At 46.7% G+C, this 109,377-nt stretch overlaps 2 protein-coding genes and 1 long non-coding RNA gene across 16 annotated transcripts; 2 read left to right on the plus strand and 1 right to left on the minus strand.

Moving 5' to 3' along the window:
* Positions 1-23,029: 23,029 nt before the first annotated feature.
* LOC118236555 (polypeptide N-acetylgalactosaminyltransferase 10-like) lies at positions 23,030-77,743 on the plus strand. Its single transcript, XM_035435036.1, has 12 exons — positions 23,030-23,188; positions 41,825-41,915; positions 42,479-42,617; positions 45,616-45,782; positions 59,247-59,432; positions 61,238-61,421; positions 64,735-64,852; positions 71,463-71,570; positions 73,652-73,873; positions 75,768-75,884; positions 76,809-76,958; positions 77,518-77,743. The coding sequence occupies exons 1-12, from the start codon at positions 23,030-23,032 to the stop codon at positions 77,680-77,682; spliced, it is 1,806 nt and encodes a 601-aa protein (XP_035290927.1). The 3' UTR covers positions 77,683-77,743.
* Positions 77,744-80,639: 2,896 nt separating this feature from the next.
* LOC118234890 lies at positions 80,640-81,713 on the minus strand. 14 transcript variants are annotated; one of them, XR_004766743.1, is made up of 4 exons: positions 81,650-81,685; positions 81,330-81,392; positions 81,199-81,274; positions 80,640-80,878 (listed from the first exon to the last, which is right to left on the minus strand). It is a non-coding gene; the product is annotated as an uncharacterized LOC118234890 (long non-coding RNA). The 14 variants fall into 14 exon arrangements; XR_004766750.1 differs by lacking the exon at positions 81,650-81,685 and adding an exon at positions 81,608-81,636; XR_004766749.1 differs by lacking the exon at positions 81,650-81,685 and adding an exon at positions 81,482-81,563 and having other exon boundaries at positions 81,330-81,371.
* Positions 81,714-99,230: 17,517 nt separating this feature from the next.
* sap30l (sap30-like) lies at positions 99,231-108,115 on the plus strand. Its single transcript, XM_035434857.1, has 4 exons — positions 99,231-100,462; positions 102,330-102,452; positions 102,948-103,046; positions 105,748-108,115. Exons 1-4 carry the CDS (start codon positions 100,277-100,279, stop codon positions 105,874-105,876), a joined length of 537 nt encoding a protein of 178 aa, XP_035290748.1. The 5' UTR covers positions 99,231-100,276; the 3' UTR covers positions 105,877-108,115.
* The last annotated feature ends 1,262 nt before the right edge of the window (positions 108,116-109,377 follow it).

Raw genomic sequence — 109,377 nt, forward strand, 5'->3', positions numbered from 1 at the left:
GACAACTATGTGTTGGGATATTGAATTAGCTCTTGACGACTGAAACAGAAGGTAATTGCAGTTGCAGTTGCCAGGGTTACGAAAACATTGTTACAAACAGCAGATGATAACTCCAGTCCTGCTATCTGAAACAATGAGTAAACAGCTTTCAGGAAAATGTATTTGTGCGTGTGTGTGTGTGTATTTTGAATACATTTAAGCACTATAATGCATGCAGATTCTGTCAGAAATAAAACTTCCAGCTGTCGTACAGGTGAGAAACACGGAAGGACGGCAGATTGCGTCTGGTTGTATCCTTTAGTACTCTCAGGCGGGGCTGCTCAATTCAAGGTCCTGTGGGCCTCAATGTCAGCAGGTATTTCGTCCAACCTTGCACCCACACCACCTGATTTCACTAATTACTTTACCTTGGTTCAGGAAGAGAGCTTGTTGGTGAAATCTGGTGGTGTAGTATATGGTTGGAGCAAATACCCACAGACACTTTAGCCCACAGGCCCTGGGGTTGAGTAGTAACTATTAGAGTAGTCTAGTTGTGCTAAGGTTTCTATTAAGGACCCCTGAATTAGGCTTCCTACACCAAAAGCAGCTCTACTGTGTGTACTTTATTGTGAGTGGCATACGTAAAATGCATGTTCTGTTTAATTTTACATGAATGAAAGAGCTTGACTTCTTGTCATTTTCTTATAGACACTTCTTTTAGCATTGTTTTGTTTCCTTATGTGATATGCACCGTACTGCAGTGTATTCATAATGGTAGATGTGTCAGGCTTATAGTCCTTTCAGATCTACTACAAGAGTTAAAGGTATAGACAAAGTGGTTGAGAAACGATTACATTTTTATTCTGGGTGTCGTGAGCAAAGCAGACATCGAATCCCAGCTCTTAGCAACCAGGGATATGGAGATTGTTGGAGGTGGGCCTACCATGCCTGACTTTGATAAATAATAGATTGAAGCTTCAATTTAAAACACTTTCCAGTTGATTTGAAATATTTATATCCCCCCGCCCAAAAAGAAAAAATACAGACAGGTAGAAGAGCCAAGACTGGAAGGCGTGAAGAGATTTCTCTGGATCGTCTGCGTGCCAGGCGTGATTAAACGCCCACAGAGCCCTGTTTACAGAGGATCACAGACTTAACAGGCGGCTGAATCTCAGGTGGGAACCAGAACTTGGCCTCCGTACAACTTAACAATAAGTTTAAAATAGGAGGAAATATAAAACTCTTCACTCCAGGGATCAGTTAAACAAACAAATGACTAATTTTACATAGGAATTAAAATACATGTAGATGGAATAAAATCAATGCTCTGCAAAACAAAATGCATAATTTTTCATTTTTTTTATTTTTTATTGTAGAGCTCTTTAGTTAAGAGACAAGCTGGCACACTGCTCTAAGCCTACCTTCCATCACCTTTTGTTTTTTATGGTGAAAGTGGCTTTTGTTGTCAGTTACCAGGGAAAGCAGCCAGATACATTTAGTTATATATCTAGTTATAAAATGATGATCAACAAAGTGCTGGAGCTATGGTAAAATTTATTGATTGAAAGAACTCTAATATCCCCCCCCCCCCCCAAAAAAAAAAAAAAAGTATATGGAAGATGATTATCGGAGGGAAAAACTGGAAAACTAATCACCAACCTGCCCTGTGATCCACAATCAATCTCAATGGTCAAACATGCAGAGTCATTCAGACTTTTTCCTTTCTCAGATTTCTTTTGTATTCGATAAGACCCCCATTAACCATATAATACGAGTGCGTTTCACTCCCAAGCGCTGCTTGTGTCATTCCCAGTGTTAGATGTCTTTATTAAAGGTGAACGGAGAAAGGTCTCTGCGTTATAAAGCAATACAACTCAAAAAATGACACGGCGAGAAAAACAATAAAAAAGATAAGAAATGGTGGCAGAGAACAGGATATGAAATTTGCACAACTCTAAAAAAAATGTTGAATAATGTACCTTGAACTCCCAACTATTTTTGCTGAGGTTCAAACTGAGCACAGTTCCATAAACAAACTGCAGCAGGAGAACTTGGGTTTGGATCTGTTGGTGTTTATGTGTATGTGTGTGAGGACTGTGTGTGTGTGTGTGTGTGCATGCATGTATGTGTGTTTGCATGTGAGTATGTGTGTGTGTGTGTGCGTGTGAGCATGCATGTGTGTTTGTATGTGTACATGTGAGTGTCGTGTGTGTGTGTGAGAGTGTCCTGTGTGTGTGTGTGTGAGTGTCCTGTGTGTGTAAGTGTATGCGTGTGCATGTGTGTGTGTTTGTATGTGTACATGTGAGTGTCCTGTGTGTGTAAGTGTATGCGTGTGCATGTGCATGTGTGTGTGTTTGTATGTGTACATGTGAGTGTCCTGTGTGTGTAAGTGTATGCGTGTGCATGTGTGTGTGTTTGTATGTGTACATGTGAGTGTCCTGTGTGTGTAAGTGTATGCGTGTGCATGTGTGTGTGTATGTGTACATGTGAGTGTCCTGTGTGTGTGTGATTGTCCTGTGTGTGTAAGTGTATGCGTGTGCATGTGTGTGTGTGTGTGTGTGTATGTGTACATGTGAGTGTCCTGTGTGTGTGTGTGAGTGTCCTGTGTGTGTAAGTGTATGCGTGTGCATGTGCATGTGTGTGTGTGAGTGCCTGTGTGTGAGTGTGTGTGTGAGTGTGTGTGTGTGTGTGCATGTGTGTGCTGGAGTGCAGGGATCAGTCTGACAGGTAGGAGTGAAGTGCTGAACAAGAGGAGCTGAACTCTGACTCTGGCTGTGCATGCATCCCTCTCCTCTCTCCATCCCTCTCCACCCCTCTCCTCTCTCCATCCCTCACCTCCTCACTCCACCCCTCTCCTCTCTCCTGCCCTCTCCACCCCTCTCCTCTCTCCATCCCTCTCCACCCCTCCCCTCTCTCCATCTCTCTCCACCCCTCTCCTCTCTCCATCCCTCACCTCCTCACTCCACCCCTCTCCTTTCTCCATCCCTCACCTCCTCACTCCACCCCTCTCCTCTCTCCTGCCCTCTCCACCCCTCTCCTCTCTCCATCCCTCACCTCCTCACTCCACCCCTCTCCTTTCTCCTGCCCTCTCCACCCCTCTCCTCTCTCCATCTCTCTCCACCCCTCACCTCCTCTCTCCATCTCTGTCCACCCCTCTCCTGCCCTCTCCATCCCTCACCTCCTCTCTCCATCCCACTCCACCCCTCTCCTGCCCTTTCTATCTCTCTCCTCCTCTCTTCACCCCTCTTCATCCCTCTGTACCTCTCCCCATCTCCCTATCCTCTTTTCTTTATCCCTCTCCACCCCTCACCCCATACCTCCCCACCTCTCTCCCCCGTTCATCCCTCCCCACCTCCATCCTTCCCTCTCCACCCCTCTTCATCTCTCTCCACCCCTCTCCTCTCTCCATCCCTCTCCATCTTTCTCCTCATCTCTCCACGCCTCTTCATCCCTTTCTACCATCCTCCTCCTCTCTTTATTCCTCTAAACCCCACTTCATCCGTTTCTACCTCTCTCCACCCCTCTTCATCTCTCTCCATCTCTCTCTACCTCATCTGACCTCAACCTTGTCAAATCTGACTGTCATCTTACTGCCCTTATGCTGGCCTGTAAGAGGTCTGAAGATAATGGCCCCCCCCACACACACTCTCACGCAGTCATGCATAATAAAATGCTTATAATAGTGGCCCTCTGCAGAGCCAGCACATGCTGCATTCAGAAGCATATTTGTTTGCAGACTGATTTATGGAAATAGGCAGGAAGAGGAGGGATGCTAACAATGACTCACGCGTGTGGGGCAGGGTGGCTACGCTAACCGCACGGTCCTGGGTGCTCAGGAAGGGGAGGGGATGCTAATAATGACTCAAGCGTGCGGAGCAGGGTGGCTACGCTAACCGCATGGTCCTGGGTGCTCAGGAAGGGGAGGGGATGCTAATAATGACTCAAGCGTGCGGAGCAGGGTGGCTACGCTAACCGCACGGTCCTGGGTGCTGGATAATAGCTCTCTGTGGGGGCGTCGTTAGCTCAGTAAACGTTCTCACCCAGACGGTTGTTCCTACCTTGCTTGCATATTTCAGTCCCGACAGGTTCAGCTGAAGAACAGAGACTCAGATGCGCGGTGGTCTGCCAGGGAGGGAATGTGCTGTTAAACGGGGCCTAGGATCTGCCCTTCCAATGTTAGACACGTGATTGAGACGCTATCAGGTGAGGTAGTTTGGTCATAATGTACATGAGGTAGCGTTAGCATCTGCATTACGATAAATAAAGAGGAGGCTGGTACAGGTGTGTGGTAGCGTGTGTGTGTGTGCATGCAAGTGCGTGTGCGTGAATGTCTTAGCGCATGTGTGTGTGTGAGTATGCATGTGTGTAAGTGCACGCGTGCAGGCACGTGTGCATGTATGCACATGTGTGTGAGTGCATATGTGAGTGTGTGTGAGTGTGCACTGCTCTGCACATCTCCAGTGTTGATCTTACTCCCAACAACAGTTGAATGTTTAAAAGCGGCGTCCGGCCCTCCGTGGGATAGCTGGGTGCAGCCGGACGCGTGAAAGAGGCTTTGTTCTCCTCCGAACAGGCCATTCATTCTTCTGAAGGAGCCTTGATTTTAATCAGAGTGATTTTTTTAGGGGTAAAATAAGTCCTTGTTTTCTCCCGCTATTTCCAGCCATACATGCTGATGCCTTTTGTTGTTCTGGTTTTTTTTTCACTCCGGTAATTGACTGGCGTGGTGATTAATGCAGTTGTCATTTTCTTTTAGACTGCCAAAGAAAAGCTCCAGAATATCAGTTTAAAAAATAAAAAAAAACAGACTGCCCTCTCTTTTTCAGCATCGCTTAGTATTGCCAGCGAACAAGGGGTGGATTTGCTTTGAAACCACAAACTATTTTTAATTTCTGTGATATAGATCCTGCACCGATCTGGGGTAAGGGGGTGGGGGTGGGGTGGAGGGGGGTTACTTCTTCGGTTGTTTAATTCCAGGCCTTTATAAAGAGAAAATTCAAAAATATTTGCTGCTATAAAAACTCTGAAGTGTGACTACGGTTCTAACTGCACCATAGCGCTTTTATTTTTTCATCCAGATGCCTCCAGGAAGGAGACTCAAACAGTGTCTGTGAAATTAAAGTATTACTAGCTTTACTCCCTCTAAGCCTTTTAGCCTTTAGCTAGGACTCCCTTGAAAAATAGATTTAAAATCTGAGTGGGCCCTACTGCAAAAATAAGAATAAATAAAGAATAGATTTTTTTTTTTAAAACACTCTCTGGTTAACCTGACTGTTAGTGTTCCTCTCAGCTACCTTTAACCCTTTAAGGTGTGAGATTGCAGCTATGTGATTAGAATGTTCTTTACTGAACGTTCTAATGCTGATGTAACAATCACTGCTGGTAACTGAAAGCAGTGGAGTTCTAGAACACTGACTGAATTTTGAAAAGAAAAAAAAAACATTACAAAAAACCCACTCTTCAACAGGTGAAGTTTTCTGTGTATGTCAGGAGTCTCTCATCACTGTTGACAGGGTGTTGCTGGAAAACAGCAATGTAGGCTCAGTGAACCTACCCTGTATAAATAAAATTTAATAAACAATGGTGAGATATGTGATTAACTTGGAAAGAAACTTCCTCTTTATCTCACTTTTTAAAACAAAATTTTGAGGAGGAGATGATGTGTCAGGGATGCATGCAATCTTTCCTTATTAATTTGCACATAAAATGTAAGCGAAACTATAATTCTCAACCAAACAAGCTTCACTGCTATAGAAATCAGATGTGAAACCGGAAGAGGTGTTTTGCCGAATGAGAATGTCTTCTTGTTTCAAACACTAAATATTGATTACGCTTCTTAAATTATGTATGCCGATTCAGAATCCCCGAGGGAGAGCCTGTTATGAATCTTCCACTGTAAAAAATAAATGTCAGACTCAAACATCGCAGAGATGTTATTTAAACATTATCTTGCTTATTTGTTCATTTTGCTTCCCCAGTTTCCAATGCCAAGCAGCTAACAAAATGCTAACTGATGAAAATGACCTGTTGAAATGCGGCACAATGGTAACAATGCATAAACATGGTGATGCCAAGAGCAACTGTAATCCGTAGACTTCAGCTCCAGGGGAAATCATTCGCTATTGTTTGGGGAAGTAGTATTTTTAAGACTATCAGTCAAGGGGAAGATTAAAGCAATTAAAAGGCCGGAAATGAGAAGAGACAAGAGAAGGGTATCGGGAAGTGCAGGGCAGTGGACGCTACCACGGGATTTATTTATAAGAGACAGTCATTGCACTAATGAACACTTTGCTCCACGGTCTGTCGCTGGATAGGGAAGACAATGAAAAGAGTCGCGAATGACTGGAATTCATTATTAGCTGTATGTTACTACGCCACTGCCAGGCGTCATGCTCTGCGCACGGTTCTCGCTCAACATATTCAAAAGAAGAGTGAAAATACTTCAACTGGAATACTGTTGTCTGTGCTTTGCTTTGTAGGCTAAGGCATGTATGCTAGTAACAAATCAGATCAGAATATGTAATGCTCAGAGTTTATTGATTTATTTATGTTACTTTTTATGCATTTGATTTGGCAACAGCTGGATTGGAGATGCAAGCCTCGGTTCGAGTTTTTATTATTTTTATTTTTTTTTTACCATCGCATTTTTAATCTAGTTTCCGTGCGAATGACAGGCTATTATTGACTACCAATTATCTCCTTTTTCATGTTGCAGAAGTGTCTGAATGTGATATTTCCACCGCAGCGTTAGTGACACCCCGTTAAGTGGTGCAAAACTGAAGCCTCTCTCTCGAGGACCGGATCGGGGTCCGACACGCTCCCGTTTGTTTTCCGACCTCGGCGGCGCGATCCACGCGCCAGTGTTAAAAAGCTGAATTATCACCAGCCGCCGTTGAAAGGCGCGAATCGAACGTGTAATGGCACGCGGCACTCTTGAGAACCCTGGCGAATCCCGCGCCGAATCCGGCGACAAAATCCCTGCTCGTTTGCACATTATTTTCCAACGTGTTTGGAGAAGAAGGGGGAAAAAAGCTCCGTCTTTAATAAAGCAGCATAAATTTGTGAACGCAGTGGAGCGTTCATTCATTTATGCGCATTTATCAAAGTGACATCGAAGTAATTACGAGAGCGTGTTCACATTCAAGGGTTTTTGCTTTTAATTAGGTAGTGCGAAGGAAGTTTGCCAAACCTTGTTTTCTTCCTCTGTCCAATTAAGCGGCTGGCAAAACTTGTTAAATACAATGGAAAAGTAGAATTATGCACAATGGCACAGCGAAAATGGCCCGCCACTGCTGTGGGTTCCCACAATGCACCAACAGAAAGGAATTATTAACTTGAAATGTAATTATGCCATTCATTTTAATCACTCTGTAGGCTAACTGCCAGTGTGCTTTTTGATCATGTGTGATTGCTTTTATGCTTAAAAAATAAGATATTTTAAGCAATAGAGTAATCACACATAATTAAAAAAGGGGGGGTTGGGGGGGTAACCAGTAAAATGTCCAGTGTTAATTTTACTGTTAGTGTTGAATCAACACTGGACATTTTTACTGTGCTGTTATTAATAATATAATGTTGACAGCCAGGATTCACCATCTGCAGTGAAGAGTTACAGTGGGGGGAAAGGTCAAGAAGCTTCTCTAATCTCTGATTCTCTCTCTAAATGTGAATCATTGGTTCCTCTGGGACTTTATCAAGACACTCAGGCATGTTACCTGCCCCTCTTTAGAAAGAAAATGCATAAGTTATTAGGGGTTTTGGCCTGGGGAAATGGGGAGGGGGAGGGGGGGGGGGGTCCCATCAAATCAAATCCCTTCCATGATTGACAGAAAGGTAAGATGTGACAGCCGTTGATCAACATCAATCAATTGCTTTGATGACTTTCGGAACACACAAATGTGTCAGTCGTTGCTGCCTGAACTTCGTTCATTTTTAGCCAGTAAGACCCTGAGGCAATGTTGGCTGGCCAAGGTGTATATGACTGTACACCAGACACCAACACCTTAGAGGCAGGGGGTCTTTTTAAGGTTCATTCCTGGAAAAAAAGAGACAAAATAAAACTGCATGATGCACAAAACCCACCCAGAAAGACAAGGGGGGGGGGGGGGGGGATACGTTTGAGATTAAAAAATGATACTCTTTACATGACAAAAAAACAACAAAGAATGAAAGAGAAAATACATTTCCTCTAGAGGCATTGATAAATACGCTCCCTTCCCACACAAATATATTACTCCTATTACCGGTCAGAGCTTAATAACAAAACTGCGCTATAAAAGAAAGCTCAGGCAGGGCTATACATAATATATCAGCTTCACTGGGTTCACACCGCCATTTCATTAGAGTTGCTTGTTGATTATAACTTCACCTCAGCGCCCTGGGAAATGAATGCAGCGTCTGAGCCTTAAGCATCTATTTAAGACCTCGGCGCGCGCCGGCCATCAGGTTCCTAACAGGTAGCCAGAGGCCAGTGGGGAGTTTAGGGGTGGGGAAGGAAATAGATCAGAACACAACCTTTTGATTCTTGCCGATTAGCAACAGAAATTAGAAATTGCTGAAATAAAATAAAAACAGTAAACTGTGTGTCACGGAAATAGTAGAAAACGCCTGTGTTTTCTCCGGTGCGTTAAAAAGAGCATTTTTAGACAGCAAGACAGAGGGCTTTAGTTTAGAAGGCAGGCCTGTGGTTCATAACGTTATCTGCGGCAGACCGTGTCATTTCGGCAGCCCGAAGCCCGGAACCTTTCCGACTGCATTTTTTGGGCTGCGGTCGGTTTCTTGCGCTTCTCTCGGAATGATGTTTGCTCATCGTGTGTACTGTGGCCCGAGCCTCTCAGCCCACAAATCAACAAACTCATCCCTGCCTCTCCAAAAGTCTGCGACAGTGAAGAGCGTTCCCCACCGGGAGCTGGGAAGTGAATTGCTAGAATAAAATTCCGCGAGTGCAGCGAGTCTGCTATTTATTTATTTATTTATTTATTTTTATCGCTGGCCACCTGTCCTCTGTTCTTACGTGGCAACCGTCAGACATTCCGATGCCTATTCTACAGAACGGTATCATAAAATAACCTATGATTCCAATTGCATGCACGCTAAAAAAAAACAAAAAAAAAACAATACGATGTGTTGAATATCCAACGTGTTCCCACTTTTGCGTTACTTTCAACGAATTTTGCGTCAGTGCTACTACATTTGTGTTCCAGAAATCCAATTTATGTTATAACACAGACTGTGTTGAAAGTAACACAAAATGTGTCGCCCTTAACTAGACGTGGAGGAGTGTTTTAAAAATGACACGTTATGTGCTGTTTTTAACACAACTGTTTTGAGAATGTGCTTTCATCGTTTGGCTAGTTGGAAAATAGTATTTCAGGAAATTGTGCCTAGAAAAGTTTGAAATGCGTCGCTTCCAAAGGGAACATTCGCAGCTATGTTTTCTTTGTGTGTGTGTGTGTGTGTGTGTTATTAGAAATCTGAATGATCAAAGAGATGATTTTGAAATAGCATGTAGGCGGGCTGTTCTGAAAAGTAGCTGACAACGTGAAGCCACCTTGATATGCTGGATGAAAAGCACACCGAGCACTTGAAAATTACACCCGAATTTATCTGAAATGCAGTCTTTTGTGCAGAGGGAAAGAGGATAGCTTCACAATCATTTTTAAAAAGACATTTTCCAGAATGTTTTACAGGCTCATTATGTATTTCAAAAAAAGTTGGGTTTTTCTTTTTTCTTTTAGAAATACTACTGTATTGCGACTGCTTTTGCTATTAGGAATCCAGGATTCCACACAGAGTCCTTCAAATTAGCACACATCAGATCTGCTTTCATGGTTGGGAGTTGTTTCCACCCTGCTCAATGAGGCCCAGGTACCATCATTGCTCCACGTTCTCTCACCCAATGTGCAGCCAATCCCCTGACAGCCCACCGTCACTTCCTCTAGCCTACGTTCAACTCCTATGTCGCAGTACGGGTTGCGTATTGATCCGTGGAATGCTTGTACTCGTACGCGGGTCTCTTCGGTACAAATCCACGAATATCGCGTGATAAATCTGTACCCTCGTTTTTGCTTGAAGGAGTACACGTGCCTCATTATGAGAAATCACAACACCTGGAGCTCCCGCTGACCCATAAAATAAAAGATTGGATAATTGCGTCGTGACACTTTTACGCCTGTGAGTCACTGAGGACCCAAGTGAATGCCGGCCTGAGAAGCACCAATAAGCAGCCAGGAACTGCCTGGGAAGAGCGTCACGCAGCCTACAGCCTCTTAATTCTGTTTTATGTCTCCGGGTCAAGGAAATCTTGTCTGATTCCACCGCCTACCGTTGCCTTTCTGGTCCACCTGCGCAAAGTCTATGCATTAGCTCTGACATCTTAATATCCACCTATTTCTCTCTCGCATTGATTTCTTAAGGTTTGTCGCGACGTTAACCAGAACAAAATACGTACGACTGACTTTTATGATAGAACCTGTTCACAATCGATACTGAACTCCCTGGTTTGATTCGGTCAATTTCCCTTCGTCTGTTTTCATGTGAGTCTGCGGTTAGCTGAAGGATTCTGGGATGCTCTCCAGTCTGAGCATCAAATTATTACCTGAGTCACCGGGATACGCCTGTTGCCATAAACGCTAGTTTATGATCTTATTCTTAGTGTACTTTCCTAAAGTTTTTTCCCTGTTCAGGATTAATTAATTTATTTTATGCTGAACTATACTGTTGCTGTTTCATGTTACATCTACCTCCGTCCAGTACTTATATTGCCTCGTATCGTTACCTTGATGTTGTAGCTTGTCATGTCTCCTAGTTTGACGTAACATTACTCTCTGACCTAGCCTATGCATACTGTGAGAACTGGACTTAATGCGTTTGTGGCTATGAATAACTGTTGCATAATGAGTCTTGTACCTTATCGGACCTGCGTTTTGCAGTTGTTCCAATGACCTTCGGTATGCACTTATTGTAGGTAGCTTTGAATAAAAGTGTCTGACAAATAAATGTAATGTAACGTAATGTTTTGTTTCTGGGCAACAGGTTACGGTTGGCGTGGTAACCCAGTGACCCTGATCAGAGTCCCACTCTCATACCAGCATCTCAAGCCTGTACACAGACAGACAGGTAAAGAGAAGATTCTCACTCCTCCTGGAAGCCGAACGCATAGCCAGAAATGTTCATGCAGCTCGGCCTGCATGTAAGGTGGGCCTGCACTGTCCCAGAGGGCATTCACAATCGGGTCTGGTGGTTCAGCCGGGCTAGGGTACTGTTTCAGTGGCCACGGCCCATTTACAGTACATTACAGGCGTGTAGCCGACGCTCTTATCCAGAGTGACTTACACAACTTTTACACAGCATTTACATTGTATCCATTTATACAGGAGGATATGTACTGAAGCAATGCAGGTCAAGAACCTTGCTCAAGGGTACAACGCTCAGTGATCTATCGGGGAATTGAACCGGTGACCTTTAGGTTACAAGACCAGCTCCTTACCCATTATACTACACTGCTGCCATTTGTCCCTACACGATCACCATAAGGATTATATTCAGTAGTTATTGTGAGACGCAAAAGTGAAAATGTGACCCACGGTGATTTCCAATCCTTTATTTGGCATTGATTTTTAACCCCTGGCTTGAAGCTGATGGGTGGTCCAGGTAAAGACACTCTCCTCAGTATGAAAGGGGAACTTCATGCTTGCGTTCGGAGGTACTCACAGCCCTAACACAGTTACCAAAGAGTTTCGCCTTATTCCTGACACGACTGAGGTGTTTTTGCATCTTACAAAAACTTCTATTTCACCACCAATCATGAGCTACTCTTGTGAGCTATTCTGAAGGCAATTTTTACGTGCACTCAAAGCAATATCAAAGCATGAATCGGAGCCAATCAGTCACTGCGAAATAGACTTTCAGTGTTTCAATAAATATTGGATTGTGCTGTGATTTATTTCAAAAGAAATTCTGAATTTAGCAAAATGACAAGTATGAAATATTGCTCGGGTTACAGCAATTCGAGCTACTCTCTAAATTGGCTTGCCGGTTGCCATCGTTCCCTGACAGAGGTTGTGAGAATAATGGCATATTTGCATTTCAGGTTTTATATTCCAACAACAAACAAGAAAAGTGCTAATTAATCCAGTCTGAAACCCGCAGAGCCAAAAACACAGAAACCTATGCTCACACAGTTCTTTTTTCATCTTGTGTTTGATTTAGGTTGAGGCTGAAATACCACCCAGGAGAAGAAATTTTCTGGTATTTCTGTAAAAAGCAAAGTTACTCGGTACAGTTACACTTCTCCTGTCCAGGGAAATAAAATAAATAAACATGACGTACATACAGATTTTCAGTTTCAGTTTCAGTTTCTTCTTTCAGTTTCTTCCTGGAGAGAGTAGGTCAAGCATAGCACAGAATGGACTTATCATAATCTTGTGTTAACATCTTAAATGTTGTTTTCACTCAGTATTAATTTCAGTATCTGTGTTGGTGACATAACTACATGGATATTATAGAACAATGGTGTCAAACTCATGCCATGGAGGGCCGTGTGTATGCAGGTTTTCATTCCAGCCTCAGATCTTGATTATATAATTAGTTAAATTATTTGCTGAATTAGGGATGCAGGTTTGTGCACAATGGTGACCCGACGTCTATGGTGACCCGCATTGTCTAAATAAAAATTTTCTTATATTCTGTGCTTCAATGCAGTTAAACGCATATGGCTGAATGAGTAATTGGACTCAATTAAGGCAGCATTAATTGGTTGGAATGAAAACCTGCATACACACGGCCCTCCATGGCATGAGTTTGACACCACTGCTATAGAAGGTTCATTCCACAGTTATGACATCTGTCAAATATCTGTTTCAGTCCTTTAGACACCAGTACAGCTCCTGCAGATTTATAAATATGTGTATTGCCCTCCAATAGTTCAACAGAACAAAAATCTCTCATTTAATTCTCATTGTTACAAATATGAGCCAAGCATATTGTACGTACAGTACATACAGTCACATAACCACACATGAAACGAGTAATAATTGATGCGTTGCGAAATCTTGCAAGAATTGCATCGTTTGATTTATGCAGGTTTGCAGAGAAAAGTGTTCTAGAGGTCATATAGACACCACAGCCCCTCATTAGCCAAACAGAGGCCAGCGTATAGGTGATCATTAATTTAACACAACAACCAACACAAAGTAGCTAATGTGCCTTGCATATCCAGAGTGATTCCACAGGTGTGAACAGCAGTGGAAAATAGAAATTATGAATACCAAGTTATTTTTTTAATGTGTACCTTGTAGTGAATAACCCACCTCACTGTGTTGCTTCTGCTGGCCTGTTCAGCCTCAGTTTGGCTGACTCCGCCTCTTTCCCACCTGTCAATCAACAATGTGAGAGAGTTTAGGGGTCTTGTCTGATCAGCTGATGATGACTGACAGGCCAGCCGACCCCACCGATTGGTCGATTGGTTTATCCTGCCATTTCAGAAGGACAAGCTGAACAAACGGCAGAGCAAAATTATCCTGGAGATGTTGCATGGAGATGTTTGATAAATTATGGACGTTTTGATGTATAAAACCAAACAATCAAAAAAACATTGCAACCTGCCATGCTGCTAGATAGATCGTTTGGGTATGGCGCCCCCCGGGGTATGGGAGGGTTCAGTCAGTTAGGGATCCGCATTCATCGCTCTCTAGCGACCACCTGCTGGTCGATTGGGCGCCTGTGGACTACATGAAGGGTCTTACCCCAACTGCACACACACAGTAAAATGTGGTGTTTTTCATTCTTCATTTTCACAAAGCTCAGCATCAGCTGAACCAATAAACATAACTGATATCAAAATAACATTTCAACAGCATCAAGAATTTGCAAATGTTCATATTAGTAGAATTCTAAAGAACTGTACTGTTGATCAGTATAGTACAGTCAGAGTAATTTATTCCTTCTCAAAAACATTACTGTTACATTACAGTATATTTTAAAAAAACATACTCCGATTGCTTGTCATTTCATAATTTGTCATCAACCTGGCCTTCACAAGTGGAAGGAGAATGTTCCTTTGAGAAAGATTCTCACTAATTGCTGGCTTGTCCTTTTAAAGAACATCAAAGGCCTCCCTAAACCAGAGATCCAATAAAACGAACATTCATCCACACGGCACGTCTTCGTTTGGCACGATCCGACACTGGGTGGCCTTGTAATTATGAGGATATGGATACTGACTAATTAAATTATTTACAATACACTAATCTCTGCTCTGCCAGGACAGTAAAGCTTTGGAATTAATTTTACTGCCATTTTCTTTTTCTTAATGGCATTATGAGGGTTCATCTGTGAGTGCAGGTCATGAATTTGCACATGGTTACCAAGGATGATTTTTCACTGAATGTCCCTTGTAGTGTAGGTTTCAGCATAGCAGAACATATGATTCTTGATATTAAAGACCAGAAATATATGCAGTACATATATATATGTGCCTCTGGATCAGGGTTAAATTGAAGTTGTTCTCGCTAAAGAATGAAATTAAATACAGGCTTTGGAAATTGACATGAAAAATGAGGACGTGACCTTGGTGTCCTCAACGGTAGCTATGGCCCTGTGTAAGAAATATAAAGAGAGTTGTGCAAGTCATTCGGGATAACGATGTCTAAGACACGGCAGTAACGTCATGCCATGTAGCGCATCTGCAGCGGACAGAGAGTAAGGAGGGGAGGGATGCAGTCGTTGTGTAGGGAGGGGAGGGCTGCAGTCTGTGGGATCGTCCCCGCCTCGCGGCACGAGAGCGCCTCCTCTGTCAGATCGCTGACGTGCAGTCTGCTTCCGCTCGCTGCGCACGTGCAGCGCTCTGACACCGCGGCCGCCCACACAGCCGAGGGGCCGCGGCATTGGCGGACATGGCGGCTGCCGGTCCGCGGTCCGCGGGAGAGCGGTCGCTTATCTGAGCTCCCCGGGACTGATGGGAGACACTGCAGCGGCAGCAGAGGCTGTGGGGAACAATGAAAAAGCGCCTTGGTTTTAACCCCCTGAAGGCGTGAGATCACAGCTGTGTGATTAGAATGCTCTTAGCTGAACGTTCTGATGCTGATGTCACAATCACCGCCACTGGTGACTGAAAGCAACGGAGTTCTAGAACACTAACTTAGAATTTTTAAAAAACTTCAAAGGGTGGTTTAAAAATGTATGCTTCAATTATCTGTGAATAAATGTATGGTTGCTATTACTGTTTTAATTTTCCCAAAGTATGCATTGCGAATTCGCTGTAGGCAATGATATTCACTCTGAACCTTGGCAGGATGGTTACATAACACAGCTGGAAGAAATATGAACGAGACTATCAGTGCAGTTCATTATATCTGTCATTTCCTTTATTTTGTCAGGAAAAAGAGATTTCCACTTACGTAGGTCACTCCAGATAGATGCGTCTTCTAAATGTTTCAAATTGACACCAACGTGTGTGCGTGTGGGGTGTGTGTGCGTATGGTGTGTGAGCGTACGTGCATGTGTGTGTGTGCGTGTGTGTCGGTACTTGTCCTCAGAAAAACAAGCTGTTGCTTGTAGTTGTTTATCAGCCAGCAGGTGGCAGTCTCCTTTGACTCACCAGCATACATTTAAAACCCCAGAACAGCGATGGGAACACTGTGTTGTAGGAGACAGTATATTTCAGAATAGATGGCACAGGTCCTATCTCCTTGTGATCATTAAAGACTAAACGGCTCTCATTTTAAAAGCGAGTGGCTGTTCTTCTAGGTGTCCTGGCTAAATTCTGGCCATCTAATCATCTCCTCGCTTAATTGACTAAATAAATCCTCGCCTCCCTGCAGTGATGCGTGGGCGTTAGGGCTGAGGTGAGTTCGTACTCTCTCCCGCTCGTCTGCACTGTGAAATCCATCTCATTAGCGGGAGAACGCATGGATCATTGTCCTTGTTCAATTAAGAAACGCACTTGGAAACGAGGATTAGTATGCTAGTCCACGCCTTCTTATCTTTTGATTGCATAATGTTTGTATTTATTGAAAGAGTGTGGGGGGGAAACATTTAGAATTTACCTCATGGGTTACAATATCGGATGTGTTTATCCAAGACTGTTTCCAAGCCCGACTTTCAGCTCTCAAGGAAATGTAATAATAACTACGCATGTAGCCACTGTGCAAGATTAATTTCTTCCAAATCATGCCTTCTCATGCAAACAAATTGCATTTTCACACTGTTAAATTCTTAATAATGCAACAATGAAATCACTTGGTTTGGTAAAAGTTAGCTTGTTTTTTAGTTCCAGTTGAGCTCAGGAAGGAGAGATTCTTTGCCTTATATGGTGAGTTATTTGCATGAGAAAGATCTGGATGTTTTTCACATTCCGTTTATGGAAATGGTAAAATGTGTCTCATTTTAGTCAGGGAGGTGTGGGGCGGGACAGGGTAGGGTGGGGGGGGGTGTTTGTTTGGTTTGTGGGGGGTGTTTGTTTGTGTGGCTGTTGTGGGGGTGTGTGTTTGTAGGGCTTGTGGGGGTGTGTGTTTGATTAGCTTGTGGGTGTGTGTGTGTGTTTGGCCTGTGGGGGTGTGTGCGTGTTTGTATGGTTTGTGGGGGTTTGTGTTTGTTTGGCTGGTAGAGGTATGTGTTTGTATGGCTTTTGGGAGTGTGTGTGTTTGTATGGCTTGTGGGGGTGTGTGTGTTTGTATGGCTTGTGGGGGGTGTGTGTTTGTATGGCTTGTGGGGTGTGTGTGTTTGTATGGCTTGTGGGGGTGTGTGTGTTTGTATGGCTTTTGGGAGTGTGTGTGTTTGTATTGATTGTGGGGGTGTGCGTATTTGTTGGGCTTGTGGGGGTGTGTGTGTTTGTATGGCTTGTGGGGGGTGTGTGTTTGTATGGCTTGTGGGGTGTGTGTGTTTGTATGGCTTGTGGGGGTGTGTGTGTTTGTATGGCTTTTGGGAGTGTGTGTGTTTGTATTGATTGTGGGGGTGTGTGTATTTGTTGGGCTTGTGGGCGTGTTTGACTTGCGCATTACTACAGGAACACAGGGGTACATTGAGCCCCCATTCCTCGTGATGTCTGTGTTACTGCCGTCTCATCAGGGTAGCACAGCACCTCTGCCACCCAAATAAACATAATCACAAAGTCAACAGTAAGCAGAAGCAACGACTGGTTTTTAAGCACCGTTACCATGGGGACGAGTTTGGGCGAACGACAGCCCCCGGCTCCCGGCAGAAATAGCGGGACCCCGTGACGTCACCGTGATGTCACCTGTTCAGTTTCCCGCCAGACTGGCTTTCGCGGTTCAGGACCTCGCCTGGTTTCCGCGCGCCGCGCGTTTTGGTGCGAACGCCTGGCGACGCCAGATGTTCCTCCCTAATCAGGGTCTCCGGCGCCCCCCTCCCCTTGGCCCTCGCCCCTCTCCCTGGGATCAGTATCGGTCAGGCCGCGGGATTATCCGACAGATGCCCTCAGCACCGCCAACGGCGAGAGTTTAGCCGCCTCATCGCCTCGCGGCGTCGGGACGCTTTTGGGAAGCTTCCGGCGTTCCCTGCCCGGACTGCGGAGCTTTCCCCGGGACGGGGGTGCGGGAGGGCTTGCCTGCAAACTGCGTCAGAAACGACACGGCGACGAAAATGACCGGGGGAGTCTGGTGCATACACGGGACTACTCTGTCCGAACAGCACGTCCGCGTAGGTGCAGCATGTGGGCCGGGGTGGACTCATCCGATGAGCTAGCGCGTGTCGTGTAGTAATGTTGAGTGACGGCTGATGGGAGAGCTGATGCGTCGCGGCCACACGGTGGAAATTATAATACAGAATCAGCGGCGGACGGCGCGGTCGACGCTCGCTGTTGGGTAGAGCGAGTTCGCCTCCTGTTCCGTTCCACCGTTTTGCCGGTGTTCCTTCGGCTAATGAAGACTCAGCCAGGCGTATCCTTTCCCTCGTGCGCAGCGTTCACCTTTGACTGACAATCACGTCTCCCAGAAACACGGCTTAAGCGAGGATTTGGCATTTTGCTCAGTCAAATGGAGTCTAAACCAAGCACTGATTCATCCACCAACCGCCCCCCACCCATCCCCCACCCCCCAAGAGCTTTTTTTATTTTCTTTGGCTCTCTACATTCTGTTCACATCCAGGCACGCCAGTCCGCGCTGTAACAATTCTATCTGTGTAATTTCTCTTTTCATGAATTATGGATGCACTGAACCGGGCTACAAGGGGGTTTTGCAATGATACACAGTCTCTCATCCACACTCCATCATGGCTTCAGCTTCCAGAAAAAAAACGCTGGAGAATCAGGGTAATTTTCAGGAGAAAATTCCCCATCCACTGCCCCCCCCTCCCCCCCCCCCATTCCCCAACCTGTGGGCCATTTACATCTGACTGACCCTGTCCCGTTCCACACCATTACCTCCGGCAGTACCGTTTTGCTCAGACATGCGCCTCTCCTGTGTAAGAACCCAGCGACCTTGTGTCTTTCCTTCTCCACAAACTTGCCGACAGTCGTCAGGCAAAAGGGTCAGGCTAATAACCGCATGTTCCGCGCGTGGATTATGAAATATGAAATATGCGCACGATTCCCTCTCTCTTCACACCCCCGTTCCTCACGGTCCATTAAGTGAGGCGCTGAACATCCGCACACAAGTTTAAACGGTCTTGTGATGCCACGCACCGGCCCGAATGAGTCCGATTTACACGATCTAAACGAGGCTAATTTATACGCCGTAATCCACTGGATAAAGTTAACTAATTAATCGCTGAAGAGGGACGCTCAGCGTATGCGCTAATTGGTAAATGGCCCCATGTTACTTATGCACCACTCATCCGCACGATTATTTTTAATTCGCTGGATGAGCTTGTTTCGCTCCATATTGCCCCCCAATCCCCCCCCCCCCCCACCCCACAAAGCTTGCGGAGGAGCCGGCGCACTTGACTGTGGGACGCGCGAGTGTCACCACGGCATCACGAAGGGGCCCGTGTGTTTACCAGTCGCTACCCAGGTGGCACCGCTCGTCTGTCAGTGAAAGCCGTCTAATCTTCCTGCCGAGCCGGGCTGAGAGGACGAACAGCTATGATGAGAGATCATCAGGCCTTTAATCAATTCCTCTGTTTTTTAATATCAGAACACACCTTAACATGCGGAATCCCCTGGAGGAAGTACTGTATCCTTGATCTGGGACGGTAATGCATTAACTGAAAGGGAACTCTCATCTTCCACCTCCTCTTCTTTTTATGGGCGGGAACTCTCTCTTCCCCCCCCCCCCCCCAAAGTCACGATGACACTTAGTGACATAAATAAGTTCACAGGGTTATTTTTTTACTGAAAATTACACGCTGCTCAAATGCTTTAATCTGAAACATTTTATTTAATAACCTGTAGAAAGAGCACAGGTTTCTGACCGTGACCTCACAGCAGGCGACGTATTCACGAACGCCTACATTGTGCTTCATGAACTGACAGATTGTATATGTAAGTCCATGCATCACACAGTGCTAACCGCCTGTTATTTAGGCAGCAACCTGCAGTGGCTAGCCACGGGGAAAGTAGGAACAGCAGACCACAGAAGGGCTTGCGCTCGCATGACTGTGGCTGTTGGAGCTGCTAAATCATTTCAGGTCTTCTTGACACAGCCTCACACGCTGTTTCTCCCACGTCCTGGCCTTCAGCGGGGGGAAGGAAATCCGCAGCGAAAGACGTGCGATGCAGCAGATGTCTTTTTTACGTTCGCCTCGCTGAACCAGTCGACTCGCATGCCAATGGAGCCACTGCAGCTGGAAACTGGGCGTGTCGGACGTGACGGTTACGTGTTCTTATACAACGGCTTGGCTGAATACTCAATTCTGATTGGTCCAAGGGCAGGCATTAATTCTCAATAAAGGGACATCTCGACCTTTTAACAGTTATAAAATCAATGTGCAACATAATCCAGCATTCTAAAATTATACATTTTAATTTAAAAATGTTTTAATTCTTCATTCTCGGCTTCGCCTCGGCCGCATCACCACCCCCTGTCGTACATTACTTTACATTAACGGGACAGCACGTCGTGGTTTATTCCTTACATAAGGTCCACTGAGGATGCTCCTAACATGCAATCTGACAACAGAACTTCATGAAAGATAACAGCTATGAGGAAAGACTCAAGATGCTTAATCTCTACAAGCTTAGTAAGAGTGATTTAGACTCAGGGGTGATTTGATTGAGGCTTTTAAATTCACAAAGGGGCTCAACAAAGCGAACTCTACGAGAGATTCTTCGGGTTCAGTTCTGTCGGAACGAGGGGACATAAATGGAATTTAGCAAATGGTAAATTCCGTGCAGACGTTATGAAGAATTGTTTTCGTGCAGGGAGTAGTCAATGTGTGGAACAGCCTGCCGGGTCACATAGCAGAAGCTGGAACTCAACACTAGGCTTCATACGATGTTAGACACTATCTAGTCTGTAGGTAATCAGAGCACTAATTTAGTCAGCAAAACGGCAAGCGTTGTTGGACTGAATGGCCTGTTCTCATCCTTATGTTATGTTATGTCATTAGTTAGTGCTGTATGAAATTTGAATGCATTTTCATAAATAAACTGAACCGACATGCCATCTTTAACATTACTAATCCTCATTATTATTATTATTATCATAACTATTCAAACTTTTCTGTGTCTGGTTTCTCAATTTCTGTACGTTACCTAAATGCTCACTGAACATGGCCTCCTACTCCATTCCTGCTGGATGTAATGTGGCTGGCGAAGACGAATGTTTCCCATATATAATCTGTGGGTGAGGCGTTGAGCTTTCTTACTGGCGAAAAGCACAGGAGTAATATCTGAGACTCGACTGAAACGCACGCTGCATAATACTGTGACAGAGGACACGTGGGTTTGAAAGAGACCGTTCTGGGTGCAGCGGAAAAGCCTGATGCGTAGGAAACAAACAAAGCACGTAGTAATGAGCATAAAATCGCGGGGATTGTGTTCAATTCACCAACTTGGGAATTAATCAGGAAAACAGCTCGTATGAGCAAAGGAACGTGGGCATGATTCAAACTGTGAACGCATCGCTGCAAAGAGACAGCCGTCCCCCCCCCCCTTCCCCCCTTCTGAACGTTTAACTGTCGCTTCCTGCGGAGATGTTTTTGGAGACCGGGCCATTATCCGGGATTCGGTTCCACGGAAAGGAGAGCGAGCGCTCGCTCGTGCCACCGAGCAGATCGACTGCAGGAAGAGCGTCAGGACGCCCTGTCTGGGGTTCATCACGGGGCTTTTATGCAAAGTGCCCGTGACAGAAGTCATTCAGCGTCTCCGCAGAGACTCCCTGGAGAATTACAGCAGCGTGCGTCACCAGCTGAAACGCAGAGATTCATCGCCATCGTGCCACGGCCAAGCCTGGCAGCCAAAAAAGCTGATGCCATTAAGATGTGTCTTTTTTTTTTTTTTTAAAGGCATTTCTTAGAAATGTCTGGATATGCAATTATTCGGTCTGGCTGCAAAACCAGGGGCTTTAGACTGTAATTCTGGAAGCTGGCACTAAGCCTCTATCTTATAGTCTGTGATTGAATGTGGGGATTGGTTAAATATACAACATTCTCTCAAAAAAGGTACAAAAAAGTGCCTGGGAGGGTATAAACACTTGTCACTGGGGTGGTACCCTATAGGTACAGTGCCATGAAAAAGTATATACCCCCTTCCCGATTTCCTCTATTATTGTGTTTTTCTCACACTGAATGGTTTCAGATCTTTAGACAAAATGTCTGTTCCCTTTGTCTAACGTTAGATTTTGTCTAAATATCTGAAACCATTCAGTGTGAGAAAAACACAATAATAGAGGAAATCGGGAAGGGGGTATCTACTTTTTCACGGCACTGTACATAAAATTGTACCCCTAGCCAGCAATACATAATTCACCTGTTCCCTTTTTGCTTGTAAAAGGTACCTATTAGTACTCAAATAGAACATCACTGTACTTTACGGGTACATTTTAGGAAATTTGTTCCTGAAGAAACCGTAATGTAAACAATACTACTACAAATAGTAGGTTACTACTACTATTACTATTACTGCTACTATTGCTGCTGCTGCTACTACTACTACTACTACTAATAATAATAATAATAATAATAACAGGCTACATTTTAATAATCACTAAAGCCTACCTTTGATCAAATATGGGTCGCATAAAAATGTTTTATCATTGCACCTGTGGTTGACCCTTATGGTCATATGAACACTTGGCTTGATTTCAATAAATTTCGCACAGTTTAGTAAACATGGAACCTATCCCAATACGCAAGTGTCACAGCGACGTATAGGCTAACAGGGGGCAGGTTTACATGGGTACAGTGTAAATAACATTATTATATGAGTAAATGTAAGCTAATAAAAATATCAAAGCACCATATTGTCGTCTAACGAATGTAAATGTATACATATTTACCTTTCGTATTAGCCTATGTTTGGCTATAGAGTATGTCATGCTGATATGTCTTCATTAGCTAAATTTAGGCTATATTTAAAACTTTCCAGTGTAAACGAGATGACAGTAATCAAAGGTAGGCTACTAACATACTGGAGGTAGAATGATAGCCTAGCCTACTGAATTTCAAGTTGTTCTTCCGTTTTCCGTGCTTTCCAGTTTAGGCGCAACCTCAGACACGACAAATTACATATTTGTATTCCCCAATCTGACAGTTTGATAACCTGTTAAGCTTTACTGTAGAAACTTTACCAGTGATGAACAGTTCCATTTATGTCACATTCATAGGGGGCAGATCACGAAGTGTTATTTCGTCTATATCCGAGCGCCATCGATAGTTCAACACTGCAAAACGATGTGACGTTGTCACTTAATCGTTTGAAAAGCAAATCATTCCTTTTACAGCACGTCTTAAAGAAATATGTAAATTAAATTTTCAGCGCAGGGAATGCAATTATCCGTGTACTCCCCCAATCGGGACAGTGGTTCGCTCCCCCTAGCGGAAGTGCCCGCAGTTAGAGCAAACGCATTTCAGAGTGAAAGTTGTCTCCACCTGGAACGACCCGGAATACCGTTAGCGTTTTCCTCGCTTTTGACCATTTTGCTCTTTTAAAAAAATGAGACGTAAGGAAAAAAGACTGATGCAGTTCGCTGGCTTGCTCATAGCGGCTCTTCTTTTCCTACCAAACGTGGGTCTGTGGTCCTTGTACCGAGATCGGGTGTTTGAGAACTCGCCAGAGATAGTCGAAGGACCCGGTGGTATCCCCCAGATACAGGTAAGGACAGGCACGATTCGCCTTGCTGGCCAGCTGCCTGAATTCCACTATGCACGCATTTCTTCTGATACCTCCGAGAGTGCTCGTATGGTCATACAATCACCCACATGCACAGCGCCTAAGTTTAGCAGGGCAGATTTATGTTGACGAGTCATTTTGCAGTTTTTTTGCTTTCCTAAGGTGGTCTCTAGCTGTACTGCCACATAGATGGCTACAGTTTGCACTGCGCCCGAGACCGGTGTGCTGAGTTTATTTTCCCGCATGAGTGAATTGAATCTCTGGCCAACGTTAGCCAGCTAGCGCGTCGCGTTGAAGTCCTGTGTCGTAATGTTGCAGCCACTTCGCTACTTTCGTCAGTATTCCGGACAGCTACAACTAGAACTCGTAGTTGGAGTCGTAAAAATTCCCCGGGAGGTTAACGAACCATATCCTGATTGAGAAGGACAGGCCACGTAGCCAAATCTGGATCAACAGAGAAAGTGTATCCAGCTAGTGCTAGCTAAGTTTAAAGTACACCATGCAGGAAGTACTCACGAAAGAACCGGCGCTTTCCTGGTTAAACTGTTGCCTTCGGGGTTTGTATGTTGTTGAGAGACGTATTATGGCAAGGTATCATCACAGATAATGTTTCCTATCGAAAGCAAAGTGTGTGTATTACACTTGCAGTGCTTCTTGTGGGACCACATCTCACAGACACCCGTTAGATTGTCATATTTGGACGGAGTCGCTAATTTTATCACATGCTTGCCAAGGTATTTACCGCAGGCACGGGCGCTTTTCTTACACATAAAAACTGGCTACATTGACTGAGTTCAGCCACTGAACGTAACACGGCTAGCAGCCCAACACATGCATACATTGACATTAAACTCAGAGTAGTCCAGGTGGAAATAATCTTTCTTTCTTACTTAAACCGTTTGTTACGCACGCGTTTGACAAATTGACTCAATACGTGCATGGGATAATGGCATATCTGAAAAAATGGTTATCCCGTCCTCAGATAATTATAATGTTAGATAGGGTCTGCTCATTCAACCAGTATGCCTAACGTTGAATTGTGTGCAGCGGGCATGGTGTAGCTTTTGCTACCGTAATACAGGTTGTAATGAGGTGCAAAACGTTGAAGGGTTTTGTTGAATGACTATTAATTTCGCCTACTTGGAAATTTAATTTCGGTTGTGATCAGGCTATGCTTTACCATGGCGGAATGAAATGCAACTGATTGCATGCAGTTGATTTTTGCTAATGCAAACGTGGTCGCACAATAAGATTGATTGTTATTATACCCGTACATCTGTGGCGGGTAACTCAAGCCCATGTCCTGAAAGCCGGATTTTCTAAATGTAAATTAAAATTTTATTTATTTATTTATTTATTTTTGCAGTTAGAAGCCAATTTAGACCAAGTGGACACAAACTGTTTTAACTCTTTAGCCAGACAATGTCTTAATGACGCGTAGAAATGATGGAAAACAGCGGAAATTGCGACCGTCCAGGAATTAAGTTTGATGTCTGTATCCTTGCACTGCTCTTCTTAGTAAGATAGATATAATGCCAGGGAAATTCCGCTCAGATTTTAAGGTTTCCATTTTTATGTTCTTGGAGTGTATGTACAAATATGTGCACGGTATTTAATTAAGTAGCCTGGCATGATCTGTGCTGTTTATATTTGTTGACATGCGGAGAACTAAAATATAAATAAAAAACATTTCTGTTTAGGATTTAGCCTTAAAAAAATAACGTTAATGTGGAGCTCTGTGCTGTTTTATATTATGTACAAGTCTGTCTAGCTTGGTATGTGTTGGTTTGTCTTGCAGCACCTATTGAGGTTTCATGGTAAATGAAAGCAATCAGGCAAAAAATAAATAAATAAATAAATCTAAGCCAATCCCGGTGTGTTCTTCCTCAGTGGCCACGTTCACGTGCGCGTGTGACTTCGTTCCACGTTGTTTCACAACTAGGTAAAATGTCTCGCGTTTCTGTTGAATTTGACATGTTACCTGACTGTGGTCTTGGGTCCATTCCAGCAACGTCAGGTGTCAGGTGCTTCTACCTCTGCATGACTGCTCCTAACAATACAATACAGCGTGACTGAGGGTGTTCTGTAAAAAAAAAATAATAATAATAAAATAAAATAAAAAACACTTTAATGAATTCCTGCCTACACACGGGGTTCCCTTTGTTACCTGTTTTGAAGCTGAGATTGACGGTAGATTAGCTGTAGCAGGTTGGCTCAGTTTTTTTTTGTGCTCAGTTTTTCTCTTTTTAAGTTGTGGCAATCATAGCAGACTTCTGACTTATGATTCACTGGCACATTACCTTCTGTGGGCGCTAGTCAATCGCTGAAAATCGCTGATTTAAATGAAAAAGAACAGGAAGAACAAAATCAGCAAGTTGCATACTGCAGGGTAACAAACATTTTTTTTTTCCTTTTTTAGAGTAGCCCCCACAATTTACATTTTCCCCAGGTAGTTTGACACTAGGCATTATCAAGCAGGTCTCAGTTTGTTGCAACGGTTACAAGAGAATGAAGATTTAATTTTCAAGACCACCCTTTTAGTGCAGGGGACTGGCTAGCCAAAGTTACCTGAGCCATGACAGGATCTTACAAAAACCTTTGTCATAGCAGTGGACCAGTTTGACATTGCCAATGACAAAAACATTGTTGCATACTGTAAGCATACATGAATTATGTGCTGAATGTATGTGTCTTATGTCTACAAGCTAGTTCATTATGGATAAGTGTTTTGCTTGGCAGGTAGATTAGGGTTGAGCCAATATGTGGTAATAACATGTACTAGGCCTATTGTATGCAAAATGCCGACGGATATTTCACCACCCTCTGGTGGTTAGCACACCCATATTTAGAGTGCATGTATTAATTATTATTATTATTATTATTATTATTAATAATTACATTTATATAGCACTTTTCCAGATGCTCAAAGTGCTTTTCAGTGAAGGGGAACTCACCTCACCCACCACCAATGTGTAGCACCCACCTGGGTGATGCACGGCAGCCAGTTTGCGCCTGAACGCTCACCACACATTAGCGAAGGTGGAGAGGGAGAGAACATTTATTTAGCCAATTAAGTCTGGGGATGATTTTAGTGGCAAGTTTGCGAGAGCCAGATCTGGGATTTTGGCCAGGACACCGGGGAACCCCCTACTAATAACCGGTCCTTTAAACAGCACGCCTTTTTAAAGTACTGCCACTGTTTAGGAACATGACATAGTTATTAAATGTGTTAAACTTGATCATATTGGCTAGCGAATTAGACCGCAGTAAAGACACAATTTCGGGGTCTAGGACTCACTTGGTGTCCAGAGTGTGGCAGCTCCAGTGTGGTGGCCGGGCTTATCCGATATTATTTAGGGAAACCCAAAAATGGAAATGAGCTCATCAGCCAACTGTCATTATGGCGACGGAAGGCGACGTTCTGAATCCTGCACACTTCCTGCTCGGTCTGTGAGGCGTTACTGGCCGTTTTAAGTACTGTTTTTAAGTTGCGTGGGTTTTTTTTCCGTTGACACAATAGTGATCGGCATCCCGGCTTTTTTTGTCGGGTGACACTGTGATGCTATGACTGTCTGAAAGTCTGGATATCGGCCAACCCTACAGCATATCTGTTTACAGTAACACCACATGTTGCGTAGTGATATGGAAACACACGTGAAACGTACGCGCATTGAGAGCGTTATCTTTAGCTGGTATGTAGCAACCATTGTAACTAAGTAACAGGTGTGTCAGTTATTTGAATAAGCAGTTGGCATGTAGGCCCTCCCTGTTTCACTTGTTTTGCATTGTAGTGTTCTTCTCAACTTGTGTAAGCCAGAACAAAATTGGTTAAATTCCTGAAAATCTATTTCATAGCCTAATTAGATAAAGTACAGGCCGCTCTTGCGGTAAGTCCCTCTGTTAGCATGCTGTGCTCAAAGCCAGAAAATGTATCTAAGCACTTTATGAAGAAGGGAAAGCATTTTAACAGTTCATTAAAATACCTTGAATTCTTGGGCTACATTTATTGAATTACATTATAGGCATTTAACATTACAGACCTCCAGAGTGACTTGCACAACATTTTACATTGCATCCATTTATATAGCTGGATATATACTGAAGCAATGCAGGTTAAGTACCTTGCTCAATGGTGCAATGGCAGTGTACTGGGACTCGAAACTGTGACCTTTAGGTTACACAACCAGTTCCTTACTCGTTAAAAGACACTGTCACCCAGAAGTCTGTAAGTTTTGTCCAGAATATAGGAGAATAGTGTTATTACAGAATTTCGAATACTATTCCATTACTCAAGTTTACTTCAAATACATTATGACATTATACACATTCAGTACTCTTTCCTTGTTACACCAGTGTATTTGAGACTTTAATTTGTGGGAGGATGTATTTTAGCTCATTGAATTCCTCCAACTTGATAATTTCAAGTGGGATTGGCATCTTATTGTCTGCTGTGTGACAAAGGTTAAATAAAAGTAATGTCAGAGTTGACGTCAAACCATTAGGAATGTTGAATGTACCGCCAAACCTAAAATACTAGGGCCCTTATGTCATCTGGCATCCAGTACTGTCGTATTCTGCAATTTCGGGAATTTCCATTGTCAGGAGGTAACCGTGTGTCGGCACCGATCTTTCACCAACATTTCAGAGTGTACTTGCGTCCTGGGCGTACACACCTCCTGAAAACTGGCTTTTCTGAAACGTCTAGTTTCTCCTCGTCAGCGATGGGGGGACTGGTCATTATTCACAGGGAAGACCAGAACCAGATCAAGGTTCCTTTTCTTTTCCTTCAGGAAGTCTTTTTTTTTTTTTTTTTTTTGCTTTATATGCAGAGGATTCATTCATTATTTGAAAAAGGAATGATATTATAGGAATATAGTATATAGGAAAATTCATTATTTGAAAATGATTGATATATGAGCAGTAGTTATAATGGACCATAGGTAGCCTATTTATATATGTAAGAAAGATCTGAGTTATTAATATGTCGGCTACACACTATAGCAACACATGACAAGCCAAACTGGCTAATTGACTGTGTGATCACAATGCCTGAATATTATTATTATTATTTTGTATTAGAATTCTTTTTATTTATTTATTTATTTATTTATTTATTTTTTGCCCTGGAATAAAGGGAAATGAGGTGGCGGCTGAATTGCATCACATCCTTTCCGCGTCCTAACACGAGACATTGTTTTATGAGCGGCATGTTTTGTGTCGAGGAAAATATTTGTTTCTCAGCCTGTTTTAAAATGGCATAAATCATGCCCACGCTCCCGGGCTGGCGAGAAGCCCAAATAAAGGCCTTTGAAAAGCCGTTCCCAGCCGAATTACTGTGTCCTCACCTGGCACTGCCTTACAGGCTTGCTTTGTTTTGCTCTAAATTGTAGCTGTTTTGTAAAAAAAAAAAAAAAAAAAAATGTCCTTGCTGATGTTCTCCTCAATGGATGTCAGTAGTGCGGGGGGGGGGGGGGGGGGGGATAAATATTTGGTTTTTCGACTTTTAAGTGCTAGAGCGCTAACTCCATGTAGGAGCCATTCCTTTGACCTTGGCCTTTTTCTCAAGGTCACTGCAGAAACTGTTCAGCAGGACTAGTGTAAAATATGACTTTGCTAAAGTAACAGTGCCTTGTTTTAAAATGGTGCTGACTCAGCAGTCCAGTCATGCAAATGCACCGCATGATCAGTGAGGCAGAGCATGTGGATAAGGTAGGGAAGAATTGGTATAAATATTACAATTTTTGGATTTTGCTAATTTTTTCAGAAAGTATTTAGCCTAGCGCGAGCGTTCTCCACAGAAGCCGAGCGTTCTCCTCGCAAGCCGAGCGTTCTCCATTCTCTCTGACAATCGAGCTCCGCACAAGGCGAGAAGCGCCAGGCCAATCTGAGGTAGGTGCCGTGTGAACATGGCTTTAATATCTCACACACACCCCCCCCCACGCGCCCCCACCCATCCACTCCCCTCTCATTTCTGAGCACGTTTCTAATACGCCGCGGTGCACACGTGATGAATTCCGCACAGCCGTTTGTTTGCTTTTTAAATGCTGTTTCGCGTGGCGGTCTGTATGAATCAGGGCTTGTGGCAGCTCAGCAGCGGGGGAGACGCGGTGTCCCGTCTGTACGGTCTGCTCTGCTGCGTGTGTTTCAGTGTGTTTCAGTGTGTTTTTAACTCGTCCAGCTGTGTACAGTCAGACGCTCCAGAGTGTTTGGTGCGACAGCAAAGTATGGATACAATCCGCTACCCTCTGCTACTGAACGGGGAATAGAGGCTCAACTAGGGAAAGGGCAGCGTGTGTGTTTTTTATTGTACAAGGTTAACATTGATTTGTGTTCTCTGTGTCTAAGGAATTCATTTTTACTGTTACACACGGTGGTGCTCTCGAAGTAGGCATCTTCACCTCGAAGGAAATCACACTTTTCAGTGGGGCTGTTTGACACGGTTACACCAGCACTTTGTTTGAACCAGTTGAGATGCTTGTTGAATACATTAAGTAATCTGAGCATGCATGCATGCGTGTGCTTGTGCGTGCGTGCGTGTGCTTGTGTGCGTGCGTGCGTGTGCTTGTGTGTGTGTGTGTGCGCGTGCGTGCATGCACGCGGCGTGCTTGTGTGTGTGTGCGTGCGTGCGTGTGCTTGTGTGTGCGCGCGTGCGTGCGTGCGTGTGCTTGCTTGCGCATGTGCACGTGCGTGTATGCGTGCGTTCAGTAGTTTGCATGTTTGTACATCTTGTTTGTTGCTACAGGTTTGCTGTTGTTTATTAGCTCTGACTGTCTGTCTGTTCTGTAAGGCTTTCCTGTGTAAAGACCTTGCACACCTCTGACTGTCTGTTCTCTGAGTGCTGTCCATTCTGCTGAGCTCAGACCCGTGCGTAAAGTCTGTTCTCCGGACATTTACAGCCGGAAAAATGATGGTGCCGTTGGGTTTGGGGTACGGCCGGCGAGCCTTCCATCACGAGCCTGTCTGACAGCTCGGCGCTGCCGGGTCTTTTCCCCCCAAGGTCGTGCGCAAGGTCGTGCGTGCGCGGGTGGGAGCGCGGGTGGGAGTGCGTGGATCCTGAGCTCTGCCTGAACTTATTGCGTGTGATGCGTGTGACGGGGGCGGTCCAAGCTGCCCCGGTGCGAGCTGACCCGGTCTGAGCTGACCCGGTGCGAGCTGAGCCGGTGCGAGCTGACCCGGTGCGAGACGGGGGACTGGACGGGGCGGGGCGGGGCGGGACGGGCGGGGCGGGACGGGGTGGTGGACCAGAGAGCCAGTGCAGCTGCTTCCGTCTCCAGCAGCTCTGTGATTCTGACCTGCTGAGGGAACGGGAGGCTGCAGTGTGCCGTGAGCTCCACCGACCGGCCACGCTCTCTCTCTCTCTCTTTCTCTCTGTCTCTCACACGGTCTCTCTCTCTCTCTCTCTTTCTCTGTCTCTCACACGCTCTCTCTCTCTCCCTCTCTCTTTCTCTCTGTCTCTCACACGCTCTCTCTCTCTCTCTCTTTCTCTCTGTCTCTCACACGCTCTCTCTCTCTCATGCTCCCTCTCCCTTTCCCTCTGTCTCTCTCTCTCATGCTCCCTCTCCCTTTCCCTCTGTCTCTCTCTCTCCCCCACGCACAGGGTGGCTGATGCAGTGTAGTGTAAGAGAGCAGAGCTGAAGTGTAAAGAGGTGCAGAATCGCTCTGTTGGCTTATTGACAGGGCGAGGTTATGAGGCTGCTGATGGGTTTTACCCTGCCGTTCTCTGTCTGAGGTTATCCTATCAGGTCCTCCTAAGCCCCCTGATCCCCAGCCCCCCAGCCCCCATTACCCAGGGCTTCCCTGCTCCCGGGTGCACTGGTAACCACGGCGTTGGAATATTTAAACGGCGCCTCGCTACGGCAACCGAATCAGTTGGTAACAGGCCAAGGAACAGGCGGAACGAGGCCCAGTCGATATCCTTCTGATTTACCGCTCTGCTCCAACACCGAGCGCCCCGGCTTCTCGTATCGAAATCCAATCTTCTTCCTGACCTGCCCCCTGTGTGTTCAGAGTCTGGACCAGGTTTCCTAAAACGGGCGTCTCTTTCCCTGGGTCTGGCCTTGTCCTGCTGAGACGGGTCTCCTGAGCTTAAAATGGGCTTCCGGGCGACTCTGTTAGTCCAGGCTGGGCTGTGCGGTCACGGGTTCGAGCCTTAGCTCGGTCAGTAGCTGCCTGTAATGGGGAGTCCCCTGTGGTGGGACAGCGTGGGGTCCTGAACTGGTTAAGGTGGTTTGTAGGATAGTTGTGGAGTCCTGCTATGGGTCGGGTGGTCTGTGGGACAGGGTGGGAGTTTCCTGCTCTGGTTAGGGTGGATTGTGGGACAGGGTGGAGGTGTCCTGCTCTGGTTAGGGTGGATTGTGGGACAGGGTGGAGGTGTCCTGCTCTGGTTAGGGTGGATTGTGGGACAGGGTGGAGGTGTCCTGCTCTGGTTAGGGTGGATTGTGGGACAGGGTGGGGGTGTCCTGCTCTGGTTCGGGTGGATTGTGGGACAGGGTGGGGGTGTCCTGCTGTGGTTCGGGTGGATTGTGGGACAGGGTGGGGGTGTCCTGCTCTGGTTCGGGTGGATTGTGGGACAGGGTGGGGGTCTCCTGCTCTGGTTAGGGTGGATTGTGGGACAGGGTGGAGGTGTCCTGCTCTGGTTAGGGTGGATTGTGGGACAGGGTGGGGGTGTCCTGCTCTGGTTAGGGTGGATTGTGGGACAGGGTGGAGGTGTCCTGCTCTGTTTAGGGTGGATTGTGGGACAGGGTGGAGGTGTCCTGCTCTGGTTAGGGTGGATTGTGGGACAGGGTGGGGGTGTCCTGCTCTGGTTAGGGTGGATTGTGGGACAGGGTGGGGGTGTCCTGCTCTGGTTAGGGTGGGTTGTGGGACAGGGTGGAGGTGTCCTGCTCTGGTTAGGGTGGATTGTGGGACAGGGTGGAGGTGTCCTGCTCTGGTTAGGGTGGGTTGTGGGACAGGGTGGAGGTGTCCTGCTCTGGTTAGGGTGGATTGTGGGACAGGGTGGGGGCGTCCTGCTCTGGTTCGGGTGGATTGTGGGACAGGGTGGGGGTGTCCTGACAGAGCTCCACCTTGGTATGCCGGACAGTGGAGTGTCCAGTGGTGTGGCTGGGGTGGCACTGGCCACCTCTGAAATTTGATTGGCCACCCCAGGTACCATGCCTATTATTCTGCCTAAAATAGCGCATTATCATTGGCTCAAATAAAACTGTTGGTGGCAGTGTGAGCTTCCCCCAGCCACCCCAGGATGAAAAACCTGATAACTCCTCTGATGCTGGAGATGCTGACGCGCCCCCCCCCCCCCCACCCCCTGACTGGTGTTATTTTTCCCTGTCCTGACTCAGAAGATACAGGCTGTGTGCTGTGGCTGTGGGGGGGTTGCGAGGGGGGGGGGCAGGCGGATCTGTGCTGCTTTGGTCTCGGCAGCCCCCCAGGGAAGGTACGCTTGCCCCAAAACTTCAGAGCCGATACAAAGAGCGCAGTTCACTCCTCCCTCTGCACCTCTCTCTCCCTCCCTCCTCTCTACCTTTCCTTTATAAAATAAAAAAAAAACCTCTCCTTAGGAAATGAATCTCACCGCTGTGTGTGTGTGTGTGTGTGCGCATGCAGAGCCGCGTACAGAAAATCAAGGCTAACGAGACGAAAAATAAATAAACAAAGAATTATTTTCTTGCCAGTTTGAGATCAAACCCCCTCCGCCGACAGTCCCATGAAAGGCCTGGTCTGCCATTCCGCCTGAGAGGTGGCGGGATGGCGGTGGGGTGTTGGTGGGTGGCAGAGAGGTGTTGGCAGGTGGCAGAGGGGTGTTGGCTGGTTGGCAGTGGGGTGTTGGCGGGTGGCAGTGGGGTGTTGGCGGGGTGGTAGAGGGGTGTTGGAGGGTGGCAGAGGGGTGTTGGCTGGTTGGCAGTGGGGTGTTGGTGGGGTGGTAGAGGGGTGTTGGAGGGTGGCAGAGGGGTGTTGGCGGGGTGGTAGAGGGGTGTTGGAGGGTGGCAGAGGGGTGTTGGCGGGTGGCAGTGGGTTGTTGGAGGGTGGCAGAGGGGTGTTGGCGGGTTTTGGAATGCTGTTCCAAACGGGACATAAAGGGGAGGAAAGTGATTGACCCCCCCCCCCCCCCCTTTAGCTGAAGCAGAAACTCCTGGTCCGGGACTGTTTCCCATGGCCTGGAATCTCACCCAGCCCATTTCAGCGCCCACTGGTGGTTTGCGTAGTGAAAGAGTGGGTGGCTGAAAGTGTGTGTGTGTGTGTGTTTGAATGTTTAACTGCCTTTTCCTCGGTTGGTGGAGGATGCTGTAGCAATGGAAGTCACCTGAAGGTTAATTTGGGCTCTCCACGGGGAGACGAGGTGAACGCCGGGTATAAAAATTAGCCGAAGAAAAGATCAAACCGAACGTCCAATCTTCCATTTCCCAGAGCAGATTTCTCTAGTCCAAATAAAACACGTACGCCTGTTACTCCCACAGAGGTTTCTGCTGGAATGTGAGTGGTTGTCTACACGCCCGCCATGTCTTATCACATAAATTGGATAACTGGAGGATTGGGGCGATAGGCCCTTCTCTAATTTATTTTATAAAATGATCTGTTGAGCAGATAACCGCGTTAGAAATACACAAGCTACACGTGTTTCCATGGACAGAGGCTGAATGTGTGCTTTATACAGGAAGTGGAATGAGTGTGCACTTTATACTGGTCTCCAAGAGTTTCTGCTCAAGAGGACCTGGCATTCATTTTGTTGCAGGATTAGTTTTTTTTACTCATTTCACATTCAAAGGCTTTATGAGCTGTTTTACAGCTGAGCTGTCTGTGCGATTGTGGTGAAACACTAGCAAATGTCGATTGACCCCTTCTGAGCAGTTTTCTTGCATGCTTAACATTCTGTGTTTTAAGCTCTAGGGGACCAGAGCGCTTGACATAACTGCACCTGTAAATGTTTTTATGAAGTCAGCATACATAGTGTTCTCAGTAAGGAGGTGATCATTAGTTGTTGTGCTACACAGCTGTCCTACCTGAAAAATAGCTTTCTCACTAGCTGCCCTCCTCTTCCATGCTTGAACAGGTAGACGTTCTAGCAGATGATTATTACTGGAACATAAAGCCGCACGTCAGCAGCAAACATGTCCTGTGGGTCGTACATCTGAAAAGAAACTGATTTTCCAGAGTCTGTGCCAGCTCACGCAGAGCATTATCCAGACGCGACCTGACCAGATGCATTTTCGACTGAAATCCTCTGTCCTTTGTAGAAATTCAGTTTGGATCAAATGCTACAGGAATAAAAAGAAGAACAACTTCAGAAACTGCAAAGTTCAGACCTGTCCTTCACATCAAATAAATGTGAGCGTGGATGTGACCTTTCCGTGAATCTGCAGGAGATGCCAGAGTAGATTTCTCTGTTCGGCTCACCAAACTGTGAAGGCTTGTGGAGTGACCTGGCGGTAACCTGGAGATTTAGGGCAGAGCGGGAAGCGCTGTTCAGACGTTCTGCTGTTTCTGCATCTCCTGCGCTGGAGACAGACGGCTTTTCACCGGCGCAAAACGAGCTTCTCCTGCCTGCTGCCTCGCCTGAGTGATGCGTCGGATGATGGCAGAAATACTGATGGAATTCCTAAAGGGATCTGTGTCTGTGTGCAAAAAAAGAAAAAGAAGAAATACATAATGATATTATTATTATTAGTATTATTATTATTATCTGAACTGGAAGTGCAGCTCTTCAGAAGAGATAAGTGGTCTGACCGTTAGATTATTGGAGCAGTGCCCGGCTGTTCGGTCGGACAGCATAATGCCTGCTGCAGATATGTCATTGTGTAAAGAGTTGCCCACATTGAGCTCCGCTGATGGTGTGGCCTCCAGTAATGCCTCTGGAAAAAGAATAAGAATCCAGGCTGACATGGTGTGACATGGCTCTATTTTTTCATTACGTGTACACGAGCATAAATATTTAATTCCCTCCATCCTGCCTCCTCCTCCCGCTCTCCTGCCGTTCTTTCCCTCTCAAAGCTGTCCTCTCGGGCAGGAAGTCTGTGGCCTCACGTTCTCCTCCTTATTTCTGTGTTTTTACTCGTCTGCCAGGGAGAGGCAGACGACGCACTGCCGTAACGCTCTGCCGTCACGCGGCTGCAGAGGCCGTTTCTTCACCCTCATGAGGGAGTTTCCAGCCTGTGGTCTCGTCTCTCTCTGACGTGCGCGTTTTCCTGGCTTGCGGTTGTGTTTGTTCCCAGAGCCTGCGTTTAGAGCCGTCCCCTGCAGAGGACAGAGAGGCTTAGCCTCTCCTGCTTATCTCATGTGGAGGCGTGTCTCCATGGGAACATCTGGACACGCCTGTGTGACCCAGTAATGCAGCTTCACACCCCGCATGCACTCTGCATGTGACTGTGCATGGCCTGCATGCACTCTGCATGTGACTGTGCATGGCCTGCATGCACTCTGCATGTGACTGTGCATGGCCTGCATGCACTCTGCATGTGACTGTGCATGGCCTGCATGCACTCTGCATGTGACTGTGCATGGCCTGCATGCACTCTGCATGTGACTGTGCATGGCCTGCATGACCTGCATGTGACTGTGCATGGCCTGCATGCACTCTGCATGTGTATGTGTGTGATATCGCGGCACTTTGCTTCTTGGGCAAATGGGGCTGGAGCGATTCCTTTGCATCCTCCAAGCCCGGTTTAAAAAAAAATAATAATAACTTCCTAAATCCTTTCTTAATTCCTTGTGCAATCGGGTTTCTGTGAGATTAGGGACGGGCGCAAAAGGATCCAGCGAAACATCACGCAGGCCTAAATCCGTTCGGAAACCGCTTCCTGGTGTCGGACGCGGACATTTTGAAAAGCTGTCCCTCAGACGAGCTCAGCTGATTGGTCCGTTCCGCAGACGCAGTGCTCGTTTGGGCCGTCTCTGCTTTACGCCTTATGGAACACGACTGGCTCGTTAAGGACCACGGGCCGTTGCCGTGTCTGACAGGCTTTCCGCTGCAGACGGACCGCCACGCGCGCGCGCTCACGCGCGCTCACGCGCAGATTCGTTAGCGGCAGCCGCCGGATGAATAGGCTGCTGAGCGGCTGCATTAAAGTTAATTAAAAATCACTCAGCCAGGTAAAATAGGCCGTTTTTCCCCTCTCTCTCTCTCTGCTTTTAGCTCAGTTCAATCTCGAATGCTGATGCATTGTGGGCTTTCATTTCAGACCTGAGGATGCGGGGGGCCACCGGGACGAGAAGACCTCCTTTTGATTGGCCCTTTAGTGGCCTCGTTTGATTGGCCCTTTAGTGGCCTCGTTTGATTGGCCCTTTAGCATGTTTGCGTTTCGGCGCGTCTGAAAGGCCGCGTGCAAATCACTGCTCAATTATTTATGAATGACGGGCTGCCGTTGCAGACATATTTAATGTGCATCTTGCGTAATCTTGGGAATTGTCATACGTACAGGCTGTATAAACATGAGTGCACTATGCCGTGCTACAGAAAGTATTTTTTTAATCATAATTTGGCTTTGGCAGAGAACAAAAAAAGACAATTGTGTATTGTACAAATGAATGTTATGTATAGACATGCAACTCTGCGACCAATGTAGCATAGTGCTGATGTTTAACCTTCTTAAGATAAAGGTTTAAATGGCGGGCTGTGGGCTGTGGAATACTCTCTGATTTCTATACATTCTGGGCCTGTCTACTATCTCTGCTAGGCTAACATTTATGTTAAGTAAACATATTTAATCATGGAAACAAATTAATTTAGAAATTTTTGATATGTTTTTAAAAAATTGTTGTATTGACTGCATGCCTTCCAAAAACATGGAGTTTATAATGGACTGTGTTCCAAGTGGAACAGAATGAAACCTTAGGTTTTTGTGGTGTTGTGTTCCTGGTTGACCTGCATGGAACACAGGCAAATGTTGATTGTGTTCCAGATGGAACAGCATGGGAGACAGGCTAATGTAGGCTGTGGCTGGCCCCGATTCACCCTCTAAGCATCCTGCTAGGTACAATCATATCGAGCACAGCGTTAGCTCTGTGTAGGGGGAGCTCATATTGAGCACAGCGTTAGCTCTGTGTAGGGGGAGCTCATATCGAGCACAGCGTTAGCTCTGTGTAGGGGGAGCTCATATCAAGCACAGCGTTAGCTCTGTGTAGCGGGGAGCTCATATCGAGCACAGCGTTAGCTCTGTGTAGGGGGAGCTCATATCAAGCACAGCGTTAGCTCTGTGTAGGGGGAGCTCATATCAAGCACAGCGTTAGCTCTGTGTAGGGGGAGCTCATATTGAGCACAGCGTTAGCTCTGTGTAGGGGGAGCTCATATCGAGCACAGCGTTAGCTCTGTGTAGGGTGAGCTCATATTGAGCACAGCGTTAGCTCTGTGTAGGGGGAGCTCATATCGAGCACAGCATTAGCTCTGTGTAGGAGGAGCTCATATTGAGCACAGCGTTCCTGAACTCCGGTCTGATCCCCCCTGTACTTCACCCAGAGCAGGAAATGCAATAGGAAGAGCCTTCCGGAATAATTAGGTTAGCTGCCTGTCAGGCCGGCTCCCTCTCTCCCCGCCATGAATGAGAATGTGTTCAGCCTCCCTCCTGACGCTGTGGCTTCTCCGGCTGATTACCATGCTGGTTCAGAGAGAGCGGAGGCATCATTACCACCCAGAATAACCGCTTTGCCTTCCCTGTGTCTGTCTGCTCCCTCCACATCCACATGCGTATCTGCAGAAAGAACGCAGGTGTTTGGGACTTTGGTCGACTGATCTAAAAACGAAATAAAAAAATATTGATTCTGAAAATGATAGCAGCTCATTTGCTGGGATGTGTAAGAAGAGGCTTTGTGGGGACCTACCTGTGCAGGGTTTCTTTCTTCTTCTCCTTTCTTCTTTCTTCCTTCCTCTGGAGTTGCTGCTGCTCTGAAGTTGAAAACCCTGCAGTAGAGCCGCCAGGCACTGTGATAAAAACCTACTTCAGCTTCGTGAAGTTTGGGCTCGGGGAGCGTTCGGGTTTGGGCTTGGGGGGGGGTTCTGGTTTGGGCTCGGGGTGTCCACATCCAGGTGTTCTGACATCCACATCCAGGTGTTCCGACATCCACATCCAGGTGTTCTGACATCCACAGATGTTTCAGAAAGAGAGCTCTGGAAACGGGGGGTGGGAATTCTCTGCGTCATAGCTCGGATTATTTATTTATTTTTTTTCCTCCTGGATGCTCAAGTGTTTGTTGAACTCCAAACTCGGAATTCAGTGGATATTTTTAGGCCGTATGCTGTGGAGGACCAGCGCATGCATGAGCGTGACGTGTCTGGCTCTGCATGTGCCAGTTAATTTCCATTCAGTGCTCACTGGGAAACGCTGTAGGGAAGATGTTCCTATTATGAGCCTCGCTTACTTCACCTTAGATGTGCCTGATTCTCTGCCAGGCCTCTGCTTCTGTGTGCATGTATGTGTGAGGGCTTCCCCTACACTTTCTGGCACACGTCCTTAGGCAATCACTCTTCTCTTAAGTGTTTTATACTACAGTGCAGCGGAAAGAAGTGATGTTTTTCTGTGCTGACATGCGGGAATGATCTGATTGGCTGCCATTTCTCTGAATGAGACCACTTGTAGAAGAGTGTTATTGCACCTTGTCTGCCTGTTTACTGTAATTAAGAACCGCTATGAAAAATAAAAATGAAAATGGTGTCTATATTCACAGGTACATTGGGATTGATTACATTGTAGGCTAGCCCTAGGGCAGGGATCAGCAACTCACGGTCCCAGAGGGCCGAGACCTGCTGGTTTTCCACCCTCCCTTTGCCTGGGAGTCAGGTGTGAAGACAGTCTGGCCAATCAGTAGCACTAATTGCCCGGGAGAAAAGAAAACCAGGGCTGGATTTGATCCCTGCCCTAGGGTATACAGTATGTATGATTGGTAAATCCATAGGGCCTAGTTGTTAATGTCTTAGATCTCATTATCTATTTATTTATTTATTTATTGGTGCCCGACATGGGCCTGAGCAAGTCAAATTCTGGCTTAATTTGGAATGTCTAATTAGCCGTTATCAACCGCAGATGCATTTATGCATGATCCCCCGCCAATTCTGGCGAGTGTAAAATCTGTGGTTCTCTTCCAAAACACGTGCTGTCTCCAGCCCTGTTTCTGTTCACACCACAGCCCACAGCTGAGCTCACAGTGTGGGGTCAGAGGAGGACCAGTCATATGCAGCTTTGGCACACAGCCCAATCGACCACTAGGGGTCACTAGAGCGCAATGACACACAGACCCCTATCCAACTGAACCCTCCCGTACCCCGGGCAACGCATTTGTTGATTGTGCTTCACCCTATGGAGCTACCAGCTACAGTTGGCACTGGCTCATTCCGTACACACCCACACGTGCACTCACACACACACACACACACACACACACACACAGTTAGTCTGCCTCCTGTACCTTTTTATGTAATTGTACTCTGAACAGCTGAGCCCTCTGGTTGAGTTGCATGCTGGACCCCGGGCTGTGTAGCCCATCTCTGCACACACTGAGCCGTGTAATGAAACTGCAGTGCATTGTGCCTTCAGACCCTCCTGATCCGCTGGGACCGAAGAGCATGTCTAGACTGCTCTCATAAAGATGATGTCAGCCAATCGGGCGGGGGGGGGAGGGGGGCGGGGGCGCTCTCTGCCCCGCGAGATCGCTCGGCGGCGCGGAGTCTTCATTCTGACCAGGACGCCAAACGTGCCGCTCTCTCGCGGCGTTCCGTTCGGGCGCAGACCGCCGTTGGGGCGCGTGGAGACCCGCCGCCGCGGCTCTGGGCCTCAGAGGGAGGAGGCAGCGGAGAGCCCCCCCCACCCCCGCACCCCCCCACCCCCCCAAACGCTGTCTGCTTTTGAGTTTCTACAAAAATAAAGCCTCCCAGGCTGCTGCTATGATTTGACAAATGTGTGCAATAAGTGGCCCTTATTCTGCCGTGGCTCACACACACACACACACACACACACACACAGCCAGGGCTTACACACACACACACATATACACACACACACACACACAGCCATGGTTCACACGCACACACACACACACAGCCATGGTTCACACACACACACACACACGGCCATGGTTCACACACACACACACACACGGCCATGGTTCACACACACACACACACAGCCATGGTTCTCACACACACACACACACACACACACACACAGCCATGGTTCTCACACACACACACACACACACACACACGCAGCCATGGTTCTCACACACACACACACACACACACGCCCATGGTTCACACACACACACACACACACACACACACACACACACGCGGTCATGGTTCACACACACACACACACACACGGAGACAGCATGGCGGAGTGGCTCTGGTATGTCTGGGCTCTGAAGCACAGGCATACATGCGTGACCCCATTGGGGCCTGTTACCACTAAGCCTTGAACCGAGGGGCATTGCACCTGCTCCTCCCCTGAACCCCAAAATGTGCAGACTCCATGACCGTAAGAGCAACGCGGGCTGCTGTGTGTACTCAAATGAGTGATACGGAATGTAAACCCGAGAGCCAAAATGGCCTCCTAATCAGCATCCAGGCCGCCTGTTAATTTTGTTCCTCATGATGTCCCTTTAGTCTGAAATTTAGTAATGTAATCAATTTTCACTGTCAGTCTTTTCATGTGCTTTAACAAGGTTTACTAATTACATCCTGTCATTATGGAAATCGTTCCCCTTTGTGCCGTAATCAAAATCTTCATATTTGGCACTTAAAAGAGGGTCTTTACACAGTGAAATGATTGTTAGGTGTAATGAATGCATTAATTATCTGTAATAATGTGATGAAGTACATTATTATTTTTGTTGGTCATTTGGAGTCTACATATATCACTCTCGTTAGCGGGTCAAATAAAACGAGGGTGGCGAGTGAAAATAAGCAATTAAGGCGCGCGGGCATTTTAAATGTTAATTTGGTGCCGACTGGTGCTGGGGGGGCGACGCTGTGTTGATTAATTCTGACAAATGACCATGATTAAATTGCTTTAACCCTTTAAGGCGTCGTGTGGGATCACAGACGTGTGATCGGAATGTTCTTGACTGAACATTCTGATGCTGATGTCACAGTCACTGCCTGTGTCTGGAAGCGCAGAGTTCTAGAATTGTATGTGTTGTTTTGTCTGTGCCGTTTGAAGGTGCTGAGTCATGAAAGTATTGCTGACACGGCTGTTTTTTTGCTCTGATTCGGCATTTTGGTGGATTCTCAGTGAAAGCGCTCGTTTTCAGTTTTTTTCTTACTGAAATCCTGAGCTCTACCCCCTCCAGGGCCTAATAGAGGATTCTCAGTCCGCGTTTCAAAAAATACAAAAAAAGCTAGATAATTACGGAATAGAATATTGACTTAAAAAACAGCAGTAAAGGTATCGGTGGAAACTGAGGTGTAGGTTTGGGGCCGCGGCGTGGTATAATGCTTAGAACTGGGCTTCTAACGTAGAGGTTGCAGGTTTGATTCCCGGGTAAGACACTGCTGTTGTACCCTTGAGGAAGTGCTTCAGTAAAAATCCAGCTGTTTAAATGGGTACTGTGTGAACGGTTTTGCGGGTCACTCTTGATAAGAGGGTTGTGGGTAAATGTCTGTAATGTCATGTGATATAATGTCATGTGACGTGTTGACAGGGGCTGAACGTGAGGCCCAGAAAGGACGATGGCGTGAGGAAGAAAGACTGGCACGACTACGAAGCGATCAAACGAGATGCAGCCCGCTCAGGTGCGTCCTCCCCCCGGGCTGCCCCGCCCACACCCTGCCCCGCCCACACCCTGCCCCGCCCACACCATGCCCCGCCCATGGGCTGCCCCGCTCACCCCATGCCCCGCCCACGGGCTGCCCCGCCCACACCATGCCCCGCCCACACCATGCCCCACCCACGGGCTGCCCCGCCCACACCATGCCCTGCCCCCGGGCTGCCCCGCCCACACCATGCCCCACCCACCGTCTGCCCCGCCCACACCATGCCACGTCCACCGTCTGCCCCGCCCACACCATGCCACGTCCACCGTCTGCCCCGCCCACACCATGCCCCGCCCACGGGCTGCCCCGCCCTCACCATGCCCCGCCCACACCATGCCCCACCCACGGGCTGCCCTGCCCACACCATGCCCCGCCCTCACCATGCCCTGCCCACACCATGCCCCACCCACCGTCTGCCCCGCCCACACCATGCCCCGCCCACCGTCTGCCCCGCCCACACCATGCCCCGCCCACCGTGTGCATGCGCCAATCAGCACCCCGGAGTCCGCACGCTAACACCTGTGCCTCTCGCCCTCCGCCAGGCAACGGAGAGCAGGGGAAACCGTTCCCCCTGACCGACGCCGACCGCGTGGACCAGGCGTACCGGGAGAACGGCTTCAACATCTACGTGAGCGACCGCATCTCCCTCAACCGCTCGGTCGCCGACATCCGCCACCCGAAGTGAGCGCTTCCCCGTCCGACCCTTTCCCTCTCTCCCTCTCCCTCTCCCTCTCTCTCTCTCTCTCTCTCTCTCTCTCTCTCTCTCTCTGTCCCTCTCTCTCTCCCTCTCCCTGCTGCATTGTGGGTGACTGCCTCTCCCAACATCCCCTCCATCCATCCCACACCCCCCTGTGTTATTAACCCTTTTAATCATGTGATTTGGAACGTTCCTAACCTGAACGTTCTAACGCTGATGTCACAGTCCCTGCTGATAGGTGAAGGCAGTGGAGTTCCAGAGCACTGACTTGCAATTCTGAAGAAACCTTGTGTGAAGTGGGGAAGTGTCTCCTTGTGATTGAGCCCGTTCCTTACTATTGTCCTTTTGGGGGCTATAAAGCACTTTAGTTAACAACAGCACTGTGCCAGCGGATAATATCCCACATATAAAGCCTACTTTTCTTATGCAGGTAATAGTCCACTTAAAAAATTGAAAGGCTGCAGTTTTTTGACATTTAAAAAAGTTTTATTTATAAAGTTTGAACGACTGCCCCCCCCCCGTCTCTTTGTCCCAGATGAGTGGCTGGCACCGGGTACTGTCATATGTCATGCGTTGTGACCGAGCCTGTCGTTTCATGTGAAATGAAATGCTTCACGACGCCATTTTACACCTCCCCTCCCCTCCCCGAGTCGTCCTCGCCTGTCACAGACGTTCTGCTGGCTCCGCCCCCCTCCAGGCCCAGGCGTGTGATATCGATGTTTCATCTCTCGCCGTCCTGAATCCAATTCTGCTCCGCGTGTACATGGGGGCTGGATCCGGGTTGCCTTATAGAACAAATACCAATCTACCCCCCCCAAGCGCTTCTGTGTAATTTTGGTCTCAGCTTTGCCGGGTGCCGAAGACAGCTCTGTCAAACATGACCCAGCGTAACCTCGCCGAGAGATCAACTTAAAATCGCCCTCGATTGCCTTCGATCCGCCTCAGCCCCCCACTTCACTGCGAGCGGGGGGGCTGTCAGATCGAATCCCCCGCTGTTGAAGGGCCTGACAGGTGCTCAGCACAAATGGAGCTGCGGACGGGTAGTCTGTTAACTGCTTTTTTCCTCTTCTTTCTTGTGCCTGTCTCCGTGTCCTTGGAGGACGGCGGGCTGCAGCAGATCACATCGGAAAGGGTTTGACCTTGCTAGCATCATTAGCCCCATGTTCAGGGGATAACGGCTTTCTCCAGCCTCTGTAGATCTTATTTAAAATCCATTGAATTCTGTGATCCTCTTTAACCTTGACACTGCTTGGAAGTATTTTCATTTGATGTACAGAGGCTTCATTTATTATTATTCTTTGTCATTTCATCATTCAAACGACCAGTAGAACCAGCACAACGTACAGCATATGACCAAAAGTATCTGGACGCCCCTTGGTCTGGGGCTGTTTTTCATGGTTTGGACTAGGCCCCTTAGTTTCAGTGAAGGCAAATCTTAATGTATACAGCATACAATTACATTCTAGGCTATTCTGAGCTTCCCCAACAGGTTTGGGAAGGCCCTTTTCTTGTTTCAGCATGACAATGCCCTCAGGCACACAATGAGATCCATATAGAAATGGTTTGTTGAAAATGGTGTGGAAGAACTTGACTGGTCTGCGCAGAGCCCTGACGTCAACCCCACCCAACACCTTTGGGATCGAAAGCCAACTGCGAGCCAGGCCTTATCACCCAACATCAGTGCCCAACCTCACCTAACCCTAACCCTCGCTAATGCTCTTATGGCTGAATGGAACCAAATCTCTGCAGCAGTGCTCCTATTTCTAGTATAAAGCCTTCCCAGAAGAGTGGAGGTTGTTGTAGCAGCAAAGAGTGGGCCAACTCTCTCATTAATGCCCATAATTTTGGATGAGAGGTTGGATGTTAGGTGTCCACATGCCTTTGGCCATGTGGTGTACAGTGTGCTAGCTGTGCTAGCTGTGCTAGCTGTGTTAAGCTGTATTCATTGTGAATGTGGTATGAAGCTGTGCTGAGCTAAGCACAGAGCCCAGCAGGGACTCGTTCTCCCAGAGGTCTCCCGGGTACCCAGTGGTCCCCCAGGGCGCCTGTCGCCGTGGAGACGCTCGCTAACGTTCTGAGGTGTGAGGGAATCGCAGGTCAAACACCCCCCAGGGCCTCCTCTGATCGCCCCAGTTTGTGGTGTTTGTGTAAGAGCGTGTAATGGAGCCTAGCGTCTGCTCTGCCGTCACATTCTGCTTCCTGTTTCCTCTCGGGTCTCCAGGAAATCACCACATTTAATTTCCTCTATTCTGCAGCCAGTTAGTTCTCAATTGACCCTGTCGCTCACAAGCTCTGCTGCTGCTGCTGCTGCTGGTGCTGTTTTCTGATCTAATGAGTACCTGCTGACTCCTGGTTGTGGCTGGGCTCGGGGCTGGAGAGGGTCGCTTCCTCCACACGCTGGTCCCAGGCCTGTTGACTACGGATAGTCTGGCCAACAGTCCTACACAAAGCACGGGGATTGATGCAGATAGTCGGCAACCAGGGTCACAGTTATCCATCCTGTGCAGAGTCCTTATCACAATACCTCTGTCACGTCACGATACCTCTGCCATGTCATGATACCTCTGCCTCAGGAGCTTTTTTTCCCCCCACTCTGTCTGAGAATCTCGAATGCTTTTTGTTATACGTGAGGGAGGGGGCGGAGTGAGTCGGTGTCAATCAAAAGGCCCAGACTGATGGGGAGGAGAGGGGGAATCCACAGAGGCTGTGTCTGGGTAGTCAGATGGGCTGAGTCTCGTTCCGCTGTGGAAATGGAAGGAGAAATCCTGTAATTTCCCATGAGCACCCCATCAAAAAAAAAGAGAAAAAACGCATCTGCATGGAGAACGGTCGTTCTGCCTCTTGCCCTCTCCGGAAGTTCTTCTCTTGTGACTTTGCAAAAAAAAAAAAAAAAAAAAAAAAAAAAAAAATAGATAAAAATAAAACGGTATTAGTGTCTAATTCTGATTGCGTTGTTGTTGTTTTATTACGGTTTGATTGCAGCTGCAAGCAGAAGCTGTACTCGGAGAGGCTGCCCAACACCAGCATCATCATCCCCTTCCACAACGAGGGCTGGTCCTCGCTGCTCCGCACCGTGCACAGCGTGCTCAACCGCTCGCCGCCCGAGCTCATCGCCGAGATCATCCTGGTGGACGACTTCAGCGATAAGGGTAGGCCCCCCGCCCCCCGCCCCCCCGCCATTCACCCTCTACCCTCTGCCCCCCACCCCCAGCCCTCCATCCTTCGCCCTCCACCCCCTGCCCTCTGCTCCCCGCCCCCACCCTCCGCCCTCCATCACCCACCCCCTACCCTCTGCTCCCCGCCCTCCACCCTCCACCTTCGCGTTGGGGCCTACCTGTATGTGCCCTGCAGGGTACTGTTATTTTTGGGGCAGTAGATTGCCGATCTATGTGCTCTGTTTCTACAGTACGTTCTCCTGTGAAGTGATTATCTGCTAATGGCTTATTAGCACCTCCCGTGTGTACCCCTGTGACTTACAGGTAAAGGTGTGTTTATCTGTGCTTTTGTGACACTGGTGACACTCGCTTTTGGTGGTGCTGTTCGGGCTGCGATGGCGGTGGTGTTCAGGCAGCGGTGTTCAGGCCGCGATGGTGGTGGTGTTCAGGCCGCGATGGTGGTGGTGTTCAGGCCGCGATGGTGGTGGTGTTCAGGCCGCGATGGCGGTGGTGTTCAGGCCGCGATGGTGGTGGTGTTCAGGCCGCGATGGCGGTGGTGTTCAGGCCGCGATGGTGGTGGTGTTCAGGCCGCGATGGCGGTGGTGTTCAGGCCGCGATGGCGGTGGTGTTCAGGCCGTGATGGTGGCGATGTTCAGGCCGCGATGGCGGCGGTGTTCAGGCCGCTGGACGTTTCTCGGCCCCCTAATGGCGGCTTCATGAGCAAACGTTTTAATTAAACTTTAATTGGATTGGAACGACGTGCCTCGCGCTGACGGATGTGTTTACTTGCTTTATTATTAACGGACTGTAAAAGTATGGAGGGTAAATGATGGAGTCATTAAGCGTGCCGTGGTGTTGGTTTAAAGTGGAAAACTAATTCAGTTAGCTTCTCGGCCTTCTGTCCAGACACGTCTCCTCCTGCGTTTAATTCTATCGGTTTGAACTCCTGAGGAGGCCTTCCGTTTTCAGCCTTGATGCCCTTCATCTCGGGCTAACGTCCTTTTCTTTTAGTTTAGCGACAGAAAAGGGGGAAGAGGTATTTCCACTGGGCCAAGGTCTAAAGAATGATGCTCGATGCCCTGAAAAAGTTTTCTTTCTGAACTGTAAAAACAACAAAAAAAGAATGTTGTTAAAGCAGTTTTTTTAAATGAACACACAATTCCAGTCTGTTCTGGCTGTCTTGCATTTTTTAGGATGTTGTGACCGTGCAGGTTTCAGCTGATACTCAGCTCATCTCTTGTGGCTTTTTAATGTAATGGGCCGTAATTGAAGCAAACAACCAGCTCTGTTTTCAGTAATATGTTTACACTGACCGATTCAGATTCTCCATGAGCGTTCACTACACTGGATATCTTTCAGGACTTCCTTTGTAGCTCTTCTTTTTTTGGCCTGGATTCTTCAAAGGGTTTTTATTTTGTTGTTTGAATGATCTCAAGGAATGTAACAACAAATTTGCACATTTATTACAATATATATAACTATATTGCATTTATTTTTGCACAAATATTTGTACATATATATTTAGCAACCACCCAACCAACCAGAGAACACTCTTTCTGGAATAGATCAGGAGGCAGTATAGTATAATGGTTATAGAAACTGGCCTTGTAACGTGGAGGTTGCAGGTTTGATTCCCAGGTAGAACAATGCAGCTGCAGCCTTGAGCAAGTTACTTAAGCTGAAATTGCTGTAGTTTATATTTTTATCGTTCTATACGATACTGTGTAAAAATGCTAAAAGTTATGAAGTTGTGTTGAATTCACTCTGGATAAGGGCAGCTGCTGAATGCCTGTAATATTGTGTGATATTTCTGCTGAAACAGTCAGTGGTCCCTCCCACGTGCTCTGCCAGGTTTCCTAGGCCAAAGCTCACTGGTGAAATGCGTTTGCATGCGGATATCGTACTTCACTTTGGATTCCTGCTTTTGTAAATGTGAGGGGCTGTTTACAGAATCACTTTAAGAGGTTTGCACCCCATTGTGTCATGTGACACATTACAAATCTTGTATGAATGAATCGACTGGATCGGATTTAAGCCAAAGGCTTACGCTTCTAGAATGAAGTTGCCGTGTATCATATTTAATTGGCTGTCAAAATTAATATTCATAATCTTCTCATTCTGTTAAGCTCACTCCCTTGAGTCTCATTACGCCCCTGCAATGGGACCTTATTTATTTCCCTTAACTGTTTAAGGACTGAGCTCACAAATATGTAATTAGAGCGTTCGTAACTGAACATTCTAATGCTGATGTCACAATCACTACTGGTAACTGAAAGTGGTGGAGTTCTGGAAGACTGACTTAGAATTTTTGAAATATATATATATATATATATATATATATATATATCAACCAAAAAAGCAACTCTTCAAAGTGTTACATTTCACTGCAGAACAGATTTCTGTTTTCTATCAGTTTTTAACTAAACCAAAAAAACTTTTTTTTTAAACCAGCAAAAGACTTATGATTTTGAAGCGGGTGCTGCCCGTTGTTTAGATTGTGTGCAGATTTAGGTATAATGGCACTGAGTTCAGCTCTATGATTTGACCTTGGTGTGTCGATCGGGCTGACGGTTGAATGGACAAGCCCACACCATGTTTGAGTGCCCTTTACTGCCTGCCTTTCCTGTGACTTCATTATCTCCCATTATATCTCTTCATTAGCGCTCAGCCTACTCCAGGATCAAAGACTCTTGCTCCATTTGTAGCGGAGTCTGTCCGCCTTGTCACCTCTCTCCCTGTTACCCCTTCTACTTTTGATGTGCTTTTAACACTTAATGCAAGTGATTTTTTTTTTCTTCTTTTTTGAGCAGTGCTCGCTAGGTCAGTTTTCAGCGGTGGATTTGCTTGATAAGGGCGGAAGAGACGTTTTGTCCTGTGAAAGTGAGGACATGTCTTTTGAACAGACATTTTGATACTGTAGTGTGCGCGCTTATACTTAACTATAATCTCTGTCCTTGTACTTATCAATAATGTGTGTGCTTGTACTTAACAATAATGTGTGTGCTTGTACTTATCAATAATGTGTGTGCTTGTACTTAACAATAATGTGTGTGCTTGTACTTAACAATAATGTGTGTGCTTGTACTTAACAATAATGTGTGTGCTTGTACTTAACAATGAGAATAAAAACTTCGAGAGCAAGTAGTTGAATTTAAATAGGATTTATATAGTGCCTTTCACAAAGCACTTTGTAGCGGCAAGCTGGCTGCCGGCTGCCACTGGTGATAAATGGCGGCCATTTCGTTTCAGGACGCAGGTTTGTTTGAGCCGGAATGGATGCTGTTAATGTCACAGTTGCTTGTGATTATCTGTGTGGTGCCGCTCTGCAATGTTACTAGGAGAGTTTATATGATACAGCACTAGATATGGTGTGTGTGTGTCTGTGTGTCTGTGTGTCTGTGTGTCTGTGTCTGTGTGTGTCTGTGTGTGTCTGTCTGTGTGTGTGTGTGTGTGAGTTTCCTTCTGCAAGTACCAGTGACTGATGATCTCTTGCAGAGTGACTTCATCTTTAGCTGTAGCATCACCTGTGCCCACATAAAACTTAAGTGCCAGTACAACTGTGAAGTGGCCACACAGTCATTCCTCCTCCGTAGGTTTGTTGTAAAATGCTACACAACATAATTAAAATTTTTGTGCATTGCTCAATTTGTGGTGTTCGATGAAGGCTTTATATTGACAGAGGAGTACATGATGTGGAGGAAGAATTCTTTGTCCAATCACAGTGTGGCAAGTCATGTTCGTCCAATGAAAACATCCTCCATTCGAACACTATAATAAAGATGCGGTCCGAAACCACTAGTAAACTCATTTGAATGCGATTAATCTCAGTGTGTGGTGCAGTGTGGACAGTCTGCTCGGGCTCAGCTTCCCTGGAGGAGGTCCTGGGGTGGGCAGCCGTGGGCTAAACACACCCTTTAATACACAGAGTAACATTAGCGCACATTACAGCATACAAACCATTACATTACATTACATTACAGGCATTTGGCAGACGCTCTTATCCAGAGCGACGTACAACAAAGTGCATAACCATAACCAGGAACAAGTATGACGAAACCCCTAGAGAGAAGTACCGGTCCAAGTGCAGGGAACAACCGCATAGTTCCTTTCCAAACCAGTTCCTTTTATTTTTATTTTTATTTTTTCATTACCTGTGCTAAATGGTTCGACGTGCAGAAGCACCCTTGCTAATTCAGACCCGCCTCGGAAGCAGTGAAGTGTATCCGCAGCATTTCATGCTTTTCGTGTGAAGACGTACTTTCCCAGTTTTGCAGTTGACATAACGGCAGTGGGTGATCGCGTCTCATTTGTTTTCTGAGTGAGAACCATTGCTGCCTGCATGGGACAGTGTGATCTGCGCTGATGTTACACTCGGCATAGGAAGCGCTGGTGTGATGTGTGATGTAATACTGGTGATTACAGAGTGCAGTGATGTCAGGCTCTGGAAGGAGGCGCTGCTCTGCTGCAGTATTACAGAATAATGGTGGGCAGTGCAGGGTAATGCTTAGGGAGCCGGGCTTGTAATGCAGAGGTTGCGGGTTTGCTTCCCAGCTGGGGCACAGCCGTTGTACCCCTGAGCAAAGATGCTTAACCTGAACAGCCTCAGTGAAATACCCAGCTCTATAAATCGATTGTCTGTACACATGTAGTCCGTGCAAGGCACTCTGGGTAAGAGTGTCTGTTAAATGGCCAAACAGGAGGCAGTGTGGACTTCAGCAGCACACAGCCGCGGCGCTACAGTGTAGTTAGCATCGTTCTGGACACGTCAGACTCGTGTGGCGTTTACACACACACCCTCCTGTGTGCCGTTCACACACACACACACACACACACACACCCTCCTGCGTGTTGTCCACATGACCTCATTGCTGAGCTGAGGCTGGATGTGGGGAAGGGTGTGGTACAGTAATGCTATAGAGTCTGCAGTGCTACACTGTAGACCTGCTCCTGGAGTGGACAGTGTGCTGTGCTACGTGTGTCTGTTTCTCCCATGAGGTCAGTCTGTCCTGTTCACCCCCCCTTCCCTCCCCAGGCCTGACAGGAGTCGCCTGGGCCCACAGCTTTAATAGACTGGGACGCCCAGGCTTCAGGGTCTGCTGGTTTTCTTGTGTTTTGGTGCTTCTGCTGGTTTTCCTCCTTCGACCTAGCAGATTGCTCCCCTGTGCTTTTTCATGTTTTTCCTACTGTTATTTTTTCATTCTTTTCTACACACTCTCTCTCACACACAAACACACACTCTCTCACACACACACACACACACACACACACTCTCTCTCTCACACACACACACACACACACTTTCATTCACGCATTCATTCGTGCTGATGAATGCACATGTGATGCAGTCGCTGTTAATTGCTCCTGGTTTAACCGCATATCCCCCAGCCCACCCCTCCCCACCCCCCCTCCCTTTTACCCCCTTCATTACATCATAGCGCCTGTGTAAGGGTTAAACCACAGAAGCGCCTCCTCTGCTGTCTGTGGCTGTTGGTTTGACCCGCTCTTAAAAAGCTACGCAGTTGGACGAGCGTCGGGTTCGATCAGGAGCGTGGCGCTTCCTCTGAGCTACCGGAACGCGTTGTGCTGTCCACGTGCTCGATGTTGGTGGGCGGGAAGAAAAAAAAAAACATCTGCTAATTTCTTGTTCAGAAATTAATTCAGTTATTTATTAATTTATTTTTAACCGCTGTGTTGTTATTCTGACGGCGTGTGTGTGAAACGTGTCGCTCCTCTGGCTGGAGCTCCACGGGCTTGGCGTAGCACGCAGACCCGTCGGCTGCTCTGTGCTCGAAGGTCCCTCAGACTGCGGCGATCACCCGTTGGGGTGACGTGTCTGTGTCTGTGTCGGGTCGATGTGTCTGTGTCTGTGTCTGTGTCGGGTCGATGTGTCTGTGTCTGTGTCTGTGTCGGGTCGATGTGTCTGTGCTGTAAGTGGCCAGTGGTGACTGAAGACTACAGGCAGCAGATTGATCGTGCCAGCGTCCGCCGCAACGCGTCCGAAACGCTCTGCGCCTGTTTACCGGTGACAGGGTGCGGCTTAGCAGCTGATGTTTTTGGCTTTTTGCTTCCACTAATAGACTGGCATTGTAAACAGGAAAATCTTGATGCTCCAATGAGCTCTTATAAAAGGCCATCATTTGTTCAAGAAAAAGGCTATTTGGATATTTTGGTCCTTTGTTCGAATCCTGTAAGCTGGCCCGTTCGTTTAATGAGCTGGTATGGATCGGACCGAGCTCCACTGAGATTTCTCTCTCTGTCTAATTAAGTAGCACTTAATCACCTCCAAATAACCTGTCAGGTGTTTAAGTGAAGCAGGAGCTGGAGTTCCCGGCAAAACCAAGAATAAACATCAACATCAGCATGAAAACCACACCACCCAGCTCTGTTTTTCATTTTCACCCCCCCACCCCCGCCCCACTACATGGTGAACAGGGCACACATCTCTTGTTACACACACACACATTCACTCACTCACACACGCACACACACACATTCACACTCACGCGCACACACACACACACACACACACACGCAGACACTCACACGCACACACACACACACACACGCAGACAAAGGAGGTTTAAGGGTGTTTTTATGTAGCGTACAAAGATTTTTTTTTTCTCTTTTTTTTCTTTTTAATGTTCAGTTTTTTATGAACCCAGCTCTTCTGCTGGCTGATGGCTCGTTCCTCTCGCTGTGCTGTTCACTCCTCGTTAATAATAATCAGGAAGTGAATGACAGGCTCCACACAGGGCCAGTTCTGGATGTTTCGTACCGCAGCTCGAAACGGTGCCGGCGGTGGGCCCGTTGGACCCGACCCGCCCCCCCCCGAAAGTGTTGAGGAGAGAAGATGAGCTGAACGCCGTGGAGCTGATGGCGGGGGTATTTGCATATTCCTGACGAGCGGTAATCAGGCCGGGTCTGCATTAATCAGCCCGACCGCCGCCGTCCTTCGCTGAGGAAGAGGAGCAGCGCTGAAGATTGGCAGCGCTGGAGTTATTAAAGGCCCTGCCGCATGTCTGTGCCTGGCTAATTATTATTAATTATGCGGCTGAGCCGCACGCGGGCTGGGGGGGGGGGGCGGGGGAGGGGGGTCTCATTCTTCATTAGGCTGTAATTGAATTTCTGCACCTCACCCCCCCTCCCCGCCCCCCCCCCCCCCCCCCCCCTGCCCGCCAGCCCCCCCAAAAACTCTGCCTCCACACCACCTGTTGCCATCGGCCCGCGGCAGCACCGCATGCTTTTAAACAGCAGAGGCTCATGGGAAACTGGAGATTATGCGTGTGGTGCGTGTTTACCTGACGCCCGTCCCCCTGGGGGAGAGGGGGGGGGGGGCACGTTCTCGTCAGACAGGAGCCCCGGTGTGTTTCTGATCCCCTCTGAAATCCCGCTGACTTCCCCTTACCGCCGGGACACGCGCCAGCGCCATCCTGCGCTCGCCCGTACGCGCGGCGCTCAGAATTCGGGTTTCTTTTGAGAGCTCCCCCGTGCGGCTCGAGCTCGCTAGCGTCGGCGGCGGGTGAAATGGCGGTCGATGCGGTGGGTCGTTCTGATTGGCTCAGCGTTATCAAAATTCTTTCCCTGTTAATTGTTTTTGGATGGGAGGTACGCCGTGAGCCCAGCTGTCCCCAAAACCCGTGCAGCGCCGGCAGTTTGGCCTGAACTGCGTGGAAGATTCCAGACTGTAACTGACAGAGATACGGGCAACCAAGGGTCTGTTATGTACCGCTCCTGGCGTTCAGTGCTAGCCTTGTCGCGTCGTCTTTTGTCCGTTCGCTGATTGTTCGTTCGCCGTCGATCGCCGCGAACGAGACAAAAGCAGCTTTTCAGCAGCGGAGAAAAGGCGATGTGTGGCAGTCCTCCAAGGTAACAGGTGAGCTCGGAACCCTCGCGTCGAACCGTCCGAGGAATTCTAATGGAATCATTCGAACGCCGTGATTGCAGGGCGATGTTTCTGGTGGGAACCGCGGCTGGATCAGCAGGCCTGTGTGTGGTGGCAGTACTGGATCAGCAGGCCTTTGTGTGGTGGCAGTACTGGATCAGCAGGCCTGTGTGTGGTGGCAGTACTGGATCAGCAGGCCTGTGTGTGGTGGCAGTGCTGGATCAGCAGGCCTTTGTGTGGTGGCAGTACTGGATCAGCAGGCCTTTGTGTGGTGGCAGTACTGGATCAGCAGGCCTGTGTGTGGTGGCAGTACTGGATCAGCAGGCCTTTGTGTGGTGGCAGTACGAACGGAGCCATGGAGCTCAGAGGACTCCAGCGTTATTACTGCGGTGTATGTGAGAGGAGTTTAATTCAGCGATTACACAAAGGCCGTCCGATGAACTCTGAGAGAACCTTTGGTATTTTGGTACTGAGAGAATATTGGTAGCGTCTCCAGTACCAACTGTTGAATACGTTAAAAATGAGTTTCGGTTTTGATTGGCTATTGCTGTCGAACCCGTGTCACCGTTGGTTCTCTCGTTCTTTGATAAGTCTGTCTTTTATGACATTTCCAAAGCTCTGTTAATTTTGAAGTCTTGGTTTCCCTGTTTCTTGAATATCTTTCAGAGGATAAAATATTCCTCTGCACACGCTGGTCCTCTGCCAAGCGTCTGGAATGGACCCACTGTCTTTCCTCAGAACCTCCTTCGCCTTGCTACACACGCAGAAATAGGAGAATAATTGAATGAGAAAACTTTATTAAAATTCATGACCGTGAGCGTGCGCGTCGGAGAGCGCCCGAGTGCTCTTGAGTCACTTTCCCGCTCTCTTCAGGGCGGTGCGGCGTTCGGGACGCCTGACCCGGCGGGATTCCTGATTGTGACGGGATCCGTGGTTCGAGTGGCTTCATCTGATTACACACAGCCATCCGATTACACACAGCCGCATCCCGGGGTTCTTCAGCTTCGTCCGATTACACACAGCCGCATCCCGGGGTTCTTCAGCTTCATCCGATTACACACAGCCGCATCCCGGGGTTCTTCAGCTTCATCCGATTACACACAGCAGCACCCCGGGGTTCTTCAGCTTCGTCCGATTACACACAGCCGCATCCCGGGGTTCTTCAGCTTCATCCGATTACACACAGCCATCCGATTACACACAGCCGCGTCCCGGGGTTCTTCAGCTTCATCCGATTACACACAGCCGCACCCCACGGTTCTTCAGCTTCATCCGATTACACACAGCCATCCGATTACACACAGCCGCATCCCGGGGTTCTTCAGCTTCGTCCGATTACACACAGCCGCATCCCGGGGTTCTTCAGCTCAGTGGATCAAATTACACTTTAATGGAAATCTCCTTATAAATTGCCTAAATTATGCCTCTGTAATGGGGGGTGGGGGGGTGTGGGGGGGGGGGAGAAAAACAGGATTGCTCTGCGGTGGAAAATTTAATCAGCATCCTGGTTTAACTGCCTTCTGGAACCTTGTATTATCATAGTCGTAATGATTCCTTATTGGTGTTTTTAAATTTTTTATTTAATCAGCTCTTTGGGTGTCTGGGGCGAACGTGGCGTCTTGAAGCGGAGTGCGGGGCCTGTCGTGGCGCGTGGTTACAGTAACACGTTATCTTTACTGTAAATTGAGTCAGCAGTTGACACTGCTGCTGTGACCTGGGCTGCCCCACCCTTTAATAAAGACTAATGCGCACGCAACACCCCAGAGACGTCCGTTCGGATGAGTAATCACTGCTAGCTTCGGTTAGCTGGACCAGCAGCATAATTTATTCACCTGAAATTAAGACTTCTGATTTTCACATGCCAGCGTCTCCCTCTCCCCCTCTCTCTCTCTCTCTCCCTTTCTCTCTCTCTCTCTCCCTCTCTCTCTCTCTCCGTCAGTCACTTTCTCTGCAGTATACACATTTGCATACAGATTTGCATGATCGGGAGGGAACGGAGGAGGATATTAAATTGCTGTCATAGTTTTTCGCTGGGCCCTGTGAGGGTGATTTATGCTTCGTTTATGTTGTCAGGGTGTTTGTTCGTGGAGGGGAGGGGCGCTTCAGTACCCATAGAAACCGGGGCACAAAATGGCTGAGTTCGTACAGCTTAATTGATGCTGTCTGTGTAGACTGTAGCTGCCTATCCCATCCATGCTATTTACACAAGCAGTTATCTGCTGACGGCAGGGGACACATTTCTTCTTTAATCCTGTTAATTTACGTGTTCGCCGCTACAACCCGTGTCTTGGGATTTCCATGCAGTGGGCGGGGTCGCTGTGTGTGTGGGTGGAGTCGGTGCGGGAGTCAAATATTGACTGTAGGCTCAGTCTGCCGTGTGTGTGTGTGTGTGTGCGTCCCTGCACGTGTGTGTGCATTCCTGTACTAAGGCCTCCAGGTTGTGGCTGCTGCACCTGCTCGGCCTCGTGTGTCTGATGTGTTTCCAGCTGCAGTGAAAATGACGTGCTGGCATTTCCCAGCGTGGTCTCCCTAAATGAAACGTCATTAAGATCAGGAGCCACCTGGAAACCCATCACGCCTGATGAGGAAGACGACGAGGGGGAAGAGGCAGCGATGGATGTATTGATGTTTTTTGTTCTAGCTGCAGCCAGGTGTTTGCAACCTTTCTATGAACTTTTTTAATTCATTTTTGTCGTTTTTAAAATGGCTCCTTTCTGTGAGGTGTGTACGTGCACGCGGCTGTATTCTCTCACAGTCGTTAAATTTTTTATAACTAATTTAATGTGCCTCAGGGTTGAATGCTCTCTCAGATCAGGTCTGGCACAGCAGCCCCAGGAGCCGATTTTAATGTGATAAGGGGAGGCTTCTGAACTGCAGTGAGACCTTCCGGGCAGGATGTCTGTACTAGAGCACGCTCACACACACACACGCACACCCTGCCTCACACACACACACACACTCTTACACACACGCATACATACACACACGCACACACACACCCTGCCTCACACAGGGTCAGGGTTCTTCTGTCCATATCCATGCCCCATTTTTTTTTGGGGGGGGGGGAGCCCCATGTGTATAAATCTGGGGGGGGGGGGGGTCCCGTGTGTATAAATCTGGGGGGGGGGGGGGGGGGGGGGGCATGCGTGTGAAGCGCGCTCCCATTCTCTGTGGTCTGCGGTCCCCCTGCTGCAGATGGGATATTTTATTAATGCCGAGCCGTGGGGCGGGGCGGGGCGGGACGGTTCTGGACGAGCGGTTCCCTCGCTCCTCCGGGCCTGAATATCAGCTTGTTGTGTTTGCGCTTGTTCTTCATGTCGGAGGCGGCGTTTGAAACGCTTCCCCCGGCTCGGGCTGATCCTCCCGCTCGGGCTGATCCTCCCACTCGGGCTGATCCTCCCGCTCAGGCTGATCCTCCTGCTCGCGCGTTCATCACTGTGCTGTACTTCCTGGCTGACGTAAGGCTGCTGTCCCCTTCAGCTCAGCGCAGATAGTGTCTCTCCTTCCCTTTGATAAAGATGCTCAACACGACGCGTGACAAATGCGTCTGACTGACACCGCCAGCGTTTTAAGCGCACAGCCCCCCCCCCCCCCCCTCCGCACAGCCCCCCCCCCGCACAGGCCCCTTTAAGTTTAACCTGGAAGTTACTTGCTCTCTCACTCACTCTCTCTCTCTTTCTCGTTGTCTCTCTCTTGCTCTTTCTCTCACACTCATGCTCTCTGTGTTTGTCTCTCACACTCCCTCACTCTCTCTCGTTATCTCTCTCTCTTTCTATTTCTCTTTCTCACTCTCTTTCTCTCACTCTCATTCACTCTCTCACTCTCTCCTGCTTTCTCTCTCTCATTCACTTTTTCTCTCACTCTCACATTGTCTCTCACTCTCTCTCCCTCTCTCTCTCTCCCAGACTCTCACTCTCTCTCTCTCTTTCTCGTTCACTCTCTCACACTCTCACACAGTCTCTCACTCTCTCTCCCAGACTCTCACTCTCTCTCTCACACTCTCACACAGTCTCTCTCTCTCACACACACTCTCTCTCTCCCTACCTGCAGTGTGTGCTCAGTTTGCATGTGTCCGAGTCACGCTCTGTCTCAGCTGCTTCCTCAGACTGTTTTTTTGGGTCAGATTCAGGACGTCTTTAATGTGTTTGAGTGACAGTTGAGCTCAGAGCCTGTGTGTGGAGGCTGTTCTCTGTTGCTTCGTAAAGAGGAAATCAGATGATTGCATTAAAGGCTGTGGGATTATAATGAAGAGAGTGGATATCCGCTTCCCCCTGTGGGAATTTGATAAGGAGTCTTTGGTTAGTGGTTGTCATGGCAGCCACAAAATCCTAATTTTTTCATCCGTTTCGGTGCTGCAGTGAAACCCTTGGATATTTAATTGGCATTTGGCTACGATTTTGACCCCCCGTCCCTCCCCCCTTTGCAGCTACAGTGTTGTGATGTTGTCTAGCCCTGACGTCAAACCCAGCCTTACCTGCTAGTCATGTGATCAACGGGGAAAGAAAAAAACATTCCAGAAAAAATGGGAATTTCAAATAGAATTTGAAATAAAATAAGTCTGACCCATGGTGCCCCTCCCTCTCAGACACGCCAAATAAACTGATGACCCATCGAGACCCTGGAGGGGGGGTTCTTGGATAGAAAAAAAACTGCACAGCAGCCATGAATTCTGCTCTTTTTATGATGACAATTTGGAAGTGAAATGGGGAAGGTTCCATCCCTTGGAAAAAAAATATAGTTGATAACACGTTCCTTCAGAAGACTGGATGTTTGAGCTGGGCGAGGGAACTCTGGGAGAAAGGCGAACGTGTGGTGGGTCTGTTTCTGTATTACTGCCTGTCAGGAAAGGCTGGACTCTGGGCAAGAAGATTTAAAATCAGTTAAAGGTGAAATGATTTGTTTTTTACCGCAGCAGAGAGTTTGTGCATTTGGAGAGCGCTGAGATGTATTGATAAATCTGTGGTTTGGCACTTTCTAAATCTGTGAGTTTTACTTTCTTTATTTATTTATTTTATTTTATTTTTTTATGAAGCTGAAGCTTTTTGAACCTGGCCTGTCTGTATGTCTGTCTGTCTGTCTGCCAGATGTCCAGGCCTGTCTGTCTGTCTGTCTGTCTGCCAGATGTCCAGGCCTGTCTGTCTGTCTGTCTGTCTGCCAGATGTCCAGGCCTGTCTGTCTGTCTGTCTGTCTGCCAGATGTCCAGGCCTGTCTGTCTGTCTGTCTGTCTGCCAGATGTCCAGGCCAGTCTGTCTGTCTGTCTGCCAGATGTCCAGGCCTATCTGTCTGCCAGATGTCCAGGCCTGTCTGTCTGTCTGTCTGTCTGCCAGATGTCCAGGCCTGTCTGTCTGTCTGCCTGTCTGTCTGCCAGATGTCCAGGCCTGTCTGTCTGTCTGTCTGTCTGTCTGCCAGATGTCCAGGCCTGTCTGTCTGTCTGTCTGTCTGCCAGATGTCCAGGCCTGTCTGTCTGTCTGTCTGTCTGCCAGATGTCCAGGCCTGTCTGTCTGTATGTCTGCCAGATGTCGGTCTCTGCAGGGCTGGCCTCTGATTCGTTCCTCCCGTTTCCTCTCCTCCCCCAGAGCACCTGAAAGCCTCGCTGGAGGAGTACATGGTGCGCATGCCCAAGGTCCGGATCCTGCGCACCAAAAAGAGGGAGGGGCTTATCAGAACGAGGCTGCTGGGAGCCGCGGCCGCCACCGGCGAGGTCATCACCTTCCTGGACTCCCACTGCGAGGCCAACGTCAACTGGCTGCCACCGCTCTTGGGTACGTGCCTGCTGGCGCCGCGAGAATGTTCGCCGCTAGGTCGTTTCCATTCTGACTGGGTTAACATAGCATAAGGCATAGCATAACATAACATGAAGTAGCATAACATAGTATAACATAACATAAAGCATAGCATAGCCTGACATAGCATAACATAATGTAACGTAGCATAGCATAACATAACATAGCATAGCATAGCATAGCATAGCCTAGCCTGACATAGCATAACATAATGTAACGTAGCATAGCATAGCATAACATAACATAGCATAGCATAGCGTAGCCTGACATAGCATAACATAATATAACATAGCATAGCATAGCCTGACATAGCATAGCATAACATAACATAGCATAGCATAGCATAGCATGAACAGTCCATTCAGCCCAACAATGCTCACCATTTTCCTGACTGAATTGTACCCAGTGCTCTGACGTGTGGGCTAAAGTGCTCTCTTCTCAGATCTGAGTTTATTCACCTCCTTCGTTCCGGCTCCCTCTGTGCCTGTGTCCTGCTCTTTGTTTCTTCGTTGTTCTTTATTGGCCTTCTGCCCGCTGTTTGATTCAGGCCAGGCTCGCTAAACGGCGTCTGGCTGAGCTCCACGTGGCTCATCGCTGTTACACATCCCCTGTTCACACCGGCTTCACTGTACGCCAAATCCCATAATGCACTGGGGGCATGGCAGCGGACTGAAATAGAATGCAAAAGGCCAGACTGTGGGCATTCAGAATTAGCCGTGGGTAGCGAATGTCGTCAGATTGCTGTTCAGCTTGAGCTTAGTACATTATTATTTTTTTTTTTTACAATTATGTTGCAATTATAATTCAGCAGCAACAGTTGTTTGAAGAGAGGACCAGAAAGCTTCTTCATGTAAGGGTGTCTGTTTGCCGAAAATGCCCGTTATTGACCCAATCTCTTTCATGAAAATAGCAAAATGAATAGCGACCAATGACAATGTCACAAGCTGTAACCAGTAATAAAAGAGAAACAGCACCTGGGGGCTAACGCTAGTGCGTGGCGTCGTCCAGGCTGTGTGAAAATGCGTATTTGTTGCGGTTTATCAGAGAGAGAGATTGTTGAGAAAGTGTCAGTTGAAGCGCTTCCCGCCGTTGCTTGGCGGGTTGTGAGGAAGCGTGTCGCTGCACACGCGTGTCCCTGCGTTCGCAGCTTTCCGTGTCGGAGCACTTTCTCCCGCCTCATTGCCGAAAGAAACTTTTTCTGGAACCCGGCTTCGCCATCGTCGCCAGCAGTGTCTGGAGCTCTTCCACCGTTCTCCTGCCAGGGATCTTATTTGTTTATTTATTTATTTTTATTCATATCAGAAAGGTACAAAACTGTCTTGTGTCGCAGCCAAAGCTGAAGATGTTGCTGAGCGCACTTGAGATTTTCCGTTCACATCCCTCGCCAGAGCCAAATGACTCCCCCCCCCCCCCCCCCCCCCCCAACCACCCCTGCCCCCCCACAGCGCATGAACCCCCCCATCCCCCAACCCCCCCACAGCACAGCTCTGTTCAGCTGTGTTAGAGCCCCTAACTGCTACACACCACTTTACGCAGAAATGAAAGAGCAGGTTAGACAGCGTTGGGTGATTTCTGAAGTGCGATGTCCGTTTGAGTTTTGTTTTTTTTTAAATCTTTCTCTGCCTCTGGGCTGTACAGCAGACACATGAAGCCGAACGTGGAAGTTGAAGTTGAGACGGCTCAGATGGAGCTCATCTTGGCTTTTTAAAAGGAAATTTAAAAAACTGTGTTCCCTCGAACCCTGACTGAATGGTGCCTTGTCTCGATCTCTCCGATGCCCTCAGACCGGATCGCCCAGAACAGGAAGTCCATCGTGTGCCCGATGATCGACGTGATCGACCACGACAACTTCGGCTACGAGACGCAGGCGGGGGACGCCATGCGCGGCGCCTTCGACTGGGAGATGTACTACAAGCGCATCCCCATCCCCCCCGAGCTGCAGAAGGAGGACCCCAGCGAGCCCTTCGAGTGAGTATCACACCCCCCCCCCTCCTCCTGGAGACAAACTCTCATTTGTTGTCTGGGTTGGTAACAAACTCTGGTTTGTTGCCTGGGTTGGTAACAAACTCTCATTTGTTGCCTGGTTTGGCAACAAACTCTCATTTGTTGCCTGGTTTGGTAACAAACTCTCATTTGTTGCCTGGTTTGGCAACTTTCCAGGATAGGCAACAACAGTAATTTTTTTTACGCCCATGCCCTCCTGTCCGGCTGGAACGCTCCCGAACAATTTAGGAAGTGATGCGGTCCAACTTTAGAGTGGTGAGTAAGCACGCTTTCCTTTTGGGGGGGGGTGTATGGGGGGGGAGGCTCAGGGGATCTCCAGCTACTCGTGTTGACAGAAGGGACCGTGTCTATCTCAGACTCGGCAGCTGGGCTCTCTCGACGTGATAAAGACTTGTGTCCCCCTGGAGACGCAGCAAGGCTTTTACACACTGCAGTCTGTCGCTCAGGCTTTTACACACTGCAGTCTGTGGCTCAGGCTTTTACACACTGCAGTCTGTCACTGAGGCTTTTACACACTGCAGTCTGTCGTTCAGGCTTTTACACACTGCAGTCTGTCGCTCAGGCTTTTACACACTGCAGTCTGTCACTCAGGCTTTTACACACTGCAGTCTGTCACTCAGGCTTTTACACACTGCAGTCTGTGGCTCAGGCTTTTACACACTGCAGTCTGTGGCTCAGGCTTTTACACACTGCAGTCTGTGGCTCAGGCTTTTACACACTGCAGTCTGTAGCTGAGGCTTTTACACACTGCAGTCTGTCGCTCAGGCTTTTACACACTGCAGTCTGTGGCTCAGGCTTTTACACACTGCAGTCTGTAGCTGAGGCTTTTACACACTGCAGTCTGTCGCTCAGGCTTTTACACACTGCAGTCTGTTGCTCAGGCTTTTACACACTGCAGTCTGTGGCTCAGGCTTTTACACACTGCAGTCTGTAGCTGAGGCTTTTACACACTGCAGTCTGTCGCTCAGGCTTTTACACACTGCAGTCTGTAGCTGAGGCTTTTACACACTGCAGTCTGTCGCTCAGGCTTTTACACACTGCAGTCTGTCGCTCAGGCTTTTACACACTGCAGTCTGTTGCTCAGGCTTTTACACACTGCAGTCTGTGGCTCAGGCTTTTACACACTGCAGTCTGTAGCTGAGGCTTTTACACACTGCAGTCTGTGGCTCAGGCTTTTACACACTGCAGTCTGTAGCTGAGGCTTTTACACACTGCAGTCTGTCGCTCAGGCTTTTACACGCTGCAGTCTGTGGCTGAGGCTCCCCGGGACACCAGCTCCGCAGAGCTCTGCGCCCGCTCTTCAGTTCCCAGTAAAATATGAAACTGTGACTGGGAATATGCGTGGATGATTAAGCAAAAAAAAAAGAGAGAAATTCAAGGGTGGCAAAGATGGAAATACGGGGTGGGGGTCGGGGGTTGGGGGGGGGGGGTGGATGAGAGAATTTTCGGCGTGATTCTCTGTGGACGGCCAGCCTTTGAGTCCTTCAGAGGAATTTTACAGGCGATGTCGCTTTGTCTCCACGGTTACCATCCTTATCTGGGGGGCGCAGCGAGCGGCTCTGCCGCCGCGGAATGCCAAAGAGCCGGGCCTTCACCCCCGGAGCGGGCGCGGTCCTGCGGGCGTGGTTCTGTGGGCGCGGTCGCCCTCCCCCTGCCCCCACCCACCCTCCACCTGCCCCACCCACCCTCCCCCTGCCCCATCCACCCTTCTCCTGCCCCACCCACCCTCCCTCTGCCCCTCCCACCCTTCAGGTAGTCCCGCGGTTTGACTGATCGACAAAATCGTGCCCGAAAAAAAAAAAACCCGAATGAGAGCCCGACGCTGGCCAGAGAGAAAAGTCAAACGCTGAAATCTCGCATTCATTCATTCATTCAGTCATTCATTCATTCATTCGTTCATTCATCCGTTCATTCATTCATTCATTCGTTCATTCGTTCGTTCATTCGTTCATTCATGCATTCATTCGTTCATTCGTTCATTCATGCATTCATTCGTTCATTCGTTCATTCATTCATTCATTCATTCGTTCATTCAGGGGGATCTGCTGGCATCGTTGCCATGGCAGCCGAAGCAGCAGCAGAAGAATAAAAAATAATAGAAAATAGAGGAGGAGGAAATGTTATGCCTGCCTGTTCAGCAGGTCTTTAAGACAGAGTGCGGGAGGAGACTGTCTCATTAGGACCCGCTGCCCGTGTGATTCTCCCTCATTGTTCTACAGGTTCCAGATGGTGAGGGCGTTTCGGTTAATAAGACGATGTCCGACGCTGCCGTTTTGGTTTAGGGCCTGGTACAGCAGACCGCTCACCTCGGTGTCGATCGGACACAAATCTCAGCCCCTCGTTTATGGGATGTAGTATACAAGCCACGTTAATTACCGCTACCACCGAATTTATCTCCCTCGCATTAACGACTCTGGCGGTCCCAGCCTCCTGACTGACCGCCCTGAGCCAAAATGGCTGCCCTTCCTGTTACAGACTGAAAACCCATAAAATCTCCTGTTGAGGGATGAGCTCCCGATAAACTCCGTGCCTCTTCAGGGGGGGCTACAAGGGCAATCACTCGTCTGGTTAAGTGGAGAGTGAAAATAATGTTACAGTACATCGCCGAGTTTGACTGCAGGACACGCTGTTCCTGAAACACAGTGGGCTGGGGTTCTGCACGTGCTCACAACATCGATTATCCTCTCTTCAGCGATAAAGACTCCAACCTCTCGCTGACGTTCGGTGCAGATAGCCGTAAAACAGCTGCCCTGAATGTTGCGTGCAGAATGTACGCGTTTACGTGAGTTACATTTATTCTGTGGCCCAGCGCGTGTGTCATTTCCCTGGGAAAGCAGGCTGTTAAGTGGTTTTTTCAGCTGCTCATCTGATGCTCTGATGAATGGCTTATCAGAATCCAATCTCATGGAGGTGATGAGAGCCATTAATTATTCGAATAAATGTTTTATTTTACGTCGATCAGTCTGCTTTTTATTGTGCGCAAGCTCATCTGTTACTTCATTTTTTTCCCATTTTACTGGCGTTTATTATGTCGACAGTTTATCTCGGATTTATCCGTGCGGGTATTGATTATTGTTAAAATGGTTCTTTCATTGTCCCTGTTGAAAACGGTTCTGTATATAATGTCTGTTGGGTTTTTTGTATTTTATGCCTGGTGGGCTGTATGGAGTTTTCTCCGCTCAAGCTCTTGGGCTGAACGACAGTCTTGTGACCTGTTCAGGTGGAGGTATAATATTTATTATAATAATATTTTTTCTTCTTCTTCTCTTCTCTCCAGATCACCTGTGATGGCGGGCGGCCTTTTCGCTGTGGACAGGAAGTGGTTCTGGGAGCTGGGAGGATATGACACGGGCCTGGAGATTTGGGGAGGGGAGCAGTATGAGATCTCCTTCAAGGTAGGCCTCTGAAAGTGAGAGTCGTGAGCCCCCCCCCCCACGTCACGACCGTCCGTGCGCTCTGCCGCGAGAAAAAAAACCAGCCCTAGAGCCAGCCGCAGTCCTGACACCACAAATAAACTGGCCAACGTTATCATTTTACAGCTTGCTAAAAAGATATATTTTTATTTATTTATTCATTTCTTTATTCGGGTTAAGTGTTCTACGAGCGTCAGCGTATGGCCGCTTCCTGCTGTGGCGAGCGTGCCTTCCCTCTCCTTCCTGAAACGTGATGAATTGTGATTCGGTCAGAGATTAGCATATGAAAAAGGCGGTTATTCCGCGCGCCCCGATGGCGCTCTGGAAGAGGAGCCCGACCCCTCCGCTCCCCGTATCCATTACTCCATTATTTACACGACTGCAGGAACGGAGGAGCGTCAATTAATGACGGCAAACGGTATTTCACAGACGCCCTCGATCAGGGCGCGCCCGGGCCTTAATGGAGCGGAGGACCCTAATCAAGTGGAAAGCCATCCATTACCGTATGAAACGCAGGTCTGTGTGAATTACCACATCGCTCTGGAGCCTGTCCTCCTGATGGAACGGCACCGCGTCCTGCGCGGGGATGTGCGTGCGCCGAGGTGATTCATGGGACTGATGAGCCTTCCCAGGACTCCGCCCACCTGGAAGCCGCCCGCCCACTGGTTTAATATCTGAACGGCTGGCGGGCGGACGCTTCGCTTCATCTCCTTTCTCCGACACGGTGAATGACGCGCGGGGTTTCCATGGAGCTCGCCGCGAATGCTAACTCCCGCTGGTCCCCGGTGCTCAATTTTGGGGGTCACGGGTTCACGGGGGGAGGCCGTCCGGGCCTCTGATTGGCTGTTGATCGCCGCCGCCGCCTTCTCCACAACTCTGGCCGATTTATTCACGGACTTTGATTGAAAAAAAGGGCGCGGTCTGTGGCGGCGGTTGATGTGGTCGATGTTTTCGTTCGCCTAGCCCAGGGCCGTTCAGCCCGAGAAAATAAATGACTTTATTATCAGGAAATAATTGCTAGCAATTCAGAAGGTTGTCTCCTTTGAGGAAAAACCATTTAAAAAGTCTTCGTCCTTGTAGCATATCTGTAATAGAGAAGGATTAATAGGTTGAAATGACAAGGTGCTCTCGTATTCCAGTCCCTTGCCTGTAGCGCTAACGCTTGCGGTCGCTAGCCTGTAGGGCTAACGCTTGCGGTCGCTTGCCTGTAGGGCTAACGCTTGCGGTCGCTAGGCTGTAGGGCTAACGCTTGCGGTCGCTTGCCTGTAGCGCTAACGCTTGCGGTCGCTAGGCTGTAGGGCTAACACTTGCGGTCTCTAGCCTGTAGGGCTAACGCTTGCGGTTGCTAGCCTGTAGGGCTAACGCTTGCGGTCGCTTGCCTGTAGGGCTAACGCTTGCGGTCGCTAGCCTGTAGGGCTAACGCTTGCGGTCGCTTGCCTGTAGCGCTAACGCTTGCGGTCGCTAGGCTGTAGGGCTAACACTTGCGGTCGCTAGCCTGTAGGGCTAACGCTTGCGGTCGCTAGCCTGTAGGGCTAACGGTTGCGGTCGCTAGCCTGTAGGGCTAACGCTTGCGGTCGCTAGCCTGTAGGGCTAACGGTTGCGGTCGCTTGCCCGTAGGGCTAACGCTTGCGGTCGCTAGCCTGTAGCGCTAACGGTTGGGCTGAAACGATGTGGTTGATTGTGTGAAGCAGGTTAATCTGTGCTTAATGTCTACATGTAAACAGAGTCACACTGCCAGCGGGATTTTCAAGTGACCTCAGCTTTGGGTGGGAAAGGGTTAAATTGTACTTTTGCTAACTTGATAACTGAGTCAGTAAATGTGTGGTAGTTTAGGATTACTTTTCAAATGGTAATAAAAACATTTATTTTTTCAGCCTTGCATGAATTTGGATTTGTTCTGTTTTTTAAAACATTTTTTTTTAAATCAGTTCTTCACCCCTGTTTTGAACCTGAGGAACCTGTGGTCGTGTTTGTAGTTCGGGAAGCTGCTGTTACCTACGAGCTGGCCGGGGTTCTTCCTGCCGCAGCCCCAGGCCGACAGGAAATGCTCCCGTTTTTAAAAGCGCGATTATGGAGTACAGGGGAAAGAAGCCGGATCAGGGCAGATGAAGATGAACGGATTGCGCTGTAATCCCTATAACATGGCCGACCTCTACGCACTGACGAGGGAGGGGGAAGAAGGGAGTGACGGAGGGGGAGGGATGGAGGGGAGGAAGGGAGAAAGGGAGTGAGGGAGGGAGGGGGGAGAGGAAGGGGGGAAGGCCAGTGGAGATCAGGCGGCCATGTCTTCGGTCTGAAACTCTGCGCTCGCTGCGGATTTCTGCGCTAATCCTCTCTCCCTTTAACGGGGCGATTTTCTCTCTTCGTGTTGACAGATGTTGCCGTCATTTATCGAGAGTTAGGGCTGAATGTTACAGTATTAAACTGGTAAGGAAAGATATGGGTGCAGTGTAATTAAAAATGATATTACCCAGAATGATGTGTTCATCTGTATGTTTTTTATATTAGTAAAGGGTCTCTGTTCGGCCCTGGTTTTTGTGTTGCCAGCGAGGGATTTTGGGACGTGTGCTGTTCTGTCTGGCCGTGACGTGCGCTGAAGTGAATCTCCAAAGCACTTAATCCCAGTTTTTAATTAAAGTGGAAGGCTGGCGGGGCTGTGTGGTTCCGGCAGGATGTGGGGCTGTGTGGGACGAGCAGGATGTGGGGCTGTGTGGGACGGGCAGGATGTGAGGGGATGTGAGCGTGTCTGTGGGCGACAGGCAGGATGTGAGGGGATGTGAGCCTGTATGTGGGCGACAGGCAGGATGTGAGGGGATGTGAGCGTGTCTGTGGGCGACAGGCAGGATGTGAGGGGATGTGAGCATGTCTGTGGGACGGGCAGGATGTGAGGGGATGTGAGCGTGTCTGTGGGCGACAGGCAGGATGTGAGGGGATGTGAGCGTGTCTGTGGGCAACAGGCAGGATGTGAGGGGATGTGAGCATGTCTGTGGGACGGGCAGGATGTGAGGGGATGTGAGCGTGTCTGTGGGCGACAGGCAGGATGTGAGGGGATGTGAGCATGTCTGTGGGACGGGCAGGATGTGAGGGGATGTGAGCGTGTCTGTGGGATGGGCAGGATGTGAGGGGATGTGAGCGTGTCTGTTGGCGACAGGCAGGATGTGAGGGGATGTGAGCGTGTCTGTGGGACGGGCAGGATGTGAGGGGATGTGAGCGTGTCTGTGGGCGACAGGCAGGATGTGAGGGGATGTGAGCATGTCTGTGCTAGGCATGCGGAAGCCTGACCAGCCTGACTGCAGGGGCCCATACTGGCCCCTAAATGGCCCCTGAGGACCCTGATTGGCTCCTGAAGGCCCTGATAGGTTGGCTCCGGAGGGCCCTGATTGGTTGGCTCCAGACGCCCCTGATTGGTTGGCTCCTGAGGGCCCCGATTGGTTGGTTCCAGAGGATTCTGATTGGCTCTTGAGGGCCTGGGCCGGTTCAGAAAAGGCTGTTCATTGCGGCTGCTGTCTGCTGCACTGGACTGCGTGTGAGAGAGGGAGGTCATGGCTCCAGGTGGGAGATTACTGCAGCAGGGTGACCTTGCGTCACACAGGCCGCCTCAGCATCATTATCTGGCCCCAGACATGGGAGAGAACATTCCAGTACCCCAGCCAGGTTTGCCGTAGTCACTGAACCCTGGTGTACACTCCGTTATTCCTGCCCATGTCTGTCTGCCTGTACTATAGTCCAGAAGCCAGTCCCTTATTCCTGCCCATGTCTGTCTGCCTGTACTATAGTCCAGAAGCCAGTCCCCTATTCTCTGCCCTTATCTGTCTGCCTGTACTGTAGTCCAGAAGCCAGTCCCTTATTCTCTGCCTATGTCTGTCTGCCTGTACTATAGTCCAGAAGCCAGTCCCTTATTCTCTGCCTATGTCTGTCTGCCTGTACTATAGTCCAAAGCCAGTCCCTTATTCTCTGCCTATGTCTGTCTGCCTGTACTATAGTCCAGAAGCCAGTCCCTTATTCTCTGCCTATGTCTGTCTGCTTGTACTATAGTCCAGAAGCCAGTCCCTTATTCCTGCCCATGTCTGTCTGCCTGCCTGTACTATAGTCCAGAGGTCAGTGGCTCTGTCTTGGCCGTGACCGTTCAGCTGAACCGCAGAGCTGAGCAGTCACTGCGATCCCCCCACCCAGAGTCGCACACGCGGGCTGTGATGTATTTTTTATGTGTTATTAGCCATTCCGCGCGAGCACCATCTTGCCTCCCAGGCTGCAGGCAGCATTAAATATTGATGAGGCAGAAGTGTATTTACATACCCTGAGATGTGTGCGAACCGCAGCGTACGGGGACAAATCTCCTCTTTCTGTCTTCCTGCTTCTTTTTTATTTATTTTTTTATTTCCTGAACGAAAACGCGCCCCCTCTCCACGTCCCACGCGAGCCGCGAAAGCACTCCGCAGCGGCCCGTTCGCACGTTCGCTGAGGCTTGCTCTTCACGTGGAGAGCCAATCAGGCGAGAGAATGACAGCATCAGGTTTCTGGGGGTTCCTGAATGGTGATTTATCTCCCACGGCGACGGAGCCAAGGGTCTGGCGCATGCTGCAGCTGCTACGTACTGTCAGTGGCGTGTCACAGTCTGAGTCAGTTTAGCGGTTTGAGTCAGTTTAGTGGTGTGAGTTGGTTTAGCGGATTGAGTCGGTTTAGCAGATTGAGTCAGTTTAGCAGATTGAGTCGGTTTAGCAGATTGAGTCGGTTTAGTGGTTTGAGTCGGTTTAGCAGATTGAGTCGGTTTAGTGGTGTGAGTTGGTTTAGCAGTTTGAGTTGGTTTAGCGGATTGAGTCGGTTTAGTGGTGTGAGTTGGTTTAGCAGTTTGAGTTGGTTTAGCGGATTGAGTCGGTTTAGCAGATTGAGTCGGTTTAGTGGTGTGAGTTGGTTTAGCAGTTTGAGTTGGTTTAGCGGATTGAGTCGGTTTAGTGGTGTGAGTTGGTTTAGCAGTTTGAGTTGGTTTAGCGGATTGAGTCGGTTTAGTGGTGTGAGTTGGTTTAGCAGTTTGAGTTGGTTTAGCGGATTGAGTCGGTTTAGTGGTGTGAGTTGGTTTAGCAGTTTGAGTTGGTTTAGCGGATTGAGTCGGTTTAGCAGATTGAGTCGGTTTAGCGGTGTGAGTTGGTTTAGAGGTTTGAGTCAGTTTAGTGGTGTGAGTTGGTTTAGAGGTTTGAGTCGGTTTAGTGGTGTGAGTTGGTTTAGCGGATTGGGTCGGTTTAGTGGTGTGAGTTGGTTTAGCAGTTTGAGTCGGTTTAGCGGATTGAGTCGGTTTAGTGGTGTGAGTCGGTTTAGCAGTTTGAGTCGGTTTAGCAGTTTGAGTCGGTTTAGTGGTGTGAGTTGGTTTAGGGGTTTGAGTCGGTTTAGCAGTTTGAGTCGGTTTAGCAGTTTGAGTCGGTTTAGTGGTGTGAGTTGGTTTAGCAGTTTGAGTCGGTTTAGCAGTTTGAGTCGGTTTAGTGGTGTGAGTTGGTTTAGCGGATTGAGTCGGTTTAGAGGTTTGAGTCGGTTTAGAGGTTTGAGTTGGTTTAGCGGTTTGAGTCAGTTTAATGGTTTGAGTCGGTTTAGGGGTTTGAGTTGGTTTAGAGGTTTGAGTCAGTTTAGTGGTGTGAGTTGGTTTAGCAGTTTGAGTCGGTTTAGTGGTGTGAGTTGGTTTAGGGGTTTGAGTCGGTTTAGAGGTTTGAGTCAGTTTAGTGGTGTGAGTTGGTTTAGCAGTTTGAGTCGGTTTAGTGGTGTGAGTTGGTTTAGAGGTGTGAGTTGGTTTAGCGGATTGAGTCGGTTTAGTGGTGTGAGTCGGTTTAGCGGTTTGAGTCGGTTTAGTGGTGTGAGTTGGTTTAGCAGTTTGAGTCAGTTTAGTGGTGTGAGTCAGTTTAGTGGTGTGAGTCGGTTTAGTGGTGTGAGTTGGTTTAGTGGTGTGAGTCGGTTTAGCAGTTTGAGTCAGTTTAGTGGTGTGAGTTGGTTTAGTAGTTTGAGTCGGTTTAGTGGTGTGAGTTGGTTTAGTGGTGTGAGTCGGTTTAGCAGTTTGAGTCAGTTTAGTGGTGTGAGTTGGTTTAGCGGATTGAGTCGGTTTAGAGGTTTGAGTCAGTTTAGTGGTGTGAGTTGGTTTAGCAGTTTGAGTCGGTTTAGCGGATTGAGTCGGTTTAGAGGTTTGAGTCAGTTTAGTGGTGTGAGTTGGTTTAGCAGTTTGAGTCGGTTTAGCGGATTGAGTCGGTTTAGAGGTTTGAGTCAGTTTAGTGGTGTGAGTTGGTTTAGCAGTTTGAGTTGGTTTAGCGGATTGAGTTGGTTTTTCCATTTATTTGGCCGACACTTTTATCCAAAGTGACGCACAAAAGTGCATTTCATGGTCATGGACAACTACAAAACACAGGTTCCGTAAGATACGATACTCATTTCGTGCAGCTATTTCTAGCCAAGAACACAGTTCAGTTCACACAGTGAACACTATTCTGACCGAATTTATGCCGAGCCAAACTAGGCAGAAGAGCAAGCTACGATATTAGGACAAATACGAATGACCAAAAAGCGGTTTAGCGGTGTCCAGCGCTTGCTGAAGGCCCTCTCTCCTCGTCCCGCGCAGGTGTGGATGTGCGGGGGGCGCATGGAGGACATCCCCTGCTCTCGAGTGGGACACATCTACAGGAAGTACGTCCCCTACAAGGTCCCGGGCGGAGTCAGCCTGGCTAGGGTGAGTCCCGCCTTTACACCTCAATAATCCAGTGCGCTCTCACCCCCCCCACCTGTGTATTCCACCAACTACACACAATAACTTCAGAAATGTGCACCTTTACACCCCTACAATATGTGTACCTCTACACCCCTACAATATGTGCACCTCTACACCCCTACAATATGTGTACCTCTACACCCCTACAGTATGTGTACCTCTGCAGCCCTACAGTATGTGTACCTCTACATCCCTACAGTATGTCTATCATTATACTCTTGCAACACACTGTCCTCACTGTTCTAGGGACCCCTGTGGAAAGTGGGGTGTCGATCATAGATTGTTCTCGGGGTTAGAGCAGAAAGAGAAATGGCCGCCTGCTGTCTTTGCAGCTCTTAAAGTGGCTGAATTCTCCTGTGTTTTGTTGGTCTTGATGCTGTGCGTAAGCGAGCGGCGGGGGATTATGAGGGCGAAATGAAATGCCCTGGCGGACTGACAGGCCCCCGTCCTCCCCTCTTTGAATGATGCAAAGATTGGGATCAATAAATCCGCTCTGAGAAGTCGGAGGGATTGAAGAGTGCTTGGGGTCCATCGCGCGGTCGCTCTGCTCTGCAGGGACGAGCGGACAAGTTCTTCACTCTTTCACAAACGTCTCCAAAACAGCACGTATAAAAATTAAATCCTCTTTGGATTCTCCACCTTTCATCGTCCAAGGCTGCTGTTCCTTCTCATTCTTGTCAACAGAAATACATCGATTTGGCTTCTTAAAAACCACACCAGATAACTGACCTCAGTTGGCAATTCGTTGCATCGATCCCCCGTGAGTGTGCCTGTTTGCAGCAGTGAACTGGTGTTTTCAAATCTGAGTTTTAGACTGTAGCCTGCCAACGCTGTATTTTCATTTTGAAAAACTGAATCCATCAAAATGTTGACCGAATTCTGTCCAAAACCCTTGTATGTTATCCTTGGTTAAATGAGAATTAATTGCTTCCTTCGATCAATTTTAACCCTCATAATTCGTGCCGTTGAATATTTACGATACAGACGAGGGTTACCTGTTTAAATTAATGTTCCTCTATACCAGTGGTATCCACTGTTGTTCCTGGAGATCTACCGTCTTGCACGTATTCACTCCAACCCTAACAAAATATGCCTCATTCATCAGCTAGAGATCTCATTGAGCTGCTAATTAGTAGAATCAGGCATGCCAAATTACGGATGGTGTGAAAACCTACAGTATGGTAGATCTCCAGGAGCAGGGTTGGTTACCACTGCTCTGTACGATTTGTGGGTGTGATATTAATATTAATATTAATATTAATGACTGGAAATGAAATAAACAGGTCAGGAATGCTTGCCAGACTCCTTCAGAAACCCGGTCCGGTTGCGTTGGAGTATGAGGACAGTGCAATGGAAGCGCAGAGCGCTGGGTATTGGAGCAGCTGAGCGGGTTTGGTGTGAGCGGAATGATGAAGGATTAGCGGTGATGACGGTACGCGAGCGCTGCGGTCAGAACACGGCACGGTGTGCGAAACGTTCTGCGCCCCAAAATGGCGGTGTGAGCGCGCTCTGGCGGGAAATGGGGAACGGAGTCCAGCAGGTTATTCTCAGGCCTGTGCAGCTGAGGTTTTCTGCGCAGATTTCCCTCCCGCTACCCCACCTCCACCCACAAAAAGAAACACGAGATGAGTAACCTTCCCCCGGTGTGAGTGCCGCTCTACAGGCGTTTATCTCCAACTGTCCGGTCTGCTTCTCAAACCCTTTCATTCCAAGTGAGCTGATCGATCAGTTCACCCTCACTTTACATGGTGCTGATGCATTCACCTGGAAATGCACACTCTCTCACACACACACACACACACACACACACATGCATGCACGCACACACACAGTCACGCACATGCACACGCACGTACACACACATACTCAACCTTAGTTGTTCTCTCTGTGAAACCCAAAGAAAGATCAAACCTTTTTTTTAACTTCAGCTCTAACCTTTTTAAGGCTTTAAGGCTTTTTTGCGCAGTGTTTGTGTTTTTGAGCTGCGTAGCGGGTTGGCGGGTTAGCGGGTTTGACGTGCGCGTTGTTGACCCCCCGCGCAGAACCTGAAGCGCGTGGCGGAGGTGTGGATGGACGAGTACGCCGAGTTCATCTACCAGCGGCGGCCCGAATACCGCCACCTGTCGGCCGGGGACATGAGCGCGCAGAAGGAGCTCCGCGCCTCCCTCAGCTGCCGGAACTTCCGCTGGTTCATGAGCGAGGTGGCCTGGGACCTGCCCAAACACTACCCCCCCGTGGAGCCGCCCGCCGCCGCCTGGGGGGAGGTACGTACCCCCCCCTCACACACCGACCCCCGCCCCTCCCCAAACCGGCCCACCCACAGCATTACTGGATCTCATCAAATCTGCAGCACTGTCACAAATATGAGTGTCGCAGCATTACTAGGTGTCATAAAACTCTACAGTGCAGTTATAAATACGTTATAAACGTTTATATGATGACGTATTTGGGCCCACAGAAGTGTTCTTGCTCACCTGTGCCTGACAGGTATGCCCCCCCCCCCCCAGCCTTTTTAGTCTGTTTTTGCTTTCATCTTTGTACACAGTACATGTACTCTACCTAACCTGTGCTAACATGAGTGGCATGTTTATTTAGTTAAACAGGTACCTCTGCTGATAGCCTTCTTATATAATTGAAAATGTATTGTATTTGCTTAAACTGGTAAGTCAGCTGATGGTCCTTTGGTTAGATAAGCAGGTGGTTTTGTTGAAAAGCTCTTTTATTTAGCGAAACTGGGAGGTCAGCTGATGGTGTTTTTATTTACGTAAACAGGTTGGCCTGTCGGGGAAAGCAGGGAGGCTCATAATGGGGTGGCAGGTCACCTGCAGTGGGACATTGGGCAGCCATATTGGGACTCGAGGGCAGCCATATTGGCGTCAGTTGGGTGCTTTATTGAGCTCAGGGAGTCAGAAGCCTTCGTGTTTAATGGCCGAACGGCGGCTGGTTCTGCTGTACTTTGTGGCCATTATGGCAGTTTTATTTATTTATTTTCTGCTTGTTCCTGAGGGAAGAGCGTTCCTCTCTTTCCCTTAATCCCCCGGCTGCCAGAGATGAGCTGGCCCTCGCTGGTCTGCCCGCTGAGCGCTGAGCGCTAAGCGCTAACCGGGCCCCGGTTCTGTTCCGTGCCAGGCGTCTGGCAGGAGCAGCGCACGGGTAGTAAAAATAAAGACAGTCTCGCTTTATTTCTCCTGTGGCTAATAAAGCTCCGGAACGGAATCTACACCAGGGGCAGTAACCGTAACCGTGCCAGAGCCCCCCCCCCTCGCCCCCCTCGCCCCCTCGCCCCCCTCCCTACACCAGGGGTAGTAACCGTAACCGTGCCAGAGCCCCCCCCCCCTCGCCCCCCTCGCCACCCCCCCCCCCACCCCCCCGCACATCGATGAAATCTGGGTTCACTCTGGGTGTCGTCGTTCGCTTTTGCTGAAATTGGTGAAAAGTCAAACGTTCCGGTTCTTTTTGGCAGTGCTGCTGTTATTTGCCGTTTGTATTTGTTAAAAAAAAAAAAGTTCTTCTGCAGTTCTGTTCCTTTTCTCTGTCTTTTTTTTGTTTGTTTTGAGGTGTCAGGTTGTGCAGGTGGTACATTTTTTTGTAATAAACAACATGCAGAGATCATTAACACATGCAGAGATGCAGAGATAGTTAACACATTTTCCCAAATATTTTTTAAAATTAAGTGTTTTGCATGCTCTCCTAGGTTTTGCTTTTTTTAAAAAATATATTTTGTTTGTTTTGGCTCATTATAACATAGCGTGTAGCTTGGAAACCAATATTTTCCATTTATAATTTCCAGCATTTTTACGAAGGATCTAGTTCTGTTTCTGTTATATTTCAAGTGAAATTACAGAGATAAACTCATGTTAAAGGTAATACTTGTACCTTATCAGCTTTGTGTGATTTGTTTGCCAAGTCAGCACTTCATGTTGGCTTTTTATGCAGAGAGCAATTAGCCTTAACTTTGAATGTGCGTATGTGTGTGTGCGTGCGTGTGCGTTCATGCGTGCGTATGTGTGTGTGTGTGTGTGTGTGTGTGCATGTGCGTGTGTATGTGCGTACCTATGTGTGTGTGTGTGTGTGTGTGTGCATGTGCGTGTGTATGTGCGTACCTATGTGTGTGTGTGTGTGTGTGTGTGTGTGTGTGTGTGTGTGTATGTTTTCCAGCTGCGTAACGTGGGCAGTGGCATGTGTGTGGAGAGCAAACACTTCACCTCCGGGACGCCCATCCGCATGGAGACCTGTCTGAAGGGGCGGGGCGAGGCAGGGTGGACCCATGGGCAGGTGAGGCGGGGGGGCACACACACACACACACGCACACACACACACACAGAGCACGACGGGTGCATGCTGTCCTAATCATCAATCAGGGGATTCTGTTCCATATTCTCTTCACTGGTGGTGACTGTATGCACGTACAGGCTAGCACTTACAAGCACGTCCAGCAGCTGGCACAAATTCCAAAGCTTTTACATCGGATTTCTTTCTTTGTTCTTTTTTGTTATTGCCATTGCTGACGTGCTTTAGTGAACAAAACACAGCTAATGGTGTATCTGTGGAAATACTCTCAGTATTCAAGGAACTGAAGGCAATTTCATAAACAGTCTGAAGGAGCAGAACCTACAGTCATGTGTTATTAATTTGCGTTATATATTTACAGTATGCTTCGGTGATTCTGATGATTAGTTATAGGGTGTTACGGTCAACACTCACATTTGCTTTTGGAGAAGCTTATTGATAATCACTCAAAGATTCTGTGAGCTTGTGTTCTATGGCAGGCATACTACAGTATGGAAATGGAGATTCTTCTGCAATATGCCCCTGCCCCCTAAAGATGCCCCTTCCTCCCCTAAAGATGCCCCTCTCCCACCTAAAGATGCCCGTCTCCCTCCTAAAGATGCCCCTTCCTCCCCTAAAGATGCCCCTCCCCTTCCTACAGATGACCCTCCCCCTCCTAAAGAGGCCTTTCCCTCTTGAAGATGCCCTTCCTCCTACAGAGGCCACTCCCCCCTGCCAGAGGCTCCTCCCCCCTGTTAGAGCTCCCCCCCTTTGCTGGAGGCCCCTCCCCCCCGGTACTTTCTTGTCTCAGGTTTTGTAGTACGCAGCGTTGTTGCTGCTGTAGTTAGCGAAGTTGGCGCCCCCCCCCCCCCCCCGTGCGTGTTCTAGTTGTGGTTTGTGACCTTGACGACCCCCCTGTGTGTGTTCCAGGTGTTCACGCTGGGCTGGAGGGAGGATGTCCGCGTGGGTGACCCCATGCACACAAAGAAGGTCTGCTTCGACGCCATCTCCCACAACAGCGCCGTCACCCTGTACGACTGCCACGGCATGCGGGGCAACCAGCTCTGGAAGTACAGGAAGGTGAGGCGCTGGGGGGGGGGGGGCTCGCGCCTCGCACCGGGCCCTGCCTAAAACAGGCTGGTCCTGGTGGACTGCTTTGCGTTTCACCCCTCTTCCTTACGCTGCCTCAGGGGGGCTGTTCCTTTACAGTTCACTGTACAGACCCCGTGGAGATGATTTCTGATCAATTTGGTTTGTTTGTTGAAAGTGACCACAGAACTGTGGAAATTGAATCTGTCTGTCTGCCTGTCTCTCACCTTCCCTCCCTCCCTCTCTCTCTCCCTCTCTCCCTCTATCTCTCTCCCTCCCCCTCTTTCCCTCCCATTCTCTCTCTCTGTCCCTCACTCTCCCTTCCTCTCTCTCTCTCTCTCTCTCTCTCCCTCTCTCTCTTTCCCTCCCACTCTCTCTCCCTCTCTCCCTCTATCTCTCTCCCTCCCTCTCTTTCCCTCCCATTCTCTCTCTCTGTCCCTCACTCTCCCTTCCTCTCTCTCTCTCTCTTTCCCTCCCTCTCTCTCTCTCTCCCCCCCTCCCCCTCTCCCTCCCTCTTTCTCCCTTCCTCCCTCCCCCCCCCTCTCTGTAGGATAAAACCCTGTACCACCCCATCAGTAACAGCTGCATGGACAGCAGTGCGGCCGATAAGAAGGTGTTTATGAGCACGTGCGACCCCAGCTCCCCGAGCCAGTGGTGGGCGTTCGAGAAGACCAACGGCACGGTCCTGGAGCAGTTCAACCACAGCGAGAACTGAGACCGCAGTGGCGCGCCTGCACCCGGGAGTGTGTGTGTCACAGCGTGGGGGGGTGGGAGGGAACGGGGGGGGGGGCGGAGGACTTAGGCCAGTTTTACGCTCACAGAGGGGCAGGACGGCGGTGAGGGGCGTTAAACGGGCAGACCGGTCTGGACTTCACCGGGCAGAGACACGCTGTGGCGGGACGGGACGGCTTCAGAGGAGGCGGGGCTTCATACGGCAGTGAGGTCACACGTGGCGCGGCAGGACACCGCGGCGTTTCCCGGTCCCACCCCCCACCCCCCCGACCGGCCGGCCTACAGGCCAAGTCTGCCGTTTCCTGGCAGCTCACTGATGTCACTTCCTGTACGTCTGCCTCAATTACACTCGGTTCCAAGTCCCACGCAGCAACCCCCGCCCCCCATTCTGTGTCATCACCCCCCTCCTCCCCCCCCCCTTCTGGTTTGGTCTTAACCCGCTGTGGATGAAGGAACACCTTGAACATGCCATACGTCACCCAGTGGGCATAGCACATAATAACGTCCCCCAAAAACACGGACATTGGGAAACGGCTTCGGCTCCTCTTCTACGTTTATGCTGGCCGTTCGTTTGTTTTGTAGTAAAACTACTAGGCGAATATTTTTGAAATGACTGTGCAATGTGTCTGGATTCACACCAGGGTACACGACCGATCGCTATAGGATGCCGTTGAAGTGCTCAAGTAGTTTGGCTGGCTATGCGGTGCAGTCATGAGGGAATTGGACTTCAGCTCGGAAGGTTGCGGGTTCGAATCCCTGGTTGGGTTCTGCTGTTGCGGCATTGAGCTGGCTAATTTGACTACTTCAGTAGGAGGGAAAATTGGATTGGAAATGAGTAGGAATTGTGAATGTTGTGGCGAAATGTGTCTGATTATTGTTTTGCACAGTGTACGTCTGTCACTACACGTCTCCGCCTATCAAATAAACGACAAGTTGAGAAATAAGTAGCCGGGCCGTCCCGGGAATGGCGGCTGTGTCCCGTCAGGCGCTCCAGATGAGGACGTCTGCCAGGCCAGTGAGTTTGTGAAAAGATCGAATTAAGTGCTGTAGTTGATCCTAGACTGGTTTGCTGGTTTGGGACATGAATTTGTTTTTGTTTTTTTTTTGGTTTTTGTTTTGGGGGGGTGGGGGTGGGGGTGGCAGAGATCCAGTGCAGGGGAAGGGTTCACTGGTGATGATAAACTTGAATGAAACATTTAGTGCCTTCCTGGAAAAAAATTCAAGAAGCCCAACCAAACCAAATCTCTCCCTGCAAGTTGTCAAGTTAAAAAATGGATGTGTAAATATCCACCAGCCTTTTCTCCATTTACCTTTTATCTGTATTGATGCAGAATCATGTTTTGTTTTTTTATTTTTATGAGTAGATGCAATGAAGTTTGCTGTTGTTGAAACGTGTTCCCCAGATAAGACAAGCGAACATTGCTCATATCAGTCAGGGCTCCGATATAGCTTTCTGCCTGCAGCAGATGTTGCTGTATGTGAACCCTGCCACACGGAGTTATTACATAACTGTGAACCCTTTGTGCAGTAATACGCCGTGTGAACAGGTAGGAAGTGTCCCAACTTAATTGGTGCTCATTTCTTTTCTTTTCTTTTTTTTAAATGTTTATGGGGTGTGAGGAGATCTTAGTGTCGCAGGGCTGTTCAGCCGGACGTACATAAGGCTGGGTTTATAGATGTCGTCTCTCTGTGCCGTTTGTGATGGGTGATTTTGAGCATTTATTTTCTGTGTACTTTAATTATTGTTTTGAAAAATTGCAATGATTTGGGCATCATTATTTTTTTATGTTCTTTGGCTATGCATTTCTTTTTTTTTGTGAACTAGACTTGGCATAGATTTACCAGCAGCTGGAGAGGTCCCCTTTGGAAGGGAAGGGGTGTGTGTGTGCGTATGTGTGTGTGTGTGTGTGTTATAGACTGGAGAAGTCTCCTTGGTTTGTGTGTGTGTGTGCGCGTGGGGGGCGGGGGTGTGGATGTGGGTTGCGGTGGGGGTGTGGGTGTGAGTGTGTCTGCGTGTGTGTGTGTGTGCGTGTGTGTGTGTTTGTGGTAGACCAGCATGGCAGCGTGTCTAATGTCTGCTTTCTGAAAGAGAGATGTCCTCTGTGGCCTTTTCCACTCAAAGTAACTAAATGTATGTTACTGCGTAAGCACGTGGTTTGGTTCTCTTAAAGCCAGTTGTCCCCTAAAAATTCTAATCCTATTGGCCAAAATTACATGATTTTTCTGATGGAGAGTAAATGATCAGAAATTACACGCACTGGTCTTTTTTTCTTTTAATTACTCTTTACATATGAGAGAGAATTGGCAGTGTTTTTGGTGGGAGGTGCTTTAATGAAGAAATTCTGCACTTTCACACACGCAGCACATACATTGCCAATCATTCGTTCATTTCTGAAGTATATTTAATTGATAAAGATCTTATTTGTGTTAAACTGATGGTGTATGATATATGATATCAAATGGGGCTTCTGAAGTCACCAGTTCAAATCAAATGTACTTGATAAAATTGAATCAGATTTTCTCATATGGTATATTAAGGAACCGCAGGTTGTCCAGTAGATGTGTAAAAGGTTAAATATTGAAAACCAAAGCTTTTCAAGATTGAATTTGATTAAAATAGAAGACCTGATGCTGATTGGTGGCGCGGTTTTTTGCAGTGATATCTCTGTCTTTGATTGCGTCACCCACATTTTTCAGTGTGGTGTGTCAGATGTTTGTTCTTATTGTCTTTAAAAGGGTGTGTACAGCGGATGTCAAAGTACAATGATCAAGCACTAACAATAACCTTTCAAAGGTCTATTTTTTGATGCAGTTTGTTTTCACGTGCTCTGTGTGAGTTTGTAATCAAAGGGAAGGGTTTGCTGGATAGATGGCTGAGGTGAAAATGAAGATGATCTGTTGGAATGTTTATGGGCTCACGTTTTAAGCTGGTCTTGTCGATTAGCCCCTGGCATCAAGTCTGTGGGTAACACGGCCTAAACAACATAGACCTGACTCACAGACTCATAGACCCGACTCACAGACTCATAGTCCCGACTCACTGACTCATAGACCCGACTCACAGACTCATAGACCTGACTCACTGACTCATAGACACGACTCACAGACTCATAGACACGACTCACAGACTCCTAGACCCGACTCACAGACTCCTAGACCCGACTCACTGACTCACAGACCTGACTCACTGACTCATAGACCTGACTCACTGACTCATAGACCCGACTCACAGACTCCTAGACCCGACTCACTGACTCACAGATCTGACTCACTGACTCATAGACCTGACTCACTGACTCATAGACCCGACTCACAGACTCATAGACCCGACTCACAGACTCATAGACCCGACTCACAGACTCCTAGACCCGACTCACAGACTCACAGACCCGACTCACAGACTCATAGACCTGACTCACTGACTCATAGACCTGACTCACAAACCCGACTCACAGACTCATAGACCCGACTCACAGACTCATAGACCTGACTCATAGACCCGACTCACAGACTCATAGACCTGACTCATAGACCCGACTCACAGACTCATAGACCCGACTCACAGACTCATAGACCTGACTCACAAACCCGACTCACAGACTCATAGACCCGACTCACAGACTCCTAGACCCGACTCACAGACTCACAGACCCGACTCACAGACTCATAGACCTGACTCACTGACTCATAGACCTGACTCACAAACCCGACTCACAGACTCATAGACCCGACTCACAGACTCATAGACCCGACTCACAGACTCAAAGACCCAACTCACAAACCCGACTCACAGACTCATAGACCCGACTCACAGACTCATAGTCCCGACTGACAGACTCATAGACCCGAATCACTGACTCATAGACCTGACTTACCAGATCATAGACCTGACTCAGAGACTCATAGACCCGACTCACAGACTCACAGACCTGACTCAGAGACTCATAGACCCGACTCACAGACTCATAGACCTGACTCAAAGACTCAAAATGGGGCTCGTTTGTGATGAGCTGCAAAAAGTCTGTCTGTGAAATGAACGTGGCGTTTTGAGATGGTCATGCATTTATTCTAGAATGCAGGAGAGCACAGTTCAGCTGGGGCGGGATCTTGCAGTGCAGGAATTATGGGTAGAAAACCCTCCTTCGTTTGTACATTTCCTGTTTTAGAAAAGTTTTACTTGTGGAAATAGTTGTTTGTTAGGCTATAGGAATTTTGCTAATTGCATTGAACTCAGAGAGCTTACTGAATACCTAGCCGTAAAGGTAGTGCGAAGAACCTGTATTGCTTTACTGTACTTTGATCTTGATGTCCATTGCACATGTTTTTGTGATCCAGCCCGAGTGTCATTTTAGTTGTGATTTAAGGTGCAAGAACATTTTTATAGCATTGGTTATAAATTACATACGCATATTTTTTGACAGTGCTAATTCTTTGATAAAGTGGTGGAAATGAAATAATTAGCCAAATTGTGAAAATTTCCTTTTTTGATACCAGTTTTTCATTTTGAGACCGTTATTGATAATTAGCACTATGCTGTGTACACGTGTGTGCAATTTGATGTTTAGGAAATCCAAGTGTACATTTTGTATCTCATAAATATCCAATATTTTTTCTACTGACATGACTGTAAAAATGTATTTAGATATTTAACAAACTACAACTAAACTGGAAATGTACAATATTTTTGATGAGATGTAAAATAAAATGTTTCTATATTTGAATGACTTCGCCTGGTTTGTGAGCTGGTAGATATCAATGCACCACACCATTTATTATTTATGTAATTCATTATATTTTCCATTAGTTAAATCAAACCCCGTCTGGGTTTGGCTTCAGAACGTAACTATCTGGGACACCATCGCTCTACAGACATATTAATGCTCGTGATCTATTTTGACGGCTTGCTTCAAGACCTGTCTGATTCGGTAATTTGCCTTAATGACTTCTGGATTGATTATTATTAAGTGTCTGAAACTAGTTCTGTCCTTGTTAATGAGGTACACGGCTTTTCTGAAATATATAAGCAGTCAGACAACGGCCTCTGTATTCTAGCAGTTGCTGGAGAGATGAATTGTATTGTCGGACCGAACTGCAGTAAATTTTTTTTTTTTTTTTTTTTTTTTTTTTTTTTACCGTTGTGGAGGGAAAATAGGATTCAGGGAGCTCTCGTTCTACGAGCGGCAGTTCAGTCATGCATTTTTTAAATCCGTCCCCCTCCGAGCGGCGATTAATGAAATCGGGCATTAGGCTGAAACGCTTTATCTGCAAACATGAGCTGTCTGGAGCGCGTGCCCCGAGTCGAACTCGCGTAGAAACTCCAGAGACGACTTTACAGGAACGTTTTTTTTTTGTTTGTTTTTTGTACGACTTTACATGACTTTTTTTTTTCCAAACAATACTGAATATTCAACTTTTTGTTAAATGAACTGTAAGGGATTCAGCTTCTTTCTTTTTTTTACTCCATTTTGCTCATGATATTGTACCAATTAAGCTTTGAATGACAAATATTCTTGAATGACTTAAGAAATATATTTTGATGGTTTTATTGTCTTGCATTTTTGTACTGTTTACTGATCTAACTTCCTACCTTAACAATACTTTAATAGCATGTATTTCCACTTTTTAAAATCGGATTTCTTTACCAATGACTCTAGCGCCCTCTTGTGATTTGAATGGGGAATGGAGTCCTTTTAACTCTCAGAGTCGACAGCACTGGGTGTGACTCACTTTGGACTCCTTCAACTAATTGGTGAGTGCCATGACAATTGACAATGTCGTGGACAAAGGATCACTCTTGGGTTGGAACTGTGGTGTTATAATGCATTATAATGTGTTATTGATTCTCACTATCTCCTGGACATCTCCACTCCAGTGGTCGACACTATCCTGACCAATCAGGTTTAACCAGCTGAAGAATCCCAGACGTTCAGATAGCGGGGGGATATATCATCCCAAAGGGAACCCCGCCCCCCCCCCCCCCCCCCTTGGGCACGGTGGGGACATTTCCGTTTCTGACCTGGCCTGGTGTCGCTTGCTATCTAGATGGGAACAGACCCTGTGTGTACTGGTATTTATTCCCTTTGAATACATTATGGATGAGGAGAGGTAAGTGCTAATGCCATGCAAGGGTGGAACTTTAGGGTTTTTTGGCATTAGCCAGCTGGGCTAGTAGCCTGAAAAAATGGGCAAATAAATTTTTATCTATCCCCGCTATAATTTAGCCCTGATTATCAACTCAATAAATTCATGGTTTTGACAACAAAAAAAGTTTAATAAAAAAGGGATGGGCAAGAGGCAGACTATAATGGGGAAAAAAGTTAATTTATTCATATTGACAACCTTAATGACACAGATCAATTTTATGTGATAGCGAGCAGGATTCAGTACATTCACACAGATCAATTTTGTGATTTAGGGCAGGAGTGGCCAACCCAGGTCCTGGAGAGCCGTAGGGTGTGCTGGCTTTTGTTTTTACTCAGCACTTAATTGATCAATTAAAGCAGTTGATTACACAGTTAACTCACCTCACCTGGTTTATTTTGTGTAAGTGGTTGTTGTATTTAAGGTGAAAACCAAAACCCGCAGACCCTGCGGCTCCCCAGGACCGGAGTTGGCCACCCCTGATTTAGGGAGTGTTGAAAGTGTTCAAGGATTAAATTGTTCATTAACGATTTCAAAATAATTGCATTTTCAATGTGTACACTAATTAAAAGCATCCTCCTCTCTTCTTTTTCTTCTTCCCCCACAACTCCATCCTCTTCATTCTTTCAGGGAAGTGAGGATTAAGTAAAATATGTTTACTTTCCGAATCCAGTGGTTCCAACAGTCAGTGCCCTTGTTAAGATGTTCAGCATGCTGACCACACAGTATTGTGTGCTAAAACCCCTTACTTAACCTACATTTATAATGTGACTTCATTTAATAATTATTATTAGAAATGACAATCAATTAAATCACCAAATTCATTAACAGGTCGGTCGAACAGTAACCCGGTGTAATTAAACAACGAGTCTAAACAAACTCCATCAGGTTTTAAAATGAATTCACTTTTTTTACATGGAAAAAATCTAAACTAGAATATTGAATTTAAATCATACATTCATTATTGAATGTAGGCTCACTACTTATAATTTGTAAAAATAAAGACATTAAACCAGATATTAAGAGAGAACATATGACATTGTACAGTCAGGTCAACCAGAGCAGACTACTTCGTAATAATGTAATATTGTATGGATCATAAATAGATTTGTCCTATCCGAATATATAGTCTCTCTCTCTCTCTCTGGAAGACCATAGACCAGGGGTGCACACCTCCGGCCCTGGAGGGCCGATCTGTGTGCTGGTTTTTGTTCCAACCGATTACCGTTTCTTACCGCTCTATAAACTACACTGCTTCACTCCTGTACTTGAGCACAGAACAATCTCTAGGATACACTTGCAGTCTGCGGCTGTAGCTGGTGCTTATACACACGTCAGATCAAGATGTGATTGGGCTAACTAAATAAATGTTGGCGAACGTCCGCACAAAATCCTGAAATGGATTGGCCCTTGCTGTGCACCCCTGCCACAGACATAATCTAAACCATAGACATAATCTAAACCATAGACATAATCTAAACCATAGATATAATCTAAACCACAGACATAATCTAAACCATAGATATAATCTAAACCATAGACATAATCTAAACCATAGATATAATCTAAACCATAGATATAATCTGAACCATAGATATCCGACGGCTCTTCGTCGGCGGCCTCCTCCTCCCCGCCGGCTCTTTCCGTACGGCGCGTTCGCGGCGTCCGTCGGCCCGGAAGAAGATGGCCGCCGGTGAACGCAGCGGCGCAGTCATCGGGTCGTTCAGCGTGCCGGAGGCCCGTCTTTCTCTCCTGTCTGATTCCATCTTCCTTGTGGAGTTACGGAGTCGGACAACCCCCCCCTCCACCCTCCCCCCCCCCCCCCCCCCAGCACTCAGCTGCCGTAAGATGGCAGGGTGAGGAGGAGGAGGAGGAGGAGGGGGAGGAAGGAGGAGGAGGGAGGAGGAGGAGGAGGTCAGTAAGGGCAGGCAGGTTCTCGATGCCGCTGATTGGTCTCAGCCCTGGAAGAGCGGAGAAATGCAGGATTGCAGAAAATCCCCGCTCTCTCTCTTCAGGGCTGTGCGGTTCTTTACTTCCTTATGCAGTGTGGTGGAGATATCTCTACACGCAGGGGCACAAACCATCTCGGGGGGGGACCTACCGATGTCACAGGCTGCAGGAAGGGAAGCCGGCCCTGTTGTCTGTACATCGCCGTCTTCACCCCAAATCAAGAAGGATGACACTGCCTGCCCAGGACTGCGCCCTGTATGAGAATCCTTCTGGAACTTTCCCTCTCCTCTCTCTGCCAGTCCGAAACTGAGGACCTGGACGGAAATTCATTTGGGGAATGAGAACACATCCTTAATGATCAAACGGCAACAGTGCTGGATTTATGAAATTGTTTGCATCATACCGATTAAATTAAGCATAATAAGTGTGCATGTTTAATATAGGTATATGCTTTTACTGACTTTTTACCTTACTGAAAAGAGAAAGAAGAGCGGATAAAGCACTGGCAGATAAACTAGGGCATACGTGACCAAAGACGTGTGAATACTGCAAGCTGTGTTTTCACAGACAAGCAGAAGTGTTTCTGTGATTCTTCATCGATATGCGCTATCTGCAAGTGCCCTTTTGAACTGTCTTTCTTTCTATCATCTCAACTCTGGGGGATTTCTTTAATCAACAAAGAAGTGCTGCATTGAGAGCTTTATTTGAGTTCTCCCCAGGAGTTCTTTTGCACTTCATCTCTTCATGCTGCATGGGAAAAAAAAGAACCCTTGCAGCCCTAAAATAGAGAGCGGCCATTTTACATGAAATAAGCCAATATAGCTGCAGCTTGCATCTTCCTTACCGAGTCTGGTACTCTCTGACCATCCATCTTTGGGCTCCTCCAGTCCAGTCTGCACATCAGCAAAGGCTGCAGTCCCTGAATAAGCCTGGATGGCCTGGCCTGGTGTTCCAGGACGTCCTTCATGAAGCGGGCACAAGCCATGACCGCCTTTGACTTGGCCAGCTAGAGGAAGCCAGCCCACTCTGGGTCATTGCTCATGTGCACCTTTTGGGGGATCATGGCTAAAAAACGTACACAATCGTCACTCACTGAACTGTGAAATAAATCATCGAGGTAGAGCAGAATGACAGACCTGCTCAAGGACCTCGGAGCCGTAGAGGAGGTAGTCCAGGGCGCTCTGGTGATGTTCAGTCCAGCGGGTGCCACCTCTACGTGTTGGCATGAGAGGCCTCGTGCCCATGTTTCTGTGGGCAGCTTCCAAGCTGGAAGGGCACAGTGGGCTTTGGTGATGAAGAGCTTTGAGCCCATGTAGCAGTGTGTCCAGGCCTTGCTGGGGGCGTAGGCCTCTGATGGCTTCTTCACAAACCAGCTCCATCCAGTGGGCCATGCAGAGGAAGGCAAACAGGTGAGGTGTCTTCAGTCAATCAATCAGTCTTCTTGTCTTCTCTTTCAGCTTGGCAGCAACTCCTCCCCCTCATAGGGTTGCCAGATTTAGAATTTGAATTTGAATTTGAAAACATTCCAGTCGAAAACCAGATGTCTGACAACCCCACGCATGGACCCAGTCATGCTGCCCCAGCACTCCTGAAAGCCCCCAGCTGATCCTGCCCGCCAGACAAAGCCTGAAAAAAGAGATTGCACAAGAAGACAACACTGAACAGTTCAATCATTCTATTTGCACTACATTCACACCAAGTATTGTTTTGGTCAAATTATCATTCTTTTTAGGTTATTCATTTTACATGCTGTATATAGCTATGATCCTGCATTTACCTTTAATATAGTTGTACTCTGTTGGGTGTAAAAATGATTGATGGATGTTGGCTCATACTTACCCATTCAAATACTTTGAAAGGCTGAGCTTCCCTTGCCAATGTGTGGGCATTTCTGAGGAGTTGTCCCATTTCTGTGGCTTTTGACACACTTGTGGAAAATGACCAGTCTCTATTTAGAGCTGCACAGCTTCTTTACTCTGGGGGAGGGAGCCAATACAAGGGTTTTTTTATTTTTATTTTTTACAGTATTTCTGCACATATGGAAAAAACATTCCCCTAAGTTGGGATAGTAATATAAGGTAAGAAACGTTATTGTCATTGTACTGCTGTGCAAGGCAACAACACAACAAAATTAAGATAACAAAGTAGAAAAACAAAGAGTGCTATCAATCGTTCAAGGGCACTTGTAGTTCGCGCGAGCATGTAAACAACAGATATTTCCCATATCAGGAAAAAACATATTATTCACACATCTTAAGTCATGTATCCATTAGTTCATTAAAAGGACAGTGGTGTTTCTGTTCTGCTTTCTCTTCTGGGTGAGTTAGTCAGCTCATAGCAAGAGAAATCACCGCGCTCACCCGTTTTAATTTGTTTGGTGCGTTGAAACCAGTGAAATATCGTCAATTGAAAAGCAATTAGTTCGCACTCAAAAAATGCTTCAAAAAAATGTCATTATTTATTTTTTAATTTGTTTTCTTCAATGCAGAATCATGGACACAAACGTTTCGGCATGTTGCTGTCTTCAGTGGGCAGGTACAATGATTAAGACATTCCACCAGAATGTCTTATTCATTCTGAACCAATTTCTTTTCAATTGAATTACAGTCAGCAAAAGCAGATATTCATACTGAACTTCCACACGCTTATCGTGTCAATTAGTTCCTCAGCACTGCGTACAGCCACAGGGGCGAATCTGAACAGCCAGATTTACTAAACGATTGATAGATTTCTCATGAAATTTTATTCTTTCATCCGTAGGGCCTTGCGTACGAGGGGTGGAAGTAACAAACACTGAATCGATTAATCCATCCATTATCTATACCCGCCTTTTCCCTGGTCAGGTTCGCACGAGGAGCTGGAGCATATCCCAGCATGCACTGGGCGAAAGGAATACACCCAGCCAGTCCATCACAGGACACACACCATTCACACACACACCTAGGGGCAATTCAGACTCTCCGATTAACCCAACCTGCATGCATTTGGACTGCGGAGTATGCATGTCGCTTGATGTTAAATGTTAATCAAATAAATGTTAAATCAAACTGCAATCAAATTAAATGCTGAATCAAAATGCGAATTAGATGTTGACTCAAATAAAATGCAATGAAATACCAATCTCACCATTCTGCAGCGGTGACTCTCTCTCTCTCTTCCCTTTCTCCACTTCTCCAGAACCCCCTCTCTTTTTCTCACACGGAGGTCTTGTGTGGGATTGGGGTAAGAGCCTGGAACCTTTCGCTTCATGGTGCAGTGATGCAGTCTGCAGGCACGTCCCCATCCCGGGGTTGCCGTCATCGTCTTCTAAGATCCTGGCGCTGAGTTTCACCGAGATGTGCCTCATACTGAGGTGTGGCGGGTGAGAGCTTTAATGGTTATCAGATTAAAGGGTTCCCTTCTCACAGTCACCGGCTTCCCACCCGCAAACACTGCCAACTGTGGCGTAGGAACGTGACTGACCAAGCCGGACGTACTGCCTCCGGGGATTGAACCCCGGTCTCTGCCGTGGTAGGCGAGTGCTTATACCTCTACTCTACCCAGACGGCCCATGTCCAACCAGTGAATTGAAATGTCATTCTGTCGCTCCACCACCTCTGCAGTCAGGAGTAGTAGGGACAGAGGAAGTGTTGCTTAATGTCCAAAGCAGAGCATTGTTATTTAGTTCCTTGATTATTTTTCCAGTGAAATGAGGGCCCCTGTCACTGTTGATGTTTCCAAACCTACAAAACACTTCTTTCAACAGTACTTCTGCAACAGTTCTCTCAGAAATAAAGGTACACAAGGATACAAATTCTGTACAAGTAAAAAACTGTACCTCTAAAGGTACTAGTGACAAGCGATTGTACCTTTCTCGGTACTGAATGGTACCTTTTTTCTGGTAAAGGTACAGTTCTGTACCTTCAAGGGGTACTGCCACAGTGACAAGCGATTGTACCTTTCTAGGTACTGAATGGTACCTTTTTTTCTGAGAGTGTAGCATCTGCTTTATGACGAGGGAAGGCTTCAACCCATTTTGAAAACATATCAACAATTACAAGCACATAATTAAAACCAGGGCATTTTGCTATTCTAAATGCAATCAGAATATTCACAGACAGTCCCCAAAGGGGGAGGATGTGCAGCTGACTCAGTCTTTTGAGCTTTGCTCATGTTGTGCTGTTGACAGGATAACAATGTTGTTTTATGACTGTGGAGAGTCCAGGTGAGTATCCATCTCAGTTCATGGCTGCAGTTTTCCCACCTTCGCTCACATGTGCTACTTCATGTGACATGTGAGCCAGATGAGGGGTGGGGGGGGGGATTATAGGCTCACATGTGCTACTTCATGTGACATGTGAGCGAGATGGGGGGCGGGGGGGGGGGGGATTATAGGGTTCTGAGGTGTGGCAGGGTGGCGGTCCCATGGGCACCAGACCCAGCAATCAGCACAGCACTGGCCCAACGCCAGCTTTGTGTGGGCAGTTGAGGCTCAGGCTGCCCACAGTTCACTGTGCACTGGCCCCGGTGGGGATTCAAATCAAATCAAGCTTCATTTACAGGGCACATCTCACACAAATTTGGAACAATGTGTGTTTAACACAAAATAAAATATCAAACACACTAGATAAAAGCACAATGAAGGAAATAAGACTAAATAATATAGAAGTCAGGTTAAGAAAAATTAATAAAAATATTATTAAAAAGCTTAAAATGACTAAAATTACAACAAGGGGCCACTTTAAGTAAAAGCAATGCCAAAAAGGTAATTCTTGAGATTCTTTTAAAAACTGTTCACAGGTGCGGAATCCCGTAGATCCTCTGGCAGTCTGTTCCAAAGGCTAGGGCCACAGAAACTGAATGCCCCCTCACTTATCTTGGCCCCAATCCTTGGAACAGCTAGGAGGCCAGTACCAGAGGACCTCTGGGGTCTGCCGGACACATGCCATAAAAAGCATATCTGCTGAATATGGAGGTGCACTACCATTAAGTGATTTAAAAACCAATAAGTTTTATAACACCCAGATTCCTTACCCCTGTTTTTTCTGTGATGCCAAAGTGCCCAGCCTTGAGTGAACTAAATTTCAGTATGATTTGGGGCCAAACAGTAAAATTTCAGTCTTGCTCATTTAATTTCAGAAAGTTACTGTTCATCCAATCATTTATATCAGTGAGGCAGTTTGTTAATGTAAAGATGGCACTTGGGTTATTTGGCTTCACTGACAAATAGAGCTGAGCGTGGTCAGCATAAGAATGAACGTTCACACCATGCCTGTGAATGATGTCTACGAGAGGCAGCATATAGAGGTCACAGGAGGGGTCCCAATATTCTGCCTTGAGGGACGCCATAGCAGTGGTGGCTGCTGAGCTGAAAATTGACGGGGTGAAAAAATTTCCTTAAAACTGATCATTGCTCTCAAACTGTTTTTATTAATTTTCCTTGATTAACAAGCATGCCAATGATCAGGTTAATCAATTGCCAAGTAATACTTAGCTTCTTCACATTGTGTTAGGGGGATTTATTGATGAATTCAATTTAGAAAAATCTATTTTAATCATTAAGTATACATAAAAAACGATACACCACTCTGTTAACCACTGCATTAGCTTTCAGCAGAACCTGCAATAACAAAATCCTATCCTCCAAGATTGTTTAAAATCTGTGGATTGCAGATCTTTGCTTTGAATAGTTTTTCTGATTGTGAGTGTGGACAAGTAAAGGTCTACATGTAACCACAAATTATCTCAATAAAATGTGCACAATTTTCCAATGCAAAAAAAAAAAAAAATTCTATTACCAACTTGCTTAATGGCCTAAATCAAGAGAGAGGAGAGCTGGCTATACCTGATGGTACTGGGTTTTTTGTGAATTAATAATTTTACTGATAATCAAGGAGAATGACTGAATGAGACGAATTGGTTGGGCAGAAAACTTACCCTTAATCTTTCAGCACACCAACTAACCGGTTTTTCACCGAATGTCCTATATACAATCTAGACGTTTGGTGAAAAAACGGCTAGTTTTGGTAGAAATGTGAAAGTATTCTAACTGACTAGGGCATAGCCAGGCTATATCAGGGTAAAACCTGAGCTAAATTGCACTAAACTAGTTTTTATGTGTCAAAACATCTGTCAGCCTAGATTTCCACATATCTAAACGTCTAGATTAAATTCCGTCTATATTCGGGATTGGGCTCACTGGGAAGGCGAATGGAAAGATTGGTTGAAATAAAAGGGGAAAAAAGTCATCCGGTGGCCTGTTTATTTTGTTGGATTTCAGGTATGGAAAAGTGCAAAATATATTTTTACCTTAATAAGATCTAAAAAAAAAAAGGGGCAAATATGACTAAGTAGGGGGTTAGTTGGTGCTTCCCCTTGGGCCAGCACCACTGGGACCACCGGGCTTCGCACGAGGTTCCAATCTACTGGACCCAGCTTGAGTTTCGTACTCCGATGGGTAAAGCCGCCTGCAAGTCTCAACATCGCCGGTTACGGTGCATTGCTGAAAAAGAGCACCCTGAGCGTAAGCAAGCCTTTCCTTCGTACGTTTGAGCTCACTCTGCATTTCATCGTGCTCGCGTGATTGCTCTTCTCCATTTCGCCTCACTGCCTCTTGGTACCATAACGTGAATTGATTCCATTCGTTTTTTAATGTTTCTGCACCACGCGACGCAAGCGCGGCCCTTAAAAACTCAAGTACAGCCAGTACGAAAGTGCCTTTTTTTGGAAATTTGAGTGTTGGATGGTTGCGTGTGTAGGAATTCCATTTATTCAAGAATGCACAAGTTTGGTGGGAATAGTGTTTATACATAAAGTATGCAGGAGTATCTTTAGGAGGTAGTTCCACTTTATTACCGCTCATTTTGTTTATTTTACTTTGGCTATCAATTATTCGCTAAATGTTTATACTACGTGATTCATAAACTTAAGCCGTCCGACTCAAACCTTTTTTCTTTTTAAAAAAAAATCAAACATGGGATTCAAATCCAGTAGCTGAGTTCACAGCAGGACTCCAACCTCCTATATGACCAGTCTCACATGCAAATGCCTTTCATGTCTGTGATCATATAATTTTCAACATGTATCAACTGTATTCCAACTTTAATACCAACAGTTATTCAAAGTTTATGGCATGAACAATCTGCCCAACTTGACAATTCAATTCGACAACTAACACAGACACTCTAAGAGGGATTTCAAAAGGTCCCTTACCTATATTTCAGGCCAGCAGTGTCTGCTTAGTTGTCGATCCGAAGCAGGTTGGCACTGTGGTAATAATGCAGAGCTCTAGTGATCACAGAACCCTCAGAGCAAAGAACAAAGAGCTCAGACAGACATTCAGTTTTTATAGCATGCACGGTTATGCATATCTCGACTGAAACTTGTTCTCAACGCTGATAAGACCAACTTATGTTGTTTTCGAACTCCAGAAATAGGCCACTAAATACCCATTCAACAGTCACTCTTGAGGGAACGGTTATTGAGACCGAGAGTATTTTGAATGATGATTCTCTTACTTTTAGGCCACGTGTATAGTATCTGGTGAAAAAACTGAGGCTTAAATTGAGTTTTTATTTTAGAAATATGCTGTGTTTTTCTTTTAACATCAAAAAGAGACTTGTTGTTGCCACCTTTCTGCCAGTGTTGGACTATGGTGATCTTTTATATATGCATGCCTCTGCTCAATCTCTTCACATGCTTGACACAGTTTACCATGCTTCCCTGAGATTTATTACAAATTGCAAAGCCTTGACTCACCATTGTGAGCTAAACTCTCGGGTAGGATGGCCTGCTTTGGCAACCCGTCGACTTGTTCATTGGTGTACTTTTATATACAAGGCAATTCTTGGTCTGCTCCCATCGTATCTCCGAATATTTATATCGCAGAAAAATACTGGACAGTATGCCTTGCGATCTCAGGACGTTTTTATGCTTTCTGTCTCAAGTGCCCGTACAGAGACTGGAAAAAGGGCATTTATGTATTCTTCACCTTCGGACTGGAATAAGTTGCAAAATGACTTAAAGCTTAATGTTTTGATTTCGTTGAATACTTTTAAATCCACGATGAAAGAACTAAAGGCGGAATCGATAGGATGTCGATGTTTAAATTGAATTTTTGATGTGTTGCTTTTATTGAACATTGTTGTTGATTGTTTCATGTTGTAGTGCTAATTGTTTGTTGTACTGTTTTGTCTTATTTGCAACATTTTTGTGCTGCTGCCTGTCTTGATCAGGGCTCTCTTGAAAAGGAGATTTTTAATCTCAATGGGACCTTCCCTGGTTAAATAAAGGTTTAATAATAATAATTTTTAAAAATATCTGCTGTCACTGGGGCGTGTTTACAGTTGATCTTAAAAAATCACATATCATGTGAAAACAGAACCTTATGGTGGTTATAACTTCCTGTCAAGACACACACACACACACATTTACAATAATCTGTAATTTTGCACAACATCCACAATGAGTGATTTTGGACCATAGGCTTCTGAGGTGCGGCAGGGCGCCAGGCCCAGCAAACAGCACAGAATTGGCCCAACGCTGGCTTTGTGTGGGCATTTGAGGCTCAGGCTGCCCACAGTTCACCGTGCGCTGAGCCCAAAGGGGTCTCCCACTGGGCAACCCTCACAAAATCAGCTGGTGGGGGGAGGTCTTTGTAATTCAGCCCATGAAATGTTGGGTCTCAGATATTTTTGTTTTTAATTTAATTGTTTAATTTTAATTTTTTTTTGCCATTTTTCTCCCATTTTCTCCCCAATTTAGTCATTATACCAATTCTCCGTGTGGACCAGCCACAGTCCTGGTCCATGCGCTATCCTCTGTCGGTCTGGGGAGGGTGTAGACTGCCACATGCCTCCTCCAATACATGTGGAGTCGCCAGCCGCTTCTTTTCACCTGACAGCGAGGAGTTTCACTGGGAGAGTGTAACGCGTGCGGTCTTGTGTAACTGTGGGAGGTCCCCCTTGCAGAAGAGATTTCAATCTCAATGTGGTTTTCCTGGTTAAATAAAATAAAAAATAAAATAAAAGCCCCAACATAAAAACTCTGCCAGCTCACCTTGTTTCTTTACCCTTTATTTCCACAATTTCAACTTCATATATACTTTTCAAAAGATTTTTTTAATCAATTAAAAATTAGAGGATTTACATCCTTGTGCAAATTAGTTGAATCAAGCACACACTCGGAATTTTAATTTAAACTTATTAAATTCTTATCGGTTCTTTTCTATGAAATAGGTTAGCCTACTTTTGTTAGAATCCTCCATTTCCTGCGCTGATTTTCCTCTTATTAATTTCCTTCGCTACCAACAAATTACTGTCTTGAGGTTCAGGTTCCTCAAAATAAGCGACATGACTGGTGGGCCCTGTGCCACTGCCATGGCAACATGTGATACCAAGTGGGCTCAGCACGAGCCAGTGGCCTGTTGATAACAAGACGGGATGTTTGGACCACTGTAAGACCAGGTTCCTCAAAATAAGTGACATGCTGATGTTGATATTGGTGATGTTGAACATCGCGTTGCTGAAAAATAACAGCCTGAGAGAAATCAAGCTGTTCTTCCATTCCATTTAATTCTATATGTGTTTCATTTAACGCACTTTCCAATTCAGCCAGAGAATTAGCCAGCTCATGTGATTGAGATTCAGTGCGTCGTTTCATCGCCTCTTCGTACCATGAGGTATATTGACTCCATTGCTTTTGTGGTGTTTTAATTCTGCGGGATTCAAGTGCACCCTTCAAATGCTTAATTCTATCTAGATCGAAAGTGCCATGTTTTGGAAATTGGAGTTCTAGATTGTTGCACGTGTACGAATTCCAGTCATCTAAGAATTCACAACTAGCCTGAGAATAATGGGTATACATATGAAATGCAGGGGTACCTCTAGGAGGGACTGGAACTGAAGAATCACCTCCCATTTTGTTTATTTTATTTATCAATTATTTGCAATATGTTTATTCAGCGTGTGTCGTCAGATCTTTGCTCGGGACACCAAACCGTCATTAAGGACTTTAACTATTACAATTGGGACTTTAACCCATTCCAATATTGGTATTACTTCAACTTTACATCTAAGTGGAACTTTAACCCAAAATTGATGCAGTTTTATACACCTACCACATCCTACCACATTCACAAGCCCTCTTGAATGTGAGTGTGGGACTCTCACCCACAAACACAAATGTTCTTTAATCAAATATGGGACTCGAACCTCCTATATGCACAACTTACAAATGCCTTTCACGTCTGTGATCATATAGTTGTCATATTTCATATTTCAAAGACAGCTATTCCAACATTAATACCAACAGTTATTCAAAGTGGATAGCGTCACGTAATTCGACCCGACAACACAGACACTCTAACAGGGATTTCAAAAGGTCCCTTGCCTATATTTCAGGCCAGCAGTGTCTGCTTAGTTGTCGATCCGAAGCAGTTGTGACTTGTGGAAATCTTTTGCCATCCGGGTCACAGCACCATGAATTGATGTGGACAAAGGCCACTTTCAGGTTGGCACTGTGGTATTAATGCAGGCTATTTGCAGAGCTCTAATGTTCACAGAGCTATCCGAGCAATGAAGAAAGAGCACAGACAGGCATTTTATACTACTGGCATACATGGTTATGCATATCCGTCGGCACTGAGGTAAAACCACATATCATGTGAAAATAGAACCTTAGTGGTTAGAACATCCTGAGAAGTGAGGGTAAGACCTTCCCACGCACACACACACACACACACACACACACGATAATCAATAATGTACCACTTCCACAACCACTAGAGTGCTTTCAGGCCATTTACCATAGTGTAGCCTATCGTGTTCCATGAATACAGATTTCAGAACATACTACATTCAAAGAAGATCAACTCCGATCTGCTAGGAAATAAAGTTAAATGTTTGTACACATCATTCGTTGGTAGATGTCTGGCTGTGGGTTGAAACGGTGACCAACCATGAGTTTTTTTGTTTGTTTGTTTTTGGTTTTTTGTTTGTTTGTTTTTTTCCCAGAGTTGTCTAAGGAAAACATGAACACAATTTGTCTTTTGCATTTTATGGTGTATCAGTTACAGGTCTAAGGCTCTGAGTCCATAAACAGATAAGAGTTCCTGACTTTCTGTATAAAAGGAAGCGGAACACAGGCGACACATGCTTTCAGTGCAGCTTTAAGGGAGTATTATTGTCTCAAAAATAAATAAATGTAACCGACCCACAAATAAATCCAGTTGATTCACAAATAAATGTAGCTGATGCGCAAATAAATGTAGCTGGTTCTCATTCGAGAATTTAATGTTGCTTGCACTTATATGTGGATTTTTGATACAATCCTTGCGGCACAATTTGGGGGAAAAAATCCACAAATAGGTCTGTGAGAAGTCCGTTCGCTAAGACAGCCCATGGGAGATGCAAAGCGCCACACTGCCCTCCACTGGCAAGACTGAATTACTCAAATTACGTTTCCGTAGAGAGTCATTGTAAATTCACAAGGGGGCAATAGCTGACCGTTCTGGCTCATATTAGAGTGGTCCGCTCAGAGAAACAAATATAACAAATGCGTACTAAATAGAATTGCATAAAATGTGACCATACATTTTGTGTGCGTCACATATTCCTGTCGAAAATTAGTGTTTTCAAATCAGTACACAGCCAAGGAGGAGAATGCATGCAAAGTCGCAGAATAATCTCTCATTTCGGCTGAAACAGAATTCTGAAAAATCCACCTTTACCCAATGGACGTACTCGCTCAAAAGGAAAGGAAGGTTCGAGCCCAGCAGATGACACTGTTGATGCATTTATTGCCTTTTTCACAGCCCAATTGTATGGGGCTTCCTCACAGCAAGATAGTATTGGGTTAGAATCCTGGCCTGGGCCTTTCTGTGTGGAGTTTGCATGTTCTCCCTACGTCCGCGTGGGTTTCCTCTGAGTATTTCACTTACCCCCCACAGTCCATAGACCTGAAGATTAGGCTAATTGGAGAGCCTAAATTGCCCCTAGACCCTATGGGTGTGCAAGTGAATGTTGATGTGTACCCTGTGATGGATTGGCGACCTGTCTAGTGTGTATTCCTGCCTCTCACCCAATGCATTCATTATTGGCTTTAATATGGAGCTGATCCACCCTTTGCTGCTACAATTACCTCCACTCTTTGGGAAGGCTTTATACTAGATGTGGGAGCATTGCTACAGGTATTTGCTTCCATTCAGCCAGAAGAGCATTGGTGAGGTCAGGCACTGATCGGGCGATTAGGCCTGGCTCGCAGTTGTTTTTCCAATTGATCCCAAACATGTTGGATGGGACTGAGGTCAGGGCTCTGTGCAGGCCAGTTCTTCCACACCGTTTTTGACAAGACCATTTCTATATGGCCCTCCTGTGTGCCTGGGGGCATTGTCATGCTGAAAAATGAAAGGGTCTTCCTCCAAACTGTTGGGGAAGCACAGAATAGTCTAGAATATGATTGTATGTTGTAGCTTTAAGATTTGCCTTAACTGGAACTAACGGGCCTAGCCCAAACCATGAAAAACAGCCCCAGACCAAGAAGCGTCCAGATACTTTTTGTCATACAGTGTATACTGCTGGATAATTATTGATGGGGCTCATGTTATACATCTTGCTCAGCAGTACTGCAGTACTTTCCTTCTTGGGAGTGGAACCTGTATCATCCTTGTTAGCTCAGGTCCAGAACAGCTTTGCCTCCCTTTGGACAAATGGGATAAGAGGTTAATGTTGATGAGATGCTGCCTTTCATCACATTAAACTGTTTGTGAACCTCTGCGTCCTGGCCATGATAGATATATTAATAATTTTAATAATAAAAGAATAATAATAACAGTCATAAACTTTGCGTAAAAGTTTTAAGACATTGTGCGCAAATGATGCATAGATGTTGATAAAACAAAAGCAACTGAGACGAGTAATATTGCATCAAAATATCATGATAAAAACAATAAAAAGTTTTTGAGAACAAATGAGACGAAAATGGCAACAAAGAAAAATAAAAGCGCATAGGACATAAATATAAAGATGGATAAAATTGCTTGATCAGGACTAAAAATCCAGATGCAAAAAAGCGAGGCTGAGATTGAAGTGTCGCGTGGACAACCTTTTCTATTTGGCCTCAGTAAACACTTCGATGGTTCATGAACACTCTCACGGTAACCCTTGCCTTGTCATATACTCACAACTTACTTTCAAACTGGGCGAGTGAGTTTCTGGCTCCGTTAGCTTGGCACCAAGCTGACCAGCTCACGTCACATAAAGTAGCTATCATTCTGTCAGTATGCATGTCGACTACTATATATGGTTTACTATCGACATCCAAACTACGATGTCACTGAGCCTCCTGTGGTTCTATCTATATTATCAACTTAAACTGCGCTGGAGATTCGGGAAGCGGTGACACCAGCCAATGAAGTGCAAAATGGTTCTACTAAAGCCCGCCTATATGAAAAATTAGCCAATCAAGTTTAGCTTCTATACTTCCGCGGTAAGGATTAGATGTGTAGTTACATTGTACCGTTTAGTTTAGAGATGCGGCTACCTTAGCCTGACAACGTTACAATTAATTTTGGATATTGTGTGCAATTGGTGGTGCGGACGAAGAGGCGTTTTTGTCATTTATTGAAAGAGTAACGATTACTAACCTTCCGCAAGTCTGTCTGTCCGTGTTGAGGTCTTTTTGGTAGCATAGTCAACAGCCTTTATCTACAGTTAGAGTAACGATATCTGGAATCGACCATAGAAAACTGAGGGAATTGGGATACTAGCCTAACGTTACACACATTTCGATTTAGTAGTTGTTACCCGATAGTTATTGTTAACTTTCGGTATGCAGTAAGTGGAAGTGTTATACGAACGAACGATAGCTTTAAGTTAGCTCTAACTTAACGTTACAGTTCGACATCTTTCCTTCATTGCTCTAAATACACAGTTCACGTAACGCTATCTAGCGTGGTAGCAGATGTAGCTGAACTAGCATTTCTCAGTCACCTATCGTTTACGGGTGCCAGCGTCAACAGATTGTTCCTAGCTTGCCAACTCCCGTGTTTTTATTAGCGCAAACATCGACTAACTACACTACAGTGTTTTGAACTGTTAGCTGGCTAGTATCTATAGTCGAGTTTATAGCATTCGGTGGTAGCTCTTGGCAAATGTTAGGTAGCTAATGCAAAACGACCGGGAGTGAAACAACGTAGTCTAAGTAACCTTGTACCTGACTAGTTTAGTTGGAGGCCTTGTGTGATCGTGATATTTTTCTACAAGGTTGGCCATTGGCGATAATTCACACGTAGTTTGCTAACTGCCAATTTGTGAAGACGGGGTTCTTAATCTCGCGTTTATGACGATTTATTTAGTCTAACAAAATAGGTCGCGCTACGTAAGTACTACTATCGCGCGTTATTGTTTATATTATTGTTCGCAAACGTTAGGTGGCCAACCATAACTGGGGTGGGAGCTAGCTAATAACGATACTCCTGAGGGAACTCGTTATTGACTGATAATTACAGTATGAATGGGTTTAGTACGGAAGAAGACAGCCACGATGGCCCGTCGGCGCCGCCGTTTTACGGCCAGAGTTGTTGTTTAATTGAAGACGGGGAGCGCTGTGGCCGCTCTGCTGGAAACGCCTCCTTCAGCAAGCGGATCCAGAAGAGCATATCGCAGAAGAAACTGAAACTGGACATCGACAAGAGCGTAAGTAACTTATGGTTAGATTTGCATTTTACAAAGGCATAGTTGGTTTGTGCAAGATGAACGTAGAACTACCTGCATGATTAAGAACAGTTCTGTAGTGCGTTAATGTACAGTGTGATCATAATTACCACCAAAAAGTAGCTTAGCTTGCTAGCGTAATTGCTGAAAAATAATATCTAACCTTGCAATCTAGGTTACGATTTAATCGATCAATAGTGATATTTAGGCAAGTTAAATTTATTAGATTGAAAAATACGTTTTGGACTGCGTCTTATTTTGTTTTATTCGAAATGGAGTTCGGGAGAAAGCAAGCGCGCTTTGAATGTGACCTATTGCTAGCTTGCTTATGTTGGTTAAATGCACACAGTAGTCTGGTTAAATGGCGTGTCCCCAGCCTTAACTTGCTAAATGACATCACTTGTTTCCACGCCTCCTACTACACTGAGAAGGCTGTTGCTAAGGAAGCCATCGGTTGCGTGGTGCGCGAGACTGAATGCCGCCACACGAACGCGAATTCCGCTACTGAAAAGGAAGGGCGCGCTGGTGCACACTGCCCTTCATCCTGCAGGGAATTCCGTTCCGCGAGCGGTGTCAGTCTGAGCTGGGCTGAGTGTAGGAGAAATACGCGCCACTAGTGGGCATTGGGACCCACGTGCGGAAAATTTAAACTTGTCAATTCTTAAAATGCTAAATTATAACCGGCGACCTCTCATTCATATGCTGAATATAGCCTACTAATGACAATATTTGTTCTGGTTTTATATCAGCAATTAACCAGTCTTGCAGATATGAACTCACACTGCATGCCTTGATATCAAACTCAAAACTGTAAATGAAAACAATTTAAAATGCGTCTTGACTGAAGATGCCTTCACTGACTTGACAGTTATGCATCTACTTTATAAACTCAGCTGTATTTTCATTAGTGCAGATTTTTGAGTGTTGCAGACTGTTTATATTGTATTAGTGCACCTTACAAATAGATGCATGTGTAGTGACTCCAAATCTAAAATTATTTTTCATATTGGGCTAGTTTAATACAAATTAATACATGTGTTTTAGTTACTCTTTTTTAGGTTCTTGCACTGTGAACGAGGTCTAGTATTGGGTTACGGGAATGTTTCATTTTTACCAAAGTAATGTTAACATAAAAATACTTAGTGCGTATTAGTACAAGGTACATAGTGATGTGGGTGTGATTCCACCCCCCCCCCCCCCCACTCTTCTCCCACTCAAAGTTAAACAAATACAAAAAGCCTTTGCAAACATACCTTCACTGAGCAGGAGAATAGTTGGCTGAAATGCAGAGACACAGATATGAATATGCTGCTGTGGGTCATGTGGGTCATGTGCACTGGTGTGGATGGTGTGGGTCATGTGCACTGGTGTGGATGGTGTGGGTCATGTGCACTGCTGTGGATGGTGTGGGTCTTGTGCACTGCTGTGGATGATGCTGTTGATAGTGTGGGTCATGTGCACTGCTTTGGATGCTGTGGGTCATGTGCACTGCTTTGGATGCTGTGGGTCATGTGCACTGCTGTGGATGGTGCTGTGGATAGTGTGGGTCATGTGCACTGCTTTGGATGCTGTGGGTCATGTGCACTGGTGTGGATGGTGTGGCTCATGTGCACTGCTGTGGATGGTGTGGGTCATGTGCACTGCTGTGGATAGTGTGGGTCATGTGCACTGCTTTGGATGCTGTGGGTCATGTGCACTGGTGTGGATGGTGTGGCTCATGTGCACTGCTGTGGATGGTGTGGGTCATGTGCACTGCTGTGGATTGTGTGGGTCATGTGCACTGCTGTGGATGGTGTGGGTCATGTGCGCTGCTGTGGATGCTGTGGCTCATATCCATTCCTGGTTCTAGGTGAGACACCTGTACATCTGTGACTTCCACAAGAACTTCATCCAGAGCGTCCGCAACAAACGCAAGAGAAAAACCAGCGACGATGGCGGGGAATCCCCCGACCACGACGTTGAAATACCAGAGGTAAAATTTAAGCAAGATATGGGCAAAAAAAAAGAACAGTTCTCTTTATTTGTACTCAGAATACACTTTGATCTGAAATATAGTCAATTTAATAACCAGGGTGTGAAGACTTCTGACATTCCTCTTTCAATACTGCCATACATTTCCTGTTCATTGAACTTGTAGAATTAGCTGTATGACCGTCAGATTAATACAGAACACTGCTTTTTAAACCAGGTGTCTTGCAAATTCAAGTCAAATTAGTCCAGGCATGACACTGTATAGTTGTCATTGTGACTGAATCAATAATATATTTGAGGTTGGTTCACATTACTACCTCACACGTGACGTAAGATACTTATATTCATAGTATTTTCTGCATTCGTATGTGTAATGTGAATCGAGCCCAACTTCTCTGCTCATGGTGAAATCAGCCAGTATCTCTTACCGTGTGCACTTTCCTCTGCTCTTTTTCCCAGAAGCCCCTCTGAACAGCTTGTGTTAATGTCTTTGCAGGTGGATCTGTTTCAGCTTCAGGTGAACACTCTGAGACGCTACAAGAGGCACTACAAGCTGCAGACCAGGCCCGGCCTTAACAAAGCACAGCTGGCAGAGGTAACGCAGAGATCGGCCTGTGCGTTCAGGGTTTCATCCTAAACACAGCACAGCCCGCAGGGGTAACACAGAGATCGGCCTGTGCGTTCAGGGTTTCATCCTAAACACAGCACAGCCAGCAGGGGTAACGCAGAGATCGGCCTGTGCATTCAGGGTTTCCTCCTAAACATAGCACAGCCAGCAGGGGTAACACAGAGACTGGCCTGTGCGTTCAATATTTAATAAATATAAATCTCTTTAGTGCTCACTGCCAGCACTGGTCTGGTTAAATATATAAATATGAATTCTTTAGTGGTCACTGTTAGCACTGGTGTTGTTAAATATTCAATAAATATGAATCTCTTTAGTGCTCACTGCCAGCACTGGTCTGGTTAAATATTAAATATGAATCCTTTAGTGGTCACCGTTAGCACTGGTGTGGTTAAATATTTAATAAATCTGAATCTCTTTTGTGCTCACTGCCAGCACTGGTCTGGTTAAATATTAAATATGAATCCTTGAGTGGTCACTGGTGTGCTGCTCTCTTTCCTTCCCTTATATGCCCTGACTCAGGGATTCTCTTCTGAAGGATGCTGGGTGTTGCAGTGCAGTCATGGTGTCTGTAGTGTAGCGCAGCAATGGCTGCAGTTCCCACTTTAAAAATTTGGCTCCGAACAACGTGCATTGGGCGGCACGTTTGACTGGGGCTCCAAAACATTTCAAGAGTGTTTTAGTGTCCTGCTGAGCAGAGTAGGAAGTCTAAGGACCCATAAATCTGCTGCATACTTCGGTGTCCTTCCAGTTCGTTTGAAATGGGTTTTTGTTCATTTGGACAAGATTGTATGTTTTCATAAGTGAAAATGTTTGATTCGATGCCAGAAAGCTCCATAAAGGCCACGTTTATCACGCTGATTTATTTTTATTTTATTTTTGCCACAAATGCTTTGCGCAACAAAATATATTCCCTGGGATATTACTGCATGACAACATCCCAGGGTACACAAATCTCAAAAATGACTAAAGATTGCATAAAATGTTTTCAATTTAAGCACTTTATTTTGAGGATGTACAGGGGCTTAGGACAAAGAAAGAAACGTTTCCTTTAATCTTTAAACAGCTGGGGCCGTTGGCTTGCTATCCTCAATTGGCGTGGAATTATTAAAAGATCTCGGCCACTTCTGCCGCACATCTGTTTCGTAGTCTTTAGAGGTAAGCTGGCTGCTATGATGTAAAATGTCACAGGCCAAAAGCCAGTCAAGCATAACAGGGAAAAAAGGCTCAGCTCTTTCTAGTGCAAACTCCTTTCTATTTCAATTAACTCGCCCTTGAACACTGTTTAACATCAATATACCCAAATGACAAACAATACTGTCTTTGTAGTCATGTGGATGGTAAGCAGGCATTTTGAAGAATCAAACGCCGACTTTCATTGCATGCAAGTGTTTTTTTTTTTTTGTTCCCCCCCCCCCCTTTTTTTTAAACAATGATGCATTCCACCGGCTTTAACTTTCACACTGTAATTACCCGCGACTCCGCTACCAAAATGAAAATACTACATGACTGACTTGCATCAACCGTTCAAAGGTGATATCTGATCGCTTTTATGTAGTTATGGGCAGGGTAAAAATGACACTGGGGCGTAACTGGGGGGGGGGGGGTAAGATCTCCCCCAAACTGGCATTCTGGGAAAGGCAATTCATTTAGCACTTCAAACATCAAAACTGAAAGCAGTGAAACCCCTCTCTTTTTTTAGGGTTACCTTTGCTCAAACTGACAGTTATCTAGAGTCCTGCAGCCTGCAAACAGGGAAATTGCAATAACTGTAGGAATTCTGGTCTGACAGCATAACGAATGGTGTGCCTGTTTAGAAGTCATGGAAGCTCAATTAGCTTTTGCAAGTTTGCAAAAACAAACACGCTGTGCCCACAAATTAGGGCTATTGAACCCGCGTGCCCGGTGATTAATGCAGCCTTTACGATACACAAACGGTGATGTATGTGGTGAGACCGTTACATTGGGAAATAATTGGTGGTCCGGTGGCTGTTAAGGGCATTTGTGAAATCAACAGGTGAAGCCGTTGTAATCCCGCAGCTGGCTCTGACCCTGTCCTCGCGCTCTCGGCGCGAGCTCCCCAGCCTGCCGGGGTGATTAGGAGCTTTGTGAAAATAAATGAAGCCGCGCTGCGCTGCAAGTTGAACGTTTCCCCCCTGGCTGCGGAGAGGTCCAGACTCCCCGTAATGAGACCTGCACACCATTAATAAAAGCACGAGTCCACACCTCCGCCCAATTACTGCTGTGGATAGCTGCTGCTAGCTGCCGCTGCTCTCCTGAATGGGCCTGTCGGGTTTTGACTTTGCCGTTTGCCCTGAAGAGCGATCGATAATGTCCTTGAGTTAGTTTGTTTTTTGGGTCGGAAAGACTCCCCTGCGTTGTTAAACATTCCCGGCCTCTCTCGTGCTTTGCTGCTGTTTGGATATGAAATTATTTTTATTTTATTTTATTTTTTGGAATTTTCCGAGAGGGAAGTTGGACTGAATTGTAGGCAAGAAATGATTATTAATGGCTTGATATGCATTCAGGCTTGTCTTCGGCAGTGCTACTTTTCCAGTTATCTTGTTTTGTTATTTGTTTTTGCGTGTGCTTTTTCTCCACCTTGCTTGAAGCAGAAAACGTTTTCCGATTGCGTTGTAAGCAAATTGCATTTTGCCCTTATGTTTTGTAGACGGTGAGCCGTCACTTCCGGAATATTCCTGTGAACGAGAAGGAGACGCTGACCTACTTCATCTACATGGTGAAGAGCAACAAAAGCCGACTGGACCAGAAATCCGACGGCAGTAAACAGCTTGACTGAGGTTACATATTTCAGCGCGATTTTAATTTGGTGGTTGTGCTCGTAAGCCGAATGGTTTGTAGGCCTACCCAGCCTGGCCTAAATTAAGACTTTTCAGACTCCGCAGGGTGAATTTATTTTGTGAATACACCATTATCTGGAAGAAATAATTCATTTAGTTAAGCCCCAGATCCAATCTTTATACTTAACTTTATACTACAAATGTAGGGGTTATAAACCCCCCACACAGTTTACTGGTGAGTCTTTCCAACTGTTAAATGTTGTGTCGAAAACAGAAGTAGCAGTTTCTTAATATTGTTCCACAGAACTCCGTCATATTGAGTTGCAGTTGAATAAAATGTAACGGACGAGACCCAGTTTGGCTGAGGTAGAAATAGGCCTACTCTTATGGTGATTTTTTATTATTATCCTTTTTCTACTTCAAATTCTTGTCTTGGCTGTTCATTGTGCCAAACCCCAGGGCAAAAAAAGTTAATCCTGATGGAAATGTTCCCCTTGGTGATTTTGCTGAGATAACGCCGGCAGCGTGGTCCAGTAGCTAATGCTGTGAGTGCCGAGAAAGCGTCGTTATTTAAATACGGACTGCTGCGCCGAGACTGAAGACTGTCAGAGACTCTGGGCCTGACCGGTGTAGCCTGCCGCTTCTCTGTGCTGATTTGACACTTTCCCCCTTCAGCTCTGTTGTTTTCTGCCCGTCTTTCTGTGACTGGCAGGAGCAGACCCGTAACGCATTAGAACTCGTAATACAGGCTGCGTTGCTTCATACTACCGATGACTCGCGCGTTACGAGCCACACGGCCGAGAGCTCGCCCGTTATCAGCCTCGCGGCCGAGGACTCGGGCGTCACGAGCCGTTTCCTTCCCTGTGCGCCCTGGCTTCCCGCTTGCGCCTCTCCAGATATAGGATCTGTCCGCTGAAACGTATGAATGTTTGAATGTTTTAGTTTCTTAGTTTGAGATTGTATGGACTATGTAAATTAAAAAATGACTTATTTCCGGTCTGCTTTTTTTTTTTTTTTTTTTTTTTTTGCTTCATGTGTCAAACGAAATCAAGGTGTTTAAAAATTAAAGGATGTTTTTTTTTTTTTTTCTTTTGTACTTGTCACTTAAAGTAAAACAGCTCTAAATTCCCACTCTACCAAGTTTTGGGGCCTGGTGGTTGGGGAGTGATACGATTTTAAATGTTCAGTTTCCTCATTTGTCAGTTTTGTCACAATTTAAAATCATGATCGTTCACAGTTTGTTTTTAGACAGTGGTTAATTCATTTCACTCAAAAACTGAAATGGTTGTTTAATCTTCAGTGAGGCCTTTTATTATATTTCACCCTAAAAATTGAATATTAATATTGAATAAAGCAGAATTAATTCAGGAGACAATTTTTACTGTAAATAACTTCTGTGGAGAAAAAGCCTTTTGTTTTATTGACTCAAGGTGCAGATGTCCTCTTCAGTGTAGCCAAATGGAAAGGCTTAAATGTTAGAATTATTCCCTCCTCCGGACCGAAGCTTCTGTAGCCGTTTTGGCTACAGTCAGTGGTGAGAGTTGATCACGTTTACCTGTGCTGGCTGTTTAAGACAAAATATGGCTGTAAAAATATCAATTATGGTTCATAATGTTCCAGAATAAAGTAGTGACACCAACGCTGGCACTTAAGTTTTAAGAGAAAAAAATAAAAGAGTATTATGCATCTCTAAAACCATCCTGGCAACTGTTGTGGGGGGGGGGGGGGGGTGGTTGTTATGAGGTAAGAATTGTAAGTTCAGCCTGTGGGACTTCACTCTACTATTGTACACAGCTCGTAAACTCAGATACCTTGTCAGAGGTATCACAGGTCTGTTAGACTTATAGTGTTGCCTTTAAGAGGTGGTTTGTCCATTGTAAATTAGATGATGTTGCTAACACTGCATATCCAAGTGTGTTGTTTGCTGGAAGAACAGATCTCGGAGAGAGGTGATAACATGGTATTTTTCCACATGTGGAGCCCTGCCCTTAGTAGAGTTTGATCATGTTTCTGTTATTTGTTTGCCTTTTTAGTTTGTTTACAGTTGTCCTCCTGTGTGCTGTAGGTAAATGCCTTTGCCAGGTCGAATATAGGTTGTAGAATTTTCTGTTTTTTTCCCAAGGTTGTGTAATATGTAAACTCTGGCTGTAACTAAATCGACTAAATTGCTGTTAATTTCCAAACGCATATCTATCGTGCTGCTTATTGCGTTTAATAAATGTCATGTGTCAATAACAAGAATTTCGCCATTTTACTGCTATCATGGTGACTCGTACCGATGTACTGTAGGTTTGGGATTTAGTTTGAATGCTCAGGAGTGATTTTAACTGAACAAATATAAGTTGTTCTTGTTACACATTTTTCCCACCCTCCTTTTTAAGCCCATAGAAAGACGATTTAACCAGTGTGGAATGTTTTTTTTTTTTTTTTTTTTTTCCTTTTTAAAAAAAAATATCAATCTGGCATTCCATGCTATTAATGGTTATAGTTCTTACCTTTTAGCGCTTTCTGATAATATGCATGTTGCATGTTTTTGTTGTTGTTTTTTTGACCAGTGCAGTGATATGAATAGTATTCCCAGTGAGCCACGCATAGGCCTGTTTGTGATTTGTCTTTCGAAGCAGCAGAGGTGCCTGTCGAAATGGGTGAGTGAACACGGTCTGTTGTCTGTGCTACCACTTGGTGGCACCATTGTCGTAATTTCTATTGGCCCTCCCTGGTGCCCAGTACGCGACCAGCTGCCCAAAGCCAAAAACCGTTTATAAAATAATGTGAACCTTTCCCGCGCTTACCTTTCTGCGTTGGCTCCCGTGAAAAGCGTTTAAATGTGGGAAGTCGAAAACTACCCACCTGTATGCTGACCGCTCGAAGGTGTCATTACGATTATAGTCGCGTGCAACAATTTTCCGCCTGCTGTATGCTATTCTGATTTTTTTCTTCTTAACTTTACACGTTACATTTTCCGTTTGATATCCGCTTGGTTGTTCTTTTTGGTTGTTCAGTTTTTTTTTAAATATATGCAGGACGCCTTGTAGAGAAATAATAGAACGTGTTTGTTGTGACACATTCTACATACATCCGTTTGCTAAATCTGAGTCGTTGGAACCCACTGTGCGCAACAAGCAGTGCCGGACCGAGGGCTTTGGTGTCCCTGAGCAAGAATGCTGTTGTGGCCCCAGGGTGCTCCAACATTAAAAATCTAATTTAAAAAGTTAAATTGTGTGGCCTCGGGATGGCCCTAAACGACTGCATACAGAGTAATATGTCCAGTGTTAATTCAACTCTAACAGAGTTTATGAGTCCAATAGGGGCCACGTGTACACTGTAATTGTTGATTAGTAAGCTGGTGATTGTCGTGAAACTATCACGTTTGTCCAGGTTTCCAAGACCAGCTATAATTCTAGAATAATGTAAGTGGCTGATCATGACGATTCCTAGTATAAGCTGTAGCCAAATCCGGCCTCTGATGCACGCGTAATGTTGCTGTGACGCCACTGCGA

This window comes from Anguilla anguilla, chromosome 9, assembly GCF_013347855.1.
Source record: "Anguilla anguilla isolate fAngAng1 chromosome 9, fAngAng1.pri, whole genome shotgun sequence".
Lineage (NCBI taxonomy): Eukaryota > Metazoa > Chordata > Actinopteri > Anguilliformes > Anguillidae > Anguilla > Anguilla anguilla.

Excerpts from the sequence above, each read along its gene's own strand:
- LOC118236555 (XM_035435036.1), top strand. The coding sequence starts at position 23,030 with ATGAGACGTAAGGAAAAAAGACTGATGCAGTTCGCTGGCTTGCTCATA. Across the intron at positions 64,853-71,462 it reads AGTATGAGATCTCCTTCAAG|GTGTGGATGTGCGGGGGGCG; the intron begins GTAGGCCTCTGA and ends CGTCCCGCGCAG. Across the intron at positions 76,959-77,517 it reads AGCTCTGGAAGTACAGGAAG|GATAAAACCCTGTACCACCC; the intron begins GTGAGGCGCTGG and ends CCCTCTCTGTAG.
- sap30l (XM_035434857.1), top strand. The coding sequence starts at position 100,277 with ATGAATGGGTTTAGTACGGAAGAAGACAGCCACGATGGCCCGTCGGCG. Across the intron at positions 100,463-102,329 it reads AACTGGACATCGACAAGAGC|GTGAGACACCTGTACATCTG; the intron begins GTAAGTAACTTA and ends TCCTGGTTCTAG. Across the intron at positions 103,047-105,747 it reads ACAAAGCACAGCTGGCAGAG|ACGGTGAGCCGTCACTTCCG; the intron begins GTAACGCAGAGA and ends TATGTTTTGTAG.